The sequence below is a fragment of the Ammospiza caudacuta genome, chromosome 3 (genome assembly GCF_027887145.1).
Source record: "Ammospiza caudacuta isolate bAmmCau1 chromosome 3, bAmmCau1.pri, whole genome shotgun sequence".
Classification (NCBI taxonomy): domain Eukaryota; kingdom Metazoa; phylum Chordata; class Aves; order Passeriformes; family Passerellidae; genus Ammospiza; species Ammospiza caudacuta.
In genome coordinates, this window is record NC_080595.1 from 39,681,397 (window position 1) to 39,825,575 (window position 144,179).

The following is a 144,179-nucleotide window of genomic DNA, read 5'->3' on the forward strand; positions in this document are numbered from 1 at the left end:
AGCTGTGAGCAATGGGAAGTTTTAGGGTAATACACTTTTCATCAAGCAGATTCCTCCTTGTTGTGTTCCTGCCATTACAAATCAAAACAGAGCATTTAAGCCAATACCACTGTTAAATCCTTCATGCTAGTTGGTTAGAAGAATTGTACTGGAAGGTACATTGTAACAACTCAGTTTGGTGACTATTCTGTAGATCTAAAACAATTCTGGAATCCAACTTGCATCAAATGCATTAGTGCCTAATGTAAGGTTTCAGCTCATGTTTTTAAGAATCTAAGAAAGATGAATAGAACAGCTTTTTATATTTTTATAAAAATAGTCACAGACATGTATCTGGTATTTTCTGCTGATTCACATGGAATATTCTACATTAATGTGACATGCCATATTTCATTCACAGAACTCACCAAATCTGACATATAAACCAGGAATGACCAATAGTTCTTATTCCCTAAGTCATGCACCAAATTTTACTGAAGTCAAGAGTCACAGAGATGCCCCAAATTTTGGAGGCCCAACACAAAAAACATCACTGCGAGTGATTTCAGGCACAATTGGTGCTGATCAAATCCAAGAGCTTCACTCTTCCCAGGTGACAGACAATGTGTTAAGGATCCAGCTGGGAGCTCCAGATCAGGAACTCATCATCCCCCTGTAGTTTGCTGCCTGTCCCAGTCCATGTTTCTGATGAGCCCACCAGTCTCGTGCCAACGCAGCCCCACAGGGATGACCCAGCAGGAGCACTGCAGCCACCACGACCTGGCTGTGACACAAATGTACCCCAGAGCCTGAACTAGCCACTCTTTCTATTCAATGTGTGGTAATCTCAAAAACATGTTTCTGCTTACAGGTAACCATGCACATTCTATGTTCCAAAATATAATCATGTTTGTGGGTACACTAAAGAGATCAAAATTATCATGTAGTTTTAATAAAATATTCTACCTGTTTCAACTAAAATTTATGTGTAATGTAGTGTGACTGGAACCAGTTTTGTTTGCTTTCTTTCTTCAGACTACTAAAGAGAATCCAATTAATGAGAGCCATTTAATATATTTTAAATCTCACTTTAAATTCTTCTCTCCTTTCAAAGCTAGCAAAGAGAGAAAATGTTGCTGTATAAAAAAAATAGACATAATAAAATAATGTTTCTGTATTAGCTCATATAAGAAGGCATTAAATACTTTGCAAATGTCTACTTGGGCAGATATGACATGCTTATTTAATGAAAGTGTAATTTCGGAATTCTTTTGTTGAACAGTAAATTGAATTATTGTCACATAAGCTTTGGTTTCTTCATCTGAAAACTCACAGATGTAGTTGAGGCAGAGAAAATTTCTGCTAATAAGGTAATGAATACTTTTTAAAAGTTCAGATGAGATATGTTCTGATGTGACACAAAAGGAGGAAAAAGAAGGAACAGAGCAACATATGCAAAATGGTCAGCAAATACTTATTTATGTACATCAGGAATGGCAATATATGTTCTACTAAATGGCTAAATTTTAGAAAAACTAACCTATTATGAGTGAGAAGACTGTACCTCAAATATTATAGCTGCATTTTACACATTTATTGGAGACCTACTTCCTCTTTTTCTACTCATTTATTCATCCTGGATACCATACAAAAAGAGATACAGTAATATTAATGTATAGTATTTTCCAAATGATTAATGAAGATTACTGTCAGCTTCTAGAAGAGCTGCCACAATACCAGAGAAGAGCTGTCCAGGGTTATTTGCCATTGGCCATGCTCTTCATTTTATATTCGCAAAGAGTGATTTGAATCACTCTTTCTTTTCCTGTGGTGCAGTGGCCTACACTTACTGTTACTGCTTCATAAAGTTGTGAGGAAGAGAAGAATTCCCTAGCTTCTGTTATCTTAGCACCTTTGAAATGTTGCTTTTTTTACCTCCACTTCACTGACTGCCCAGTGATTTTGTTCTTTGGGGTTTGGTGAAGCAAGAGCATAAGTTGGCCAAGTGGTCAGAGAGACCTGAGGGATGCAGAGCTGCTGGTGAGTGCAGAGAAGCAACCACAGTGCACACCAAGCATCGTGCCTGTGCCTGGATACCTGCTAGGAGCTGTGTAATCACTGCTGTTCTTTTGCCCTTCTCACCTGCAGACTGCAAGTCTGGTTTTAAATTGTAAACTGGAAAAGCTGTAAATATGCTGGGAGCCTTCTGAGGGACCCCCCTCCTGACAGTGAGGGCCTGTGCTTTAACTCAGCAAAATCCAAGAACAGAGTTTGAACATTTAGCTGGCATCTACCAGGGCCCCCCAAGCTTCCAAGGAGCTTGAAGTTTCTGGCACTGTAACTAAGGCGATGTAACCCTGAATATGATGGATCACAGAGACCAACTGGTTAGTGGGACATAACTTGGCTCAACTGACAGAGCCAAAGCAAGAAAAACTGATAGAATTCCTCAATATGAGCCTTGCATCTCCCCTCCTCTCACCCTTCGGTAGTCTTTTCTCATGACAATTGTGAGGCAAAAAATGAAGGATTTTCAGATGGACTTCTACACAGGTGCATCAAACGTGCTCCTTAGAATTGCAGAAGTTTGGTTGCACAGTCCTGCAAATTTTCATCCTGGTACACCAATGAGCCGGTTTTTCCTTGACAATTTCTCCCCTTTCCCCACTCCTCAAACAGCAAATCTGCTCCTGCTCAAAAATGGCACACAACACAATCGCTTCTCTCCCCAGCAGTACCAGAGACCTGGCACACAGAATTCAAGATCAGTTTGAAAATCCCGTAACAGCAGCTTTTACAAACAGCAGCTCACTGTTAAAAATATCATTATAATAAATCTATGCTAATATTAATTGCTTGGAGCTTACAAAATCTTTTTTTTACAGTAAGCAGGTTTTTTTGGTAGTCCACAAGATTATCTATAAAAGGCTTTAGGGAAAAAAATCCTGCAGCAGAAGATAAGTACTGCATCAATACAGCAGCATAGTTATCTTGTAAGGTGATATTAAATGTGCTGGTTCAGATACCACAGTAGCACATTTCATATGGATAATTTTCTCACACTCTCAGAAAAAAGTTAAAGATGAAGGTTATTCTCTGAAAACTCCTGTGTCAGAAATTTTGATTATCTACTCACTATGCTAAAATCTTGAATCTGCACTACACAGCCCTGCAAAGACTTTCTTCCCCTTGAGCCATCTGGGAGAAGCTATCCTTAGATGCAAAGAAAGCGTATTGATTGTTCTTAGAGAAAAACACATGTATTCTTCAAATAATTCAGGGAAGCAAACTTAAGCACTAAATTTCAGTAAGTCTGTGGCAACTGATCTTTTACATAAGCAGTACCAATCAGCCCAGTGCCAGGGAGGAGCGCCCTAATTCCTGCCGGGGTACTCCTGCCCACATGCCTACTGCAGCTTCCAGATGTTTCCAGATGCTCCCAGAACTGAACTGTAAGGGTGAAACCCTACACGTGGGGGAACTGGCAGTGGTGAGGAATACAGCAAAATATTCCTTCTTTTTACTAAGGAATTATACTTAGTAACTATTTATTCACAGAAAATGTTACTTTAGTGGTTTTCCTTGAAAATAAAAAGCACAAAATCTCACAATAGGAATTTTAATTTTAATATTATCAAACTTGTGTTTGGACAGCTGCTGAAATTAACACGGGCATAGACCAAAGCACGATCCTGACCTGCTTGCCCTGAGCACCTCAGCCTGCACCTGCCCGGGATCCCAGAGGATTCTCCCCAGAGGATGTGCAGATATCTGAAGGGAGGGTGTCAAGAGAAGAAGCCAGGCTCTGCTCGGTGGGGTCCAGCAATGGGACAGGAGGCCGAGGGCAGAAACACAGAAGTTCGAGCTGAATGTGAGGAAGAACTTCTTTACTGTGTGACTGAGCACTGGAACAGATTGCCCAGAGAAGCTGTGGATTCTCCCCCACTGGAGACACTCCAGAACCGCCTGGATGCAATCCCGTGCCGTGTGCTCTGGGATGACCCTGCTTGAGCAGGGAGCTTGGACGATGGAGGCTGGACCACCTGACACCCCGTGTTCCCTTCTAACCTGACCCCTTCGGTGATTCTCCTCAGGGAACAGCCCAGGCAGATTCCATATGGATACGTACGCGTGCCTGCGCCCACCCCCGCTCCCTCACAAGCTGTGGCCGGGCGCTCAGTGCCAGCCCCGGGGGGCTCAGCGCCCTCCCTGGCCATGGCGGCGCCCGCGCTCCCCTCACGCCGACGGCTCGCGGCGGGGCGGGGCCAGCGCGCCCTCCCGGCGTGCCCCGCGCCGCTGTCATGGCGGCTCCCTGTGGCCGCTGCCCGCACATGGGCTGAGGGCTCGCACGGGCGGCGTGTGCGCTTCTGAGGGTGCCGGGGATCGCGGCCCCGAGCGCGGCGGTGCCGGGAAGCGGGGCGGGCCCGGGCGGCGGGACCATGCTGGCCCTGGAGCGCGCCCTGCTGAGGGGCTTCCTCAGCGCCGCGGAGTCCCTGGAGTGGAAGCAGGGCGAAGTCGCGGCCGCAGGTGAGGGGAGGTCCCGGCCCGGCCCGGGGAAGGTGCCCGCTCCTTGTGCTTGTCCGGAGCCACCGGACCGAGCCGGGGCTGCGGCTGGCGGTTCTCTCCCGCGGGCGTTTTCACCTGCGGCGCCTGTCAGAGCCTCGCCGAGCTCCCCGGGGCTCCTGCCCGCGCTGTGGCGGGGGGAGGCCGTGGGCTTGTCAGGCTGGAGGAGCTCCGGGCGCTGCGGGCAGGGCTGGGGCGGCAGCAGCGGCCGGGCCGCCGCACGGTTCCTTGGCCGCTCTCGGGGCCGCAGGCGCCCCGGCAGCCGCCTGATGCCAGCACTCGGGAGGCTTGGAAGCACGGAGGGGCTCCCTCCGGCCGCCTCCGGAGGGAAAGGCTCCTGCCTGCCTGCCTGTTGGAGCTTGGCAGTGAGGTGGAACACGCTCTTGGAGCAGAACGTGGGAAGGATAGTCTGGCACGAGCTGCCTTTTCTATATTTATTAGCTATTCGGTCACAGTTGCTTGAGGGATCAATGGAAAATAATCTGTTGAAGGGACTTGGTTAGACGCAGCTTTCCTGCGGGGGAGCGCAGCAGCTCTTAGAATGTAACCCTTGTCATGTAAAGGTGCTTCCATGTTTCAGGCAGACTGAAGTACTCAAGTCATGTGCCATGTTGTAGCATATTGAAAATCTCTTTTATCCTTACCTAAGCACTTACTGATTTTTGGAAAAGAGCCATACAGGACTAATTTCCTTATGTGACTTTTCAATTGACCTTTATTATTGTACTGTCCAGGAATGGTAGCTGATGTGACTGACATTTCTCACATCTGTCTTTTCAACAATGCTGTTTGTGGTATGGAGTTTTTCTGATTACTTTTTTTTTGGTCGGATTCTTTGTTAGCTTTGGTTTGTTTTGAGGAGCTTTTAAGTAGTATGCTGCTATAAGATGTGGGGAAAACTTGTTGAAGAAAGGCATCTTGCAGTGGAGATAGAAAATGGTGGGGTTTGTGATGATTCTTAGTCATCATTTACATGGACCTTTCCTATTGATGATCCTGAAAATGAATTTAAAAGTTGTGACCTTGAATTTGTATAGTGTCCTATAAAAAGCTGCACACAGAGTGAAAAGCAGATTTTACATGCGACAGTTATGTTACTGGAAAGAGAAGAACCTCAGTATTCCTCATTCATCAACATGTCCTCACAGCCCATAGTTATTCTACAAACTACACCATTGCCTGTCTGGGCAACTATAATCCAATATAGAAAAGGTGTCATTTGGTGATAGAGTCTCTCCAAAGCACAGATTGGAGAAAAGCCTCTTGTTATTTCCATTCTCTGTGAGGGCATGATGTCAGCAGCATTGTGGTACCACTGTATATGTCCTTCCATGTACAGCTTAAAGTGTTTTTAAATAATACACGACACACATTGTCTCTTACATCATTCAGTAGCTCATTGTGGAGAACTGAAGTAAGCTTCAGTCAGCAGTGTGGTGCAGGGACTTTAGAATGAGTGAGTCTCTGTCACCCATTACTACAGAGTCATCCATTGCTGTTATTGAAGGTGGTTCTGCCCTCTGTGTTCCTGTATTTGTAAAATTTAAAGTCCTTGTTTAGCTGGATGGGCTTGGGGTTGGTGTTCAATTCAGTTCTTTGCACAGCTGCTGCTTGTGTGGCTCCACAGCTGTGCCAGTGTTAAATTGGTTACCTGGCTGCTGATGTTAGTGCAGCTCAGGGAGCTGCAATCCCCAGCTGGAATCACGGATTGACAGTGAGGCACTTATCCTGTGCAGACCTCTGCATTTGCTCAGCTGAACCATCACCAACACCTACATCATCTGCTCAGAAACCAGTTAGTGCATCTGCATGAGCTGTGGCCACAGATGCAGGGTAGGCAGATAATGGTTTTGCTCAAGGATAGTAGGTTTTAACATAGCCAGGTTGTTCCAACAATTGCTGCATTGATTGCACTGTAGCATATCTGAAGATAACTTCTGTAAATAAAGTTGCAGCCTGGGTCAAGAACTTGATGAATCTGAAGCTGCTTAGAAATATATAGCATTTATTGACTTCCCTTTGTCTTGAAATCAGGCCTAAGAGACAGTCATGGGTCTAAATCCACCTTAGTAGTTACCCCTAAGGATCTGCTCCAAGTGCAGGCTTTTCGTTGAGGTAGTAGTGTTACCATAGGAGATAATTCTTTTGTAAAGATAAAATCTCTTTGCCCATTGCTTGTCAGTATTCCAAGCTTGTAAATGAAGGACTGAGCAGTGTCTGCAGTTTTGCATAAGGCTTTATTAACTGAACTCTGCAAATATTGAATCATTTTTATTTGTTGCATTTCCCCTAAGTAGATTCTCTGGTCTGTGACATTACTGTCTTATCTATAGCAGTTTACTGTTAATTTAAAATGTTTTGAAGGAAGAACATCCTACTGTTATAATTGAAGTATTTTAAAAGGCCATCCATTTGTTTTTCCTGAAATTTTGTTTTATCTTCATCTGCTCGTTTGTGTTTCACTGTAACTTTAATACAAATTATTTTGAATGAAGTGACACCTGCTAGTGCTGCTCTTGAGTTTCAGTGCAACTGCACTTTCCCTGCAATGGAAATGAAAATACATTCTTTAGTAGGGGAGTGGTAGATATTTTCATTTCAATATGTTCAATAGGTCTTGAAAGACAAAAATGTTTGAAAGTTTACACTGATTTCTGTGTTGTTTTTTTTTTCTCTTCCAGAAAGTGGATCATTACTGCAGTTGATGTTTGATGGGAAATATGAGGCAATATTTTCAAATTCAGCCGTTCAGAATGTTTTCAGTGCATTTTCTGTGACAGAGGAGAACATTGACACTTACTTGGAGAAACAGATTCTGGCATACCTGGATTGTTCTGCAGAGGTTGATAACGTGGAAAGGTGGAAATTATTATTTATTATATGGAAGTCTAATAGAGGCTATGTTTGATTTTTACAAAAGGCATTTTAAAAATGTCGAATTTGTATAGGGCCTTCAAAATCCTTGTACTGACAGGAAAGCAGAAAACAAATTTCTTGTGTTATTCCCCCTGCTCCCTTGGGCATCTATTCATTACTGTCCAGTGAAAGAAACAATGATGTTGTGATACATTTTTTGTATCACAAATGATGTTTGTTGAAGACATTAGCTTTATTTACAGTGAGTACCTCAGAAAGTTCTGATGTAAAGAAGTCACACATGTAAATTCATTTTGCCATATATCATCAAACAATTAACAATTTTCTCTCTGAAATGTTGTATTACATTTATGTGGTTCCCTGAAGTACTGTGTAATGTTACTGTGCAAGCAATGCCTGTATTTCTAAGTCTGACTTATATTGAGGTTGTCCTACTCTTCCTAATGTAAAAACCAGTAAGGTGTTACTCATGGATACTGTTCATCAATTAATTATTTTCTTCCCAAGACTTTCTCTGATACAGTCTCTCTTAATTGTACTCTATGTGTTAATTGTTGCTGTTAAAGAGTTTGCATTTACTGTTCACATTTTGCTATGTAAATAATGAACAGACTGAAATCTAGCATGCTAGGGATAGTAGAAGCAGAGAACTATACATGTGTTGTGTGTGTGTGTATATATATATATATGTACATATATAGTATTTTAAAAGGTGAAAAATTTCACCAAAAGATAAGAGAAGGTAAAGATTAAAGAATAAAAGTAAGAGGAAGGTAATTTTAACCAGTTAGTGTTGGCAGAATCCAAATATGTGTGTTTTGGTATGACACACATAAGCCTAAGAATTTTTGCTAAAATATCAGAGAAAAAAAAAGAGCTGGCATGTTTGAAAAACTGAGCTGAGATTTGTTCATGATCATGATGAGTTTTTGACACACTTTCTGGTGTGGTGCACAATACAATGCACTCCTGCTTTCTGAGTTAGTGTTCCGAGGTTTTTTCTGTGCATGGTTTTTGTTGGGTGTTTCTTGTTTCTTTTTTTCACCTTACTTTGTTGTGCTGTTACTATTAAATATTAGCTGGATAATTTTTTTGATAATTCTAGATTCTGTTGTGGTAATTTGAATAATGTGATAAGGAGAGAAAAATCAGTCAGGACTTGAAACACACTCAATCCTGATCTTAATTATTGCTTCAAATATGTGTTGCTGCCTTTTCAAGCCATTCAGCTTCTTGAAAGTAATCACAATCTGTATCAGTTGAACTTTATAGTGCACTCCTGCTGCAGACAGCAAAGGAATTTGTTGCTTGGCTGCTTGCACTCTAGCTCTATGGTCTTTGTGGTTTTTCTTTGTTGCTCTACAGCTCTGGGCTATATTAGAAGCCCCCTTGCCAGAATATATGGAGGCAGATCTGCAATATTTAAGCATTTCAGAAGCAGACAGAGGATTTTCTGCCCAAAATGATAGCCTGAAGTTTTATTCAAAATGAAAGCAAAACCTGTCAGTGTCTGCCAGAAACACTACAAACTTTTGTTTGTAGCACCCAAGTGAATTTTTCTAGCCCCATTAGTAATAATTTAAGAGGTTTTGGGGGCTGAAGGAACTAAGTTGTGGCTTTCTCTTATACAAAAACTTCTACCGAAGTTGCTTGTCTGAAAGACAGGTAATTTCCTATTTTAGTGTACTATCTTGGTCCCGGGTGACTTTCTGCAGTGTGTTACATAGTTATTTTTCCTACCTGCAGACTCTGTGTCCTGTGAAGGCCTTATGGAAGGAACCTATGTAACCTTTGCATCCAGACTTTGCATTGCTTATGATGGAAAGGGGAGGGGTTCTATATTTTTTAATGCCTAAAATATAATTTTCTTTTTCCACTGAGTGATTCAAAGAAAGTGCAGCAAACCTCTTAAGTTCTAGCCCAGAAAATTCAGTAAGACACTGTTTTTCTTGTGACTTTCTGTAGATGGGATAAGTAAAAATAATTTTTTTTCTTGAATTGAAAGTTATAATTCTGGGGATTTAAAAACACGGTAGGAGTTGAATTCAATCAGAAAGAGAAAGATAATATGAATCTTACCCTTTTTTTGCACAATATAAACAGTGCAAAGTACACTTTTGTAATAGTGTTAAAAGAACTCTTAAGGAGTTTTTTTTCTGAAGTTAAAACTGAGCAGCTTGAGGGCAAAACATCTCAAAATTTGTATCTAGATGGTAACTTCTTTGGACAAGTTCTCTGTAACTTTTTCCACTTTCAAAGCCATGGTTCTGTAACAAAAATTACTTAGCAGCATTTTAAAAATTGGTGCAACTTTTCTACCCTTTTAACTGATTGCCTTCTTTTCCCTGCCCCAGACAAATTGGCACTTTAATCCTTTATGTCCTAAAAAATAAGCATTCCTTGTAGTAAATGTGTTGAATAGGATTTTTTTTTTGTTTACTTTTTTCCTGCTATTGCTACTCACTTCAATGCTTAAAAGCTCTTTTCTGCAGAAAATGTAGCTTCATGGCTGTGATTAATCAGCAAAATTTGTAGGATGAAGCCATAGGATATGTGTTAACCGTGCAGAAGGGGAATGTCTTTTTTGTTTTTTCCTGAGCTCCATAGGAGGAAGGTGCATTCCTTGCCTGGCATACAGTTTGGTTCAAAAGACTGGAAGGAAATAGTGTGTAGGTTCCAAAATCTAAAGGAACAAGGAAATGAGCTCTAACACTGTTTTTTGTTGAGCCTGTATTTGCTACTTCTACATATTCAACATATAAATGAATACTTGGAAAAAGAAGTCCATACTATAAAGCTTGTTATGGTTTCCCAAATTGAAGACTGAATGGTATTTCCCATGGAACATCTGATGGTTGGTTAACTGGTGTGCTGTATGGAATGAAAACTGAAAATGAAGACATCCTTGCTGTTTCTGCATCTTGCTTTGATGTTAATGAATTAAAAAATAGCAAAGTTAGACACTGAGTACTTTTGGCTACTATTTTTCAATTTATGGCATCACTAAAAAGAGCAGAAACCTGTAACTTCTTAAGCAGAACCTGGCTATTGAATATTTTTTCTTTTATTTTGTTTGTAAATTCTAGCATTGTATGCACATCCATTTTTTTTTTGGAAATACAAATGCACTATTGTTCTTTATTTTTGAACAGCATTTGATACAGCAATATGATTATTAAGCATGTGATTCTGTATCGTGAAGAATGATTTGACTCAGTGTAAACAGTGTTAAAAAAAGGCAGCACAACCCCCATTCACACAGAGAAAGGAAAAATGAGATGAATGGATACATATATCTAAAGATAAATGCAAAATAAATTATGTAGCTCGCCCTAGCAAGGGGGACATTGGCAGCAGTCTCTGTGTTGCTTTTCAGGCAGCCTTTGGGAGGTGAGCATCTGCATTGTGAGTGTGAAGGGCAGTTGGGGAGACAGAATGCATTCTCTAGGGAAAAAATACCAGGGGATAGGCAAGGGAGTTCAGCATTTGCAGGGATTACAGCTTGAAATTTGTTTTCTGATACAGAGTGAGTGATAAGGAGACTGGGAGTTGGTCACGAATCTGAAATGGGAAAAGATGACAAATTAAACAGTGGAAAAACGGTATCCCAGCCAAAGTGATGGATTTGGTTATCAGTTGTTCCAGAGGCATTCTGCATGGATAAAACTCTGTCTCTACAAGCAAGTTTGCTTTCCAGATAGATATCAGTAATGCTAAAATAAATAAATAAACTGTTACTAGTAGAAACAGTAAATTATAAAATAATGAAAATTATCTTCAAAAGACTGGAGTATAAAATCACAGTGCAGGGATGGTTGATTGTTCTGTGTTACCTTTCAGAAGCTTTGAAGTATAACTTATCATGGGAGAAAAATGAAGAAATTTATACCAGTGTTGATATTTCATGTGTAATGGTAATAATTTAGCATACAATAATTGTGAGTGCTTTGTATTCTTGATCTTGAGTTATTTGAAAGTTTAATGGTGATCTTGGTTATGTATTCATATATTCATATTTCCTAGCAGATAGTTACTGGCTGAATAATGACAGCCAGGAGATGTTACCTTGTCTTGTTCGACAGGAACTCTTTATGCCAGTCCTTTTTCTCTGAAATATGGTTTTGGGGTTTTTTTTTTTTGTTTTTTTTTGTTTTTTTTAAATTTTCAGTTAAATGTTCCCCACCCCTGCTTTCCTATTGTTCTGCATCTTTTGTTGCATTCTTGCCCACAAGCTGCTTGTTTGTGTGTGGCTTTTCTATTTTACTTTTGTTTTTAAGGGGTTGTATAACACTTTATTTTTTTGCTTTGATTGGAGCACTCTTACATCTCTAAGTTTCTGTTCTTACAAAAAGAAAGGACTAGGTTTTTCTGTTTCAATTATGCTCCTTAACATACCAGTGTTTATATCAAACCTGCACAATTAAAATGTAACTTTTTGTAGTTAGGAGACCCATTTTCTATGTGTTAATATAAGTCAATAAGGCTCTGAGCTATTAAGGTATCATAAAACAAACAAGAAGTTTGTGTATAAATCTCAAAAGTCTACACCTGTTAAATTAACCATTAAATTCAGAGAGATTGTGCCCTGCCTTCTGCAGACCACATAGATTATTTTCTAAAGAAATCATAGTAATGTAAAATGAGCTTAGTCTTGTAGTTAAAGAACATTTTGCCATACCTAGTTTCAGAAATGAAGCAAAATCTCTTAATTTCATCTTTCAATAAATTATTATTATTTAAAATAAAGACCATTATGATGTTATTTACTGCCAAAGTATCTGAACCAACTTGGAGGGAGTATTCTAAATTTTTGATTTAATTTTTTTATTAGAGTGAGTGAAAATAAACAGTTATGACAAAACAAAAATAAATGTGCTCTTTTGGAACATATGCTAATGCAGTATTTTCTCTGTGAAAATGCTGGGAGTTAGATGTATAGTAAGAAACTATAACAACCATGCAATATGCAAATACTGGGTTATCTGCATCCTTTGCTAGTCTTCTGATCTCTGGTAGTTATGTACAGCCTTAAATTGTGAAATATATAAGCTCCACCTCCAAGATGTTGGGCATTAGTTTCAACCTTTATCAACAAACATGTTTCAAGGACTTTTAGTTTCCTATGTGCATTCTTGAATATTCCATTCATTGAACCCTCCTCATAGGAGAGTGATTTTTTTGGGGGGGGGTTTTGTTTATTTGTTGTTTTGGGTTTTTTTTGTTTGTTTGTTTTGTTTTTTCGGTAAAGCTGAGGGTTTTGAGCTAGCACAAGATTTAATCAGGTCTTGTAGCTTTAAGTGAAAATGTAATATGTTGCTAATTGCTGTTCTTATCTGTATTGCAGGCAGAGGCTGATGTTTCTGCTTGGTGTGGGGAGTTTGCAACTCTTCGTTCAAAGCAATTGGACTGGGCCTCCTGTTCAGTTAAAGCTTCAGGATTTTTTGCCGCCTGCATTGTTACAGAAATTCTGTGAGGTGGGTTTGGATTTTTATAAGCTCTCCTTTTATTGTCACTGCTTTTCACAAGTAACCATAGCACTGTGTCAGAGAAGACACATCTGCAAGGTGGGGTGCTAGATGAATTGCCATAATCATCAATCCTACCAGCTGCTATTGCAGCATCTTCAGTTTTATCAGCAGTGTCCTAAAAGTAGTTACTGTTTCTGTACTTAGTTCCTGCTGGAAATGTTGGGTTTGGATGGAGAAGGTATCTTTAATATAGGCATTTACTCAAAGGGCATTTTCAATCAATAAACTTTTTTATGTGTTTATTTTGGGATACATTCTTAGCTGAATCGAAGAAAGATGTTTATAAATGGCTTAGAAATTTCCCCTCCTTAAGGAAAGGTAGAAGTTGCATATTTTGCAAATAGCAGAGTGTTTGGCAGATGGTAACAGTAGGTTTGTGCGCTCAGTATCCTGTTATGCTCCTGAATGCCAAGTGAGTGGAGATAATATTAGTACAAAAATGCTAATTTATATAGAGCTTTTGGAAAGAGAAGGGAATGTGGGAGATGAAACTGCAGCCTGTCAGTTTTATTTATTTTGTTATCGTTTTATGTGGATTACTAATCAACACCCTAACTTCTTTTAGTGAGATGTGTGTGTTATTCCTCATGGCAGTACCACAGTCCAGACTCTCCTCACATGGGATTTTAGCACTGCTTCTTGATTTTTCTCTTGGGGTTAAAGCTGTGGTAAAATACTGATTGCTGCATTGTGTCAGTGAAGAGCATATCAGTAGTTTCTGTTAATGCTGAATCTATACATGAGTTTGAATTAAGAATTTCACTAAGAATAGGGTATGGACCATGAGGCATGTAAGTGCTGTAAACTGAAATGAGGGGAAGTTGGAGCATATGAAAAGTTTTATGTGAAACTGTTGGCTCTGCTGCCTTACTGTGACATGTTTTCCATAATTCATCAAGTCCTGCCTTACGTTCATTTGCAAGGTATTATTTCTAAATAACTAATTCAGATACAGTATTGCTCCTGGTTTTTTAAATAGATGTTTATAAATTTAGTTTATCTTTTAGGGCTGGCACAGTATGTAGGGGGATAGAATATAAGAAAATAAAGGTAGTATAGAAAGTAATCTTAGACGTAAGGTGTTTCAGCTGGGTTAATTATTAAAGATTAGGAGCAGGCCTGATTTTAACAGGCTGCACCTGTAGCCAATAAGAACAGTGTTATAAAGGAGTGGGTTGGTTGGTTGAGGGAGAACTGGAGTTAGATGGCTACTGCAGGAAAAGGAAGAGTCAGTGATTAGAGGAGATGCCTTCAAGAAACATCAAGGAGATACAAAAGTCTTGCAATAAGGGGGCAACAACATGGAACCTTTGCAATATAATGACAACAACAGTATGTATAGATAGGCTTATTTTTTGCATGATTTTTGATACTTGAAATTCAAATCTTGTCTTCTGACGACTAAATAAGTAACAGTGGAAACCAAGTGTACTAAACCTTTCGGGATGTGAAATGAGCAAAAGTTTTGAAGTGTGCTACCTCTGAAGGAAAAAGTAGTTCATTTTGCCTTTGTATATAGTAAAAATAATAAAACCTAATAATTTGTTCATTATATTAAATATTATGATATTCTTACAAATTTTGGTTTCTGTTTACTGGAGAACTCTGTATTCTATGTTAGTGTGTATGCACAGGTTGCAGTCTAATGCAGTCTGCAGCCCAAGATGATACTTATGGGATTGCTGTCACTGACAGAGTTCATAGACCTGGAAAATACAGTATTCATAATTTCTATTAACCATTTTATAGAATCATTAAATGTTTTGACTTGGATGGGACTTTAAAGATCACCCGGTTCCAAGCCCTTGGCCATGGGCAGGATTACCTTCCACTCGACCAGAGTTCCAGCCAATCTGGCCTTGCACACTTCCAGGGAAGGGGCATCCCCAGCTTCACTGGGCACCCTGTTCCAGTGCCACAGCACCCTCACAGCAAAGAATTTCCTTGCCTAAACCTACTCCCTGTGAGTTTTGAGCCACTCCCCCTTGTCCTGTCACTACATGCCCTCGTAAATAGTTGCTCCCTCTTGTAGGTCCCCTTCAGGTACTGGAGGGCCACAATTAGGTCACCCCAAATCCTTCCTTTTTTCCAGGCAATTTCATTTAATGTCTGGAAGAATGATATACAAATTCCCTGTTGAGTAAGGAAATACATGATCTCCTGTTTGGTTTCTGTTATGTTTCTGCAGTGGCTGGGAGTGTGATGCTTTGAAATGTGTTTGCTTATGCAGGGGTGGTATTGCAGAAACTACACTGGCAAGAGATTATAAGGGAAAATGGACTTTATTTCTAATGAGGGCTCCAGGAGACTTCCATATTGCTTCAAGGTTTAGCTATTTATGCATTCAGGCAGAAGTTTACCTTTATTTCTATTACTGTTATCTGTATTGTCTTCTGACTTGTTTGTGTTGATTTTTTTTTTCCTAAGGGCACTACACACTTACATGCTAAAATATAATATCCGGGTCTCTTCTTTATTAAAAGTCTTAATTCAGAAGGTTTTGAATTATGTTTTGAATTCTCTTTATGTACTTTTCATTCCAAGGATTCTTAGTATATGAGCACTCTGTAAAAATGAACATTCAATAGTGACATTTTTTGTTTCCTTTAATCCAACTTTCCTTTTGTGCATACACAGATGTTCAGAAAATGTGGGTTAAAAATGGAACTCTTAAGTTTCTCTGTCTGTTGTAACCTTCCATATTCTGTCATCAAGGCTGATACAATTCCTTTTTAAACAGATCATCAATTTTCTAGGTTTTCAAACTAAAATGATTTTTCCCGCATCAAGGTTAAAGAATTACATCTTCGTGTTACTTTTAGCGTGCTCTAAGTAATGTCACTAAATTTCACCTTTACAATGTCTCATTTATTTAATGAATATTTTAAAAACTCTTATTTTCAGAACACTTTATTGGATTAGTCTTTGTTTCCAGGGTATATAACTGCTGCCATTTCTGTCCTTGGAAATTTCACCTCTGGATCAGTGACATAGCTTCATTTTTGCTCCCAGATAACGTCTTTTCTTACAAGTGCAGTAAGGCTGCATGAGACTGCAGTTATTTTAGTGAAGAATAAATAAAATAACCTCTTTAAGATGAGTTGCTAGTGGGGCCTCTTGGATGTCTTCAATGAACAATATTAATGAGTATGTGTCTATTATTTCCCTTTCCTCCTTCAGTCTAGCCTTCTCTCTAAACTATGGTTATATTCATTTACTCTATTAAGATTTGGGTTCATGTCCTGCAGAACTCACTTGCAATTTTCAGAGTCCACACAAAAGTAGCATTTTACTTATTAGATGTATTTCAGTTTTCTAAAGTAACTGAGAGACTTTATCACACCACTGAATAGTCTGACCGATACCACGCTGCATTTTTTAATGAGTGAATGTGGTAAAAAAAGATGAAAAATACTGAATTCTAGTTAAGGTGGATTAGCAGTTCTTGTTTTGATCTTGTTGGGGTTAGACTACCACATTATTAATGAGCTCAGTGCTTAAAATAAGTGGCTTATAGTAATGGGCTCCTTGTGTCTTAAGAAAGTTTTCGCTGCCTCTGCGTGTAAGGGAATAAAAGATATGAAACTGTTGAAGTTGGAGCATCTTTATTCTGCCTTAGGTTTCCGAGCTTCTCTGTATTACCTCATACAGCTGAGCTCAGTATTTTTAGTGGATGAACTGGAAAATTATGTGTAGTGGTACTAATGAAGACCACTGATTAAGAATGTTGAGAGGACAAGCTGCTCGATGCTTTATTTGTTGTCTGATTTCATATTCACAAATAGAATATATCTGGTAACAGTGAGAAGCTCCATCTGGAAGATCTCAATCTGTTAATTGATAATACCTGTAAACAACTGGTAGGAGTTCTCCAAATACATCTATCAACAGTTCTTGCTCTTCTTTTTGTAGCTTCCAGGCTGATCCAAAGGATAAGTTTTGGAATACAGTTTAATGATTTATTTTTTTAAATGTTTTTACTACTCCTTCTTTTATGCATTATTTGATCCTTTTGCTGGAAGAGACTGAAATATTGCCATGCTTCGGTTGGAATCTCTAGTCATGGTCATAATTAATATGAAAAACACTAATGTACTGTGTGGCACTGCTGTCTCAAATCCAGTGTGATTCCTTGGTCTTGTTAATTCAGTCTGTTGCGAATTCCTTTTTCAGGCCCAGATGCTTGGCTTCTATTAGCATGCAATAGCTAGGAAGAAAAAAATCTGTGCTTGACCAGCAAGATATAGGCTTTGAAAGTTATGCAGATTTCTCCCTCTTGTGGGGAACGTAAGGATGCATGATAAAGGCTAAATCTGGAGGCAGGGTCTTGTAAGGAAAGATAGTCTGCTAAAATTGCCTACAGTTTTGCCCTGCATTCTCTTGGTATGAATATAGAACAGAAGGGGGAATCTTAATGCAGAAATTAATTCTTAATGCAGTCACTTGAAAAATTCCCCCTTAATAGCAGAGCAAAGTCACCTCATGAACAAGAGAGGGTTTATGAACAAGAGCTTTCATAACCAGAGTGCTTCTTTGACTTGTAGTGCTCTCAAGCAAGAGCTCACCATGATTATCTTTAATCTGGACTCAGCTTTCCCTAGGTTACCTGTTGGTGATTTGGCTTGTAAAACTGGGGACAGCCTCCTGTGTAATCTTGCCTCCGTTTCAGAAAGCTGAAGAGAAAAGTATAAACATAACAGAGAAAAGTTATATACAAAAGCAGTATTTCTATTGCATTAGAGTGTAAAGAGTGAATTCTGTTTTCAAGGACCAAACCTTTGGCAGGTAACCTCAGTACATCCTCTGTTAATCTGAAATGTAGATCACCTTAGCTTTGCCAAATGACAAATTGTTGTGGAGTAGTCTTTGTATTTTTAAAAATATGAGAAGCCCAGTATATATTGCTTAGTAGCCACAGGTAGAAGCTTCCTGATCTGATCATTTGTTTGTCTACACCCCACCTTTGCCTCCATTTAATCAAGTCTTCCCAAGCCTTTAGCCTGGCTTTGTCTCTTTCTTTATGTCTGCACTTACATTTTTATATACAGGGGAAGGATCCCCAAGACAGGAAGAGCTGATGAAATGTTACAAAGGCCAGAGTGGTTCTCAATATAGAAGTAAAAGCATTTTGAATGCTCACTTTGCTTCTAGTCTATCATTAGCAAGAAAAGAACACTAATTCCCTAAACTAAAATTCTCATACACTCTATTTTTAGAGCTATTGAATGTGAATGGCAGGAGCTTTCTTCTGATTTTTATCATTACTCAGGTGGCTCCAGTTGTGAAGGGAAATATTTTTTGAAATACTGTGAAAATTGAAATACACAGGAATGCAGTCCAGCTTGCAGTTGATTCAGGGCTTTAGTAGTACTAACTAAAAAGTAGCCATTAAGTTACTGTTTGTAAGTTGAGTATAAAACAAATAATCTCTGTGCTTCAGAGATTAAAAAATACTGATCTTGAATTGAGCTTAATTTGTATGTACTTTGTGTGTTGATTTGTGATGGTCAAACAGAACCACTTGCAGGTCCAGCAGAAGCTAGAGGACTACTCCAGTGATTTCTCTGCATATGTTATGAAGTAATTATCTAGTATAATGTGTCTGTGCTTTAAGAATTACTCCTGAATAAAATAATTATACCTTGTGATAAGTTTGATGAAGAATAGAAAGACTCAAAAATCTAATCCAGCTTTACTGGCTAAGGAGCATTATATTAGCAAATCTTGGGTTGTGTCTATTTTGAGATACATGAAATTTTGGAGCTACAAGATAGGTTCAATGCATTTTATGTTTAGGTGTTTAAACACAAGAACCCAAGCTCAGAATTTCCTTTTGCTCTTAGCCAATGTTTGAGATTTTGGTGGACTTCTATTCTTAACTTTACAGTCCTTGAAGCCATAACACCTTAAGTATCTTCTTACTTGTAGCTGTTCTCTCACCTTAAAGACTACATCAGGGCAGTGAATTCTGCATGGATAATACAGGCTGGAAAAATGAATGTTGGTTTAAACTTTGTCTGGTAGAGGATGCCTGCATTTCTGGATGGGATTTATTTCATGAAAAAGCATATAGATTTGTTAAAATAGAAGATAGCATTTCTTTGGCTCTGGGACTTGTTGGCTTATTGTCAAGGCTGTAATATGTCATCTCAACTTTCCCTTCTTCCTCCCTCATTCCTTGTTAACGTTACATTAGCAGGAATGAGGTTTGTGGTGAAAGGACCTGAAATGTGAATTTGAGATTAATTTATTACTACAGTGCTTAAACAAGTACTGATAACTCTAGCATTGCAAGGCTGTTTCTGAAAAAGGTTTTATAACAAATCTCCTTTGCTTTCCTGTTGGATATTTTAAGTGTGGTCTACTCTAATTATAGAAAGAATCAAAAACATGCAGATAGGAAAAAGTTTACATTAAACTGAAAACTGTATTGAGTGTCCCACTATGTGTGTATTTGAAAAATTAATATTTAGAAGTACTGATTGATGACTTTCCCCTCTCAAAATTACAGATGTTGATAAGGTTATTCCTTTCTGAATGGCCAGAGGTGCAACAGATCCAGTGTATTTCCAGTTGACAATTTTTTTCCTTTATTCTCAAGAGGTTTGTCTGACTGTTGTGATCATAATTTTCCACAGTGGGATTGAAATGACTGAAGTGATGTCATACAGGAATTCCCCTTTGTCCAAAATCATTGTCTGCAAAGTAAAAGTATTTTCAATGCTAATGCTAACTAAAAAACCCCATAGTAAATCAGTGTAAACTTAACAGAATAAACTTAAAGATTACTCTGTTATTAAACAGAATAAACTTAAAGATTACTCTGTTATTAAAAGGTGATGTTGGAGATTCATATAGCATAACAATTTTTGTCTTTGATAGAACCTGTTGATACAGGAATTGAGAAGAGTTTCAAATAACTCGGGAATTATTTGTTTAGTTTGAAAAGCTGAAATGTGATTCGAGTAACTTATAGCTTGGTTGTGTAGGCTGATTCAGAATCTTTCCCAGGCAAGTGACTTCAATGCAAGCTGTCATTGAACCTTCTGTTCTGCTTTCTCCTTTCCATTCCCCTTTGCTGCCCCTTTTATAACAACTGAAAACTAAAACCTTATTTTTTTGTTCATTAGGGAAATCTGTCGTATGAGAGCCAGGAATAGACTGATAAATGGATATCTCCCCGAGCCTGAAGATAAACTGCTCAAATGCTTTCATTGTGTCAAAAGTCAGGGGAGAATAGGTGACTGTCAGATGAGGTGACAGTCACCACTGAGAGTCCCTGGAGAGCCACCTCAGGGCCATTAAGTGAAAGTGTTACTGTAGAGAACATCATACAGGAATGCATCCAAAGCAGAGAGAGTTTTTTATTTATCAGACAAAGGGAGTAAGGGCTCTGATATTGCTGCTCTGATGCCATTCCAACAGGAAGCTCCCTCTGGGGATAGAAAACATAACATATACTGACAACACTGCAGGAATATCTAGTGTGTTTCAGTGCTGTAGGTTAATTTAATTATAAAATTTTGTTTCTGTGATTGCAAATTGAATGGCATGGATTTACCAAGCTTTTCTCCTTAGATCATGGGAATGAATGTATTACTGGAATGTGTTTGGGGTTAGTTGACTGGATGACATGGCGTTTCAGGTGGGAGGAAATCGGTGTCCTGCAGATTGCATTGATGTTATGTATCAGGACAGCAAGAAATAGTGTAGAATTTACCATGATTTGGTAAAAGGTTGAGACTCCTAGAGACAGCGTTTTAGGGTTTTTTTGTTTTGTTTTTTGGGTTTTTTTATGTTTTGAACAGACATTTTCCCTAAATACTTTAATAGTTTTTTTTTCGTTCTATGTTACATTATTTTTTTAATAAACTTAAGTTTCCTGAAACTTGTCTTTTTTTCCCCCCTTCTTTTAGCCAAAAATGCTGCATGTAGCTATTCTGAAGATGCTGGTTCTAGATGGTGAATCAGTTTATAGTTTGACTTCTCATCCTATTTTGCTGCTTATAGCCAGGATAATCCTTGTGAATTCAAGACACAAACTCACATCTCTCCAGGTAAGAAGTATGTGACTAATGACTATGACTACAAGCTACTGCTTAATTGGTTCTCTCATTCTTTTCTTCGTACCTCATTGAATCATTCTGTTTCTTTCCTTGTAGCCCTGAGGTTCTTCCCTCTAAGAAACAGTTAGGACAAAGTGATTTCAATTAATCACAAGTATCTTCTTCTTAAAGATAAGCTAGTTACTCACTGTCTTCCCTAAAAAAGAGGAAAGAGGTCTTCATTAGCTGGAAAATGAGAAAATTTAATACAGCAACTTTATCCAGACTTTATACTTTGTGATATTATTTGTCAGGAGGTTGCTGGGAATGCCCAGTAATGCAGCTTACATGTCCCTATACCCTTTTTAACAAGTTTTTGGATACTGTTAACCATTACTGTATGAATTCTAACTCTAAATCTGTGTTGTGTTTGTGTGTTAAAAACAAGCAGACATGATGAAGCACTCTTAGAGGCTCTGTACCTTTGTAGTTCAGCAGCAGCCTGGTTGGTAGCAGGGCTCTCTGGATGCAAGGGACCTTTAACAGCAGCAACTTCTTTTTATTGAATTCCAGCTGAACAGAATTTGGCTAGAGATCAAAATGGCCTCTCTTTATGCTTGGCTGACAACAACCATTCCCAGCTGGGTCTTTGTATGAGTGATGAATTAAACTGTGTGGGAGATGTTGGCTGTACTGCGTTTCTGGAAGCCAAGTTCTTCCATCGTTTTCCCTCTTATTCACAGATGAGTGCTGTTGAATTTCAGCAACTGGGTCAGTCAGATAAACAGCAAATGTACCTGGTATAGAGAATTCCCCTGATGCCTCCCCTAAGAATAACATAATGGGGAGCTTTATTCTACAGGGTTGAGGTTCAGTTATTTTTGTCTACATTAAGTTTGAATACTAGTTCAAAGGCAACAGCTGATAGGAAGTACTTTCATCAACAGGTTGATGTAGCAATTAAAGCTTGCCCTTCTTGTTTTTTTCAGCTTGATTCAAAGGTGGCCTCTTAATACTTTTGCTGTTTTAATAGTAGTGCACATAAATTTAAAACAAAGTAAAATGCTTCAAAATGTATTATCTAGAGCATTAATAAACCCCTGTATGATACTTCACATGTAAGAGTAAATGCTTAAAAATAATCCGTAAGTTTTCAACTTGGTTCCCAGAAAACATTGCTGATAGAATACTGTACACAGCTCAGCTGGTTTATCTGAAACTTTAAAAATATATTCTCGCTGATTCTGTAATTTCTAAGTGGTGAGCATAAGGCCTCAGGACATTGTATCATTAAACTGGATACTCCATTGTGTGGGAAAGTTAATAGTTCATTGTATAAAGCTAAACTCAAGTAATTTGAAACTTGTTACTTAAATTGATTATATTTCTAAATAAATGATGAAATGTTGGGATTTGACCTCTTTCATGAAGCCTGTTTGTGTGCTTTACTCAGTCCAGTTTGATATCAAAAGTCATCTTTCATTGCTCTTGGAAAGAGATGCTATTATTCTTTTTGATAGTTCCGATCTAGGGACATTAGCATCAGCTCCATGTAATTAGTTTAGATGTTTGTGCTTGAATACTGCACAACCCTTAGGTCAGTCTGGAGCATAAGTATACCTGCATAAAAAGTCCAGAAGATGGGTGCCTCTGAAACAATCAAACATCTTTCATAGAAAATGTTTGGTGTGCTAGCTGCACCAGAACAAATAACAATCATAAGAGCCTCTGTAGAGGTGTACTCTACATTCACAGATTATAATCTTAAGTATAATTTTGAGACTAGAGTATTGAAATTAACTTTCCCATGCATTTTCTCCTGTGGCAACTAGAGAAGAGGTTAATAGACTGTGGGGAATTTATGGTTAGTGTACACAGCTTTCTAAAATCAGATATTTCCTGGGCTGTGGTTCAGCTCTGCATGCTGTGGAGTGATTGCTTAGTTCAGTAACATCTTTGCCCTTCTGAAGTTCACATACAGGCATTAGAACTATCAATTGGGATTGTAATGTGTTCTCAAGAGCAATTCTGCTCCCATTCTGCCTCTCTCAGGCTAAATTATGCCACCTGAAGAAATAAAAAAAGGTGAAACAGAACAGGAAAAAATGCATAGAAGGGTGACAGTGGATTATCAGAAATACTGAATGGCTTCCATACAAACAGTAACTAAATAGTTAGGACTCTTCAGGCTGGAAGATTGCTGAAGAATGAGATCATGGCTTTCTATTAAAATAATCTATGTGACAGAAAAGAAGTAAGAAACAGCTGGATTTGGGGTTTTGGTTTTATTTTGGTCCTTTTCTGTTGCAAGAGTCAGGAGCTATGAAATCAAAGTAGCAAGTGACTGCTCCAAAATAAGTGTATGCAAGTATTCCTTTTTTCTGCTGTTCACAGCATTTCTTACCAGATGGTGGTACTAAAGATTTGCAGGGTTCAAAGAGCAGTTAGAGGAATTAATAGAGGGAAAATCCATAAAACCCCTGGAGCACCACAGAACTGCCTGGATCTGTTCATCTTTATGCTAGGCTATGTTTTTTTTTTAATAGTAAAACAGCTGTTTTAGACAGGTTTGATTTATGAAAACTAGAATTGAATAGATCACAAAGTCTATATTTTCAAACCACTTTAGTTTTTTTCTTTTATTTTCTTAAAGGGCTATACTTGTTATGAACTTGAAATATCCATATTTTCTTTCAGACTTTACCTTGGTGGACTCTAAGATGTGTAAATATTCACCAGCAGTTGTTGGAGGAGAGATCACCTGAGCTATTTACTCTTGCCCAGGGCTGTATAAAACAAGGTATATTTCTAATTACTTATTTTATTGGCTTGCAGCATCTCTTTTAGGATATCACAGGGGAGGGGAATTTGTAGTCATAACTGTTAAAATGCTCATCAGACATTTAGGTAACTGCAATGACTAGAGAGGGAGCAGAATTTCACTTAAGTTGATATCAACTTGTAAGGCACATGCTATTTTTCAGTCTCTCAGATGAAAATGTGACTGTAGACAAAGGTTTTTTGACAGTGACTTGTTTTGAGACTCTTGGATATGGTTCTCAGAGATACATGATGTAAAATACACCTGAATATTTAGTGAGTTTCTTCCTGGTAGTTGTTGCTGACGAGTGGCTCTTACCCGTTTATTTTCTCACTGAAGCCATCTGTTATTTCAATCAAGTACCTTCATAGTCCATAAAATATATACTTTTAAACCTTTTATTGTCTTTGAGGAGTGAGTGTCTTGAATCACCCATTTGCTTGTCTATATCAAGTTCTCAAGAAAACTTTGTGTTACTAGAGAAAAAGACCTTCAAATTCAGGAGACCTTCAATTTCTCAAGTGTTAGGTCAGTATCATCACCTGAATAGAAGACAGCTGCAAGGATTCCCTGCTGTTCTGAAGCAGCCATTAAGCAAAACCAGTGGGATTTGGTGCAGTTTCCCATTCCTTTGGCCATGTGCCAGACATGGTATGGGTGCCAGAAGGATGTCATAAATTTGGGACATCAGTGCTTCTGGGCCACTGCATCAGTACTAGTAATGATGTGAAGCTTTCCTCAAAGGTCCTTGAAGTCTCAAAGTGCCTAAGCCTATCAAGCACTGTGAGTAAATGCGATTTAGGCTGTGACTGCTTCTCAATGTGCCACTTGAGCTCAACCTATGGCTTTAGCACAAGTAATCTTGTATTCACGTCATTGAACCTTGCTAGCTGTGGAAAATCTAGTTGTAATGCACAATTAAACACTATAACATGATTTTTTTCCTTTGAAATTATTTTGTGTCACTCCATTCAAAAGTTGAGGTTTTGTGTGGTTTCCACCTGTACTTGCATGTCCAATATTTTACAGGCTTGGAGTAATATTTTTAAATTACTACTTTGTGGTTTTTTTAAAAAAAAAAGTAAATCTCATCTTTGAAAAAGCTGTTACTAAGCAGGATTTATCTATGCAAATTTTGATTTAGTGAATTAAAAAAGCTGTGTAAAAACTATATTCAGACTTAGCAGCTTTTTAAGTGAAAGGTTTTAAGGATTAACAGGTACTAACAAAAAAAAAGCCTAGGAGGTTTGAACAATAAAATCTCTTCATGCTAGATTTGACTGCCAATCTCTAAATTTAAAAAAAAATTTAAAAATTAGAGAAAATGTTTAAAAAATCCTTGATAATACTGTTTTTTATAGTAAGACTTTTTAACATCATTAATAAAGCTTATTTGAAAAATTAAGCATAAGAAGCCACCTCAGTGCAGTAACTGGGTAACCAGTCCTTTTTAAGTACTGTGATGCTATAAGATTTTTTGGAATTCTTATTATCTAAATATTTTTGCAAAATGCAGAAATAAAGCATGAAGCACAAAACTCACTTCCATTTAAGACTAATCAGATGAATATTTTTCAACTTAATGTCTGTATTTACAGGAATATTCTCTTGTAACTTACTGTATTTTGATAGAACTTAAATATATAGGAAATGCAAATGCTTTTATGCTGAATGAAAAAATTCAAGTCTTCTTTCTCAAACACTTCAGATCTGTTCACAGATGTATTTTTTCCAGTTCAGATGAAGAACATGGTCTTTATCACTCAGGAAGTCAATAGTTATTTAAAAAACCAACCAACAAAAACTCAACACACAAAAAGCAGCCAAACAGAAAATGTCTTACAAATCCTAAGCCACCATTCAATGCTTGGTCTGCTGTTGAAACTTTAATTAGAAGCTTTGTATTTAAGGGGTGGGTATTAGCTCAATATTTTGTTCTTATGTTCTTTAGAAGGTCCAATACAATTGGAGTTGTTTATTTTCTGCAGAGGTGATATTTCCCACTTCAACTTTGCTGTTAAATATAAGCAAAGATTGGACTTTTTTCTGGTAATAATCCTTAGATATAAAACTTGAAAAATGCTTTAAATCACATATATTTTCTGTACACTGTTAGTGAATTTTTAAAGGTGTGAAGGTGTAAAGAGCAACAGACTTTCTCTCATGGTAGATTGCTAAAATGGTATTTTTAAAATACCATTCTCTGGAACTGCATTCTCATCTCTTTTCTTTTTCTTAATTTGCAGTGACAGAAGCAGAAGCTTTGTTCACAGGTGGTGAAAGCTGGCACTTAGCAGTTCAGTTCCATCTTGAGTCTGCCTATACCTTTTTGTTTTACTATGAATATAAAAAAGCTAAGCACTGTTTCAATATGGCTAAAGACATAACAAAACTGCAGATTAATCTTACAGGTAAGTTTTGCTTGTAAAGTCTAAGAGGATGATTGGTTGGACCAAACTAACCTATGGCTTGTTGTGGCTTTTTGTGACGTTTCCATGGAATAAATAACTGTACTTTGAAAAAGCTTGATGTTTAACAGGTAGGTCTTACTTGTTTTCCAAGAATTAGTATTGCTTGCAAGAGAAATAGGACATCTAGTTGAAAAATCATTCCTGAATCGTTATTTGAGGAGTTGGGGTATTATAAGCATTCTTCCTAGTGTTTCATGTCAAATTCTATGTCTCGTTGCATCTGCTGCTGTCATGATGAATATTTTTTGTTTTGTTTATTTGGAGACACTTACAAAGGTATCTGCATGATATTTGATGCAGTCTTTCACCTTTTGTGCCACTAGCCTAGATCTGCTCTGTGTAAATAGCTTTTAGAAGTCACTCCCAGGACTGGTATCATCATGGAAAATAAGTAGGGAAGTTAAATTTCTGATGAACAGAAATCACAAGGATTCAGTCACTATGGAGACTTTATAATTATCCTTTCAGAACCTATTCTTTGGTGTCAGGAGGATCAGAGTGTTGCACTTAAAACCTTCCATGTATAGATATTGATCTATGGTCTAGCTGGTCCTGCTAGGCAATCAAAATGACATAAAATCACACCTTTTCCTTGTGAGAACTTGTGATAATACCTGAGTAGAAATGCAGAAAATCTTTATCTGGTTTTTTTTTGTGGGAAGTGCTAAGGAGCTGAAACGTGCAACTTCCTTACTTGTTATATCACTGTATGTCACAAGGCTCATGCTCCTTCATATCTAGGTTGGAGATGCAGCTAATCCTATTTATATAATGAATAATTTTAATAATTTAATTTAAAATACCCGAAGCCATCAGCAACAAAAAAAAAATGCTAAAGCACACAAAACAACAAATAATAACCCAAAGAAACACAAGCTCTCAGAAATTACGTGGAACTCCATGCTAATTTATTCAAAAGTTTTAAAAGCTGACTTTGAAAGATGTGTAATGAAAATAAAACATAATAGTTTGTATCTGAAGGTCATCTATATATTTCAGTGGATCCTATCCTCTTTTCCCTGTATGCATGTGGTGTGTTCTAAGTATTTATTGCCAGCTTGGTATCATAAAGTACCTTTCTTTAAAACAAGTAAAAAATTTTCTTGGTTATTTTTTTATATTAAAAACGTCACTACCTATGATGGTACTCTAGCTATAAAAATGCAATTAACTGCGAATAAGTAAAATCAATGAGACAGTCTTGGTGTTGGATTTTTTTTTTTCCCTATGAAGGAGATCGTCAGATTTTGGATGAATAATTTCCTTAAACCCAATTTAGAAAAAAACCTTCTTGTTTGGAGAAGGAGGAAAAAAGATTGGATGCAGTGGAATTATTTATATTTTTTATTACTTTACTAAGAGGTTATGATAGTCCCAGAGAAAGACTGTGGTGATACAGTATCTTGGAAAAATGTTGTGAAACTCCTAAATGTTCTGTGGTTTATCTCCATAAATCTATTAACATAGTTATGTCTAACCTGAAGGCAAATGAACTGAACTGAACATGTGGGAATTGTTGGCATTCTAGACAAATTCATTTGACATGCATGTTTGGGCTAAATGGGAGGAATGTTGCATCATCGAAAAAGACTTTGGTTTAATGTAAAAATCCAAGCTCTAGCAAAGACACTTTTAAGGCTTTTGGGAGGGATTTCCTTTTTAGGAAAGGATTTGGAGAGTTTATATGCATTAATGGTTGTAATCCTTACTAGCTGAGTATTGTATTACAGCATGGAAATATATATTGTTCTAAGAACAGAGTTTTTCCAAAGTTATTTCAGTAATGTGTGAATAAATCATACTTGGTTTGTGTAAGTTTTTTAAGTCCCATTAATCCAAGTATGTATAGTGTTCATCTTTTATTGAAAAGCATCATTATGCTCCTCACAATGAGGCATAACCATCAATAACTCTAGAAAACAATTTCCAATATCCTTCTTGCATATAAATTTAGTGAAATGAAGAGTAGTAATCCAAAATAAATTTAAAATCAACAGATCTAGAGGATTAATAATTCTGAACTCTGAGATCTGTTTATTCTTTTCATACCCAGTAACACATCTCTGGGAATATGAACACATCACTTTAAATATGAAACAGAAAGTAAAGTTTCTGTGTAGGTTCCTTTTACTTTGGGAGGATATACCATAGAATGTTAAGGGTTGAAAGGGACCTTAAAGATCAAGGACAGGGGCACTTTCAGTACAGCAGGTTTCTCAAGGTGTTATCCAGCTGGCCTTGAGCACTGCTGTGGTGGTAGTGGTATAAACCAACCAAATGTTTTTTCAGCTTTAACACACGTGATAGATATTTTTCAAGTAAAAACCAGTATTTTGTCCTGTAATAGCAAGAAATTCTTAGGTTTAAAAAATGGGGTGGGAGGTGTGAGAGCATAAATAAATCCCAGTTTCTGAGTGGTAGTAAGCAATTTTAGTGGTATCCAGAATAACTTTGCAAGTGTTTCCTTCAGCTGTTTAGGCAGTAAGACATAACAGGAAGTGAATTACAGCATAGTGATTTTCAAGCAATATTAAAATAGAGGATTGAATGCAACTGTGTAAAATTAGTAGGAATCATTAGACAGTGTTTTGCTCTCTGTGTCTCTCTGCAGTGTGCTGTGTGATTTTCAAAGTGATATTTTTAGAACCTTTTTCATTTCTTCATAAACTCTTAATACAGGGCTTTTCCACTAAAAGGGGTAATTGGCAGAAATGGAGAAATCATCTCTTTCCACTTCCAGGAAGACAAGTGTATGACTGCTATTTCAGTCCCTCTGCTGGATGAGGTTTATGGACTGTGGCCTCATCATCAGGCCTTTGTCACATGAGCAGTCAGTCATCTTTACCTCAAAGATTTTATATACTGAAAATTTTTCAAAATTATCACAAAAATAAGAACTTTATTTCATCTTAATTGTTTCTGCAAAAGCAGCAGATGGATTGCTAGCAGTGGATTAGCTTTCATTCCTCCATTTTACATTGTATTACAGTAATAATGAACAAGCAAACCTTCAAATTTTATAGAGTAATTTTTAGCTCCATTTTTGGCTCTGGTTATGAGCTAAAATTCTGTTATTTTAAGTTATTGTCCTGAAATTACTCTTTTATTTCTCTGCATTTTACAAGCAAGTTGCTATCAGAAGAGGAACAGATGTTTTTCCTTACAATTTGGTATCAGTGTCAATTACCACTTTAAAAACTAATAAAAATTGTCAGTGGGTCCAATAAGGAACTGAAGAAACAACTCTGGGTGGGGTCTCACGTTGTGCATTCTGAATCTTGGTTAATTCATTATAGAGCCTTCACTGTTTTGCTGTTTCACTCACTCCTGATATTACTTTTATGGTATCTTACGTGCTGTATTCTGGTAGCATCATGTCTGTGATCCTTTTTCAAAGGATCTAACTCTTCAGGTGAAGACTTGAAATATTTAAAATGATGGCCTGTAAGATATTGTTAAGATATTATGGGATTTCCATTTGCATAAATATCTCCATGTAGTCACTAACTTCTAGCAGGCAAATTGAACAATTGTTTCTGGTTTATTGCTTGGAAATAAGCAGAGAAGTGGTGAAACTTGATGACTATGAGTTTTCAAAATGCTGAGTTATGGGGAATTTAATTAAAAGCAGCTTTGCTAGACTTATATAGCTGTGTTTGTAACGTGTATTACTTCGTGTGTTTGCTGGCAGTGAGAACACTGCAAAGAGATCAAGCAGAGGCTAACCACTGCTAAATTTTATAGGTTAATTCTCCATGTATTTCTCTATTTTGTCTGGGGTTATTTTGGTAGTAACTCTCTAGTATACTCTTAGATAACTGGTTTGTTGTGTTCATTAATATAAACATATTTTCTGTAGGTGCTTTGGGGAAGAGAACACGATTTCAGGAAAAATACGTTGCACAGCTTATTTTGGATGTCCAGAGAACAGATGGATTCTTCCTTCCTCACAGTGAACTAAGTCCAGCTGCAACACCTCTAGAAAGCTTGACAATAGTATGTATCTGAGAAGAATTGTTTTAATTTCTTAAAATGAAAATGTTCTGAGGCTTTTGTTGGGTGTCTACTAGGGAAAAGTGTGTTGTGCCTAGAGAAACTTAGCTGGGGTTTTTGAAAGTTCATGAAAGAACTGTGGCTCAGTAGTTTGCATAGTATTAAAGGACATGGGATAAAGCAACATATGAATGTCTGCAAGGCAGATGTGGGTACTCAGCTAAGAGCATGTTTACAAATATGATCTTCTACAGTTCATGCATTAATTTTTAGTGACTAAGAATGATGGAGTTAGGAAAACAGGTGAGAAGCAGATTTTCAAAGTAGTCTGCAAGACATCACAGGATTTCAGAGATTCCTGTGGACTGACAGACGTATTCAGTTACAGTGCAAAGATAGGAAATTGCTCTATTTATTCCTGTGGCATTCCTGAATTATGTGAGTTGGTCCTACTGATCTTAAGGGTGTACATGATGACTTCAATTATAAATTGCTTGAGAACCACAGTATTGATTTAGGATGACATTTTTCCCCATAAGGAGATTTAAATTTATTTGAACTTCCTAAAGAAGCCAGAGATGAATTGAGCCATTATGGTTCCAAGTTTATACTTCAAGTAGGAAAGCCTTTATTAATAAATACTGTGCCTTGGTAGACTTCCAGGTCAAGCAGGGATCTTAAGCAAAAAAAATTGTCAGTATTTCTCTATTTCAAAATTGAATGCATAAATATCTTAGGAGACTAATCTAGATTTTTCTTGTTTGTCCATTACCATATCCTTGGTGTTGCATTTGATTTGATGAAACAAGGTTGACTACACATATGACAACTTGGGCTTATGGTAGAGCTACATATGGCAACCCCTTATGGGATAGTGAGAGCTCAGGAGAGGCTGCCTGGTGAATGTTGCACTTAGTTATAGACTTCAATTACAACTTACCTAGAACAAAATGATAGGATGCATTGTTCTTAGAGTTCCTAACTGGGATATTGTTTGAGTGTTTTTTCCCAGTTACTCACAAATTTCTGAAGTATTTGCTCCCAGATCAGTTGCTGTGAAAGGAAAGCCTCAGGCTTGAGGTGATGAATAAGGACTCTTGATATGAAGTGGTATGTTAAAATAGTTTCATCAGTTTTAAACAATTCAGAGCTGTTTTTATGTTTTAAGGAATGGAAATCATGCTTTAAAGCTCTGGCATACAGTTACGGTTGAGTTCAGTTGATCAATATTTGTAGTGAAGCTGAAGTAATTAGGACCATTTATACAAGTTAGATTTTTTAAATGACTTAGGCCTGAAGGAGGAAATTGTAATTTATGTTACACCTGACGAAGTATCATTATACTAGTTCAAAAATAATTTTCCACTGGAAGTGTTAGATAATCCTTCTATAGTTTAATACAGTAAGAGAAGAAAATGATGGTAATAAATTTGACTTTAAAACTGTGAATATCTTACTTATCCTCTTAAAATGAAAACTTATTTTCTTCATATTCTCTGTCAAATCACAATTTCCTTTCATTTATATAGTGATAAAATACTGTTGATAAATGCATATAACTCACTTCAAAGCATTCCTGTTTGCTCTTTGTTCTTCTGTGGACCTTCATTTTGATCTTGCCAACGGAAGATATGAATGAGAAACAGCTACTACTGGGACACTGAAGGGAAATTAATAGGAAATTTGAAAAACTGTTAATATAAATCCATTATCTGTTTTTAATAGTTTGTAAAAACTACTACTGGTAACTAAAAACCAGTAGTATGATAATTGGTTTCAGGACCAGTTTTGGTTTGGGTTTGTTTTTCAAGGGGAGAAGGAAGAAGTATTATTACAGCTACTTCCTCTTTGCTTGCAGCCAAGGAAATCTTTCATTGTTTTCAAACAAACACCGATTCTATGAACATGTTAATTTGCACTTTTCAGACATAGATTAGATTATATTATTTTCTTCTTCAAGTTAAATAAATGGTAGATAGTGAACTACAGGTAGCTTTTTTTTTTTTTTTTTTTTGGTAAAACTAAAGACTCTTTAAATAGAAAGTGTGTTCCGGAGGAAATTTTATGGAAAATCACAGGTAGTTGTCCAGGAGTAAAGGTTTTCAGAATGTGCTGGCTCAGTGAGGTCTTTTCAGTCTCTCCTGTTTTTTGGGTTTTTTAAATTTACCTTTACTGCCGGAAGTCATGGCTTATGTAGTTCGCTTTTACTGATACTTAAACAGGAATCCTTCAATTCCCAGATGGTTAGCCTGAAAACCCACATTAATGACCATAACATCAATTTGTTTCAGTTGTGTGTACATATATAGTAGAGGATGAAATTGTTGATAATTCTATGAGTAACAGCTTGAAAAGGGAAGCTGCCTTAAGGCTTATTTAAATAGAAAATTGATATTAGCTAACCTTAGAGTTGCTCTGAATGCTGTTCCTCATGCATAAGAAACAGTATATTTGTAGGAGAGATGTTTTGGGTGATAATTCCCTGTACTGGATTCATTACTTAGTTATTCTATCATAATGGTAAATTACTTTCCATTGTGTCATTCTTTAATGGTAGTATTATCCTTTTTCAAACAAGTCTATATTTTTTCATATTTTGAAGGCATAATTCTGTCTATTTTAAAATATTCTTTTTTTCTTCCGGCAGAATTATGATTTAAATGATGACACGCTGCTTAATGAGATCAAATTAGCAGATGCTGATCAGTACCAGGTACCTGATTTGTGTGCAGAAGAGCTTGCTGTAATCCTTGGAATATGGTAAGTTGGTTTATGGTTACTTTAAAACAAACCCAAAGAAACAACTGCATGAATCATTATTACAATGAAATAATGGAATGGTGAGTTGAGGGGACATTTTTTCCTTATTATATAGTCTGGCTAAAAGATTTGCATTATAGATGGATAACATTTTCAGTTTTCTCACAGTGAGCTGTAGTGTCCCATTGAGAATTTTAGCAATGTTTCATTAATAGCTATATTGTGATTTTATCTTTAAAAAGCTCTATATTCTTGTGCTTCAGGTTAGTTACATTTCAGATTTCAGCTGGCATTAGCTACCATACAGCGATAGCACTTCAGTACTTCAGTGAATTTTGAAAACATATTTCAGATTCTGCAGTTGGCAGCTTCCTGTGAGGATCAACCATCAAGCAAATGCCCTACTACTCACTGAAATGGGAATACTTGTATAAATTCAGTGTCTTTTACTAGTTAAAAACTATAGTATAAAGCCCTTGTGATTCTGCACCTTTGTTTTTTTCACCTTTTAGAAATTATATGCTACATGGGTTTTGTAAATAGCATAGGAGAGCAAAAGGCAGGCCTGAGGTCTGAGGATCAGAAGTCAGGGCATGTAGAAGCATAATATAGTCAGTCAGTGACTCTGGTGCAGTGTTCACCATCGCTGACTCTCAGAGTGCTTTTCTGATCTATGAGTTGCAAAATGACGGAATCTGTTCGATCCACTTTGAGGACCATGTGGTGAACAGTGGGTTGACATAAATTCTTAGCCCACTCACTTTTAGTCTTCCACACTGTGACTCAAGTCAAGGTGAAGCTTTTCCCTTGCTGAGGACCATTTTCACGAGCACTGTGTTTTTTAACATATTTTTGTTTTATGTTCAGGTTATATAATCCTTCCTGTTCCCTCCCTTCTGAAGGAAATTTTAATTTACCTATTGCTCTTTTTTGATCCACTTTGAGGACCATGTGGTGAACAGTGGGTTGACATAAATTCTTAGCCCACTCACTTTTAGTCTTCCACACTGTGACTCAAGTCAAGGTGAAGCTTTTCCCTTGCTGAGGACCATTTTCACGAGCACTGTGTTTTTTAACATATTTTTGTTTTATGTTCAGGTTATATAATCCTTCCTGTTCCCTCCCTTCTGAAGGAAATTTTAATTTACCTATTGCTCTTTTTTGTTTTATTTCCCTTTTTTTAAGGGTACACTTTCAGTTTTACATTGGCGTGGTGCACAGTAGGTTTTTTGATCACAGTGTTTGAGTTTGAAACCATCATTGTCATGTTCTGAGCAGTGGCTAGGAACAATATTGCCTGCCAGTTGTGTTTGGCAAGACAAAACTAAAGACAACCAACCAAATCAGTGTTGCTTCCCTGAAGGATTGGCAAACCCCATTTAGTGGGTAGGGTGATGTTAAGTGACTGAAGCTGTCTCAGTCAGAGATGGAGACAAGATTTGAGATCCAACCATGTTGCAGAAAGGGTGTTGTAATAGGATGTCAGCTTTGAGAATTCTTCTTGTAACAGGGGAGAGTTTAGGCTTGGATTGCTGGCTCTACCCTTGGTGTCCATATTAGCTATTGTATGTCACTTTGTGAGGAAGCATAGACATGTTAAAGCATTTAACAGCATTGGCTTTTAAGCAAAACATTCTTCTCAAGCCTCCTTCTATAGCAAGTTCTGGGCTTTAATGCATGAGGACTTCAATTCTGGAGGGTAAATGCTTCATTTAATAATTAATAAGTTAGCTTTAGAATTCCTGTAAGCTGTTTCATTTTTAATAGCTTTAGCAATGTTCATTAATGTTTTTCATCTTTCAAAATCAGTTTTTGAAACAAGTAGTCATAATCCAGAAAGTGATGCTTTGATGACTCTTAATTCCACTGTTTCAAATATGGGTCATTAAGTCCCAAAGTTTGTAACTCATTAGTTAAGCTGAGTACTTTATCCATTAGGTTGTCAAGGTAGACCTGATTAATCAGATTTAAGAATTGGTTGTAAGCTGCTGACAATTAGCTTTTGTGGTTATACTAGAAAGTTCCTTTTTCTGCTGCACAGTGCATCTTACTCCAAGGTTCTGTTTAATCTATCTAAAGAATGTCTGTTTCTCATTGTTGTCTTTCCCCCTTTTATTTCAATAAACTCCTTAAGACAAGACTCAAGAGCGGTGAGAAAATAGCTTACAAAACTGAATGATGTGATGATTAGTGACTTCTCTTCATATTGCTATGAAAAGATCCCTCATCTTACATCTTACATAGTAGATCCTAAGTTCCACTCAGATTTCAACTCCTGAAATTCTCTGGGATGAACTGGTTTATCTGTCCTTGAACCAGAACAAATACAGGCCGTAGAAATTAAATGTTCATAAAGCAGTCTGACAAGAACTAACAGAGTCATTAGAAATGCTTAAAACTAAGGTACAATTCTATTCCAGATTCAGATTCACATTATAGCTTTAAATTTGACTTGATTCAGTACGGAAAAATAATTAAAACAATGTAGTTGTTCTTCTGTCTTTCAATACTTACATTTTTGCACTTACTTGTCTTCAGGCTTTGTAAATGCATGTGGCAGAAATGGAAATCAGAGATCTATTTTAGCACTGTTTTTATCTGGAAGAGCTGCATCTATTAGCTTCAAAAAGGAGTGACAAAAATTGATCTAGAATAAGAAGAGGATTAATCCTTCCTGCTTGAAACAATTTATTTTTAGGATGATGAAAAATAAGTTCTACTTTTGTCGCAATTTAACTGTCCCTTGGTTTACCTGTGCTTTTCAAAGGCTGTGGTCATGTCATTTAACGTTCTGGTTGCCTAAGTGCTGTTGAGTTGCTATAATCCTTGAACTTTTCTTGCTGCCTTTTTTTCCTCTTTTTTTTGTGGTTGTCTCCCTCCCCCCATGCATAGAGAAACTTGCTGTTGTTTACCTGAAGTCAGTTGGCTTGAGTTGACTACGTCCAGCCAACTAGAAGTCTGTCTGCTAGCAGCTGACATTGAATATGATAAAAATGTTTAACTGGAGCAGTGAAATTCTTTACGACTTTCCTGTTTGCATGAAATTCTGCACAAGGCAGGGAAAAACTAGTGAGATAGATATCTATATGTAGTTATAGGTATTTATCAGAGTTTCTTTCCTGGATGTTACCTAAAAATTTCAAAACAGTGCACCAACAGCATATGCTTCTTTTTTTTTAATATAGGGAGATGAGGGAAAATATACTGAAGCAATAGTTAATAAACTTTCCTTTGTGTCTTGTGGCCACAGTCAAATAGCTTGCTGAAGCTGATGGTGTTGTGAAACATCAGCATAAATGGTATGAAGTGTGTGGAACCTCCATCATGGGAAGCCAGGGGAACAGACTAGGTAACAACCTGTCTGGAGAGGTTGCAGGAAGAAGAGCTGGAAGAGCTCTCAAGCTCTTCTAGAAATTGTTCTTAGTAGTCTGTGTGCATTTAAGGAGAAGAAATCATGCCTGAATAACCAGGCAAAGTAATCCCAAAGTAAGTTAAGTAATGTAAGTTAAGTTAAGTAATAGGTTACAGACGTAATTTCAGTCTGTAACCTATTATTACAATAAGTATCTTTGCAATTTTAGCCTAGAATGTGAAGCCTGCTGCAGAATTTAGTGTGATAAATTTGGGCTTATGTATATAGCCATTATATGGGTTTGGTGATGATCCATCATCTGTGTTACAGTTTGGGATATGTTTTCACTTGGTATCTTTGGTTTTAACAGGGAACTTGAATTATAGCTTTTGTTGGTTTTTGTGCAATTTGGTAATATCTCTTGTAGTATGTTTGTAAATGTTGGGGAGCTGTTGTATATGGAAAACATTCACCCACACAGAGTTGTAAGCCAGATTTCTTTATCATCTCTGTAAGCATATCCAACTCTGAATAAAATAATCTTAATTCTCACCTCTGTTTTCTTCTGATTTCCCCCCTGTGAATAGTTCAAGGTAATGGTAATGTAGGTTAGTGAGGGATGGACTCCTGTGCTCATGTATTTTGAGTGACTAGGAGGGTGTTTGGCTGAGATAACCCTTCAGCACTACTTTAACATTAGTACTTTCTAATGAATCTGCATTCAGTTAGTTATAGGATTTTAACTTGAAACAGATCTCTGTAAAAGCAAGCAATAGATTTTAAACTTTTTTTAGGATTAGTGAAATTGTTATTCCCATAAGCTTAAACCAAGGAAGACATTTCACTTGACGATGGTGTTGGGAAGGTGCTTATAAAATATCTTAGTCCCCTAAATGGTTCTTTATTTCTGTGTTCTAGGTCATTTTTTGCGCATACCATACTCCCATTTTTCATTTCCAGAATGTCCTTCAGATTTCTGCAAGTTTGAAAAATGTGTTCTGAATAATGTTATTCTAAAGATGCAATCCGTGTTGTTTTATTTTTCTTTTTTCTTTACAGTATAGACTTCCAAAAGAACAATCCAATACACAAATTGACTGAAGAGGAACTTCTGGCTTTTACTTCAGTAAGTAACTTACCTGGTACTCAATAAACATTTTTTTACTTAATGTTTAAGTACCAAGCAATAATCTATCAGTCACCCTGATCAGGAAACTGTTTGGAAACCAAATTGGTGTTAGTAGTCAGATGTTTCATTCAAGAAATTAAACTATGCTGAATTTTAATATTATTCTCAGCCATCATCATGCTGGAAAAACTTGTCATCTAAAAATTTAATTTCACCTCAAAACACATACAAGACATTTTCATGTGTTTAAGTTTTATTTGCTATATGAATTATAGCGTAATATGTGACTAAATAATTTTACAGCAAACTCTTCTTGTAACATTAGTGTTGAAGGTGCTTTTCTTTAAACACTGTTCAAGAAGAGTCCTAAAGCAGATTTGGCTTTATTCTGTCAGATTTATTCAGTCTGTATCCGATGTTTTGCTTTGACATGTTTCTTCCCAATTCAGTGGCTGATTTGCTGCAGAACAAATCTGTAACTTCCAGTGAAGCTTTGAAAATTCTCAGTATTTTTTATATAATCATTTTTTATTATTTTTTTACTTAAGGCACAGTTTGCTTCTGCCTTGATCTTTTCTGCTTTTGTGAGGTTTTCAACATTAGTTTAGGTGGGAGGTTGTAGAGGGAAAGACTTGTCATTATGTTGTCTTTTTTGCCTACTTTCCACAATGTTAGACTTAGTTTGGGCGCAGGAAAGAGGACTTTCTCTCCTACTTAAGACTTTCTCTCCTTGTAGTAAGAGACTGTATTGCTGTAGTAGTGTCATCTGAAAAAGTAAATTGTGGGATCTCAGCAAAAACCCCTTGGATTTCACTTGAGCTAGAATCTTACCACTGACAGTTGTAGTTATGTGAAAGGATCAAGGACAGTAATCTAAGGTTAACTATGGTAATGTTTGGCTGAGGGTTTTATGTAAAAGGAGGTTGTGTCTGTGAGAAAAGATAATCCTAATCTTGCTAGATACATGTAAAATAGGTTGGTTTAGAAGTACTGTGTGTTTAGGTCCCTCTGCTAGTGCAGTATGTGTAAGAGGGGATGCATGAGGGAATTCAGTGAATTGCTGTAAAACAGTTTGGGTTTTGTAGGTTTTTTCTTTGTTGGTACAATGAATGTAGTGCTATAATTCCTCCTTATATAATTTCTGAAGTAGTTTGTTTTCAATTACACTTTTGTTCTGGGTTTAGTGCGCTTTGTTTTATTTTTGTTGATTTTTTTTTTTCCCAAAAGGTAGGAACAGAGAACAGGAAAAAGTTGAAATGTAGAAAAAATGAGACTGTCTGCTCTCCTCTTGTAGTAATTGAAGTATCCAATAAGAATATTTGAGAATGATGACCATTAAAGGGGAACAAAAGATTACAGAAATAACAAACACGTATAAAGTAAGGAAATGTACACACAAAGGAAGCCTGTAGGAGTGACACCAAACTGGTGGACTGAGTACTGTAAGCTTTTTTTCAAAAATGGTGAAACTATTACAATACAGTTTTCCCCACAAAAGTAATGTTAATACAAATGTATGAACTTTTAAGACACGCATGTAATTTCATTAGGACAAACCCTGCCATTTTTGTTGTTAAAATAATGTAAAAACAGTATATAAAACAATAGAAGTAGGGTTTTCTCTGAGGACTCAGAACCTTGCTTCTCATATTTTATTTCCTAACTCTGTGCACTATTTTTTGTATACCCTTAGCTTCTGTCTCCTCACTACCACTATTGTTCACATCATTATTGGGTGGAAAACCAGCCATTATATACCTGAATCTTGAGATAACTTCTCCATTTATTCTGTCATTTTTATATTAAATGGAGTGATATTGTGATAATAGAATATCTTTAACTAAATTGACCCTACTCCTGTAGTGGTCTACTTCCAGAATATAGCAAGTATATACTTTAAATATTTTTAAAGTTTTACAGCAGAGTAGAAAGAGTCAAGGTAGGCTGTGCACTAGGGAAGAGATAATCAGCCTTCCTGTCATCCTTTATCTGACATTGCTTGACAGATAACCTGTTAGAGCAGGTGTAAGAAATCTGTTGGGTGAATTCTTCATCATGATGGGAAAGTCAAACTGCATTTTTCTGCCATCTAGTGGCTGATCTCTCAAAAATCACAGGACAGCTGATTAACTTACTCTTTAATTATTTTATTACAATGATTATGGGGAGATAAGTTTTCATTTATTTACTTATAGTTTTTACAGAGCTGCTAAGTCAGCTATGGCTTGCCTCACACTTGTAAGATCAGCAGCCACTATCATGTTAGATCTCCAGAGAAACAGCTGAGAGATCTGTGTAGGCTTCCCTGTCACCTTGTACTCAGAGTAGCAAAAAAGCAGGATCTATGGCAGTAGATGAAGAGGAATGGAGATCATACCAGTAAGGCAAAATTCAGTCAACAGCAGTGACATAAAGAAGTAGCTGTTAGTCTAAATATTAGAGTAAATAGTGATTTACTGAGGAGTAATAATTCTCGGTATCAGAATAGTGTTCCTTTAAACTTTTTTAAACCTTTTACTTAATGTTTCCATTAATTGGATGTAGGGACACAATTGAATCTTAGAATTATTTCCTCTTTTCATCTTGACCTATGATCCCAAGACACAAAAAGAACAAGTATGAATTGTAGTAACACCATCCCAGATCCTTCCTGGAAGCCAAAAGCAGGAATCAGATATTAGCTTATAATAGTTCTTTTCAGTAAATGTACCTTTTGTGGCTCTTGCATCTGAGCCTGTAATTGTGAATAGTCACTACACAATTTCATAATGAAATCTCTGAGCTCTTCTGTGTCTCAGATCTGTCATTGATGCAAATCCATCCCTGTGTTCCCTGGCAGTAGGGATGTTCTGTGTCGATGTTAACACAGCCTTGGTTCCTACAGTGTCTGTGAGCTGAGTAAATTAAATGGCACCTAGCTCTTAGTACTTGTATTGAAGGTATTTTCAAGCTTTGGTACTGCCAAAACAGGCAAATGAGCACTGTATCAATGCTGCTCTAGTAATTTCTTTAGCATCAAACTGCTCTGTGTGTGTGTGTGAGCAGGCATCTTCTCAGCCTACATGTGGATTCCTAAATCTGCAGGCTGGTTAGATGGTTGTCATGCATTCATCTGATATCTACTGAAATTCATGTTTCCTCAGGAAAGCAAGGCATTTCAAGTTATCTTAGGAAACTTGAAAAATTACAAGGCATTTTTAATTGATCAGTATATCGTCAAAAGATCCTCTTGCTTTAGGCACTGAAAAACAAGTGCATGTGACCTGAAAATTCACTCAAGCAGAGAGAATTAAGATCTAGGTAGTACAGGAGGGAAAGGATGATCATGTGGATCTCAAGTAGATGATATTATCCTGCCTTGTACTAGGCGCAGTTTGGAAAATTGTCATTCTAGACTCCATTTTATATGTGTAAAAGTTGAAAATTACTGGATCTGGAAGAGCTATCTATATCTATTAAACAACATAACTTGTAATGCTAAAAATACCACTTTTAATTCACTGCTTGGCAACTGCAGTCAACTGCAAAAGGATTGCTGCATTTAATTTACTGGAGTCACTTGGAAATAGTTGCTGTTGTCCTAAAAGCACTGTCTTTTGTAAAAAAGAATTGCTTTCAGTGTTGCTCATTTTTGAAGCAACTTGTGAGGGTGTATGTAGTCTCATTGACTGGGATAGCAGCTCTCATAACAAGAATTTGGACTTGAATTTTGAGATGTTCTAGTCAAATCTCAACCCATCGGTATAATACTTCAACTTTCAAGATGGTAATCCAGAAGTGAAATTAGATGCACTAGATTTTTTTTTTACTTATAGTTCAATTGTTGATAGAGTATCTTTACATAAGAAGTAATGAAGCTTGCATTCTACATGTCAGCATAAGACTGAACACAAAATTAAACATTTTTTTGAGGGGGATTGAATATTATTTTTTTCACACTTAATAGCTTAGGGTAACAAGTATAAATTTTTAAAATTAAGTCTATTATGTTAAGCACTTGGCCTTCTAAGAAAGCTAAGATGTATTTTAGAAATCAAATATCACACAAGCCGCTTCAGAGACACAGTTAAGTAGCTGGTGAACTTTCTGATTACCTAACTGACTATTGCATTCAGAAGCCATTTTAAGAGAGGGATGGTGGGACAGTAAAGCAGTAGTGACACTCAGTGCTTCTCTGGTAGAATTACTGGTTTCTTCTTTTTAATAAAATTTTTGCTGGAGCTTTCTGTGTAGGATGTAGGAAGTAGACTATGCAAGAAACCAAAGAACTAAATCAATGCTGCTTACATGCTTTTACATTAGGATTGTGTAGATTAGTTTACTCCCAGGTCCCTAAATCAGTTTTTCAATGCTTAAATATGCTTAATTGCCTTTAATTTTAGTGGATTATTTTTAATGGGAAAATACAATAGTGAAGTTCTGCTGCATTTTATATTGGTCAGCAGGTTTTCCCTAGAATTACACAAGTACATCACTGAGCTGTAAATCAGTGGCCAAAACACATTTTTAAGGAAAAAAAATCCTTTTAGGAAATGAGCAAAAGTAAGCCTTAAAATAATTTCTGTTAAATATTTGTTGTTTGCATTATTTCAAATAGGTAATGCAGGTCAGACAGTATACCAAAGAGGAGATGAAATGAACAACAGTGCTATGTAAGTGTGCATGGTATTAAAAAAATAAATCAAGATTGTATTTAAGCCTTTATAGAAATGTTTTTGATGTGAACATAAGTTTTACAACTGGGGACTGCAAACTATTTCTGAAATGTAAAAAAGTTCCAGGAACATATGAAACATACATTTAAGAACTGATAAATATTCCTTTGTTATAATTTTAATATTATGCAATTCTTGCAGAGAAATATAGAAAATATTAAATACTGGATGGTGTTGCATTTTTCTTCTGCAAAAGAGAAAAATGTTTTCTTTAAAAAAAAAGGCTAATAAGATTAGACTCTGCAATACAAGTTCTTGGAGCTTCATAGAAAGCTTACACTATAGCTTATAGTTTACATATCGGGAAAACAATGTTTCGTAGTCTAATATGATGGTCCAACAAATATCCAAGATTAAGGAGCTGCAGCTGGTCCTTAAAATTACCCGTTCCAACTGTTGAAGCCCTTGAACAGTCCAGGAGAAATGGTTTTTGTGGTAAATGTGATGAGCACTTAGCCCAGTGTGGGAGAATATTACTTTTCCCCCTTATTAGTGTATTACGATCAGGGGACATTGAGTGGCAGCAGAATTAACCTGTAGGGGACTGAGAAGAGAAAGTAACCAGTAACTGTGAGGGAGAAGTCTTGCTTTGTGCATCCCACATCTTAGACCTGTGTTTGTATCCTTTGGAACCCATGAAAGATAGAAGGAAGAGAAATGGAACCAAATGAAAACTTAGTTGCTTTGGTTTCTTAAAATTCTGAGCCTTCTCAGGATTTATGGAGAGCTGAGCAGTCTTTTTTTAATCAAGTGGTGAGAGAGGGAAAAGGAAGCTCTGGCTATTCTTCTCTCTGTGGACATTTTGAACAGGTGAGGATAACTTTCTAAAGAGGGAAAAAAAACACAGGGTAATAACTTGTATCTTGTTTGGACTACAGAATTGAAATTATTTACCAGCTTCTAACGAAAACAATGTATCGTGCTGAAATTGTTCCTGTAATACTGAGAGGGATACTAACGTCTGGTGGAGGATTTGGAGAATGTGGAACGAGTCTGCAAACTCCAAGGAATACTATGAATTCCAAAGATAGACCGGATGGGAATGTTTTTCCTCAGTGTTGAGCTACTGATTCCATAAGAGACTGTTTTTACTAAGGAATTTTAGAATGGTTGGATTTTTTTTTTTTTCCAGAGGTGGGCATTTATTGAGTGTAATAGAAGCTCATGTTGTATGGTACCTTTGAAAATCACAGTGAAGGATTACAGTGCACTTTTTATTGAGTGTGTGTGTGTATGAATATGCATATATGATTACTTTTTCTGCTTTTCACTGTAGAAGGGGGCATTGGGAGGAGGGAGTGGAAGGTGGAAATGGAAATGCTTTGTTTTTCTCATCTTTTCTATGGCATTTGCAATATTAATGTGCAACTAGGGAGCAATCAAATCACAGCATACGATATTTTTAATGTTAAGCCTTCCTATCAAAACTCTATAAAACTAACATGCCAATTTGGTTTCTAAAGAGAAGTTGTTTATATAGCTTAAATAAAAGCAGTGCATTTTTCTCGGCTGAGAAAATGGCTGCAGTTTTTTTATGTTTTATATGCAGCAAGAGTATTGAAAAGCTCATTAAGAGTGCCATGTGTCTCTGCTGCTGTAACTTTTGTGGCTTTATAAAAAGTTTCTTTCACTTCTTTTCTAAGCTGTGTTGCCCATTTTGAATAGCCTCTGTTGGTTACAAGATTATAACACTGCAAAGGCTTTCTCTCAACAAAGCCCTGCTAGTTAACAAGTGAGACTTTAAGTAAATGAATTCAAAGCTAGTCCATTCTTTTTTTTTTTCTTTTTTTTTTCTTTTCTTCTAAAGGCTTTATTCAAAAGTCTGAATCATTTTACAGGAATGTCAGGATCTAAACACTTGCTAATTTAGTGCATGTATGCCTTCTGGCCCATCACACAGTACTGGGAAATCAGATTGAGTGTAGCAGAAGAGAAGCTGCCTCTTTCTGCTGCATGTGCAAGGACTCTGCTGGATCTCTTGGAAGCTTGTTCACAAAGCATCTGGTACTTGGGTGTGCAGTGTTTTGTGGGTAGGAGACTGGCCTGCTGTTGTCAGTTATGTTTGCTGCATTTAGATGTTTCAGGGTAAAGTAACTGGGTGCTGTAGTACATGTGTTGCAGGGCAGGGGTGAAGCTTGCATTCCATTCCAAAACTGGGATTAAGTAACAGTCTGTCTGAAGTTGGTTTATTTTACAAAGTATCAGATTTCAGCATAATTGACACTTTTATCCCTTTCAACTTTCTTCTCCTCTGTGGTCTGCATTCTTCCCTCAGTCCATGGGATCCACAGCTCTGCTTGAATTATATCTTGCAAGAGATGATTCCTGATTTATTGTGTGCCTTTCTGAGCAAGAAATTTGGGATAGCCTTTCCTTTCTAGCATGGTGTGCTCTTTTGTATAACCCGTACAGAATTACTCAAGCAATAGATTTTAGTGGGCTCACTGTAACTGCACTGGTAAAAGAACACGGAAATAATGTTTATATATTAATAGATTTTTTGCCTGTCTAAGGGTTTGAGAAGTTAAGCAGACAAATTTGATGACAACAACATTTTTTCCCACAGCAGCCCTTTCTTTTCCCTCTCCTCCTTTATCTATCAGCAGCTCACTTATTTTTTCTATCAGCCTCTCTGACAGCCAGTTGACATGTCCCAGGCTTCCCTTCCCCCTCTCATGTCCTTCACCAGTTACAACTATTATAATTTACTTCAGCAAGAAAATTCTCATTGCAACAAGAAGGTGAAATAAAACCTCCTATTCAACAGAATGCTGTCTGAGATATCATCTGAAGGAAATAAGACATTCTCACTGTTCTGTCTGATGCTTAGTAACCCCTTTTTGGTGATATTATGATCATCACTTCGTGTGTTATCAGTACTAGCAGTCACTTTTGTTAGTGACTTATATTCTGTGTATAATTCATTATATTTAGTGACTGTTTTGCTGGAGAGGGCACAGATGAACTAAACAAGGTATAAATGCAATCCTCCCTTTTTTCAAAGTAAATTTTTTATTGTTTTACTACTGTGTGAGGAAGAATTATTCTTAAAATTTATATAGCTATCATAATGTCTTGCTCTCTTCTTCTCTACCTACCTAAATATCATCCTTTCATTTTTTTTTCTTCCTAACCCAATACTTCAAATATTACTCTAATCTTGCTTGTTCCATAGCATCTGAAAAAATAAAGGTGATTGAATTCTTGTTGCTAGTGTCTAAACAAGTTGAGTTTAATTTTCTCTGATGATATCATGTCTGTGTTTCAATTGGAAGTAGAATATTTTTCATATCAGTTCACCAGACAATCTTTATGGTCTATGTTAAAGATGAAATATAGAGCAAGTGACATATTTTTTGTGACTTAATACACTTTAGGATAAGTTTGATTACAATGTCATAGTCTTTGATTGCAGTCATGAAGATGTGCAAATCTGATACTCATTGATTCATTTGTCATCAGTAAAATGTCACTGTCCTGTTGTTCTTGGTTCTATTGGATTCAGTCAGAGCTATTCTATTCTAGCTACTTTGGGAACTTGATAAGTAATAAAATTACTTTACCCTATTTCTGCATGACTTTCTTTTTCTGTTCCCCCAAAATTTGGGATGAAAAACTGAAATGGCTCCAAATTCTTCCTTTCCTTAATTCTTTTTTTCCTTTGGTCTTTTTTCATATTGAAGTCAGGTAGCCAAGCTACTGGGAAGGATTTCTAATTGGTATTTTCTTTTGTACATTTATTGACAGACAGCTCAATATTTTTGAGGAAAAAAAAAGTTTAATCAAGTTCTAAGTCTATAAACCAATGGGCTTTTGAAAGAAGATGTCATGGAGAAAGAGTTGGTGTAACTATTTTTGAAAACCTATTTTGAAAAACTATTTTAAAAAACTCAAAGAAACACACCTTTTATTCATGGAAATACTGCTTTACTTGCTTAGCTGTCCTTGTTTGAGTAAATCCTGTTCTGTTCAGCAGTGATCTTGGTTATGGTTTTGGGCATTGTCCTGCCCTTGTATGAGGAGTTTGTTGGCTTCTGTATGTTGTGGAAAACCATGGTGCCCTCTGGGTTACAGAAGGACAAAGATGCTCTCAAAGGAGCTCTGATTCTGGTATTTCTACAGTATTTTCTTTGTTTTATCAGAAGCAGCACATTTAAATAGAAGAATGGAATTTTGAAGTGCTGTTGGCCAGAAAGTAAGGTGTTATGGGTAAATTAACTTGTGAAACATTTAAATACATTTATATAGAGGGTATATGCACATGTATTTTACACATATTTAAAAAATGCTTGAATTCAAGTACTGATCACATATTATATGACTAAAGAGGAAGCTTTTATTCTTTCCAGTAGAATCCCATTGCTCAGCTGGATTTTTTTTTTTTCTTACAGAAATAGATTTTTACTGGTATAATTTACAGACCAATAAAGCAAAGTATTATTTTTTAGGACTTATTTGTAACATCAAATATGCAGGAAAGCTTCATAATGTAATTCACATGCAGTGTTTGTGAGCCTTATGAAAGGTACTTTCCAGTTATGCAAATTCATGAATAAGAAAGGTTTATATTCTATTGATGAAGGTTAGCCCATTGCATCAGGAAATAGAACCAATGCCAGCTCATTTAGTGGACTGTTCAAGCAATGTCTATCATAAATTGTATAAATGATGATTACTGTGAGAAATTTCTGACTTTTTTCTGGTATAACTTATATGCCTAGAATATAGTATGTATATGTGACAATATGGTGTAACATAAATAGTTTTGACATGTTTGCATTGGCTGCATTAATCATAGCAAGTAGAGCAGTTAGTTATGAAGACTATTCAAATAAAGGCCAATAAAATGCTTTTAAGCATCATGTTCTGCATGTTTGAATTTGCAAAAATGTTTTAAAATATTTGCACTAATGCTTTTCTATCTGGGAAGCTGAGATTTGGGGCCTTTTCTGAACAGAAATAAAAATCATGACACTAGGTATTAGTTGATATATTTTGACATATTTGAGATTTTACTGTCTTGTCTAGATTATCCTCATGCATGTCTTGCATTAATTAAATTGGAGCTTGGGCTTTTTTCTTCTTCTTGAAGACTTCATGTCTTGTGTCAGCTAGATTTTTCTTAAGTACATTTGTCAGAATTCATTGGGCAACACATTCTCCAATGAATTCTGTCTAGTCTAGGCGAAAGATGAAAGAGAAAATATTTTTACAGATTTCTATAAATAGACTGTGAAAGATTTTTCTGTGCTGTAAGATTAGTTGTTTGATTTCATAGTTGCAGCATTAGGAGAGGGAAAGCCTATGTCTTGGGTATTGTACCTAATTTGGTTTTTTGTTTGCTAGAAATGACGTTTTCTTTGGTTTTTAGTTTAATGCCTATCTGTCAAAGCATTACTGTGTGAGAATAAAGGACTGAAATATGTTTAGAAATCTGTTTATGTTTTTATTTTGAACAGCTTGCATGATCTGAAGCAGTTAGTAGCTTAGTAGTAAGAGTCAGAAAGCAAGCAGGACATTTAGAGGCTGGAGTAAGGACACAGTTCTCATCTTACAGCTTATTGTGCAAGAGCTGCAGTGTGTGTCTCTATGTGTCTGTATATTGTGTGTCTTTTCCTGATCTATAATAGGCAAGTGTTCATTTCTGTGTGTTGTAGCTGTAATAAAGCTGGCAAGTTGCAAACCATAGGGGTAGATAACTAACAAGATTGCCTCTTTTGTTTTTCCAAGTAAAATGTCTATGTAGCTTCTTCAGACTAGACAGAAGGTGGACATTTCTTATGAAGATGGTAGCGAGGCACCAGAACAAGTTGCCCAGAGATGTGGTATATGCCCCATCCCTGGAAACATTCAAGGTCAAATTGCACGAGGCTCTGACCAACCTGTTCTAGTTCAAGATGCCCCTGATCATTGCAGGGAGATTGGACTAGATGGCTTTAAGGGTCACTGCCAACTCAACCCAACTCATTCTGTGATTCCTTGTCCCAATTTTCATAGTGATTTTAGTAACTGCTGTGGTTTGTGTGCTTAATACACTGGTCAGACACTAGACTGCTGTGTTTGAATCTTAATCCATTACAGCTCATGCTTGTAGCTTCTTTCCAGTCAAAGCACAACCCAGACACTGCCGTTTGTCCCTGATAAATATATTCAGATTATAGCTTCTCTCTTCACAACTCTCTCAGATTTAGGAATGCTATTCACTTTGCCCACCAAGAGAGGATTTTCTTTCCTGCTCTCCAGCAATCTCTCACTCTTTCCCCCACTAGTATTAGTCACTTGTGCTTGTGTCAGCTTCCCTTTTTGTTTACTCATCCATGCCATGTTCCTCTCAGCCCTTCTTTGTCAGTGCTTGCCTTTGTTTATCTTTCACTCTTGCTGTCTTCCCTAGTTTCTTTCTTGCCAATGTATTGCTGACTACTTTTACTCCATTCCTTCCTCACTTTTGGTTGCTGCTAAAGGAGTTACTCTTCTTTCAGGACTACTGTGTCTTCAGGCTCTGAAAGGAAGGTGGTGGGGTTTTTTGCTCCTGGGAACGAAACTTTTGCACATTAGGTTAAAAGCCAGAGTGCTGGTGGCCTCCAGCAGCTTGATGCTCTTGCATGTGAGAGCAGTAGCTCTTTAAAGAGACAAAAATATTTCTGCTGGTGAAGTTAGGAAGGAACTGAGTGAAATTGAAATCAAGTAGCTTCTAATGGATGTTGAGACTTGCTAATGCACTCTTTCTGGGGAAACCGTTGAGGACAATCTGGAAATCTCACTGAAACTGTCATCTCTAGCTATCTCCTATCCCCTTAGCCCACCAAGCAGTAAGTGAGGCATGCTTCTTGCATTAACATGTCACATTACTTGTGCACACCAGGTATTGCAGTGTGTAGACTGCTGAACCATAGAGACCATTGTAGGCAGAATTCCTGTGGCGGATGCTGGCATTCAAAACAGGGAAAAGCCAGGTAAACACACTCCCTGCAGAGCCCTGTCTGGCATTGTGTGGTTTTTCTTTTGCTCTGTCTCACTGTTCTACAGACAGCTGTTCTTACAGACTGAAGGTTGGGAGAGTGTTTTATGGAACTTCTGTAATTTGTTCTGACATAGATGAATAATAAAGTCAGTGGCAGCCTCACTATAAATCACTGGTCAGGCATGTAATTATTTCTGAATTTTTTTGGCTGTGCCTGTTACAGAAAAAAATGTGGTAGCTGATTTTTACTGGTTAACATCATTATTGGATTGGTTCACGAATGGGACATGTGTATTTTATAATGTAAAAGTTGTATGCAACTGTTATTCTTCTTGTGCCATTGACTGATGTTAAATTTAAGAAATTATGAAAACATTGAAATTAGTTGTTTTCAAGAAGATAATTTAATGCCTTCTAGTGAGTCTGTGAAGGGAATTTTTAATGCTTCATTGTTCTGTGTAATTTTTCTGGTTGTGCTCCAAATCGGTCTGAGAACAAGTATTTTTGCTGCCCTATATTCTCTTCTTGCAGAAGATTCTCAGTTAAGAAATTTTAAGGATAGTTATTGTAAATGGATATTTGTGCTGAAGTTATCATTGTAGAATTAAAGATAAAAGTTGCTGTTAGAGTACAAATCTATGCAGCATCAGATAACAAAAGTATATAAAGCAGCATTCTTCCAGAGGCTGTTGATAGGCCAAATAAACAGGAAGTATCACTGGCAGTCTGTGGAAAAAAACGTAGTGGTGAGCTCATAAATGTGAGTAGGCAGGCAGAACAGACTAATCCCACCACCCTGGGTCAGTTGCATAAGGATGCAGGATCTGTCAGACCTAAAGAATTTTTCCAGTGATCTGGAGTTTTGAAAGCAGTGAGTTTGCCCTGAAAAGTTCAGGCAAGTAAAGCAGAAAAAAGGGAATGGGAACCTTAATGTGTAGGTTTACCCAGATTTTGCTGAGTAAGAAGTACTTCTTTAAAAAAAAAAAATTACCAACCCAAAGAAAATATTGAGAAATGATGGGTTTTGTCTGTATCTGCAGGCAGTAGTAACAAATCGAAAGATTAACAGTCATAACTGTCTCCCTGAAGAAAAAATTTCTATCAGCAGAGGATGAGTTAACCTGTAGCACTGTGTGTTTGAAAAATGCTTTTGTCAGAGGAGAGGCAAGGCTGAGGGGGAGTAGAACTTGAAAGACAGAGGATTTAGGAGCCTGCTGTGGTAGTTTGCAAGAGGAATAGGGATTTACTTTGCTCCCACATGATCAATTCTAACACATTAGAAAATATCCTCCAGTGACACAGTTTTTCTAAATTTCAGCCCTTTTGTCAGTCATTTGCTTTGTTTGTCTTAAGACTAAATAGATTGCAAGTCTGCAGATAGCCTGTACCATTGCATGCAGTCCTGAAATTATCTATTTTTAAAGTATGATATCTAGCCATTGTCAAACCAGATTCACTATTTTACTACCTGTGCACAGGAAAAAAAATGCTCTTCTGGTTTTCAGGTTATAACCTTGAGATCACATGATGTATTGAGAATCTTGGCACAGATGGTGAAATTACAGAGGCTGAGCAGTTAAAACGAGAAATTTGCTCTTGTTAAATAACTAGGGAAATCCCTATCGTTGGTACCAAAGAGTTAAATTCTAGTCTTTTGTATCCAAAATTGTGATTTATTTCTGTTGAGATTGGGCCCTAGGAAATAAATGCAGTACTGTGATGTGGTATGGAAGTCTGTACTTATGCTGTTTCAGGAGTAAGTCCAAACCACAGACCTGAAAAAAACAATGCTACTACAGTCAAATCTGGCTGAAGTTGTTTGCAGCATAACACAGAATAAGTGATGTATTTAGCACAACGGAACAAGTGTCAGTCATATGGCTGGACTCCATTCTAAGTGAAAATAGGAGCCATATCTTATGTGTTTTACCCTTCACTAGTCATTGAAAGCTGATGCCTTTAAATAAAACAGTGCCTTCTATTTTTCATGACATTTCCTTTTCTCTAGTTTTTCTTCTCCTAAAAAAAATAAGTTTAGAATCTCCAAGGAGAGCTTACTTCTGAACTTGTCTCTTGAAATGAAAATAAAAATGCAAACTGAAATACAACGCAAAAACCAGATTAGGCAATAGCATAAAGAAATTCTTTTATGTCTTAAAAGAGGACACAAAAACTTAGTATCATAAGAGAGTGTCAAGCTCTTAAAAACCTGCTAAATATCAGCCCACCAATGCCTGGTAATCTAGAAGAAAATGTACCTAATTCTGAACATCCAGGAGACATCTGCAGTTTGGTTGTATAAGTAGAACTGAACAACTAATTTGATTGATAATGTCTTTGTACTGTTATTAGAAAGTAGGAAATCCTAAAGAGGAAAAGCATTGAAACATTTTCTTAACCAATCCTGATCTGAGTTGATTATTTCATTGTGTCTAAAATTACTTTGAATTGTGGTATTTGTTTCTTCCATAGCAAGTTATGTACCTGCATGCATGCAAGTGAAGTCACAGACTGCGTTATATGGAAGCAAAGAATCATGTTTATAACTCACTATAAGTCTCCATACTTTTTATTATATTTTTGTTCCATGCAGGCTAATATGAGCTTGCTTTTTTGTGTTTCTGTTACATTTGAATCCATACAAAGCTTTCTTTGAGTCTTTTGTTTCCAATGAAAACTCTCCATTGAGCATAGATCTTTGTATTCCTTTCACACAGCTCTTTTTGTGGAACATAGGAGACTTCCTCTGAAAGGGAAGATTTCTCTAGGGCTCATTTTCTCTGACCTTTTTCCCTGTGCATTGTATCATGTAGGGGACACTGTGCTGTCATTTCACTTTTATCTGCAGAGCTACATTCAGGGCTAGCTGGAAAGACAGTCATCATGTGCTTGTGTTTCTTCTATTTCTGACCAGAGATCTCTTTCCACTACCCCCGTGTTCATCTCAAAGAACACATTTTATTTAATTTTTAAAATACACACAATATTTAGGTGTTTCTGAGTTGCAGGGTTATGGCATGAGACAGATTTTTTCCAAGAGAAAACATAGGAATATCCAACTTAAAAGCTGAGGAAATTTTTGATGTGTAGTCAGAAGATGTGAAGAGTATAACGGGGGAAGGAACAGCTATGGCATTTCATATGTTTGGTTATGAACCTTGTTCTAAGAGTGCTTAACCATTTCCCTTTAGACTTCTGAACAGTGTGGCTGTGGAGAAGGAGAGTGAGTTGTTTTGACTGGTGTTCTGCATGTGAGGAAGTGTACATGGAATCAGAAAGAGATAAAAATAACAGAACAACATATTTAGATCTGTTAGTAAAAGCAGCACATCTAGACCTTTTCTGTGATTCTCTTTGCTCCGTGTTCTTCAAAAAAATTCACTGAAGAGGCAAAAAGGACTTGAGATTATTCAGGTTTCAGATGAGATGGTAATGGAGAATGGAAAGAGAAGTTGGATGTTCTCCTGACTAATGTGTTTTAGAAGAACCAAGACCAGGGTAAGGCAGCCTCACTTTACTTGAATATTGCCTATGTTTCCTTTGCTAATGAAAACAAATGGAACAAAGAAGCTGTAAAGTCTGAGGGTATTTTCTTTTGGAAAGTCATCCTTTATCCCAATCAAGACTGTCAGCTTGCTATGCCGACTCTGAGTATTGACTAACAAAGCAAAAGGTTGCTGGTGAATAATATTGATCTATGAGAAGAGAAGAGAAGCCTCTGAGAAGAGGCTGTGTTGAGTTTTCTCAACCACAATTTTAAGACGAGGTAGAAGAGATGGCAATGACGTGTCTTGCTAGTTCTAATAACTTTGGTAACAATATATTTGAGCAGATAGTAGAACTAACTTCCAAGATTTCCTGCCTGATTTTTTTTTTTTTAATTCCTGGAAATTCTAGGTACTACGGAAGTGGTACACAAGCCAGCACAGTTTCCAAGCTGATCTAGCATACGTTGTTGCCTAGAAGCAAGAATTGTCCCTTTGCAAGGTAGATACCAGAAGGAGTAAGAGTTACTGCTTAAAACAAGTGTCATAGAGGGAAATATATTTAGAATGATAAGCAGGATAGAATCTGAGGCCACCGGTGGGTGGATGTTTTCAAATGTTAGCCATTTTCAAATGTTACCCATTTGCTACAGAACACTAGTTAAGTAGGGTATAGAAAGCTGTGGAAAATGCAGTTGAAGTGAAATTACATTAGCCTTCATGTATTGGGATATTTTTTATATCTTCTGAGTAGAAAATTTATTCCAGAATTGTCTTAGAACTTTTTAATTGATTGAGTGAACTACGAAATAACTCTTATATTGTATTTAATGTACCTTCAGATGTGATAAATTCCAGATACAATAAATTTCAGAGAGAGAGTCAGTCACATGAGGACTAAAATTGAATGAGGCACTTGAGAACATTAAATTGCCTTTAGGTAAGTGTGATATAATTGCTGCTTTATTGAGTCTAGCATTCATTTCTAGATCAGTTTAGTATAGTGTAAGTAAGTAATTGTTTACCTAATAGGTTTCTAACGTTTTGCCTTATAAAGTGTGTATGGACAAAAAGAAAACTGAAAAAAGTAATCAGTATGCATGTGTACATGTAGGTTTCCTTTTAAAACACTCATAATTAATATTTTACTCCAAATCCATTAAATTATCCAAGCTTCTGAAATTATGTATATGAAAAAATCTCATTCAATTTGCATTGCGGTATACACTGAAGTATATAGCAATGCAAAAAAAAAAAAAGAAATCAGATAGTGTATTCTTGTTTTAGTGGTAGGAATCAACAAAAGGTACTCTGTATTTACAATGATGTAATGTTATAATTTGAGTGCTGAGGCTACCAGACAAGACTAGACAAAGTGAATTTTAAAAATGCCATTCTAATTCAACTAGTCCCTTGATGCAGATCACTGATGGTGTTTTGGCCTCACTCTTGACTTTTTAACACCAAGAAGTATTTCTAATGGCTGTGGTTAAGAGCTTTAAGCCCAGCTCTGTTAATGATCAGCTAACACCTGTTGTGGTGAAAAGCTATTTTAGTTCAACAGTCCCAGGATTAGTTTTATGGACCAGAATAAGCCCTTGTCATACAATTGAGTGAATAGCTTTAGATTTTGGGGAAATATATGCTGAATGTGTGGTCTAAACCTACTGAAATAGATGGAATATTAAAGCAGTACTGGAAAATGGCACTGTGCAAATGCTGATGTTTCAGCCAGTGCAGGAAAGTAAATCTTCTCCTCTGTACTTTAATACTTTCAGGATTTCTGCCTCTCATTTGCCGAACATACAGTCAGAGAATTTTTTTAATCATGGTAATTCAAGAGGCCTTAAAAAAACCACAGATGATCATGATTGACTCTGTAGCATGATGTAACAACTCAGTGAAACACCAAGAGACCTAATAAACAAAAATACAGAACTTCTGCTAATGCACTTCATACAGACTCAAGTATTGCTTTATTTTTTGTTTTGTTATTACAGTGCAAAGGTCTTGGCATAATGCTCTAAAGGTGCCGTGTAGAATTTATATTAGATGCTGCTAGGCAAGAAAGTATTTAAGACCTAACCAAGTAATAACACATTTTTCTCATGCAGCATTGAAAAAGAAACACTAACACAGGACTTGGAATAATGCCTGAAATATTACTAATTAGAAGTGTATAATGCAAGTTGTCGTGTTTGCAAAGAAAAAAATGTAAATTAGCCTTGTCTTGCTAGTTTTGCCCTAAGACTGTTAAATCAATTAGTAATCTGTAACTCCAAAGACTTTGCATATTGTTGGTTTTTAAGTTCTAGTTGTTAAAGCCATATGAAAAATGATGCTTTTGGTTGCTACCTAAAATTGCAGTCCATTTCACTGAAAAAGACAGAAATTGTCAAGACAGTTGCTCACATGACTTCTAATGTGCAGGATTAGTTGATAATATTTTGATTTTTTTTCTGGTCCAAAACTGTTCGAATGACTGATAGTGTAGGACAGATTTCCATGTTTAGTGAAAGTGTGAAATTTAAGAGATGTATCAAAGCATATACAGCACAGGGTTTGATAACTGTTAAACATACCAACAGGGCCTTTGATCTTTGTTACCTGAGCAGTGCTTTTGGCCTTGAGGAGGAAAGATGTAGTAGACTACAATGCACACTGGTGTGAGTATTCCTTCTGTTTAGGTATTTTTTTAATAGGAAAAAAGCAACCAAAGATCAATCTGCAAAATCTCTTGGCTAGTCCATGCTAGGAACAATTTTCTGCATAAATTTGACTGTCTTTTCTTCTCTTCCTTCCTGCTAGCCACTAAACATATCCACTGTCATAGTATTTATGGAAGCCTTGCATTCTCAAGGTATAAAAATATTACTGTCCTTGTTTGTGTCCCGTATCTTCTTTGTGTTGCTTTCCAAGGACATAATTATTCCAAATAGGTTAGAATTTGTCCATTTGAAACAAGAATCATCTGGAGTGAAATCCTAATGTAATTTTTTTGGTGTTGGACCTTAGAGAATATGAAGGTGTTTGTAGGTAATAAAATGTGACTGGAGAATGTACAGCTTGATTGTTCATGTCTAAAGCAATGTCAATGATTATGGATGACAGAAGCTGGAAAGAGTGGATGGTTTGAAATAATTTGCTTCATCATCCTATTTGTTTGTTCCCAAGTTAATCACTGTTGACTGTTTAGAACTGTCACATACTTAAGATGGTTTATATAAATTGGGGATTGTACTGTGGATTCCATGAGTAGTTGTTCTCCTGTAGAAGCAGTAAAGGCAATAGGCTTGAATTTGATGTGTTGTGTTTTGTTGCTACCTCTTCCAATTTACTGTCCAAGAGGAAATCTTTATTGGCTGTCAGGTTTTGTTTGAATTTTGAACCTAAAGTGAAGTTGTCATGTGTTAAGGTGATACCCTCAAAGAAATGAAAAGTATTTTATATATATATTTAAGTATAGAAGAATGGAGTTGTTTCTGTCTGAACTTCAGATTATTCAATTTCAATAAAATGATGATTTATGAAGACACTGGAGGAGCTTCCCTGTTAGTAAGAAAAAATAACCTCTCTGAAATTGTAGCATTAAGTCTTTGTCTGAGATTAATCAGATGGGCATTTACAGATACACATTTTAGTTTATGGCTCCGTTTCAATTTTTACATAAAAATACATTTAGAGATTAACATGCAGTAATTATGTATCATTACACATAACAACAGAGAGGATTTGTGTATAACAACAATGGAAAATAAAAAGGAAAAGTCTTGGGGTAGCATTGCACTAAGGATAACGGTGTATCAAACACAAGAAACTTTTTATTGTAATTGTTATTGAGTATTCTGCAATTCTGAATGCATTTTTATTAGAAATTTAATTTCTGTGTATAAAGAGCATATGTTCTATAATAATTGCAAAAGAGAAACTTTAAATTAAAATATAGATAAAAGGAGAAATACTCCTTAAACTGGTTGCTAAGCAATTTTTTGCATTAAACTATTTATATACACCAGCACAACAGCATTCTGTGCTGAAAAGCAATCCTTAGTCACACACATTATATCAGCTTAAATATCAAATACTATTCCTTGACCATTCAAATATGCCTGTTTAGAAAACAGTAATGAATTTTAGTTGTTTATTGAGTTGAGGGTTTGTGTATATGTGCAGCTATTACAGTTTCCACTTAATTTGCAGTCACTGAAGGATTGGTAAACTGCTGAGTGTTGTGATAAGAATAAAAATGCTAGGAGGAATTGGAGCTCTGTGAAACCTCAGCATGGTACTTTTGTTAGTGATGCCATATAGTCAAATCTCCTGTTGATTCCTCTTTATTTTGAAATCTTTGGGGTGGGCATGTACAGCAGAAAAGTTATGTATACATGATTTGAACATACTTGATCTGTTTGAGCCAACAGGAAACTTTTACATGTTCCTACACTAAGCAGAAAAGCTAAAAGTGCTCATACTGACTGGCTTGTTCTGTTGCCAAGCCATGGTTCTGCTGCTTAATTGTAACTAGAAATTTAGTATTTTTCTTGCCCTCTTGATACTTGTGCTTTTCACTAAAACATAAAAAGTGCGCTGGTATTGGAAACCACTTAGTCACAAATGTGCTTTATTTTAACTTACAGGGTTCTAACAGAATTATTGTTTAAAGTTCCAAATCTCATTTCAACCAGATGCTGTCAGTACTACTGCAGATCATTTGTGTTTGAGCTTGGTTAGTAAAGGAGTTAATATTTTAAGGACTTTTCTCAAAATTTCTATTATTTTTGCATCCCTCTGGACCTTGGATTGCATTAATCTTTCTTAGGCAATTAAAAATAGTTCCATAAAGTTCATTTAGCTACTTTCCAGGGCAGTACATACTTTTGTTCAGAAATCTGAGGAGTACCTTTTATTAAACACTATTCTGTTGAAAAAACATGGATTTAATGAAAGGAAGTCTTTCCACAATAATGTGGCATCTTTCAGGTTTTTCTCTAAGTTGATTATTTTTAATTGTATTTCATTTGCTTTTTTGGTCACCAGTTTAGTGCTAGGAGAAATTTCCAAAAAATTTGATATTAACTAAGTGTCATTTGAACATGACTTTTCAGAAGAAAAACTTACATTAGTTGTACAGAAACTTAAGTGTCAGATTTTTTGGGTAAGAATAACATGTGGAAAGCAAATCACATTCCTCCCTAATATCATACTGTTTTCTTCCTCTTGATCTTAGTCATGAATTCCGTAGAAGTTTTTGCTAATTCTTTGCTGTGTACATAAAAACAAATGAAAAACTTTAAAGTTAGCTTTCAGTAATAAAGTCATTCAGCAGAGATTAACAGATATATATACAAGCCAATGCACATTTTCCCTATTCATGCCTCAGTCATATTAGTGGGTTTTTAATGTACTCACCTGATAATTGTGCAGGATATAGAATGTGGGAAAGAAGCCATAGTAGTGTCTCATTTTACAGCAAAGCACAGAATGAGTTAAAAGCTTGCCATTTTGCCTTGGGATGTGTTGAATAAATAAGGGTTTCATGTTGATTATCTGAATGAATTACTGAAAATCATTAAATAAGGATGTAATAGTTATATGAAACAAGGCTATTGACTCTTGACTATTGACAAGACTATTGGACTGTGGATGAAGTAGTGCACATGAGTAATCTGAAAATATTAATGTGTGGTTTTTTTGAAAAGTAAACACCAAAACTCCTGAAGTATGTTAACTGAAATGGATAATATAAGGAACTGAAAAGGAATATTTTTCTTTTTTTTTTCTCTGAATTGTCCCCAGTGTTTTGTGCTTGTCTGTAACTTAAAATAAGTCAGTAAATAACCTGGGCTGAATCTGAATTAAGGGTCATGTCTTTGGAGGCATGACAGAGGACCAGAGCTATCCTCAGGGTGCCTCATGCCTGTGACTTCAGTGAAATAATTTCACCACATCCTGGCAATTTGGCCAACAAGCAGAATATTTTTGGTTCACTGATGTGCAAATTCTTAGGAATTCCACAAGTGGTTGCAATTTAAATTTCTTTGTTTGCAAGTCCATTTTCAGATGATAGCTCCATCATAGCAATCACAGTACTTTGCTAGGCTACTGGTAGTTTATCAGTGAGCAAGCTTCAGGAGTAAAACAATAACCTTACTGCTTAGATTTATCATAAGGAAAAATTAGCAACCATTAAAATTAATTAGCACTGCAGTTAATAACAATCATCTTTACCTGTTCCAGGTTTTTTAGCCTGTCTTATATACCCAAGTAAGCTCTTCCTGACTTGGATGACAGGAAGAATTCCTATAGGAACTCCAGCTTTTTATAATAGTAGATGCAGGAAGGCAAAAGAGTTGCTTTGACCAATCTTTACCTTCTCTAAGTTGTGACTGACTGATGCAGTTCTTTGTCTGTTTCTCTGACAGAAAGTTTTAAGAGTGATCAGGGAGTGCTTCACACCTAGGTTAAATTCTGAATACTGAGGCTGAAATGGTTTGTTCATGGTATTTTTGGTTTGACAGAAATCTGTGGCTGGGTTTGATCTGGGTGTCATTACTAATGTCACCCATCTCACAATTCAGGTATTACTTGGAATCACAATGTGGTTTGGGTTGATAGGGACCTTCAAGGCCATCCTGTTCCAACTCCCCTGCCGTGGGTAGGGACACCTTCCACTAGACCAGTTTGCTCAAAGCCTCTCTCTCCAGCCTGGCCTTGGACCAGGATGCCCATCCAGGGATAGGGCATCAATAACTTCCTTGAGCAATCTGGAAGAGGTTGCCAGGCGAAGTTTATGTTGCCTTTTGTTCTTACATACTTATAAGCGTTGTTCAGTAATGGACTGCTTTGCTATTAAGACTTGCGGCATCTTGTTTCATTTGAATGTCATATAAGAAGTTATATTGAATTAAATATTCTGGTTTGTGTAATTCTTTGGTCATCTCCTTTTTTACATTCTGATATGATGGGAGAGGATGATATTGTTTGTAGGAAAAAAATGTGTGAAAGAATTGGAAAACTACTTTTCCCATGTGAAAATATCCTATTCTGTGCAGAAAAATGTTGCATAACCTTATTTCCTTTCATTTCTTCTCAGCTTGTCTAATCTTTCTGTGTTTCTCTTTCTTTATTGTTCTCTCCCTAAAGTAAGAACAATGATAACTTGTGAATATTCTCAATAGTGCAATAGTGGTTTTGCTTCAGAATTATTATTTTGTTAATTTTCTTAGCTGCCCTTGGTGCAGTATAATGAACTTCCAAGTATGTTGACAAAACCTGCATGTTTTTAGGTTGTTCCCCCTCCAATGTTTTATTTTAACCTATAATCCTATTAGCAGAGCCTAGATTTAATTTCAGGTGAAAACATAAAGCTTTGGATCTTATGAGAAAGTATTTATTATCTGGAATATTTGGACATTTAAGGTATAAGATTAAAGCTTGCCAATGGTTATAGTTAGATGTTCTGAAACTATTCTTTACAGTCTTTGAGTATAAACATTTGTGCCCTTTATGCATGTATTATTTTGATTTTTTGTGGTGCTTTAAACCTAATTAGAAAATGAAAAGGTGAACATTTGAATTCTGGCGCAGGATTGTGAGCTCTGTATCAGTATAAAAGTACAAGTGCTTCTTAATGCAAACAAGGTCTGCTTCTCATTGTCTTGTGCAGTTGCAGTGGTTTTTTGTATCAATAAAATTGTTGGAAAAATTCAATTTTTCTTCTGTAATTTTACAGCAGATATACCTTTCATTTTATTTCATGAATACCTTTAAAAAGCAGGATTGTTATTCAAAATACGACTCGTCATTGCTCCTGCAAAGGAGCGAAATGTAATTATCTCTGCTTGTATTCCACCCTTTTTCTCTTCAGATTTCCTCCCTCCCTGTTTGACTTTATGCACAGCTCATGCAGCATGCTTGCTTAAATCACTGCTTAGGTGGTGGTGTGGGAGGTGCATGCAGAGAGAGGGGAGGCTCTCCTGGGCTGCCGGTTCTCCTGCAGAGCTGGATGCTGTGGACCAGAAACTTTGTGCTCTGCCCTTCGTGGGCCACTTGCTTGAAGCAGTGAAAGAACAAGGACTCTGCTGCTGGACAAGGACAGCAATCAGACCTGAAAATATCTTTAGGAGTGTTATTAGCCAAGACTTTTACTTGTCATTGTTCTTTTGCAAAGTTAATACTGATGTCTACCACTAGGTAGCACAGAAAAAAATCTCTTGTAAGTAAAAAATTAAATAGTATGACACAATAATAATAGTGGAGAAAATAGGGAAAAGGGTGACCTTCCCCACAAAATAAGCTTTTAAGGTAAAAGAAACATTGTTCAAGTGTTTGCCCAAGCAATTCCTTAAGGCGTTTGATTTAGCAAGCTACCTGGTATGGCTACTAAAAAATAAACTCAGACACCGATGTCCTGTGCTAGGAATGCCTTGCTTGTGTTTGTCTTAAGATGAAACTAAAATAGGTGTTTGAAGTTTGATGAAACAGAGGAGAGATACCTCTCAGAACTAGGACATCCAGCAGTTACCAGATTTGGTGATTATAGTTTGTAAAAGGGCACTTGACAATCTACAGAATAGAGAATGTTGTGATTGTGTTCCCTTAATTAATTCCAGATCTTGAGAACATAGAGGACAGTATAGAAGCCTTTGGGTGCCTCTTAATCTAAGACTGAGGAAAAGTCCTGAAAGAGTCAGTGCAGAGATTCTTGCTCACAAAGGGTAGGATTAGTTGAGTGATTGGTTGTTGCACAACAGGCAAGCCTTCACACTGCCTTCATTTTTGCTTTTCTTGTTGCCTCTCTTCCTATTGTAGTTTTGTTTGGAGGATATTTTTTTAGATTGTTTCTTTCTGCCTCCTTTCTTTTGAAATCATTAGGGAAAACAAAACCAGATTACAACATGACAGAAATTTGTCAGACATTAAACACAAACCATGAGCAAATTATGCTTTTTAATGCTTTGGGAGATCTCTGAGAGGAAAGAATAAAACCACTGGAGCTTTTTCTCCACTCTTCAAATATCTATAGACAAATATATTTTCTCAGAGAAGATGGATCATATTTGCAGTGTCAATAAAATTAGCAAGGGAGCTTTCCTGCTGTCTCACTTTTCAGAAATGGTATATTCTGTCTAAAATCATACTGGAAAGAGTCCAGGCAGTCTGTAAATTATTAAGAGATACCAGAATTGTATTGGCTGCATGTCTTCTATTGGACTTTCCTGAAAATCAGTGGTTGGAGACTGGCACTAAGTTCCTGGCATCAGTGCAGTGTGTTCTAAGCGATAACTTAAAATTATTTTTTGAAAACTGCTTGCATAGGTTATTCCATAGTCCCTATACATCTACTAAAGGCAAAAATTCTTCCTATCATTCTCAAGTCATGGCAAGTTCTAGATTAAATAACGTTCTTCAGGTTCTTAGCAAATTTAACATTTTTCATGTGGAAATGCTCTTAACCTGGGCATCAGGGCACCTTGCATACGAGAAGAGGCCAAGAGAGAGTTGGATTTGTTCAGCCTTGAGAAATAGGATCCCTGCAGCTGCCTATAGCTACCCAGTGTGCAGGTGTGGAAAAGGCTGAGCCAGTCAGCGCAGGATCAATTCTTCATTTTTCCTTTGATTCTAAGTAGCCATTTTAATTTCTGCAGTTTGGCCTATGCACCATATGGGTACATGTAAAACAAAGCACAGCATAGCTGAGAATGAGGAAGTGGTTTTGAAGGCCACTTTTTACATTGAAAATAGATTAAGGTAATTTGTGTAGCCCTCAGTTCATGAAATAAGTCCTCCAGCCACATATTTGACTTTCAGAATAGAAAACAACATTCATGCTTGAGACCACCTTAAAAAATTTTACTGTCTTCAATGTCTTTAAGTAATGACAAAATGTTCTTATTGTCTGCAGTGCTTGCTCTCCCAGCCAAAGTTCTGGGCCATTCAGACATCAGCCTTACTCCTTCGGACCAAACTGGAGAAAGGAAGCACTCGCAGGATGGAACGGGCAATGAAGCAGACTCAGGTAAGACTTCTGAGCTGCCTTATTCTAATGTATGTGTATAAATATAGAGTGTACATATATATATATAATCAAATTCAAATAGGCAGGAGTTAGGAGATTTTGCAGTTCCTCCCTGCAAACTGTACGAGATAATTTTCTAATTATGTCTCTAAATTAGATGCATAAACCACAAATCCTTCTGTGTCTGCTAGTCTTGCGATAAGCTTATATGTACAGGTAATGAATCATCACTTTCAACAACATGACAAGTTTTGGAAGACTGAAATTAAAATCTATTTTTGTACCTGTAGTTTCTGACTTAGGATCTGAAGAGTACATGTAGATGTTCTTGAACATCAAGCTGCTTTTGCTATCAAATTTTTCAATATTTTTTTTCTCAAGTAAATCAGCTCTGTAAAGCACTGAAACTTTTAAATAGTCATTGGTATTGTGAGAACAAGAAAACACATTCATGAATAATGCGGCAATTTCTGTTTACCATTTTGATGTGATAGTTGGTGATTAGTATTTTTATTGCAAGTTTGAGGCAGTGATTATTTAAATAATCTCAGTCCAAACAAAAAGAAGATTGTTATTCCAATACAAAAAAAGAAATGTTAAAATTCTGAAATGTTCCATCTAGTAGATTTATTTAATTTTTTTTCAAAAGAAGGGTCTATAGGCTTTGTCAAGATTTTTTTAGATTCTTTTTTTTCTTCATATTACAGTTTTGTTAGCCCTTTGTCATCTTTATATAGCTAAGTCTTGTTGTCACACGTGAACAGCAGGCACTTGTCTGTGTCCATCACACTCCTGCTTGCTAAAACAGACAGGAATGTAAAAAATTATCATTATGGTGCTATGTATTTAAATCCTGAAAAGCTGATGTTTCCTTTAAAATCATTATGATGTATGAGTCTTTGAAGGAGGGCATTTTGGATGTGCTGCTGCATTTTTCTTTTGCTGATGAAGACATGGAGTTGCTGTAGAGGAATTTCCTGTGGTCATTCATTAGGAGACTGTCAGAGAAGCCAGGATTCCAAATCTGGGAGATGTAGAATCTGACAGCACTTGGGAAGTGATCTCAGGATCCTTGATGCCCTAAGCCATAAAACAGTTGGAGTGCCTCCAACATTTTTGTCTAGCTCGATTAAACCTGAGTACTGGAAATTGTTATGTTAGACAGTTTGACAGTCTCATGACAGAAGCCTTCATGAAGGGGTTCTCTTACCAAGTACATTTGTCTGACTTCTTGTGCTGCAACTGCAGTAATGCAAAGGATTTGATTAGCATGGGCTGTGACATTTTGGGAGATGACCCCACAGTAGACAGAGATTCTGTGGTTTTAAGTATTTCCTTTAATCTTAATGCATTTATGTTTTCTTCCATTAAGCATTCTTGTCATGTGGATATAATTGCGTATTTGTATGTATTTGTGCTTGATAGTAACAAGCTCAGTTTCCAAAAATAGTTAAAAGTTGTTTAATGATTTATATGTGCTAAATTAATCAAATAACTTGAATAACTTTCCAGCTAAGGTTTTCATTCCTGAGTTCCATCAGGATCATAATTTTTTAAATATCAGTGTTTCTAACAGTGCTAAGAAGGAATCGGAGAAGATACCATGAATGGTGTTATTTTCATACGTAGCATAAGTAATTTTTGATCTATCATCTTCATGAAGACACTATGCTGGTGTATAATTTTCATTTAGATGCCAAAGAACGAGTGACTTCTACAGCTATTTATCAGTAGAAAATGGATTTCGAACCCACAGAATTTTCATACAAATTGATTTCATGGGTTCTCGTTTTGCCAGTTCATTATTTACTAGTTCAGAGTGCTGTAGAAAGATTAATTATGCTAGATTAAGGGAGGAGGTGTAAATGCGATTCTTTGCAATATCAGTCTTTTAAAGGGATTATAAAAATTCTTATAGAACAGCTTGAATAAGACGTGGTAAACCTTCTACATTCCTTTAGGGTTGTCTGAAAAGTGCATGAGCCTTTATAGGCTGTAGCTTAGTGATGCTGGGACTCTTCTGTCTTATTCTACTCTAATTTTTCTTCCTTTCCCCATTTCCACCCTCACCTGCTCCTGTGCTGCGTCTGCAGCTGATAAACATATTTTTAAATGAATATTGCTTAGTAGGCATATGCTGCTTTTCAGCCCTTAAACAAACTTGGCTACATTGTTGGTTTGTAAGAGAAAGCATTTTTCAACTACCTTTTAGGCCCTACCATTGTAGGACTGGCTATGTCTTGTTTACATTATTTTAATTACTTGAAAATATTTGATTGCAGCTCTTTTTGAAATGAGGGCATATTGGTTAAAAATTACTGCCAACCTCCAAATATTAAATATATCCCTTCTTTATAACAAACAGTTTTCATAAATTTAAGGGTTTTTTCCTAATAGGAAAACTTCAAGAGGAATTGGAATGATCATTTTCAAAACCTTTTTCTGATTATTTTAGAAATCTGAACAACTAATAATGCAGTCCTTGGAATGATTTTTGAAATTATCATTCTGGGTACTCTGGAATGTGCTTCAGCTAGTAGCTAGTGAGGAGGAGATACTTTTTCTGGATACTGCGGATTTTCTCTGTCCAGTTTTTGCTTAAATGGGGTTTGGATCTGCAAAACTAAGGTTAAAGATTTCTAAAGCCAGTAATTCTTTCAACCATTTTTCTCAGAAAAGGAAGCAGCATTTGAAAGCAAAACCAGTTATTTTACATTCCACTGGAATATTTAGTCATGACTGTATAACATACAGAGAAATGCAGGTGAAGGTACTGCCAACTAAAATGTGTCTCTGGATGCAGTATGATATTTTTTAAGGTTGTCTGATTGTTTTTCTTCCATTTGGGTGAATGTTCAGGAGAAGTGAGAAGTATTAGGTTGGAAAGAAAAATGGGAGGGAGAAAACAGGAACAAATGGGGGTAGGTTTTTGATAAAACCAGAAACCTGCTATTGCTCTATCAGTTGGGGGATCTTTACCTACCTTTTATTGTAAGAAAGTAAATCAGAAACTGTTAATAGTGGAAGATGGGTTGAACTAAGCTGTTAAGCCACAAATTACTGCTGAAAGTGCAGTCAGAGCTCAAATAACAGGATGGGAAAGAAAAAAATGGATTTTTTGCCTAGAAGCTAGGCAAAAATGGGAAAAGTGAGGGATGATCTAAAAAAAACACCAAAGGAAAAAAAAACCACCCACAACCAAACCAGTTCAAAACACATAGAGTATCATCCCACTGTAGCTTCTTGATATATGAAATAGGTTTACTCTTCCATTTCAGTGAATTTGAAAGTATGAAGCAAAATGAATTAAAATGGTGGGCTAGAAACATCATTTATTTAGTGCTGTATTATGCCAGCAGTGAAAGAGGTGAAGCTGCCATGTGCCTGGTACTCCAGCAGCCTGCTCAGGTTTATCCTACCTGGGATATCCCAGGTGTATCCTACCCTAACCTGACTGCCTACACTGGCTACCTCTACCTTTGCAGCTTTTGTCAGCTTGCTATGGGCCCCTTTTCTGCCTGGGTTTTCTGCTGCTGGTTACACCTGGTGACAGCATGCCTGCAAGCTGGTGGCTTGGCTTTCCTAGCACGTCGTACAGCATACGCAGGATTTCATACACTTCCCTCCTGCTTGCTTTTCTTGGCAGTAAAGGAATATGCCTGTTGGGGCAGAGAAATGTGTCTTGAAAAGGGTGTTTTAATAAGACTTCAGGAGAGCTGGGAGCAGACTAGCAATATTATAGGCTAATCATTATGCCTAAGATTGAAAGGTCACATGGGATCTTGTTTTATATCCTTAGTCATACATAGATGTATGTGGTTGGGAATTCTGTCAACTGCCCTTTAATTTGCACTTAAATAATACTTCAGAGTGTCATTTTCGCCAGCAACTAATGTTTTCTGTGTGTATAAAAAAAGGGAATTTTTTTTGTTTAAATTGTTCTTACTAAAGAAGCATGCTAGTTAGTGTTCAGTTCTTTCAAATCTGAAAAATTATGTGCCTCTGTAAAATGGAAAAGCTGATAGAGATTGAACAGAAGGCTGATAGAGATTAACAGAATTGGTGTCTTGAGCTTTATGAGATTGAACACAACTTTGCTGTTTTGTTAATTTCACATTGATAGGCTTTAAATGGTTATGCAAGAAGTTATATCATTTATCATAGAAATATATTCTTTTTATTTTCAAAAGTAAACGGCCACTTCCTTGCCAAATTGCTTGCTCTGCCTTTTTTTTATTTGATGGTGGTTCTACATTGGACAAATTCAGCATTTAAGGGAAGAGTTCAAAAAGGAGAGGGAGCAGTCTTCCTCCCAAAAGGCTCATCTAGACAGGTTTGAAGCAAACATTTTTCCTTATTCTTTTTTTCCTTATTCTTTTGCTTCTCAAGTCATATATCTTCCTGATCAGACCTCTCAAACCACAGTTGGAGTAATAGAGAGAGACATGTAGCATAACCAGGGGAATGACAGCACCTGTATGTTCAGCAAAACTATTAGATCTCTGTACTAGGAGTTCCTGTTTCTGTCTTTAACCCCTTCTTGAATTCTAGGGGTACATTAAATAAGATTTTGATAGTTGCTTTTAGTTGTGGGTGGAATGGAGGAGGGGATTAAGGAGGAGGAAAATTCATTTTAATAAATTTGTTTCACATCATGTTGAAAGTTTTAGTGAAAGTTGTTGGGATCTGGGATGTACTGGAGAGCTGAGGGAGATATAAATCACTTCCTTCAGGAGGGTAATAAATGGATCACAGCCCTCTTCTATCCTGTGGAGATCCTTCACTGATATCCCAATAGTTCTTAACTACTATGAATTGTATTTATTATTAGAACACATGTTCCAAAAAGTGCTTTAGAAGATGAGAAAAGCCAGGTGTCTTATAAAACCAATCCTTAGTGAATTCTATACAAGATCACAAGGTCGCCAGAACACTAGAAATAAACCTTATTACCTCAGAAAGCAATCTCACAAGAGTGACCTCTTGGTGATGGTTATGATTTCAGTCTCAAGGCACACATTTTCAGAACATATTTAATTTTGCTTAAACAGATGACATATTTGACAGAAGATGTTACATGACACAAATGCGTCTGAGGATACACCAAACTCATTAGCATGCTTCAAAATAATTAATGTGGTGGTGCTTCAAAATAATTAATGTGGTGGTGCTTGACTCCTGTTTTTCTTCTCCTGTGTTATTATGGGGGTTGGAAGGGACAGGGAGGAGGGGGAATCAGAGATCCAGTCTGCCAAGAATTACTCAGGAATAACTAAAGTGGTTTTGTACCACTATCAAAAAGACAATATTGAGTAATTTCATTTTCTAGCTAATGATTTCTGCCTAGAAGTTTTCTACTGCACTCTTGGTTTTGCCAGTTTGGGTCAGTGCTATTACTGGTATGGGGGAAAGAATGAAACCGTTCTTTCTGTGCTAAAGTTTCTTCATATTTTCTCAACTATTCTTGACAATTATGTTCAACACCTGAGCTGTTCCACTGTCCAGTGTCAACGCACTTTCTAAAATAAGCCAAAAATATGAAGCCTCCAGTTTTTTCCCAAATGTTTCCCATTGAGCTTTAGTTCTGAAGACTTTTCTCCCCTTAGATTCTCTTCACTCAGTGTTGTGACATTTTGAAAGGTAGTGATAGGACAATCCTTAAGCCATATTGAGCAGTAACACTGCATTTCTTTTATGAAGTGATGACAGGAAGTTGCAAAGAGAAATATGAGCACCAGCACACAACATTTGCATCGCTCCGCCTAAGCTTTGCTCTGGAAGGCATAAATGTTATAAGCTCCACTTCAGCAAATTAAGCAATTAAAATAATTAGTTCCACAGACCAGATGGCATGGAGGAGACACTAATCCTGTCTATTGCTAAATTGAATAGATGAAGACATACAGCTGTTGCTACATTTGAATAGATGAATCTTTACAGTTTTATGGCATAAGTCTCATTACAGACCTGGAGATAGGTACCTCAGGGTGAGCTAACAAATCATATTTTGAAACAGCCCTGTGCTGCTAGACAGTCACACTGTCCAGCATACATGCCAGGTACTACAAACCAGACTCTGCCTTATCTCGAGGTAGTTGTCTGCTTCTCCTACATTGTAATTTAACTTGAATTTGACAGAGATAGTTGTTCTTTCCTTTCTTCATTCTCGTCCTTCCCCTTCAGTGAAAAGCAGAAGACAGAGGTGATGCAAGAGATCTTTGGATCTCTTTTTCAGCGCTGATTACTCTTGTGTCTTCTCCCAGATCAAATTATTTGGGAGCTTTTATAGTAGTGTAACCACAACAGCTTGGAACTTACCACAGGCATACTATTTTGAATCATATGCAGTTCCTCTGTGGGTTTTGCACTCTTTGTGAAGTGTTTTATACCTGCTGTTCACCAGTGCCAGTACAACAAGTGGTTTGGTTTTAAATCCACCCTTCATCAAGTAAACTTTTAAATTTAGCTTTTTCTACAGACTTCAGAGGAAATTCTGCTTACATCTTTTGATAAATCATAAAAGTAACATAGTCAACACGTGGAACAGCTTTTACTTTGGAAACAAAAACATTCAAGAAGGTATACTTGCTTGATAAGCATAATGAAATAACGATAAAATGATATTTCATGTGAGTAACATAAAAAAATAAGTGTAAATGGCATAAAGAAGATAAAATACACCTTGTACTTTTCTGAAGATTTTGTGCTGGAAGTGGAGGCTTAAGCCATTAATAGGTTTTAACATTGAAACCCGTATCCTAAACACTGGCACTCAGTAACTTTGTGTTCAGTATTTGTACAGAAATAACAGTAAGCTCACCGTTTTGAAAGTCAGTAATGCTGTTGTGCTGTTGGGGACCTCATGTTTTGCCAGGCTTCTTTAGGTGGTAGTGTTTGACTACAGCAAAACATTGCCAAGGGCAGTTGCATTGGGGTGCTCTAAATTGCCTGGTACGCTGCTTGGCTCTGGGTTTCAAACAGAAAGGAAATCTTACGTCAGATGGTCATGAATCCAGTTATCTCCTACTCATGACCTTGACGTCTTTTGTGCTAATTTTGATATCAAAATGCTTTGAATTTCATTTGGGATTGTTCGACTCATTTCCTCTTATGTGCTTTTCTTCCCCACCCACTGCAAGAGCCCTATTATAAAGAAATTGAAGCTTTTTTTAGTAAAATGTCTGTGAAGAACTGAAGTGAATATTGTTTCTCAGTTGGCTAGTATTGTTTTCAAAGTGAAATGCATATTTGCAGGACCTGATATAATGAACCAAAACATGCACATTAAGAATCTGCTATGTGACTTGCTTTAGAGAAAATACTGATATACACAGTTCCAGCATGCTAATTAACTCCTGCCCCAGCATGCTTCCTTAAAACTATCAACATCATTTTGCATCTTAGAAGTTCACCTTGAGTTAGGCAAAAACTAAGTACTATTGGTTGTCCAGTGCCTGAAGTTCTTCTGTGTAGATGCCTTACAAATTTTTGGCCTTCTCTTTTTCCTGACATTAAAGTGATTGTATAGGTGAAATAGATACATTTTGTTCAAGAGGTAGTCTCTTCCTCAATAATTTTTAAATTCTAAGTAATTGTGATATGAATAACTTCAGATGTTGAGGTTGCTTAAACATGTAGGGGATATTTAAGGAACAAGCTGAAGTGAATTAATTTGTTTACCTGGAGACAAGGTAATCATGGGTGGGAAATAATGAGTTACCAGAATATAATAAAAAAACATTTGGGAAATGTTGTATAGGCAGTAGCTTTCCAGTCTTTCACCATATAAAATAGAAAAATTAAGCAGTTTTAACTGGTATATCAAAGAATTAGACTGAAAGACCTCTTAGATAAAAGGTCCACTAGAGATAGGCAGTTAAGCAAGCGTTATTTTTCTAAGTGTTTTAAGTGCTTTTTGAAAGAAGTTTAACAAGAAGTGATAAATGATTTTTTTATTATAGACTAAGAAGTGTAGAATAATTGTAAAAAATTGGTAATTTAGTGGAATTGTTAAATGTTGAATGCTTAAATATGTTAATATCTTTATACATTCGATATCTCTATTGATTATACAGGCACCACCTGTAGAACAACAAAGTTTAAAGTCCAAGTGATAATATGGTTATAACTAGGTTAAGAAACAGTGGTCTTTCAATTAATGTTTATATATTTCATTACTAAATGTTTTAAATTACACTTATAATCAGTAATCTCTACTAATATCCAGCAGGACATGTTGTGATGCTGAGGTTAAAGGACAATAGTATGTATGATCTGGTAAAAATTACTAACCAAGTATCTGAAATTGAGAGTGTGTTGAAAGGGCAAACCAGAAGCTACCAGGCAGGTGCAAAGGTGTGTTTTCTTTCATAGCTTAACACCTAATTTATTCAGAATCGAGAAACTCCTTGGAAACTGTTAGGACAAAAAGGTATGTTTTTCATGTTTGTCCTATACAATTAGGACTGAAACCTTACTATATATTAATTTTAATGCACAATCAGAACCCATGCATTTCTAAGATATTTATAAGAAAAGAGAAAATTTGAAATGCAAAACTCATTTTGATAGTTGTCTTTTCGTTACAAGGCATGTAATTTTGTTTAATTTGGATCATTATGTACATTTGTTTTATTTGCTAATCACATTTCCATTTCCATTTAAGAGTTAAAAAATTCTTAAAACAGGGGCAAGTTAACTTATTATTTTAGGACATGAAAAATGCTATTAATCATACTCCAACATTTAAATTTAAAAAACCAAACAGGAATTTTCTACTAAAGATAGAGTTGTCTTAAACATGTTTACATCATTGAAGGACAGTCTGATTCTCACTGCTGATGAAAATTCACCTTTTAAAGGAACAGAAGAAAAGATGCAAATTAAAAAAAAAAAAAAAAACAAATTGGCAAAACCCAGATAAATGAAACAAACAAAACCCCAGCATAATTATATGCTGACCACAATAGTAGTGACGCTTATTAATTCAAAATGCGTAAATTTGTGATAGTTCTCTCTGACTCAGTCATTCTTGACCTTCAATGACACAAATCTGTAGGCTTATTTTGTTTGATTAGGGTAGTACTCTTATTAAAAATATGGAAGCTATTGCATGAAACAGCTTTTAAAAATCAAATTAAGACAGAATTAATTTCGCATTCTTTTCAGTTTTTAACAATTTTCCAGAACAATAAAAATATAAGCAATCAACATATAAAATGCCCTCATTATGATAGTTTTGGAGCTCCAATTCAGTAATGCTAATCAGCTTATTACAAAGAAGAAGTTAAATCAGGTAAATAAATTAAAGCTGTTCTCTGTCCTCTCTGTTTTCTGTGCGGAATCTTGCTGTGCAAAGGCTGCCAAATGTATGAGTTTTTCAATGTAATGAAAGGTGCTGAATGCACTGGTTATTATAGTTCCAGAAGTTCCAGGACCATGGTGAACAGTACTGAAAGACAGAGAATGAATTCAGTCTTTAATTCAGTCATGCATATAGTAGATAGTGCCTTCTTCTTTAATGAAATGAAGATGTACAAAAACAATTGCTGGGAAATAACATTATAACATTGAGGTAAATGTTACTGATAGAAGTGCTTGTGTCTGTGTCTTTTAATATTTTGAAAGTGATCCAGCATTGTTCTGAAAAATTCTTTCATTAGAAGTTATTTTAGTGCTGCTTTACCCTTTGCAAGAAATGAGACTGAAGACTGCTTTTAGTTGTAGAAGTATCAATAGTGAATGAATATGGAAATACTGGTTCTCTAATGTTTGCAAAAGTTGGAATAGGTAATCAGTCAAAGACAACTTAGTAAGTCCCAATAACTAGTGGTCCTTGGTCTTGGCATATATATTCACTCAGAAAAAAAGCCTGAGTGGTCTGTCAGTAGGGCTTTTCTTTTCTCCTGATACAAAATAAATATTTTACTTCCTCGGGTCAGCATACAAGCGGTGATTTTAAGGGAAGCCAATGCATTTATTGCCAAAGGAGATTTTCAGTGGGAAGTCTGATAAAAACTGAAAAGAATTACTCTCAGGTGTTTAGGGGTAAGAAAGTGTTTGTAGAGTCAAATAGGGATAGAGTTTCAGCACAGTACATTGGAAATATTTTACTTTTATTATGGAGGTCAACACCAAGGATAATCAAGGAGAATACTTTGGAAAATTTGTTTCTTGTACACTATTAAGAGTAAGATTTCAGCAGATCAGTTTTCTACAGCAAAACTTTGAAGTATAAGCTGTAGAGATTTGTAATCTTTGACCTAGAGAATATGAATTCACAGAAAGGGGGAAGAAGGAATTTGTAAAAAAGGCCATTACATTTGTGACAAATCCCTGTGAGATAAGGATAGAAATAGGGATGGAAAGTAATGCTTGAGGAAAAGACGAAATAGAAAAGAATGAACTATTGTGTAATCAACAAGGGGAAATGTTATTTTTCTTAGATTTTTAGATTAAATTATTGTACCATTTACAGAAATAAGAACTAGTTTTATGTGAAATTAAGATGCTGATGCATTTAAATGAGTTTGTAACTGTGATGGAGTAGTGGAGATTGAGCACTGCTTTTTCTAAAAGATGTTTCCATTGAAAGAATTTCCATCATGCTGAGGGCTTCACTTTCCGGTAAGTTTCAAGGAGGGGTTGGGTTATTAAAACATCCTACTTAATGTGGTGACTGCTGTGGTTTCTAAATGTTTGGAGATAGACAGTTTGGAGAATCTAGTATGTAAAGAATCAATTGATTGGAGAGACAGACTTTGCAATAGTATGTGTTTGGTGTAGCTTCTAACCAGAGAACTGATTTTTCTGGCCTAATTCAACTCATTTAGTTCCTCTTATGGCTTTAGTTATGAATTGAGGAATATATTTGGATTCTGAACTTTCCAAACTGATTTCATGATGATCGATTCAAATAATCACTGGGACTGGTGTATGGAGAGTTTTATAATCACAGAATCATGAAATATGCTGAGTTGGAAGGGACCCACAAGGATCATCAGGTCCCACTCCTGGCCATGCACAGAACAATCCCCAAGAGTCACACCATGTGCCCAACAGCATTGTGCAGATGCTTCTTGAACTCTGCCAGGCTTGGTGCCGAGACCACTTCCCTGGAGGGCCCAGTCTGGTGTCCAGAGTATATGATATGATAATGATTCTTTTCAATATTTCCATTTACTTTTGCAGTTACCCAGTTTTTTTATAGTATTGGTTTCTGACTGAATATTGTAAATGATGGCACTGTGGTTTTGTGGTAAGACTGAGGCATTTTGACAAATATGGAGATGTTTTTGTAAGCAATATGACCTTCCATGCCAGAACTGGATTTTTAAATGACATAAATATTTTTGTTTGTAGCTGTTATGCACGTTGCTGTGCTATACCTGCCCATTTTTCCAGATGCAGATCTGGGAAAACATTGAAGTTGCCTAGAAATAGAAACGTGTAGTAAATGATTGTACCACAGAACACTTCTGCTTTCTTTCTGTTTTCCCCTATGTGAAATGCACACGAGCCGAGGTCGTTAATAATGTTGCAGGTTCAGATACTTAAAAGGTCAAAAATGCCAAATTATAGTGCCATCTTTAACTATTTCAGGAGCTCCCAAGCTCCACTTTGCCTTTTCTCTGGTGTGAAATCCGCCTTATTTCCTCAGTCTCTCAATTAAGGCTGAGGGTTGAATGAATGACCAGAAGCCCAGCAGGCTCCTGGGCTCCTGTTCTTCTCTCCCCTAGAAAAAAATGGTATCAGCAAGTAGGTGGTGGTGGCAGCTGCTGGTGAAAGAGTTCATTTGTCCTTCAGTACTCTCCCTCTGGCTCAGGGACAGTATCTTAGTATACTTAGAGTATCTCAAGTAAAACAGGGTTAGCTGAAAGCAAAGTGCTGAAGTGTTCCTTTGGCAGCAGCATGATACCCCTTCCTGCAGATCTGCAAGAAAATTGCCTCCAGTGCAGGAGTGGTACCATTAGGACTTGCAGCTGATGGTCCTCAAGCAATTGAAGGCTGTTAACAGAGTTAAAGGATGTACATGTTATCCTGGCTGTCCCTTAGTGTCTATAGTACATGGTTTTGGTGGACAAGGTTTTTGGGATGGTCAGTCCAGGGAAGTAGCAGAAGATTGTCTGTTGTCTTGTCTCTGTCGATCAACCAGTTTGGTGTGAGTGACCAGCACAGACCATAAAACTTTGTCCAGCTGACTGAAAATTTTTCATTTGGGCTGGTTTTTTTGATTGGTTGTATGCCAAACTGGCTATATGATTGTGGAAAGAACTGTGGTTTTGTGGATTCCTCCTTCTTTAATAAAGAGCTGAGTCTTCAGGGGAGCTTGATATACTTTTATTTGAATATGTCATACAATCAGGCATGGAACATTTAATGCATTTAGAATGTTTTTATTTTCACTGGAAATTGAACTGATTTCAAACCTGTTGTTACTGAAGATGTTTATTTTTTTCTTTGGTGAGTAGATCAATGACTAACAGAGATTGATAGGGAGTTTGTTTGTTTTTCCCTGATGTATGGAGAGCTCTCCAGGAACATGTGAAGAACTGGATTGGATGTCTTTCAAGAAAATACATTTATTGAAAACAGATTTCTTTACGTGTGATTGCTTTCTTTTGGTATAGCTAAAGTTTAAATGCTTTGCCCGTGTGTCATATTTCTAATGTACTTACCATCATACACTGTATGGTTTCTGGGTCAGGCTCAGCTACTGGAAGAATGTTTATTTCCTGCCAAGTAGTTTTTCAACAGAAACTACTGGGTATTAGTCAAGGGTTCATTGTATAGGGCAGTTATTCTTAGGAAAAATTTCTTCTTGTAAGGAGTGAAAACAATGGGTGTCCCAAGATGTTATCTGAGATATTGTGGCTGGATTCAGGAAAAAAGAGACTGAACTTGTTTGTCTTTTCCCTTTATACTCCTGTCCCCTTCACCAAATGAGTAAAGATGTTCTTGAAGTTTTCAAATGCATGAAAATAGTTGAAAAACACGTAACAGCAAAAGAGCACTTTGCAGTTGAAAAACCCCCATGAAAAATTGACTCTATTACTGAAAAAAGAGCTGCTGGCAATTAAAGGAGCAGAATTTTTGTGATTTCAGGTTATGGATATCTAGATAAGACTAGACATGATTTTATTTCCTTTTCCCAGGTATCTTAGTAGCATGAGAGAATTATGCTTGATGTGACTGCACCAAAACCAAATGTGCTTGCACCAAAACAGTTACGTGAATACATGGCATTTTGTTTTGTGCTGTGTTTTTTTCTTTGATATTTCTTTTGTATAATGGAATACCATCCAGTCTCTGCCCTAGGTAGTAAGCTGTAAATGTTTGCATGCTTGCAATTAGTGACAAGTCTTAAGTACTTTTTCTCTGGAATTCTTTTTTTTATTTAAAGTATTTGTTGTTTCAGAAATGACTATCTAATTCTGAATTTATTTTTTTTTGCCATGCATAAAGGTTTCTTTTGAATATTTATTCCTATTATATTTACTTATGCTTTTTATTAAAGCTTGAGTGAGGCTTTTTTTGCTATTTACAGATACTTTGACTTTTTTAAAAATTGCTTGTGTATATATACATTATGGCATAAGTTCCTATCTGCAAAATGCAAATGTGTGCCCTGTGGTAGGTAAACCCAAGTCTACCAGCAACAGAAAAGGTACATGTTATTTCTGATAGATTAGTCTTTGTAAGCAGGGTGTTCCAGTTGGAATACAGGATAGATCAAATGGGTCATAGTTATGAAAGTTGATGACTATACCCAAGCTAACAATTATATAATGCATAGAAAAATTATTAAAGGGTTTAGATTGACTATCCCCTTCCCTTCTTGGCTTTTCTGAGGAGGAACTGGATCTCTCAAAGAATATGTCTGTTATATATTACAAAACACAAATGTTTGATGTAACTTACTCTCTATAACAATTTATTGTAATGCCTGATGGGGCTGGGGAGGAAAGATTGCACCAACACAGAGGCGTCTGGTGCAAGAACAGTCAGACCTTTATTAAAGGCTATAAGCAAGATCCTTGGCGCAAAATTGACACAACCTTTGTTTTAAAAATATAATTTATTTGCTTATGCTTTTAAAGGGAATAACAACTTTAAATGCACCAAACTTGAACCGTGTTAGGAAATTATCTAGTTGTAATCTGTCTTGGAGAGAATACTGCATTATTCTCAGGTTCAACTTGAATGCTGACAGTGAGATCAAACCTGTGTGCAAATGCCACAGAGAAAACTGTCCTGAAAAAGCCTGTGTTAGCAGTCCTCTCAGCCTAAAAACTTTAGGTTTTTCAGTATTTGGTGAGGAGTTGTTGGTGCCAAGCAGTTTCTTTGACTGTTTAGTGGGGAGAAGAAAAAGGGAGATAGAGAAGAATCCATGTTCCTTGTGTGTCCTCGGTACTATTGCTACTTCTAGCCTTGAGAAGTAAAGCATCTTAACTGAAGAATTCATCAAAGTTAGCTACTAGAGCATTGCTTTGGGGTGGACAGTGCTGAATCCAGCACCAGCAGACCTCCTGTTTTAAGAGATCAGAGAGATTTCTCCATTGACTCTGTGGTGGGAGGGAAAAATAAGCAAAGTATTAGTTGGGGATTAGTCTGCTGTTTAACAAGGGATTACTCTAATTTGAGAGAATATGCATAGAAAATTTTTGTTTTCATTTCAGTTTAAGGAAATCAGCATTTTTTCCTTCTGTGTGTAAAGCTGCTAGAAACTGGGTCCATTTTCCATTCGTGGTTCCAGGAGTAACCTGGGTCAGTGAACGTTGTGTTTTCTGTCAGAGTAATGACTACATACGATCAAGAAGTTTTTACCCAAGCATTGAACAAAGTGGGTAAAACACTGCTTTTAATGCAAACAGACTTAGGTTTGAAAAGTCTTCTACTTGAATGTTTCACTTATTTTTGTTTCAAGTTGCATTATCTTGTTAGTAGTTTTTCTCTGTGAAGCATCCTGAAATCTTGTCAGTTTCTGTGTTCCAGACACCCTGTACACTTTTATTTGCCATACAAAGTAGGCAGTCAGTGCTATACAAAATGGTAAAGTTAGTTTTCATAAATTTTAGAGCAGTTTTTAGTTCCTGGGGAGCAATGTGATACACAGTCCTAGTTGGTTTAAATAAACACACCAATTGAGGTAAATCCTAACAAGCAGTAATTTGATTGGAAAAATGACTGAGAGGATGAATTTGCAAAATAAGCAAAAACATGAGTCTTCAAGGCTACAAGATTTTAATGAAACTTAGACTTGTATTTTAATGAGGTGTAAAAAAGAGGCAATATTTTTCTGCTTTTAAGCATTTAACTTTTGCAGAGTTCTCACAGAACGTTTTTATCCTCCTGAGAATGTGAATAATGTGAAATCTCCAGTAAGTAGTGGTCTTCAGCTTGGCATCTTTGCACAGAGTAAGAAGTGGTCTGTTTAAGCTTCAATGATTTACAAATTACAATTTACAATAGTGATCGTTGTCATAAATTTTCCTCAAGTATCTAGTGTCAAAATTCCACTTTGAAAATTAGATAAATGAGTGGAAGGATTCTTCTTGATGTTGAAATGCATCCTTGCTTAATGGTTTTTTCTGTGTGTTTTGATGCCTTAGTTCTTAACTATTCAGAGATGGTTTCATTGTTTAACAGAAATATATAATTGTGAGCTCTATGAGCTTTTTCAAGGATAGCTTGTTATTTCCTTAAAGTCATTTTAGTTTCCAAGCAACAAAGTTCAGTCTGAACTGTCAAAATGCTGTTTTGAATAATGGTTGAATATAAAACCCAATGAACTGGTTTTGAATCTATTCTTCTAGTGATAAAATTGGCAATCAATGAAGTAATCACTATTTTGTCATAATCTCTGTAATGAAGTTTGGACCAGGCCAGAAATTACTATCTCCCATTTAGCAAAACTTTACTGCATTGTTATATGAAAGCATTTAATAGTTTTATCATTTCTGGCGTTGCTTCACTGGTAGTTTACATGTGACCGTTGGATTTTAGAAGGCTGCATATGTCTCAGTTTGTCCTGGTGGTCTTGGTTTCAGGTGCTCTTGGGTTGACAAAGAGCTGTTGAATTAAGTGTGTTGTTTGAAATGTAAATGTGGTGTTTAATGTTTTTTTTTAAAGTAAGATTATCAAAGGAGTGTAACTCAGGATTTAATTACATATCCACAAGGTACTAAAATAGTTATAGTACTAGCAAAGATTGGAATACCCAATACATATTTCAGAGGAAAGAAATGTAAAAATTCTGCATATTTAATTATCTCTACTTATCACCTGTTTTCTAATAGGCATACAGTTTCCGACTTTTAGACACTGGTTATGTATACGTTCTTCAGGAAGAATGAAGGTTTTGTTCGTACTTTTCTGTGTTTATGAATTATTTTGTACACTGTTGTGGAACAAGGTTGCAACAGTTACTGTTGTAATACATCCCTAATTAACTTGGACTTTAGTTCTTTCTTCTGCAGCGTTTTTCAGACTTCATTGTTAGAAAATGTAACTTGGCAGAAGACAACTTGCAAAATAATAAAGCCAATAAATGTTTTGAAACATCAAGAATTATGTAGATTTTTCTATTAAACAAGTATTTTAATATCAGTGCCTCAAAAAAAAAATAGCATTTAGAATCAAGTCTTAAAAAGTGTGAAAGTTTGAATTAATTTATCAATGAATCTTTTAAAGTTTTATAGAAGTCTGTACGTATTACAGGATCCACAAGAACTTAATGTTCCATAAGCTTAAAAAAATTCCCACTTAATAGAAACTGTCTGTGAGACAAACTTCTGTGGAAGGAAATCAAAGGAGCTTTTTGATGATAAATTTTCCTGTTCATTCATAATTTTTGAAGTAAGCTTATGAATAAAATAAAAACTATGTACTTCCACAACCAGTGTTACACATATAGTTGCTGTTATTTTTGCAAAGCTTTCCTCTACTTTGTTTTTGAGTAAATAACGTAGGTGAGCTCAGTTCAGTTTGAGCAGTACACCTGCTAAGTTCTCAGGAACCATAGAATGGGTGAGATAGCAGGTTTATTTTCCCTACAGATGTATTTTTACCTTTTTCCCCCCTTTGTCTCCAAACACCTTTCTTGCAAGCAGCTGAACAATTCCAGCTATGTGTTGGTGCCCTGAGGCACCTCTGTGCCTGACACAAAGCCATGACCCACCAAGCAGTCCTGCGGCTGGTGTCCATACTTTGATACTTTAATAGGTGTGTAAATAGCTATGGGAACAGTTAGAATACAAGAGCTGGACAGTTGTGACACCAGCTTGCTGCTTATACGTCATCCAGAGGTAATGTACAGAAATGGAAGAAGCACAAGGAAAATGGAAGTGATTTTATAGGCAGAGCGTGGAGAGGTCAAGGTGATTTGTGGGATTTTCAGGAGTCTTCAGGCTTGGGAGAAATTGAAGAAAAAGAACCCTAGAATTACAAGAATTTAATGAAAAGTCTGTCTGGGGTTTCTGTGTTAGAAAAGACCGAAAGGCATTTTCCATTCATTGAATCAAGCTAAATCTGTCAAATATGGTAAAAACATGTGAGAAGCAGGCAGCTTTGACATGCTAGAGAAGGGTAAAAGCAGGACAAGATAATGCCACAGACACCATGTCAGCTGGGATTAGGTGATGGATTAACACAGTGGTTTATGGCTGGTGTGAGCATTCATGTAGGGAGGACTTCATGGGTGGACCATCACCACTGGAGTCCCAGAGGTATTAACTAGGGATTGATTCTGGCAGCTTGACAAGATTTCTAGACTGAGAAGCAGAAAAAAGTCTAGAAAAAAAACTTATCTAATCTTTCTGTTTATAAAATCATAAATAAAGAGAAATATCAAGGGTACCAGGATAAATCAAAGTGTATGAGGAAATAAAAGAAGGATGGAGATAGCAGCACTGGTCAATGCACAGCACATGGTCAGGTAATAACGTGGTAAAGACTAGCATTTTAAAATAGGTGTGGTTGGTTGAAAACAGCTGGATGCCTGGTTAGCAGTAGGACAAGGCAGGAAAACAATAAACAAGCTATGATGATTAACACTGTCTGTGAAGCAAGCTGTCGCATGGGGGAAGGAAATCGAGTGGAACAGTTGTGACTGGAACACTAAAACTGGAAAATGCTTGTTGGAAAAGATAGGTAAAGGAAAAAGTGATGCAGCCACACTGTTACTGATAGGAAAACTTGGGAAGAAGTGAGATCAAATCGCATGGATAAAATGGAGGTTTTATTTGGGCCAGCAATGTTAAATTTGGATAGAAGTAGTTGTATCTTCAATGTTTTTGAGATGGGAGATCCAGATGGAATTAGGTAGTTGCTGCACAAGCAAGGTGCTATGCTGTTTCCAGTAAGTTTTTGACAAGTATTAAATATTCTGCTCTCTTCAAAAGATAGGAATTTGGGGGTTTTTTGTTTGGCTGTGGGGGGATTTTTCCCTTAAGTAAGCTTGCATCAGGACATCCTTCAGGTGAAATAGATGGGAAAAAATGTTTACATATAGTTAGTATTACATGTGAGGGGTATTTTTAAAGCAGGTAAACTATTTAATCTGGAAAGAAATTAAGAATAGAAAGAAACATGTGAAATCGCCATTTATTTACCTTAGATGCAAAAAGCAATCTAAGGATTATATTTTAACTAAAAGAACAATCTCTGGGAGAGGGATTTCAGACCAGTTGGATGAATAACAAATTTAAAAACTGTACTGTAATAGGTTGAGAAATCAAACAGCATAATGTTGTGGGAAAATGACAACTCAGAAACTGCAAGGCTGTAATAGTATTTCCAGAGATTAAGCACAGAGATAAGGTCTGGCTAAAAAGAAAAAAAAAAGTTCTAACTCAGTCAGCTGCTGACGATAAGGATGGTAAAACATGCGGAGGGGATGAAGAGATTGAAATTGGGTCAGGCTCAAAGATCAAAGCTGATATTTTATCTTGAAGACCTTAGTGGTGTTACACATATGTTGAACATAGAAGCAAAGCAAGAATATACAATTGAATGAACATACAAAAATTATGTGCAAGGTGGGGAAGTCCTTTACAAGCTCCATATACTTCAGTTGTGGATAATTACCAGCTGAGATTGATTGGAAAAGTGATTAGACTGAGATTGATAAGTAATTAAAGCCCTACTGTGATCATTTCAAATTAGCATGGTAAGCTTGTCCCAAACAGGCAGTCTACTGAACTGCTTCATCTCAGAGCAGACGCTGGAGCATGTGGTGGGGAAACACATTGTAGTTTCTAGAGCTGTCTTTTCCTGTGTTCATGTGGCAATGGTGTAGTCTTTGCTCATGATATAGAATTCCATCAAAACTATCTGGTTTTGTTGTGTCCAGACTGGATTATTGTGTCTCTGTATTGTGGTTTTTGACTTTAGAACTCACTGCTGTGACAGTTTAAGCCTTGGGAAGAGGGTGTGTTACATGGTGGGGGAGCAAGCTGTTAATGTTTTTAAATGTTGCCTGTGGTAGAACTTATATAATTTAGAATTGTGAATTTTAATTGGCTTCTGCTCTGTTTCTAAGTAAAAACTTGCAAGGCAGCAATCTGAGTCTCGAGTTAAACTAAGTCACAAAATCTTATATCTGACTGTGTTGCAAGTATTCTGTGTTTACATACTTTTTTTATTACAGTGTATTTATGTTGAAGGTTATTAATGAAAATGTCTGCTCACTTGATAGTGCTCACTTGTTGAATTTATTGATTTATTGTTCTATGATCTCATATCTGTTAGATATTAGCTGTGCAATAATGGTAGAATTCTCATTTTCTTGCCATTATACAGCCCAAATGTTATTTCTTCAAGCATTATTGAGAAACACGGAATTCAAAATTTGAGTAACTTATTTTCTATACTTCAATAGTAGGCAGAATTGTCAAAGCTAATTTTTTCAATGTATTAAAGAGTACATTAACCACAGATTTTTAGGACTTCTAAATTCATTGCTCTTTACTCTTCCTAAGGAATGTATAATATTCAGAAATTCTACCTTCATTTTCAGTTTTCTTAGAACTCCAAACAGAGTACAGTACTGGTTTTGGGAAGGGAGAGAATTCTGCTTGTTAACAATCATACTCTCTTCTAACACATGACTTACATTTGGTTTTTCTGCTTGAGAAGTATAGAAAGATATGGCCACACATTTTAAAATAAAATATGTTGTTCTGAAAAAATGTTTTTCTTTGTATTTCTTTTGTATTTGTATTTCTGTTGGAACGGTAGAAAATAGAAAAGGGGAAGACAAAAAGTTAAAAAAAAACCCCAGAACTATTTTGATTCAATTAGAATATTTCTTGCCTTTCATTTCCTGTACTCCTCAAAAAAATTATTTTGCAGGACATATTTAGGAGTTTCCTGCTTTTCTAAGGCCTAGAGCAATTGTTGGTTTTAAATTTTTCAACTGTATTTTACTACATTGTTTAGTCTCATAAAATGGATACCCAAGGAATTGGACAATTTTTTTGTTTAATTTTTGTTGCAACAGAGTATAGAAAAATGTGCTTCTGCATTGCATTAGAACACTTCAGCAGAACTAAAACAGAGAAATGTAATGTATTATACAGCTTGTATTCAAATAACTTCTAAAATTAAATGATATTACTTTAAAAGTTTTATTTTAATCTAACTCTTTTGGTTTGCCTGAAACTGTGTAAAGAATGCAATTTTATTAGTGTGTCGTTTTCCTTACTGCAAAAATACAGCTCAGCCATTTGCTTGGCATAGGCTTCTGGATAATCTGTAGGAATAGGCCTCTGGAGATAATTTTATGAAAAAGAATGTGAATTAGATGAAATATGTGAAATATTAGTATTTAAAATTAGGAGGTTAAGCATCAATTTAGACCGTAAATTATTGCTCCATGTTGTGATTTATTTTCTTATTAAAAGAATGAAGCCGCTTAGTAAATCCCATTAACATCAATAACAGTTACAAGATGATTAGCAGTTTGAATCACAGAACTGATTTTATGCAGCTGTCAGTGGCATTATTGATATCAACAGTTTGGTTTAGAAAGAGAGGGAAAGAAGTGATCCTATCAATTTTTTCCTTTACCTTGGTAAATCTTTGCATTCATTTTCAGAAAGCTGAGAAAATTCTGACCTGTGTAGCACCACGTGTAAGTCTTTGAGTTACTAAAGAGAGTTTGATAGGTGAATCATGTGAACACAAGTAACTTAATATTCCCTTATTTATACACTGTCCTTGAATTTGCTACTTGATGGTGACTGACATTTGAAGAGTGTTTCTCCCTTACCTTAAAATTTCTAATCACCTTTCTGGCTATAGCCTCCTTTATTATTGTGGGGTTTTTGCTATTGAATTTTGATTTAAGTAACTTGGTAGTGGATTTTCAGAGAAAAAAATAGTGGTGCAGTTTTTCTCTGTGAAAGTTGCCATTCTCTTTCAAAGGGCTTCAGAAGAAAATATTTCAACAATCCAAAGCTCCACCAAAAGAAAGAAAATAGCCTGAATTTAATTGTATGCCAAGTCACAATAATTTATTCTGTATTAGAACTGTTTCCAAAACCATGGTCCACTTTAATATGTTTGTCTTTCTTTTTTAAACAAGAAATGTCATGCCTAAAGCACATCAATTCTGTCTTAGGGGAAAACTAGCTTAAGAACTGAAATGCATTAGGCAGAGTCACTACAATAGTTGATGCAGTTTGACTCTGCAAGTGTTTACTTGGGATTTTAAATTTTTAAATTACTTGGGATTCTTATTCCTGGTATTGATTATAGTTGATTATAATTTCTCCAGTATGTCAAAAATGCCTAGAATTCTGAATACTTTGAATTTATGGGGGGTTTAGGTTGATTAAATCTGAGTAAATACTAAATCAGGATATACTCTGCATTTACAGGCACTTGCAGACCAGTTTGAAAATACAAATACATCGGTGTCTGAACGCATGAAGATTTTCTACTGTTGTCAGGTGCCTCCACATTGGGCCATACAGGTGTGAAACAATCCCATTTCAGTCTTTACTTAAGAGTCAGTGGTGGTTATCTTTGTTGCTGCATCACCCCAAAGTCAAATGAGTGTGATGCGACTTTGAGTTGAAACTCTGTAGAAATAAAGACATAACCAAACATAGACAACCAAACATACACCAGGTATTCCTGGAGAGAAGTGAAGCTCTACAGTGCTCTGCTTTCAGATGTCTTCTTCTGACAAGCACAGGGGTCATTGCTTTTTAGTGCAATTCTTCTTTACTTTCCTTTGTCCTGCAGTACAAAGTAGACTAAAACTTGCAAACTTCAACTTCTCAACACTTGAGACAAGAAGTGGTATAAGATTAAAAGACTTTACTTGTTAAGTCTATGTTGATGTTTTCCTGAGCTTCTCCATCACTTCTTTAGCACTGTTATTACTGTGTGTGATTAGCTCCAAAGACAATTAAAAGACATCACCTAACTCTGCATATCAGTGATGTAACTCTTTAAAATTGCTGGTGACAGGCTATATTTTATTTCCTATTAAAATAAACTTGCCATTGTCTTACCTTTTATTACTGATTTATTTATGCTGCTGTTACTGCATCTTTCTTGTCTTCTAAAGTGCACTTTGGGAAGTTATCATGGTGAAATCAGACAGGTTGGGCGTCAATAGTACACTGAAGAACTTGACCTGAGAAAGCTGTTCTTTTGAGATAGTCCCCTCTTTTACCAGTACTGACAGGATTTTTTTATACCCATAACTACACTGTTAATCTTCATTTTCTAGAACAGAAATCTACACACTAAAGTCTTATCTGATGATGCTATATTTAACAAACTCAAGAAAATTGTTAACATTGCATACCTCCAAAGGTATTCATGTTGGTTTACTTTTAATGGTGTTTTATTCCTTTTTGATTTCTAATCTCACTGGATGTTGTTTTAAGCAATCATATCTTCTCCGAGCATTCTCAGGATTTTCTACATAACCTTTTCACAGGCACAGGCACTTGCAATATAACCATCAAATATGGCTTTCATTTCCAGTTGTCAGTGGCATTTTCAATCCAAGTTTTCTAAGCCAAAGATAGAAATGCTAAAATAAGGATTTATAATGAAAGATGACTCAATCTTCTAGTCATACTAATGAAGACGCATTGCATATATAAATTTTACCAAATATAACTGAGCAAATTTAATTAAGCATTAATGAGATTTAGTTTTAGACAATGACAAAACTTTTTTCCTAAGTGATTAATATCAAGCTAACAAAGAGGTTTTCAGAGTTTGTTACATATTTATATCAAAGAATTGTAGCCAGATGTAATTTTTTTTTTTTACTACTGGTCTGTTCCCCTCTAGTAACTCCTTGGATTTGCAACAGATACTGAACCCAAACCAATAAAGATAGATTCATAATATATGTAGAGAATTTCAGGGAGTCCATTCAAAATCACAAAGTCCCCTGCAGAGGTTAACTGTGTGGTGCATAAGTAGCTGACCATACACAGAATGCTCCCATTTATTTTTCAAACCTATTTATCTGTCACACATAGTGCATGTTACCCTTATTTCAAAGGTTAAAACCCATTTGCAGTTCTAATCTTCTCTTAAAAAATAAAGACCAAAGATGACTTTTCAAAGTCATGGAAACATACCATGTTTGTTTTTGAATTGAAGGCATTACTCATTTATTTTCATTAGTACACTGAAATAATAGCTGAATTTGAAATAACAAAGAGGCTGACTGAACTGTGAGGAAGACTCAGCTAGGGAGTTGAACCTAAACTCAAATTCAGTATTGGTTTATGTAAAAACCGACACCCTTTGGCAGTGGCTGTTTGGGACAGTGATTTCTCACAGCTACTGGACAGAATTGTATCAGAGCCTTTCTCTCCATCTTTGTTTCTCCACAGGTGCAGATTACTGTGACAAAGCATTGCTAGAAGGGGCTTTAATTCCCGTCTTTGGCCTCTGTTTCCCACTCGGCATTCCCAACTTCCTGCTGCAGCTGCTCTCCAGCCACATGGGCCTCATTTAAGGGCTGGAAATTCATCTCTGTCAATTCATTCTTGCCATGTCCATTTCTATTTTTGCATTATATTGTTAAATTGTTCAAAGCACAACAATTTTTATTCAGTTGGTGGGGGGGGTTTGAGGTATATACACTGTTTGAGGCTCCAACCTGAGAGCCTCAGGTTGAATAATTCTCCTGAGAGCCTCAGGAGAATAATTCTGTATTATCTGTCTGCTTCTTGTTGATGTCAGAAATGCCTCTAACATCTTTTTAAATTGTGTCAGCATTATTTGCTACTTTCAGTACCTGGAATTTCTTATCTTTGCAGCGCCAGCTTGCAAGCTTACTCTTTGAACTGGGATGCACCAGCTCTGCCTTACAAATATTCGAGGAGCTGGAAATGTGGGAAGATGCAGTAATCTGCTATGAAAGAGCAGGACAACATGGAAAGGTAAGAAAAATGTTTCATGTAGCTGAGATCCCATCTTGAAACAGCATCTGAAAGGTGAAGGACTGTCTGGCAAAACACTAATGACACTCATTTCTACAGTGGGGAGTCATCAAAGGAAAATCTGCTAGGAAAAATAGACACATAAGAGCTTGTCATAACTTGTGAATGCTAAAAGAATTAAGTTGGAGTAATAGCCACATGAAATAGAAGTTGGTAAATAAGAAGCAACTTGAGATGCAAAGAAGATTGTGATAGCAATACTTGAAAATATTCAAGGATAATTGAATTAACTACTTTGGATAAACAGCAGTGTGGGCACTTCAGGAAAGTTGTAGCAGTCATTCATGATGGAGTCTTGAAACTTTGTCTGGAGGAGATATTAATTTTCTTTCCCACTTGATTTCAAACTATTAGCTGTAGTTTTTAAAACACTTTAAATAGAGTAACATCAGTGTTTGATATATGTAATTGCTTAATGTTAACATATTCAAATTACAGAATCAAACACTTGAGACAAGAAGTGGTATAAGATTAAAAGACTTGTTAAGTCTGTGTTGATGTTTTCCTGAGCTTCTCCATCACTTCTTTAGCACTGTTACTACTGTGTGTGATTAGCTCCAAAGACAATTAAAAGCCATCACCTAACTCTGCATATCAGTGACATGACTCCTTAAAATTGCTGGTAACAGGCTTTATTAGCCTTCCTATTGTTGATTATTTTGCTTTTACTGTTAGAGCAATGGTAGGAAGATTTTGGAAAATCATGCCTGGAAGCAATGCCTACTTGTATTTAACTTTAACTGCGTTCTCTTTTGGATGCAAACTCTCACACAGGCTCTATCAGGAACTTAGGCTATCAAGCAGTGTTTTCAGAATTTATATAGAATTTATATAGGTATTCAGAAATGTATATAGATATTCAGAAATATCCAATTTCAGACAAAAATAAGGTTTTTTCTTTCTTTCCCTTCCTTTCCCTCTGTTTGGTGTATGGTAGCATTAAATGTATGGATGTACATGTGTCTTTACGATACCACAAGCACAAAGACTGTGCTCTGATATAATTTAAGCTTAATGGAGATACATAATTTCAATTGATAGAAAAAAAACAGAATGCCTTATACTTACATGGTTTTTTTCCTAATAGTCATGCACCAAAGCCTAGATTTTGTTCATTATAAACTGACAGATATGCCTTGCTGGCAAATTCTGTGCCACATTATGCATGCCTTGGGGATAGCACGCTAATATCACAGTCTTCTCAGTAAAGTGGAGAAATAGAGGTCAGTATTTTCCATTTCCTGGAAAAGCATTCTGTCCTAGTTACATTCACAAACTGCCCTTAGGGAGTTATGAAAATGGCACTCAGAGAATAGGACAGGATATCTGACACAGGAAACTGCTTAGAAATGCTTTCAGAATGAGGGATTGTGCTGTGCTTTGAAAAAGAGAAAATGCTGTGTAAGTATGAAATAACAGAATTGCTGGAAGAAAGCTAGTTTTGGACCAAAAAAGACAGAAAATTAGAAACATGTAGCTGTGCACCGAGGGGAATGAATATCTGTGCTCTTTATTGCAAAGTGTTCAGAGTGTGAACTGCTCATATTTACCAAAAGTGTTTTGATGTTCTTAAACCTGGTAGTTATTTTTGTAGAAATGCACAAAAATCTACTGGAGTAGTATGTTGGCCACTAGATGTTCAGATCATTAATGGGCTTAGCATATATCTGTGCAAAAGAACAAAATCTTTTTAATAAACTTCTGAATGTTTTTCATTCCGAAATGCTTTTATATAGAAAACCAGAATTTAAGTCCTGAAAAATTTAATTAAACTGCTAAATATCATCAATACCAATGTGATGAGTACTTACACATTAAAGTAAGCTTCCTCCTGTTTTGGTATTACCTGCTGATAAGGAAACAGAGCATGTAGATAAGGCCATGTGAAGCTCCACGTTGTGCTGTTAGAAAATGTATAATTCATTTGGTTATAACAGGGCCATCATGTAGCAGTACAAGTTTTGCAGAGTAAGATGTCACTAACATTTAGCAAACTTTGTTGAGGATTTGTTACTGTTACTAGATATGGCTCTAGATTCATTTGTTTTATAACCTGAACAAAAGTAGTAGAAACTAATATTATTGCATGAGTCAACAGAAAAGTAAGAGTGGAAGCAATGTTCAAAATGGCACATAAGAAGGAGAAAAAAACTAATATAAAACCTGAATGCACAGTATATTGATAGTTGTTGTGAAGTGTAGCCTGTTTAATTCCCATACCACTGATAGTAGCTAGAAGGCAAGATAAGAACCTAAATCTTTCTTGTGTTTAAATCAACTGACTTTGGAGATTAGTATTGAATTCCATCCACTCTGGTGCAGACTGTCCTGTGAAAAACCAGTGTTGTTATAAATGCACCTGATTCAGTCAGTGAGGATTATGCAGCTTCTTTTTTTTTAGAGTTATATTTTAATTGATAATTTTCATATTATATCTTTCTAAATTTAGTTATAACTTTTAGTTATAAACACACTTATTCATAATTAGTATCCCTTTAATGAGTAAGAATAAATGTCTAGTGGCTGCATTTCTTTTACTTATGTTACATGCACTGTTGAAAGATATTTTTTGATAATATTTGTTATTAAGGAAATATTTTTTTTTGCAGAAGCAGGGTTCCTAGCAAAGATTAAATTGGATTTTTTGAAAACATTTTACCACAAGGTTAGGAGAAAGGATTTTTCTTTCTTTTTTCCACCCCCAAAAATCCTAAACAAAATGAGAAATCCAGTTTTAGAGTTTTATCTGGTTTTGTAGAAGGCAAATATTTTGATAACACAGGGGTTTTCTTTTAGTTTGATCTTTGTACTAGCCTTTAAATATTTAAGTAATAAAAATATTTGCAACATGCCAGAGAGGTGATCAGATAGCTAATCAGATGAAGAAAAAGTCAGACCTCTGCTTATTTAATTCTCTGTTGTATCTATGTGCTGAAGTATTTATGTTGGCAATGAATTCTTGTAAGCTTAGACCAGAACATGATGTTTTTATGCTCTTAAATGTGAAGCACCATTAGTGAGTGGTTGTCTTTCCAGTCTAGGCACTGCCACATGATAGCAATCTGAGCTTGGCAGTGCCCTGCAGAGGAAGTGGTGAAGATGCATCTTGCAGTGCACTTTTCACCTCGTATCTCCTCATAGAGCAACATTTCCATCTTGTTTTTCAATGTGAATGGGAAAAAAAACCCACCTTATCTTTTGGTGTCTAATGTGGGTACTGCAAAAAATCAGCTCTCTCTGCTCTAGAAGAGAAAAATCCTCTGTAATGTCTGTTATTAATATGCTATAGCAGCTAATGGAAGCAGTTAAGAGGAAGTAAACTGCACTTTATCAAATCCCTGGAAGCCAGGCTGAATGGGGCTTGGATTAACCTGGTCTCATGGAAAGTGTCCCTGTTCATGGCAAGGGGGCTGCAATTAGATGATACTCAAATTCCCTTCCAAACTAAACCACTCTAGGATTCTGTAAGTACAGACTTCTGGTTAGGCAAGATTTTTCTACTACTTTGGCTGGGCTAATTCTAAATGTTAAATAATAGTTTCTTTGGCTTTTTTTAGAGAGCTGCTTCACAGGCACTTAAACACTTGCCATCAAGTTATTTTCCTAATAATTTGCCACCAATTTTCTTTCTAATGGAATTCTATTTTTGCTAATTTTAATACTCTTCTAGCAATCTAAACTTTTCTTCACACTTGTGCTCTTCAAATATTTGTAGACTTTACTGTTACTTGACAAAAATAATAGAAAGAATGAGGCGCTAAAATTGCTATGCATTAAATATTTCAAAACAAGGTAAACCAAGCATTTTTCTAAAGGTGATTTTCATATCGGTTTGATGAATTCTACTGATTGGAGTAAAAAATTTCGCTTCTCTAAAGATCATCTGAAGGTCAAAGATAGCAAATCTTACGCAAGAAAAGCAATCGTAATTTAGATGCAGAGATGATAGCAGGTTTCCTTTTAGGTAAAGGAGTTATGGTAGAAGAATGACTGGAGTTGCAATGTTGAACTTCAATTCTGTGGCAGACAGTGTTGGATCTTTCTTGGTATAGATGGTTCAAGTAGATCTTTTCTAAGAGAAAAATTACACTGATCTGCATTGTGTATGTTGCATTTTTGCAGTGAGGGACTGAGGTAAGAGTTCCATCTGAACAACAGATCATCTGTCCAGTGTATTTATCTTTTCAAAGAGCCACAGAAAGCAGACTATCTCGTGTTTAAAAGTGAAACAATAATTTTGTTGTTAGAGCAAAGATAGTGGCCCTGAGAAAAATAGCTGTTGAAAGTTTCTTACAGCCCATAATAGATGTCTGAAAGACACAGCCTGTGTCTTCTTTTTCATAAAGCTGTATATATTTCAAATATATTTTATTTCAAAGATTTAGATAAGTTTAGAATTTATGCATCTTACATAAAAGCATGGCATATCTACAGCCAAGAGTATGAGAGTCAATGTGAGACATAAAAGAATGGAAATCATTATTTTCAGAAAAGAGCAGTTTGAGAAAAGGGAAGGAAAGTCGTTGCAGGAGTACTTACTCTGACATGTAAAAAAATGATAAACTTCTAGAATTGCAGATACTTTGTTGCTGTGAATTAGGTGTAGGTTTGATGTCGAGGACTGGTATTTGTTCTTGGGACAGAATGCATAGCTAAGATGTAAAGAAAGGTGTAAGCTCTTTCTTGTTTTTATGGTTTAATTTTCCTTGGCGTGTTAAACCAAAAGCCACCATATTATGTTGAAGTGTTTCTTAAACATCAATTTGGAGCCAGATTCTTTCTAGACTTTATCTTTGGTGCTGTGTTGGCTAAAGATACCGTTTCCTCGCTTGTCATACTTCTTAATCTTCAGCTGATAAAGATTAAGATGATTGCAAGGTGCTAAAGCAGTGTTTGTTCAGGCAGGTAATTAACTGAAAACAAATTGTCTCATTATGTGTTGATTTCTCTTTGCTCTTTAACAGGCAGAAGAAATACTCAGGCGGGAGTTGGAGAAGAAGGAAACCCCAGGATTGTATTGTTTGCTTGGTGATGTTCTCAAGGACCACCAGTATTACGACAAGGCCTGGGAGCTTTCCAGGCACCGCAGCGCCCGCGCCCAGCGCTCCAAAGGCCTCCTGCATCTCCGCAACCGGGAATTCAGGGAGTGTGTGCAGTGCTTTGAACGTTCAGTGCAGATCAACCCTATGCAGGTTGGGAAATTATGCACATACAGCTTTGGTTTTAGTTTGTATGTTCAGTTTTGGATGATGACAGTTCTTTAAAAGACAGTTCTGGGCAGTTACCAAAATAAGAGTTTATTACTATTCTTAGCAAAATTTTCACCATGTACTTGGAAGACTGGCTAAAAATGGTAGTATGAAATGAAGACATCCTTTTGCATCCAGGTCTTTGCATGCAGATAAATCTGTGCCTGTAGAGCTCTTTCAAAGAAATTTCAAAGAGATGAAGCCACTGCAAATTAATAATTACCATGAAATAAATTATGAACAAATCATAAAGCAAAACAGTTATAAGAGGAATGCAGATTTAAATGAAAGTTTCCCTTCACCCTCTCTGAGTTTGCCCTGGCTTTGAGACAAATTCTCATCTCTTTATTTCACAGAAATGTTTTTCGTGTGTTCCAGTCTGTCTTATTATGGAGTCACTGAGAAGCACTGTGTTATGCTTGTGATGACAGTAGCTTTTAGTACAACAATGCAACAAAATTGAAACCACAGTGGAAAGAGTTCTCTTGATGAGGCTGGTTTCTCTTGCTGATCTTTGCAAGCTATTCTGCAGACAACTTTTGTAATCTTGTTTCAGTTTCTCAGCCACTAGATCCCATCCCAGTAAGGTTCACCCTGTGGAAGGTCTTCAGAAGTTAAAAAAGCTTTGTGGTTGTTTATGTGTATAAATTGTGCTCCTCATAGCCATTTCTAGGTCCATGCAAAAGCAGGGTATTTCTCCTTCTGTTCTTTGCCCCTCAAAGAGCACTGCTGAAGCTGCTGTTTTAAGTTCCATGTCACTAACTGGACATTTGCTTTAGAAAAAATTTTAAATGCCTCCAGCCTTTCAAGTAATTTTCATGAAGCTTTTGTATTTCCCTGACGTATTTTATTCCAATAAATCAGAGTCTTATTCAGATGAACTCCAGATAACTTATAAACATCTTTAGAATAGAAAGTAAAATGAACAAAAATGTCAGCAAAATATATGTTACTCAGATAGGAATTTTATTTAGATCTAGAGGACTTCCAGATAATAAAGGGCTTCAGGAGATGGCCTAGAGGGCTCAAAACTGAGAAATATTCTGCTGAAATGCTTTTTTATTTTGTATCCTTTTCAAAGGAAGTTTAGAATGAAAGGAAATCCAAGAAAAATAGGCCTGTCCATATAGGAAAGTGAACATTTCCTCCTCTTGTTGCTTAGGGAAGCTCTTTTTAAGATTCAGTTGAATTGTTTCAAACAAAGAGATTGAGCAGCTAGATAGTGCAGATTGACATAACCGTCTCCTAAATTCTGTCTGTATTCTGTGACTGCAGAAATGAATTGTTTCCTATTCTAGAGCATCTTGTGGATCAAAAGTGGAGTGGAAATTGATTCTAAATTCAAGAACTTTACCACAAGGAAAATAAGAATTAATTAACTTATTAACTTGTTCCCAGAATTGTGTATAATTTATCAGGTAAACAAAGACTCCCTGTTACAAAAAATGGTAAATTTTTTGTGGTTATTAGAAACTTTCTGAAGGAAGAGATTTTTAGACTGCACCAAGTGATTCCCCAAAATATGTAATGGATAAAATCATTCTCTCTCAACCCTCCTTGAATCTTGTGTACTTTTTAGCCAGCCGGTCAAGTGTGCTTGAGATCTTTGAGCTATATAAGCCAATCTCTCTATCAGTCTTTGGGCAATCCACAAAGAAATGAAAACCTTGCAGTTCACATATACCTGAAACTTGTGTTCATTAGCACTGCTGCTCACAGAATTGCTTGTTCTAGTACACAGACACATTTCTGTTAAGGACAGACACACTTCCCTTCTACTTTTACTGTGAGCATCTTGCAAGGCTTGACAAACAATTCCAGAGGTCAAAGAGCTCACACAGTCGGTTCTCAGTGGTGAAAGCCTGTGCAGTTCAGAAATGCGACTGTGCTACTATGGCTCATTAGATTTATAAGACATGCAGTGACTGTTTTTCCTCTCAGCCTTTACAGAAGCACTGTTTAACTTGTATCCTGAGCTGTAAAGTTGGAACTAACCTTCAATTTCATACTTGATTGCTGCAGTCTCTGCCCCCACTTTTCCTGTCCAGAAGTTACTAACCTAAAAAGAATATAAAGGGGAGTTAATGAGATAGCAGCCATGTGGGAGTGCTGGTGGACAAAAGAGCCTTAAAAAATTGGATTGACTGTATGGTTATTTACTATTAGGATTGCCCTCTGAAATTTGAGTAACATAATTTTCGCTTCATGTGGAGTTTCTTCCTTGACTGATGAGTTTATGAATCATGGAAGTGACAGGTGTACAATGCTGAAAAGTAGGTTTTCATGTTTGCCCAGGCCAAATGTAGTTGCTCATTCCATCTTCACCTATTTATCCACATGCTCCAGGGATGGGCCATCCACTTACACCCTCATAAGCAAAAGTTTGTTAATTTCTTTTCTCAGTATTGTGAAGACCCACCATGCTGCCAGGTCTGACAAAGATCAATGTCATGTGTTTGTGTTCTGGGATCTAAGGTTTGAAGCAGATTAACTATAAATTTTATAGCAGTTAAGTTAGAAGCAGATACAAGTTGAGTTTTAGAGACAGGAAAATGAGTTTAAAGTGGAGAGAACTGTAAGAATGTTTGCTACACCTTGCAATTAGTCTGTAGAGGTAAAAGCTGCTTGTGTATGAGCCAACAGTGTTATCTTCAACCGTGTAAAATCCCTGATTTGAAAAAAAATTTTAAGGTAATGTTTCTGTGTTTAAATATTTGTTATGATTTCCTCAAGAGAACCTGAATTATCAGTTAGTTGCTTTAGAACTTGTACCCAAAACACAAGAGAATATAAATATTAAACAGACACCTCAAGAAGTAATATGGTGTTGTGCAATACGGAGTTAATGTAACCTGTTTTTCCATCTTCTTCTTCCCCACCTCTTTCCCTTTCAAAAAAACTTCCCAAGAAAAACTGGGATTTTTTTTGACCTTGTCATATAGAATGGAGAAATGGCTGAATTTATTGCAGTGGAGTAGTAGAACCTGGACTGATTTTGCAACACCTTATAAAATGTCCTGTTTTGTTTTCACTGCATTCATTTAAAAAGCATAATGCTCTCAGAAAATGTTCTGTTAATGTATTTAGGGTTTAATAATTTTCTGAATAACGAAACTTTTATACAAGGTAATACTGGTTAGCTTGCAGCTCTTTGAGAATTAACCATGTGGCAAATCACGAACTTGCTGTTAAAGAGCTATGAAAATTTATTTTGCTGTAATTTATGCCATTTTCTGATACTATTTAGAGTAGAACAGACTATTTCAACTGGAAGGGACCTACAATGATCACCTGGTCCAACTGCTGACCAGTTCAGGGCTGACCAAGTTAAAGCACATTTTTAAAGGCATTGACCACATGCCTGTTGAACACTTGACAGCCTTGGGGCATCAGCCACCTCTAGGAAGATTTGTTCCACTGCCTAACCACCCTCTAGGTAAAGAAATGCTTCCTAATGTCCAGACTAAACCTCCCCTAGTGTAGCTTTGTACCATTCCCATGCATGTTACCACTGGACAGCAGTTCTGTTTGAGCCAGCAGTGAGCCCTGGCAGCCAAGAGGGCAGCAAATCCTGGGATGCATCAAACACAGCACAACCAGCAGGTCAAAAGGAGAGACTATCCTGCTATCTGCTGTTCTCAATTGAGTGCTGTGTGGAGTTCTGAGCCCCACAGTTTCAGAAAGATGTGAAGGTCCTTGAAAGCATCCAAAGGAAGTCTACAAAGCTGGAAGAAGGGCTGATTGGAAGGAACATCCTGAGAGGAGCAGGCTTGTCTAATTTGGAGAAAAGGAAGTTGAGACATGACCTCATTGTTCTCTACAGGTCCCTGAGAAGGGGAATGGAGAAGGGAGATGCTGAGTTCTCCTCCATTATTATCATTATTGATGAGAGACATTTGGTTGTAACAAGTAAAGACTTTAAATGCGAGATTACTGAACTGGTCAAGTTCTGTTCTCTGTGCAAAGCGTTAAGTACATTTCTATCTCTAAACATTGTGATAGAAACTTGAGAAGGTCGATGTTCTGACAAGAGAAGGAACTGTAATTTTGAACTGTTCCTGTTTGGTCATTTGAGATGTTTGTTGTAAAATGTGATTATCTTGAAAAACATTTCCTAGTGTATCATTTGACCTAATTGTAATAGTATAAAGTGAATGTGGATTTTTCACAAATAAAAGCAAAATATGCAGACCTCTAAGTAGCTATCACTTTGTTCTGTAAATGAAAATGGACTGTTAAAGAGCGCTTCACAAATGGTCAAGTGATCTTCATGCAGTCAACACCTTTGCTTATCCATATTTATTAAAACTTTGAACCTAAAGTTTTTCTCTAATCAGCGTACAGGATACTGTTTTTTCCAGCACAATACTGTCATAGGTGAAGATGGGTAAAAATCAACAAGAGTTGTGTGTTCTCCCAGGGCAAATGATTTCTCTTCTGCTGAAATATCCATGTATGTAGGTAACCGTTAATTTTTTTCTCTCCAGCTAGGTGTATGGTTTTCCTTGGGCTGTGCATACATTGCTTTGGAAGGCTACGAAGGTGCTGCCAAAGCATTTCAGCGCTGTGTCACATTGGAACCAGATGTATGTACTTTTGAACAAACTCTTCCGATGGTTTATCTAAAAGCAGCAAGGATGTTTTCATTATAAACAAGCAAAGCAATAATGAAAAACTTGTTTAAACCTTAGCCCTTTGAATAAATGAAGCTTCTTCATGAAGGATATATTTTTGTTGTAAGGCATCATAGAATACTTACCCAGTACTAACTTTGTCCAAGTCGGTGTGTGAATGTTAAAATATATTTGAAAAAATCTTTTATGCTTGCACACATCGCTAAAACAGACAAATGGGAATGACTAAATTGTGAGGAGAGATAAAAAGAGATAAAACAAAAATTATATTAAAATATTTAGTCCTCTAAGTAATCAAATTCTCCTGAAAAAAAGTCAGGTTTACATGTGGCAAGTGAATTTGTAACTGTGTATTTCAGGAGCACAGGGAGAATGGAGCTCAGCCGTTTTTTCAGGATGCAGGGCATGCATGTGTACAGTGCTGTCGTTTGAATGTGCACTGAGACAGTGAAGGTGCCAGCTGAATTACCTGAGAAATACACTGACAGTTCTTTTGCCAGAAGGCCTGACTGTCAGCTTGTTGCTTGCTTAGAGTTAATGCCATCTACTCAATAGAAACTGTTGTTATTCATTCTTTTCTCTTGGAGAAAAGAATGAGAAAGCAATGAGAGGTGACAGAGTATTCTTTTTTCTTTATTATAAAATGCAGTAACTTCCTTAGGGGAAAAATGTACAGACAGACATCAATGGAATTCTTACTTTATATATTGTTTTTTTGTTGTTGTTCAGTGCAGTAAATTTACTTCCAAGTAGATATTAAAACTGGGTTCACTTATCTCTCATGGGCCTGTATTTAATTGTATTCATATGACGAAGCCAGCTGACTTCTCAATGGGTTAAATGGTGGGGTTTTTATAAGTAAAAGGTGCTGGACTGGCTCTCAGTTGGAGGCAAAACCTGTCTTTATACGTCTGCAGCTGGAGCCATGTAGTGATCATTTTCATGAGTTAAGTCTAAGAAAGGTTTCCCAGCATGAGTAAAATGCTCTTTAAGCCTCAGGATAGATTTCAGTACAAAGTACATTTCATTGCAGTGCTCAGACTCTATTCTTCAAATAATTTCTAGTTGTCACTTTGTTAAATCCAATGATGGGGCTTCACATTTCCTGTCAGGCAAAGGGCAGGAATCATCTCTGCTCATCTCTGCTGGTTTTACCTGAGGTGTGTTAGAGGACATCAGATCACTTCTGTCCAGTAGCAGAGAGTGGTGCAGTTGAAGTAGCTTCCAGCTAGTGAGAAGTGAGGAGGTGCTGGGAGCACTGACCTTTCCAGCCATCCCAGCTGGATTCCAGAAGAGCATGCCTGTTTACAGCTGAGACTGAAGGCAAGAGCTGACTTAATGTATTGCAACCCCAAGGCAGTTAATTCATATTTATTGTTGCTGATGTAGTCAAATATTTATGTATTTCAGTTTTAATATAATAATTTATACTTCAATGCAGTATTTTAACTGCCATTAGGAGGTTTGTGTCAATGTGTGATTAGCAAAATCAATTATATGTTTGGTAGTAGTTTCACTTACGTATTTTTACAAAGTAAGCACAATGTAAGTGAATAAACTTTTTGGTCCTTCTCCTTTTATCATTCCAGAATGCTGAGGCCTGGAACAATTTATCAACTGCTTATATCAGATTAAAACAGAAGTAAGTACTTCAAAAGAATTAGAAGACACTGTTTCCAAAACAAGTAATTGTAGTTTCCTTTTTTTGACATGGAGTTTTTTTATTATTATAAGGTGCTTAACTCATATTTTGCAATTCTTAGCCCTTCAATTCTCTCTCAAGCTGGATCACTGGTAACTATTTTATTTTAGAGGAAATAATTTTGTAACTTTTATACAAGTAACAGCCTCTCTCTACACTTTTTTCTTGTTGGAGGTATGATATAGGAGGTACAACCAGTGCAAAATATTCATAATAAAGATGAATAATAAAAACGACTTGGAGCATGAAGTTAAGGAGATAGACCCATTTCAAGCAAACAATATATTCAGACCTATGTAATTTCATAGGATGTTTTCATCAGTAGATTTAAGAGAAACCCTGACAGTTTGGTTTTTATGTACAAAAGGAGATGGTATTCTGCACACCTGCTAGCTGGCTTATTCTTCTCCCTCAATACTAATGATTCCTACAAGAAGCTTTGACCTAAATGGACTGCCACTCTTATTTTGTATTTTTTATTTCAATGCAATGTAATAAAAGTTTACATGGAAGAATTTGATATTTAAGAATTTTCACATTATAACTTGTTACCAAAGAATGAAACAAAAGAATACGATAAATTATTTTTAAAAACCTTACTTGAAATCTGACATCAATTTATATGGTTATGTAGTCAGGAGGCAAAGTAACAAAAGAGAGAAAGAATAGTAAGCTTACATTAAAGTGTAAATTTATAAATGTACATAGGAAAAGTGAGAAGTAATATGGACTTAGGAGATAGATATGTCAATGGGAACAGGAGGGAGGAGAAAATGAAGTGTTAGAATAACTACACAAGGCTAAAAAGTAACAGAAAGCAAGAGCTTGTTTTAACTTTTCAGTAGTTGCTTTTGTCTTCAGCAGTGCCTTGAGTATGTGCAATTCATGTGGTAGTTGCTCCTTTTTCACACAATTCAAAATGTCAGATGCTCAGTGTACTGGCTTATGCTTGTTTCATAAAAATATTTTAAATCAAAATAATTTTCTGTCTCTTATTCTGCTACAAGGCTGAGAAACTACTGAGTGATGAATTTCATTTTACTGGTTTTATTATTCTTAATCTATTCTTGTCATCTAATATGCTAAGCACATACAAAGCTTGTAACCTATTTGATAGAGTAGCGAAATTAATAAAGGGGGGCATGTTACTGAGCTTTTCTTCCCACAGAATCATGTGAGATAGGACTCAATGTACAGTAAATTTTAAGTGAGTATTACGTGTTGATAGCTGAGCGTGGCCTGTACTTGCTGTGGAATAGAAACTTCTTTGATTATTTGTGTAGTCACTTACAGGTCAAGACTGTGTGTGAGCTAGTTTAACTTTCTCTCAAAACAAAGAATATCTGTAGTAGCACACTTAAATAATTTGTGTGGATACATAAATTCTTATTTTTCAAGCCTGCCAAAAGAAAAAAAAAACCAAAAACTGGAGTGAGGATTTAAAAAGAAGGGAAACAAAAGTAAGATATTTAAGTTAGTAGCTTTCTTTTACTCCCTGAAAACAAATCCGGCTTTACTCCAAACAGGCTTTTAATTCAGGCCCACTCATAGGGCCTGAATTAATTGTGAATTTGGCCAAGGCTTGGCAGAGTCTCACTCACAGGCAAATATAACATAAGTACGTTTTTTTGAAAAGTGTATGCAAGCAAGTTGCTGACACCCAAAGGACAGGGGTCTTGTTGATTTTTGAGGTTGTTTGCTTTTTAGGACTCCACAAGTTTTGTGTATTCTGAATTTCCTCCAGAAAAATTAATTGTGATGAAAACAGACTCCATGCTTTGGTTTACCAGAAAAACTACTCTGTGTGCCAAGGGGTCTTTGAAATCTAGGTCTCACATTTTTCAGAATAAACTGGGACTGGCCCTCTGTCCTTTGCATGAAAGATTGCTGGTTTCCAAGACCAGATAATGCATTTGTACTGCCTACTGTTTCCTGTCTGGGTATGAATTTACTTAACTGGTTAAGGATATGCCATCATTATGTGATTGGTTAAATACACAGGGGGTTTGTTTTGAGAATCTAGAGGATTTTATTACATAGCAAGCATGATGATTTGTGGAATACTATTTCCATCCCATCTCTTCGGTATCTTGACTACATTTCCATCTTACTGGCATCTGCCCTCCTGATAGCTTATTAATTTTCAGGAAGGTAGGGGAAATGATACAGACTAACCCTACAGATGGTGGAGAGCAGTTGCAGAAACAATACTGTCAGAGAGCTGTGGCAGATCCCAACTTCCATTGTAGCAAAATCCACAGAAGGAACAGGACTGTGTTTTTTTTCTAATTTAATCTAGTAAAATCAGGGTCTGAAATTCCTTAGTGAGATTGTTAACAGGAGAAAACTCTTTGCGCATTTATTCATCAGCATCACATCTATCAATATATCAGAAGAGAGAGAAAACATGGGAAGATCCTGCCTGTGGGCTCTTCTGCTCTAAGTATGCCAAATGACCTGTTCTCCTTGAATAATTTTGCTCTATCAGTCCACTCTCTTTGTGTGTATTTGATAACTCTTAATATCATAGCATTAGATTGGCAGTTATTTACATTTTTCCCTGACCAAGCTATTTCAAACTTGTAATGGCCTAATCAACTACTTAGATATTACATTGTCTTGGCTTGTGTTTACACTCTCTTGGACCCTCTTTTTGAAACTCAACCAACAGTTTCTTTGGGCTGTCTTTCTTTAGAGAAAACACTTTTAACAACTTAGTCAAGCAATATAGAGCAAGTGAACTGCATATTTTGATAACAGGTCATCTTTATATGGTATTTATTAAAAAGAGATGTATTGTTATGCCTTACCAAAGAAGCTTAGGAAAGCTCCATTTCAAGTCTTAATTTAAAGGAATGCCTTCTTTTGTGGTTTTTTACGTATCATGACTGTCAAACTGAGAGTGTGACTGTCCAACTTCAGTTTCTTAGAAAGAAATATATCATTCAAGTTCTCTAGCAGGGTTATTTTAAAGTTTCAAATTTATTGCAACTTTTTGTAGTATGTTTAAGGCTTTAAGCAGTAAACTCGCAAACCTCACCAACACAGGCGTCAGATGGCATGGTGTTATCTGAGGATGGCATTACTGCTCTCCTGAGAAAATGGTCAAGAGCTGACTGCAGTGGATGCATATGAAAAACTAAAGATGCTTTGTAACTTGATGATGATTTTATAGGTATTGTGCTGTCCAGCTTTATTTCATAACACTTTCTCCTGTCAATATGAGATGGGTTAGATTGGAGAAGGACCTTAGTAGTGTTTGGGGCCATTCTGACACATTTGTACTGAGCAGCACAGCATTAGGGATCAGAAGGTGTAAGTAAACCTTCCAGCTGACCTAAGGATAAAAATGTTTGAAAATGATGGGCTTCTGTGCAATGGATATGCATGTTTACTATGTGCAAATGTTTAAAATAAATGTGATTAAAAAGTGTATGATTAAATAAGTCAATACCATTCTGCATAAATCATGAACCCAGTGATTTTTAATTTTTTAATGTGTGTTACAACTGCAGCATGAGTAAGATTGTATTCTCATGGTTCCAGTTAAAAATTTGGAAAGGAAAATATTGACATAGATGGCAAAATTATGATACATTTTTGTAAAAAAATATTAAAATTACAAGAGCTGAGAGATGTTACCTAGTTTGAATTACAGAGTGTACTGTTGTGTATGAACTAATATAAAATAGTTTGCAAGAGAGATCAAGGAATTATCAGTATTGTAAATTACAAGAAATAGCTTTTGCATGGCACTGTGTTCTAAATGGGATTTTTTAGATGAGCAGTTTTTTAGTTAGACACAGCTGTGCCAACTGATTTAATGTAGAAATCTTCTGTAATAATGTATATTATTCTTTTATTATTGATCAGGATCAAAGCATTTCGAACCCTCCAAGAAGCTCTCAAGTGCAACTATGAGCACTGGCAAATATGGGAGAACTATCTTCTCACCAGTACAGACATTGGAGAGTTTTCAGAAGCAATTAAAGCTTATCACCGGCTCATGGACTTGAAAGAAAAGTACAAGGATACACAGGTGGGGAAATTTTCATATTTAGTCATCCTGTATGTTCACTAATTTTTGTTCAGAGACAGAGAGATTGATGATAGCTGCTGATATCTGTGCTGTCAGTAATGACAGTGCACGTGCCAATGAAGTTATGTAGGCAAGTGATTTAAGTTTTGGAGAGTTGGACTCTAAGAATAAATATTTAAAATTAAACTGGACAAAACTGAAAACCTTTGCATCCAGATTGCATCAACTTTGTGAAAGCACATGTGTGAGCCTTGCAGTTTCAAGACCTATTTTTATATAAAACACAGTGCATAATCCCATCTTTCCATATTGTTCCTGCATATCTCGGTGTCAGAAATAATGTCAATTATTTAGTTGCAAGAAAGGGAAGCTTTTCCCATGTATTGGAAAATTCCACAAATCAGCCTTTGAAAATGAACTGAATGCATTACAGTCATAATATTGATTCTTAATAAACAGAACAAAGAAAACTAAGAGGTATTTTGCTCATCTTTCACTGTAGTTCAGTTAAATTTTGTGTTTGTAAATGTATGCTCTGGACAAAATCCAGAAAACAGCTGGATTAAGCTGTTAAGCTACCTTAACAGCTTCAGCTGGGATGCTGCCTTGCCTGAAACCCAGTCCTGAACCTAGCCGGGTTTTGCACACTCAGTGAAAATAGCAAGGTGAAGCTGAAAGGCAAGCCAAAGAATCTCTCAAGGAGAATAATAAAACACCTTCAAGAGCCTTTGCAAAATTACCAGATCTGGTTGAAGAGCTTATAAGCTCTTAGTGAGATTGTGTAGTACCAGGGTAAGAGGAACCAGCTGCTGCTGCTCATGGATCCGAAGAATGTTTTGTTTCTTGTCCCATAAAAAGAGAAAAAGTAGCTTTCCTGGGAATTTGAGTCCAGTGATGAGGAGAGAGAGCAGATAGAACTGGTTAAAATTGTGGAAACATCTCATTTGGTCACGGGGGACAGGGATGTTAAATACTTTTTTCACATTACTTTTTAATAACAAATTGTACATGAGTGCAATGCTTATTACTAGTAAAGCCAGTCATGCACAGGACAACATTCTGTATTAATAAAATCTTTCAGGTTTGGTATACATCAAACCTCAAACATCAAACATTAGCACTAAAGAGTGTCAGTGGAAAACTGTGTTATATGTGGTAAAGATTAGTGTGTTTGGCAGCTAGAGTAGTACCATAGTACTGGTGGGGCCTGTCATGGAGCATCTTGTAGATGGTTGACTTTTTTCAACTAATTTTTTTCTCATTTGCTGCTTAAAATAGCATTTTTAGGGGTGGTCTACTGTATTATTTAAAACAGACTGACAGCTGACTAGGAGTAGAGGTTTCTACATCTCTTTGCCCATTTGAGATATTTTGAGATGATACAAATGCCTATTACTGTTATTTGTCAAATTTTATGCAATATATTTTATTAAAGAATTTGAGGATATTGCTTGCATTAAATTTCTATTTTTGTTGCATAACTTTTTAAATCTTGTTCTCATACAACTTTTATAACTTTTAAAGAAGTATATATGGTATCTTTCGTAAATTATTTTTGCATCTTAATTTTAACTTTGGCTTCTCATATGTGAAGTGTTATATGGGTTTCATTGTAACTTCTAATACAGTTGCCTAAATTAGGAGGATTTTACTAGTTGCCAAGAAAAACCTCAGGGCCTGATTAGAGAATTTCAGGCTTGAAACAATTATCTTACAAGAGGAGAGTATTTCTGTAGCAAAACAAAAAAGCAGATAAAAATAAAAGCTTCTACTGAAATTGTTTACAAAGTTCACCATTAATTGGTGAGCCTCTCCTTTTTTCCAACTGGACTGTTTGGAATAGGGATGATCTATAACCATCTTGTGCAATTGTATTTTGACAATCTGAAATAATGAACATGTGTAAATGAAAACATACTCCATTGTTTCCATTCAACATAGTATGATCTTCTCTCAAGTTATATTTATTATTTGTAGTCATCATAGATTTTAATTCATAGACTACTAAGCTACACGACATAATCATGAGAAACAAGGTAGGAATTTTTAAAAAAATAAATATGCACAGGACTGGCAGAAACAAGTTGAGTCATGGATTCCAGTTCTTTTTGAAAACCAACTGCTTTTAGCATAATCAATGCTGCAGAATACCCTTTGTGAGACTGAATGTATAGATTACAAGTGTGCAATTGAATATGCAATTTGAAATGCCCTTGATTTCTGTAGCTACATCAGACTTTTTAATTTTATTTCAAAATAGCATGAAGTCATATTTTTATATCACTGATTTCTTCTAATAATAGTAAAGCATTCAGATTCCTGTTGGTGATTTCTGTTAGGCCATTGTTATCCTTTGTGCCAGTCTTCTGAGTACAGCACACAGATTTGGGAAATTTTTCTTCTGTGCTGTTCTAGTTATTTAACAATGCCATCCTTGTGGCAAAGGTTCTGAGATCATGATATCGTGAAGCTTGAAGATAGGTATGCACAGATTCTACAGATAGGATTGGACAAGGAAGAGGTAAAGGGCTCTTTATAAATGAGCAACAATGCAGTAAGATTACAGCAAATGGCAGTTTCAAAAGTCTCAGTTTGCTAGCATTGTGTATAAATGTTAAAAGCACACTTTCTTACCTTCCCTCCTTACTGGTTCTTAAAATTCTTCACATTTTCATGTATCTTTTCATGTTCACAAAGCTTAGAAATACACCTGGAAAACCTTCAATATGTGTGTTATGTAATAAAATAGAAAGGCTAACTGAATTATCCGTAGTTTCCGCTAGTAAATCAGTACTAAAAAGTACCCAAGGAGAAAGCCTTACCTATTATAATCATCAGTTTGGTCTCTGAATTATTGATATGAGCTAGTAAATGTACCTGGAAGGTTTCTGCACTTCCTGATTATACTAATTTCCATCACATGTGTGCTTATGGAGGCAATCAACCTTTTTTACTTGGAATGTTGCAGTTTTGTGAATCACAAAGTTATTTTGTGGTTGGAAAAACTGTTTCAATACAGTGTTTCAGAAACCATATCTTCATTACATGCTGTCAAAGATTATGAATAGAGAAGTATGGACAAAGGATTCCACTTTGCTATTCTGTGCTATTGAGATTCTAGCAAAGTTTTTCTGGTACCCTTTCCATCAAGTCCCATCCTCATTTCAGCAGTTCATGTTGCCAAACCATTTCTGGCTAAAGGCCACAAGAGCATGTTCCAAGGGGATATTGAAAAGCGAGGGTAGGAATTAATAACTTCTGGAGCTCTACTTCATTTAAGTAGCTCACTAATTTCAATTGTCTTTATTATAAAATCCTTCGTTTGGAAGGGAAATAGGGAGAGCTCGCAGACTGCAGATTTGTCGTTTTGGATCTGTTATCTGAGGGTTCTCATCTTTCTTGTGCACTGTCAAGTTTGATTAGTATTAGTGAAGCATCTGAAAATGGTTTGACCAAGAGAATTTTTATATGAAAGGAGTTGTTTGGAGAACAATTGTGAAATGAGAGTAACTGACGAAAATCCCTGCATTTGTAAATTACTTGGTTTATTTCTAAGGTTTTGTCTCGCAGTATCTTTTGTTCAATTTGTAGTAAACACATTATTCACAAAAGCAAAGGAGAAGGAGGCATGCAGATGGTGTGATGTCATACTAAACGTGAACTCTCTGGTCATATGGAGCCCAGTTCATTAAAATAGTCATGAAGGAAACCAACCAACCAAAAAATCCTCTACTGCGTGTTTGGGATCTTGGACCAACAGAGCATTGCTGTAGTAGTTTAGTGTGTATGGCAGTCTAAAATCTCTCAAAGATACAAATTTTAACTTTTTTGGCTACCTAAATTGCAAAACTCTGCTACACTGCTAATACTTCTGGATGATTAGTACAATTCACTTGCAGTTTGAAATAACTTTATTTAACAAGTGTGGACAACCAAGCATTAATGATTCATTACTGTTTAATGGACCCTTTAATCTGGGTCTTGACACTAGTTTCATTTTAACTGCTGTAGTGCCAAAGCTTACATGATGGATTACAAAAAAAGGAAATGGATTATTGTGATAGAAGTGTAAGTAAAATCAAGACTCTGTGGGAATAGGGCTAATTTTACAGTTGCTACATCCTACTGATTAAGGAAACTCTTTTTTTAATGTACAAACAAAATAAAGCTTTTTTTAAAAAAGCTTTAAAACTTTTGATGATTATATATGATATTCAAATGAACTAACATTTGGACTTTGATTAACAGTTTTGTTAAACTGAGAAATTGATTAAGAAGTCATATATCTGTGTGTGAATCCTCAGGACCAGTTCTGGTTTCTTGTCAAATGAAAACATAGTTTAGTGTTTTCTTGCACCTATGTTTTTTTATTACAGTGCTTTAGTAATGGAAATATCAGCAGTTGCTGGTGCCTTTCTAGCAACTCATTATAGAAGACCTGGTTAATGGTGGGATTTGGTGCCCTATATTCCAAATTATGAATATAAATTGGACTGTTAATAGTTGATCATATTTTCTGTTTTCTTAAGTGAATTTTAAGAGGTCTTGAAGAAACTGCCAGTTTGTCATATCATTTTATAAGGAATATGAGTGACTGCTGTGGTTTTGGGGGGACAAGAGGGGAGCTGTTTGACTCATGTTCATTTGTTACTGTGATGCCATCAGTTCTGAAAAGACACCAGGTAGATGTTTATTTAATATAATTATCAGCCATTTTGATTTATTTGGGTTGTTCTACCAAGAATTTTCTGTATCTGATAAAACTCTTTTTTTTTTTTGGGGATGTGTTGTAATTGAGTCATTCTACAGAAGAAAAGTTATTTTAGGAAAATGACATATCACAACTGCTACACTGGGTGTGTTTTTATTCTGAGTGTCATATACTTTGATATTGTCATAATTTTTGCATTGCTTTCTGCCAGTGAACTGCATCTTGATTTGTGAGGTGTTTTTGTAAGGTTTGCAGCTATTCACAGGTCATCTTTGAAGTTAGTTTTATTACTGTCTTGATATTAATACTGCTGTGTATGAGATTTCATGTTGTTAGTGTCACATGGACAAAAATGATGAAGCATTAAAGTTGCCAAATTACAGGCTTACAAGTCAGGAAGTACCAGCATGAAGGTGTTTGTGCAGCTCTTACTTGCCTAGCTTGAATGCAAGCCTGATGAAACTTCCATTTGTTTTCATCCTTATTTCTTCCCCAGTCCTTGTGTCTCCTGCACTGCACAGGACAGGTATTACTCACTTGATAATCCACAGCTTTTCTGGGGTTTATTTTCTTCTAATTCATCATAGGATCTACTGCCTTAATTTACATTTGCTGTTTCCTATTTTGCTGAGGAGAAACTAAGGCAAGCAAAGTGACTCTGTTTTCTAGTTTTTTGAGTCCAGTTTGGGACAAAAAGACTGGTATGATGTTACATTTTTTACATGGAAAACCAATCTCCCACCAGCAGCTGCATGTTCTCAGTATTTCTGCAGGTCAGATCCCACATTCTCAAGCCAGTGATTCAAAAAGTATGGCCACTAATGAGTATTTGTGGAAGAGTTTGATGGAGCAGATTTGTCTAGTAAATCACCAGGAGTGCATTAACAACAGATTCCCAAGGTGGTATTCCATTGCCTTCCTGTTTCCATCTTATCCACTGTACATCTTTCACTTTCTGCAGGTTGTTAAATAGAGGTCCTGTAAAAAAGTGTCTTCCATTACCTGAATTAATTTGGCTCAGCCTATTTACTGATCTTTTTATAACTGTATTAGAAGGTGAAAATACCTATAAGATATTTTCTGCCTCGGTTTCCTTTACCCAAATTTCTGTCTTGTATTTTTGACCTCTTCACCTGCACCAACATAGAATCTTACAGATGAGGTTTAAATCAGTTGAATTAGTCCATGTATTTCTTAGTAAATTCTGTACTTGCCATATGGCGCAATCATTAATAGAGACCAAACATTACAGATAACAGTATATATACTGATGTTGATTTGATTTGACATAACAACTCTCTCCTGCTGCTTTTTTAAGGTGCTGGCTATTCTGGTCAGAGCGGTGGTGAATGGTCTGGCAGATCGTGCTGGAGAGGTATCAAGTGGACTGAAGGGGAAACTGCAAGAACTCTTGGGCAGAGTCACTTCACGAGTGACAAATGATGGGGAAATCTGGAGACTTTATGCCCAACTTTATGGAAATGGAGAGAATGACATTAGTGAAGATATTGAAAAGGTAAGAACTATAGTGCTATAGTAGAACATGCTCTTGTTCCAGACCTGTTTTGCTTTAGTGTTTTATAGGCTAATTATCTTTTCTTTGTGTTCCTACAGCACACATTTTTGTTACAACAGAAGCAAGATGTTTTACATCCGTTTTCTTGGACTTGAAAAAAAAAAAATCTATTTTTTACCAGTGTTTAATTTCAAAACATCCTATCACATCCTACACAGCATATGTGTATGGTCCTGAATTTGTATTCTGAAACTTTTCTTGGCAACACTCTAACATCTATAATCAAATAGTGGTGTGAGCTTTGGCTTTTTTAAAATTGAAATATTTGATTCAGAAGATAGAATATTACAGCTTCTGGAAAAAAAGTATCTTAAAGGCATGATCCAGTACTAGCATAAGCCATCTGTGCTGTTTGTAATCACTAAGGGAAAATGCACATCAAATAATCTACACCACAGTTAAGAGTACCCAGAGTAGAAATGTTTTGTCCTTATTTAGCTTAAAATGGAATTAAATAATAATATTTAATCCTTAGTCTGTTGAACCATTGGTTTCTCTTTACCCATCACTGATTTTGCTATGTTAACTTCCATTTCTTGTCCTTATCACTTCCCAAGGAATTAAGTTGATAGCATTTCCAGAATAACCACTCTGCACTGCTAGAAGTGTTTACTTTGTTGTATACTGGAGTGTGCTTTGCATTTGATATTAAATTTCAAAAAGTTCAAATAGCCTTGCACAGTTCATAAATAATTAAGGGTCATCAGATCTTCACTGAAGTTGAAAATACACAAGGTCAACATTCAGTATATGTTCACCAATGGGGATGTGCCTTTGGCCTGGGCAAAAAATGCCTCTCTGGAGGATTGCTTAATATCAAGCAGGGAAGATGGTTAGGTGTATGAATTGTATTCCTGTGGGCTTAAATTTATAATCATTTGTGCCTTGCTCATTGTCTCTTTGTGCTCTGCCCTGTGAAGAGCCTTGTTTAATCATTGTTGGTGTCTGTTATACCTCCGATTCCTCCCTTTGTCTTCTCTGTTTTTCTTTACAGCCGAAGAGTAAAAGGGATTTGGCCTATTTAGAATGCAGAAATACAGACACTGCAATATCCTGTAATATATCCTCAAATTCTTACTCAGACATGCAAAGCAGCAGAGGCCCTGTCTATACTATGAATGTAATCATTTCAGAATCTGGTTACATCATGGTATTTTTAACTAACCCAGTTGAAAACGTGGTTTCAATTTGTAGACTATAGACAGTACTTTAACTGTGTTTACTAATCAGGCTGGTTGTGGAACACACAGTCTGTCTTGCCGGCGAGATGGAATGACGTTTATAAAGACTTAAGGTATGCTTACATGTGTATCCAAATATCCTGGTATGACAGTACCACAGATCCAGATCACAAAAGAACAAAACTGCCTAAAGCCACAGCATATGTTAATTTACATGTAAAAATTAATTTGCAATGCACCAAATAATCACTGATTTCTGATATCATGTAATGAAGTAAAAATTATAAAACCTGTATTTATTGGCTTCACAAGCACCATCACGGGTCAGTCAGATATTCAGTGAATATAACCGTATTTGTGGAAAAATTCTAGATATATAGTCAGTTTGCCACCCACATTTATTAGGCAAAAGGTCAATGAATTCTAAAAGGGCATTATTTACTATACTGTGGCATCAAAGGACAAAGAGATGGGAACGAACCTTTTAATGTGTTGTGGACATCCTTACAAATGTAGAGTTTGACCTTTACTCTATACCTTCCCATTCTGCACCTTATCTAGTGCAGGTTTGATTATATTTAACCAATTTTGTTCCTAACATTGAATTTGAAAGAGCAATCTTGTATGTGTGGCTATTTTAAAAGAGTGTCTTGGTTGCTGGGGGTTTTTACTTTTCTGTTCTGCTGATACATCTGATGCCACATTAGTCACTGGGGTCTACAGTCAAAATTCACAGCAGTGCTTTGTAAATTGAATCAAAGTTGGTCAAGGTTTGCAAGTTATGTTTGTGGTTCTGTTTTGGAATTTTTTTCTTTAGCTTAGCATAAATTTACTCTCACACCTCAGTGTATCTGAACTGCCACCTCATTCAGTACTTCTTTCTTCCCTACACTGGGATGCAGTCCAGTCCACACCTTTCCCACTGAGGAATCTTTCCAGCCTTCAAGTTTCCTGCTGATCCATCCCAGGCTATGAATCCCTTCTGTTCCTTGAACTTTCCCCAGCTCATAACTGTTTCCTTTCAGGATAAATCTAGGTTCCAGAAGTGCAAATAAACAGTCCACAAGACTTTGAATTCTTTCCCCTCCTTCACATCTGTCAGCAACCCCCCCCTAATTTGCTGCTCTGGCTCAGACACATGTAGCCTGAAATCAGACTGCTGTAAAAACTGTTGTTCCTTCTCTTGGAAATTCTTGCCTCTGCTTGCCAGAACTACTACCAGTTATAACCTAGGTTATTATGAAAAAAAAAGTAATTCACTCTGATTTGACTTACTATCCCTTTATTGCCATTTACAGCAGCATGAGCAGTTCAGTCACCTGTGCCATTGTGAGAGAAGGTGGAAGCTTCTGGCGTGACAACCCTCACAATCAGAAGTCTTTACTGTGCTCACGTATATGTCCCACACTGAAACTTTTTTATTCTTTTATATTAAATTCTTTAAAAAGATAACTGGAGAGTTGTCACTGGACTAAGCCATGTAACTTCTGTTTTTGATGCTGTAGAAAGAAAACAAAATTCAAAAGCAAAAATCAATTTCTTCTGTTAAAATTATTTTATTCACCTTAATGGGATCCTCCTTCCACATTGTTAACATTTTTTTCCTGTTCACACTGAGAACCAGAGCAGTATGGCAACTAACAGCTACATCTATAAAATGCATATTTCCCAAGATTACATATACAGGAAGAAAGCTTTGATGTATTCACTTAAAATTTTTTATATAGGAATTTGCTGTTTGAAGTGTGAATGCGAGTATTTTTCTGTTTTTCATGTGCATTTAATTATGATGACTTGGCAAACATGGGTCACATCCATCAGTCTAGACAGATTTTTAAAAGATAAAAATTAGACAGATGTTACTTTATATGCTTCTCATACTTGAGCTGCAGTAGTGGTGAAGCACATCTGTGTTACAGCTGGCGCTTACTGCTGCAGAGGAGGACGCTACTACAACTCACAGGAAATCAAGTACAGTAAAGATAGATTCATTTTCAGCATTCACCACTAATTTGGTAGAAACTTAAAACTAATTAAGTTTCCTAGTTAATTTTCTGACATACTAATAATTTTTTTCCTCTTCGCAGTCACTGCAGTATCTCACTAAGGCACATAAATGTGAAATTCAATCAAGTGATTGGGAGAAAGATGTTTCTTCTTTTAAGGAAGTGGTGAAAGGAGCCATTGAGATTGCACATGGTATGTTCTCCCTTTTATTTTTCATGAAGAGTGTAACAAATATTTATTAAGCTTAGTAGCAAAATAATACTGTACCTATTGTATTTATTCCTACTACTAGGAGTCCTGTAGCAGAGAGTATCATCCTGATACTGCATACAAAATATACTTGGAATGAGGCAGAAATTGTGTAGGATGAGTCAGTAAACATGAGACTGGTAAATATGGAATCAATTAATTTCATGATCTAGCAACTTCATAAAACAAGTGAAAATGCATCTGCAGTTCATCTCAGTCCTCAGATCATCACATAAATTGTTTAATTGAGTATGCTAGTCAGGAAATGAATGAAACTTACTAAGATTATTCCCTGTTCTATGGTACTTAGGTTTAAGAAGGATACAGATACCTGTGGTGTTTAGAGTTATCTTCTCATAATTCCTTGGCTTTTTTTTTTACTTTTTTTTGGGGGGGGGGAGATATGACATTTAAAATTATCTGTGGAGGGCATCAAGATCTTTAATTAAATGTTTTTTGTTTAAAGATTATTACTAGAGTGGTAATGCTTTTTTTGTTTTGGGGTCTTTCTGTGTTTGGATTCTAGTGGCTATAAAATGCAGCAAGAACAAATCTAATAATCAGGAAGCTTTGCAGATACTTTCTTCAGCTCGACTCAACTTACGTGGCTTGTCATCCAAGGCAAAGGTAGGAATGTTTGAAAGGTAGGAATTTTGTTTGAAAGCTAGAAGTCTTTGTTCTGTTGCCAGAATTTCTCTGTTTTGAATCAATTATAGATCAAATAATACCTGCCTGTTGCAGTGCATCATCAGGTGATGTTCATCTCCATGCTGTTGAGGATTCCAGTTTTAAGTAAACTTCTATTTCCCTTCTTCCTGCTAGGCTTCGACTGCAATACTAGTCTAAGAGACAGCACTGACATTTTAGAGTAAGGTAGAACTTGACTTAAAATGTTGGGCAAACAGATTTGAATGTTTGAAAGTAATCAGTCATTTCAAAGACCTGTTTTTAGTGTAAGTAGTCATGGGATCAACTGGGCAGTCTCAGAAAAAATGGATCTAAACCTGCAGAAAGGACCCAGATGTATCAAGATTCCTTTGCATCACTTGGGGTGTTTTAAAAAGAGTTTTTTATTAAAAGACAGAACTAATTTTTAATCTGGTTTTTGTGGATACCCTACCAATTCAGATGTCAATTACTTGAAAAAGTCATCATATTTGAATCGTACATTTTCTGTTAAAATACACATCTTGTCCTAAAGAGGAAATCCTCCTGCTTGTGGAGTTAGCAACTGTGAATCACAGAGCTGAAGTTTTATAATCTGTGCTTGTGCTACAAAGTGTTGATTTGTCATCAGCATGCTAAACTTGGCTCGTTTTCTCTTAAGTTCTTTAATTTTAAGGATAAAAGCCTAGGAAAGTTGCATAAGTGAACACAAGCTGGATCTGTTACTCAGCTTTTAGATACAGGTATAGGTAAGACTTTCAAGTGTGTTGAAAAAAGAGACACGTATTTTTGCTCTTACTCACAAAATATGATTGTGTTTTCCTTAAAAAAGGTGCATAGACTGAATATTACTGTAGAGAAAGCACTAAATGACATGCATTATATGAATGCAAGTCCAGGTGGTTTATATTATGAAAGATCATGTATTATCTGAAAGATTAATTATATGAGTCTAGTAAACTCTATGTCAAATTCCAAAGGCACTAATTAAATGAACCTCTATATTATTGGCAGCTAATGATTTTCTGTTACTTCTGAAAAAACTGTCATATTAGAAATGAAGCATTTTATGTGAACTCACTGGTTTTGCATCCCATCCAAGATGCCATCCTACTTGAATTTGAAGTAATATTGAATGTTCAAAGTATGTTGTAATTTAAAAACTCAGTCATTTTCTGTCAGATCCTATGCACAAACAGTTTAGCACTGTTTGTCTGTCCAAGCTTACTGCATCTCATTTTGCTGCCCTGGGGGTCAATATTAGTGTGAAGATTTTTTTTAATTTTTAAATTCAGCTGAATAAAGCACTTTAAAATGGACTAAGAACAGACTCACTAGTTAATATTTCAGGAGGAATAAAAGAACAGTGAAAATAACTGATAAAATTCCAAAATTTTGTAGCCAGGACATGCAATTGGAACAAATAAGTAGAACAGGTGAAACAATGTCACTGCTTCCAGGATCTCCATCTTTTGATGTTTGAGCTCCTGGGTGTGTCGAACTCATGAAGCACCCACAATCTGTCAAAGGCTGCAGATCAGAAATGTGCTGTTTCTGGGCTCTTTTCTGCACAGAGCCTGCTAGACAGTCACATGCTGTGGCAAATAGCACAGTGGGCACTCTTCTGGTCCTGTCCCAATGCACGCTTTGGATCTGACATCATTTGTAAATGCATGAAAGGTGGGCACTGTGCTGGGGAGACATAGGGCACAGAGCATGATGGTGGTTGAAATGTCCCCAGGCTGTCTCTAGCTGAATAAATCTCACTAATTGTGTAGAAAAAAAAATAAAAAGAGAAAATAATTATATCATTCTGATTTATTTACCTGTCTTACCAGAAATAGCCACATTTTTCTGTCATACTCCCAGTGTGAAGTTTTTTGGGCTGAAAATCAAAGTTTCTGTAGTTGTAGCATGAATACGTTCCTATTATTGTGTAAGACGTTCCTTATTTCAGTGACAACATTATTTTGAGGCACAGTGAATACCTTAGTTCAAGCCTTTTAAGTACAGTTTTGTTTATATACATATCTGTATTATCCCATTATGTTTTGATGATATACTGATGTACAGATGTATTCCAGAGCAACTTTTCTTTTCTTGGTTTGTTTTTGTCTCTAAATGTAGGCTTTGTGATTGTGTCAAATGAAGTGAATCACTCTCCCTTTACATAATGAAGGGAATAAATATGTTTGGGTGTCTCCCCTTCCCCATATTTCTGTGTAGCAGTACCTCACATAGCCTCAGTATTAAATATATGAAGATTATGATTGCTCATGAGTTAGCTGCTTTTTTTTTTGTTGTTGTTGTTGTTTCTATTAATGTCTTAAGATATTTAAGAACAATTTTTATTACTCTGTAGTGTTTTGTTTTCTCTGGCATAACTAGTTACACACAGGTGAATGCCTCCACCCATGCATGTCTTGACATCAAATGTGAAAAAATATTTACTTGAAGTTTTGCAGAAAATGAAGCAACAGAATATGAAACTGGGGAAAATGGTCATTAAAATTCACAACCAATTCGTCAATAGGTGGGCTTATAAACTGCAGTGGCAAAATATGAGATGCTCTTCTAATTTGACTTTCATGAAAAAGTCCTTTACTTTCAAGGGAATCAGGAGTCAGTGTAGGCAGTCAGGTCAGAGCAGAAACCCCTCGTCCACAGGAGAATTTGACCCTTTTGGCACAATATCAGGTGTGGCACAGATTTCAGGTCTATATGCAAGATGTGTCAATATGCGTGTGTGTATAATTTCTGTTTATTAGCCACAAAATGGCCTTTTATTTGAGTAAGATACCATCATAGTTTCCAAAATTATGAAAAGCAGTATAGAGTTTATGAGTTTCCTGTATTTTGTCTCTCCCCTGAAGGAGACAAACTGTATCTGTCTTTTAAAGGTATTTCTTTATCAAGTACTTACAAGTATTTCTTTTTGTTGTGCAGCAACTTTTCATAGATGTAACAAGTAATGAAGTTCACAGTGAAATAGCTGATGAGGTGACAGCTATGGACAACATGATTGCTGAACTTCAGGAGCTGAGCAACCAGCTGAGAAATCAGTGCTGACATATGGACCAAATTCTGGGACAGGATAATTACAATGACATGTTTCTTTTGCCACCACTTTTGCTGATGAAATGGCAACAACACTTTCAATAAATACATTTCTGTATGGTGCTGTTCTTGTGGTCAGCTTTTTTCTAAGTTCCTGCTGCCTTTTAAGATTCTTTGTTACCTGGTCCCACTGTCTTACAAAGTTGCATATTTTGGTTCTTCAGCCCCAGATTTCCTGGAAGAGAGCTGCTGATGTTTGTAAGGTGATTATGGAGGATTAGTTCTGCCAGCTTCATCCACCTAGGTGCTGGGATGCTGGAGGATGCCCCACCCAAGGGAGGGGAGCAGGGGAGGTGCTGGTCTGGAGGAGATGAAGAAGCAAGCAGCAGAGGTGGGAGCTGAGCCCAGCCAATTTCCCATTTTAATTCAGTGTTAATTGTTACAGGGTGGGAGCGGGGTCCTGAGAGCAAGAATTGAGTCTTTTTTGTTCTTCAGGTAATACAGTTAAAATAGAAGGCTGTTTGTTGCATTAGGATTTGCAAACAGTTATTACTTAAAGCAGTATTAGTTTGTTCAATATATATAACCTGTATCCTGTGGGCAATATACTGGTACTTCATTTGGGCCTTTTATAGGCAGGGGGATTTCCCCCACTGAGGCAGCAATAAAACTGCAGTCTAACCTAAAATACTTCCATCTGACTAGACCCAAGTGTCTTATTTTCATCTGGAATATTTTGCATGGTTTCATTTTTCAGCATCTTTGCTACTGCTCTTCTTAAAATAAGATTTTTTTCAGGGTTTTCTAGAAACCTGTGTGAAATAATCCCCTCACATATATGGTTTTGGCTTGCTCCTCCATATCAGAATGGTGTGGTTATCTATCTTTTGGCTTTGTAGAGTCTGTGGTAAGAATTTTCTCCCTGAAGAGAGAGCCAGAACATACAAGTAAACCAAATAATTATTTTGCATTTGAAGCAGCAGTACATGCATGTCCTTTTGGTTCATGAACAGGTAAACCATCTTGACACAATTGTAAAGCTGCACATCTTTGTAAGGCTCTTAGAATGGAGAATAATTTATTTTTTGAGAGTGTTTAAACATGAGGTTCCCACATCTTAGTAATAGGCTTACCTGCTAGTGAAGGACAGCTGCCTCCAAAACACCTCTTTGTTGAAATTGCCCAGAAGGAGAGGAGATATGATAAGTTTTTACAGAGGGAATTTGCCTTAGCTCCTTCTATTTTGCTCATACATATAATGAGAAGTCCACCTGACTGCAAAAAAAAGGGGCTGAGAGTTTTGTGACAGACTGGCACCACTACCATCTTTTTGATATGTCATTGTGTTTTGATGTGACTTAACCTTATTCACTAAGGAAAAGAAAGTATCTTTAAAACTATTATTTTGTTCCCAGCACTAAGTTTTTTAAGAAGGGATTTAGTGGAATAGTTCAGTGGCAGAAAAATCTTCAATTTTTGTAGTAATCTTATGGCAAATTTTAAACTGGAATTATATCCCATGATTAGCTTGAAAACATGAGATTTGAATTCTGTTGTCTTGATTTAAAGGACAATAATTCTGTTGAGTCTACCGGAGACACTTTTATAGCTGCAGTTTGGTGGTGCAGAGCATGAAGCCAGATTCTTTTTTGTGTAGTGGTTTCTGCCTACCATTTAAAAAAGATAGATGGGAAGTTAACACTTCATGTGGAATATTAGAAGAGTCTGTGAAAAAGCCTTCAAGTCCTTTTCCTTTTGATTTTGTTCCTTTGAACATTCTTCATGTTTCTTTGCCTAAGGTGGTCAAATGAAAAAGTAATTTTGCTCTTTGAGTAGTTTCTACTCTTACAGTACCTCACATGTTTTCTCAGCACAGATCTTTTCCCCATTTGTGCCTCCCTGTCTTAGTAGATGCATGGAATGCAAGCAGCTTTGTCTTTCCCCTAATACAGGAAAAGCCTGGTGACAGCAGACAGGGTGTTCCTGTTTGTAGAGGGGGATGACTAGTGTTGTGACAGCACATCAGTTTTCCTGTCACAATTAATGTAGTAAAGAGGAGATGTCTGCAGAGACTTATAAATACACAACTGGAATATGTACAGACAATATACATGGTGTGAAAGATGGCAAGGCAGGAGCTGACTCATCATGGAGGAGTCTGGCTTTTCAGGGCCAATGATGCCAGAAGACCTCAGCCACTTCATCCATGAGACTGAAGACCTGATGTAAATAAATCTCTCTACCAGGTATGTACTTGCTACCTCTTCCTTTGAATTGGTGGTGTTTTCATCTTCCTCAGATACAAGGTGAGCCCATACTTTGAGTTTCTTTGGAGATCGTCACAAGCCTTTTTAAACTTTCCAGACACAAAAAACCGTGTCACTTATGTGTGGTGCTGATTTTCTGTGTTCATGCCAGCAGTATTTGGTTCAGAATAGCTTTAGGAGACCATTGTCATAAATACAATGTCTCTATAAAAGCTCTGGCTGTCAAAACAAATCTGGCTAGTATTGAAAGAGGAAGAATCATTTCCTAAACAGACTTCAGACTTTTCAGCTCTCCATCTTACGGGAAGCGTCTGTCTTCTTACTTAGATCACTCTCATGACAGCTGCAGAATCCTTGAGAGTTTAGCAAAACTGTGCAGTCCTTTCCTAATATAGTTGTCACATTTGCAAATACCTCTATAACCCCTCTGTTATTTTCAAAGCTCTATGTACAGCACATGCTGCCTATTATTAATTAGTGTGGCATGGACTTGATTAAGAAGTACATTGCAGGAATGGCTTACAGTTAACTTTGGGTAGAACTTTGGATACTTTCCCTTCTTTTTTGTCTTTCTGATTTTAGAAGTATTGAGGTTTCCCCCTTTGATGTCAGTCTGCCATTAATGTGATGTGACATGGAGGTAAAACAGATGAGTCTAGATCTTTCAACTTCTACCAACCCAGACAGGGAAAGCAAATGTCTCAGAGTTTGGAAGATGAGTATAAGCCAGGAAGTATGATGTATGAAAAAGAATTAATTTTTGTGGTCTAAAAGGGTTTGTTATTATGTCTTTGACCTAAATGGTTCAACACATGATGTATTTTCAGCCCCTGGTGGTTAGAACCTAGGGAAGATCATCTGATTCACCCACAGGGCTGTGTCAGGCTGGGTGTGGCAGTAGAAGTTTTGTTGGGTTTGGGACATTACTCATGAGCTGAAGTAGACGTTCTTAGGGTTGGTGGGGCCACACTGACTCAGGCAGGTCATCCCAAGTACAGGCCAGTAAATGTTGTGTTCCATGTCACATTGTCCTTGGTGTTCTTCCACCATGCTGACCGGTACATTCAGAAAGGCAAGCAGCTTTCATCCCATCATTCATGCAGAGCTCTGTACTAAAACTATGGAAAGAAATAAAGCTTTAAATAATTTTTCAGTTCTAAAAATAGTGCATGTTTTATATCAAATACAGAGGATGCATTTACATGATCAGCTTTTGCAAGTGTACATACATTGGTTAAAACTATGCCCCTTCAAAATAAATATACAGGAAAAAATCCAGGTATGAATTTTACCATACTTTGGAGAAGCTGTAAAGCCTCTTTGAAATTATTTTGATTTGGCTCTACTGTTCAGTATTTCTGTCTCAATATCAGTGATTGATTGACAGTACAGATGGACATAATTTCAGGAGATAAAAGGAAGCTAAACAAACTCATTCTATTTTCAGAGGAATACAAATTAAAATAATATACCAAGTACCAAATTTTTCTTCTTCTGCATTCAGGCAGAGCTCTATACCAGAAGTGCATACAAAATAGAGAAAAGGTAACAGCTGATAGGGTACAACTTGGGTTCTCTGAAATTAAAAATAACCTGGAATTTGGTAGGAAATACATTACTGTAAAGAAGAAAAGACTGCCATCAATGGTATGGAGTTGGTTTTGGTGTGATTACTGAAACTAAATGCTTTTTGTTTCAAAAATTATTTCCAAAAATAATTTTAATTTTTTGTTTACATTGTGTCTATATATTTGTAAGCTTATTTGTGTATGTGTATAAACAAACACATACACACATGTGTAGAATCTTGTGTCTGTTACAGAAACAGTTACAATTCTGAAGAGATAAGAGGTACATTTACAGAAAGGTACAACTCATGAAAGCTGTGTGCATTAGAGACTGGAAATCAGGCCAGATGTAAGCAAGTCATTCCTGTACATTTTGCATTATGTGTTTCAGGCATAAGACTTGCAGATAAGGTGAATTTCACAAGTTACTGGCAATAAAATGTGTACATTTATACAAAATCCAGTGTAATACTGCAGTAGGGTAAGTTTTTGCAGCATTCAGAAGTACTTAAAAATAGATAGGTTTCAATCAACCAGTAGCTTATTCAGGCATGTGCTCAAATATAGTAGCTGCATTCATTAGACAAACATTCCTACTAACCCTTCAGCTACAGCAATAAAAGAGTTATCCTTTATGGGCTGAGTGTAGTAGCAGAGGGTTCTCTTTTTAGCTATTAGCATCCTTCAAAGACCAAGGTCTAATCATTATTAGTGATAGTATTTGGTTTCCAGCAAATTAGTTGAAAATTGGTAACTTAACAGCATGTTAAGTTGTTAGAATTCCTTACTCAAAATGGAGACAGACTTGCTTTTGGGAGCAGCTTATATGGTGTAGCTGAAGTGAATTTATTTCTGCTCTTTAAACAAAGAAAGCTCTCAGACAGCAGCAGCTATCTTGATGGACATTTTAGTTTGGTTTGTTTTACTATTTTTATAGCATTTGTCCTTTCACTCACGCTTTTTCTTTTGCACTTTTGATTCCCTTGTTAAGGCAAGAAAAGTGAGTTTGTGAATTCAGGCTCTCTTCACTGAGCGAGACAAGGATGCTGAGTCAAGTAATTGCTGCTCTTCTCTGCTGAGTTAGATGAAAGACATTTAATCCACTAATACAGATACAAAGCTAAAATGATCCTCTGCAACAACAGAATGGTTTAAGATTAAAAAATCTATGTCAAATAACTGCTTTCTTTATAGAACTGTTTTCCAAGTTAACCTAAGTATGAATGTCCATTTTTCTGTCCAGTTTACTCTGACCTGCATGTTTTCTCAGAACACACTAAGAACCTTTTCATCACAGTGATGTCATATGTCCCTTCGCAATCTTTTTCCTATTTATTTTACACCTCAGTAACCTGTGAGTCAACTACAAGAGTTCTTGGCCAAAAATCAGTGTAACAAACCAGACAAAGAAGTACCAGCCAAGAGCCATGCAATGGAAAACTGGGATTAACAGCATGAATATCTTCAAAACTGCAAGTTAGCCTGTTAATGACATCACTGCTGCAGTGAAGCAGCTACATTTTTCAAGTTGCTTTTAGAAGTTAACCCCTGCAATTCATCTTTGTTCCACTGTCATCTCTAGGTGAGCGTCATATTCTTTCTGTCTTAAGTGCAATCATTACATCCACTTCCAAGGATTTTTCCTGCTTAGGATCTACTTTTCAGTTTCTGCTCACTAGAATGGTGATCCTTTGTGTTTCTTTCTCCACCCTCTCTGGCACAGACTTGACTTGCCCATCTTTGTGATCTCTTAGCCCTCTGCCAGTTTTGTGACCTTTAGTCCCTGGAAAAGCACTCCTAATTTTATAGTTCTTTGTGTGCTTCTGCCTCACAGCAATCTCATTTTGTCCCTTTCCAGCAGTACTATCTCACCATCCCCTCCCTGTAAGAGCTCTTCCCTGCTTCTTTAACATTTGTCTATGAGGTCTTAATAGGAAAGATGATAGCAAGGACCCTAAGACTGCAATTATTGTAGAGAGTAGCTGGCAGCAGCATAAAAAATTTAATTTGTAGTGAGGTGACAGTTACTTGAAGGAGTGGGAAAAGGGCATTTTCCCCCTCTGTCTTAGTAAGGTCCCTTGGGGATGAGGCAGAGGGCAAGGACCTCTATGTTTTAGGGGAGTTAAGAGCACCATGAGTGTTTGCCAGAAAACTCTGACTGTGGAGGAAAAACAGCAGCCCAGAGATGGTGATGGTGGTCCCTGTAGAACTGCTGAAACAAGGAAAACAAGATTAGCGCTCTTCATCAGACAGGAAAGCACAAGTCTTTCCTTAGTGAAAGTTGGAGCAGTGAATAAGCAGACCAAACACTGCCAGAGGGAGATGGCAGACCAACCAGAAGTAACAGATGCAGCTGGAGAGAAAACTCAGTCACGGTTTGGCAATAGCCCGAAGTCAAAAGAAACAACTTCAGGCACAAACACCAGCATACTGCAGGACTTGGAACAGCACATGTGCTCTGAGGGATTGCCTGTCAGGGAATGCTCCAGAGGTACCTGCAACTTTTTTACTTGTTTTATTTGTAGCAGTCCATCTTCCTTGGTTTTGCTATTGTCAATGCTATTGCCTCCTGTTAGAGAGATTTTTTTTAAATTTGACTGTAAATTCTATGCAGTCCTAAAACCAGGCATAGTGAACACAGTGTCAATCAGTCTGCATCTTCTGTTTGCAAGTGAAAAACAGGCAAGTAATTCATAAGCTTGGCAAACTACTAAATCAGATAATTTTTGTAATCTTAATTTATTGTTTAGCGAGGCAGAGAATGGTTTTTTGTAGCTGAGGTATGTCTTGCATTTGGTCTGTACTTCACAAGGGGTTGTACTGCCCTTTTTTACCTCTAAGAGAGCTGATAGGTGGATAAAGCCAGTTGAAAAGAATTGCTGTAGAATAACTTACACAGCTCCAAACAGAACTTTAAATTGAGTCCTGTCTAATTTATAAATAATTGGAGGAAGGAGAAAAAAGTAACTGGCCATGGAAATAGCATGACAAGTGAAGTCCATAAAATGAAATGAAGCGGTGATAGTGTCAAGGACACCACTGAGAGGTGGCACTGGCAGTGAGATGCTCGCTGCTCCCTGCACATGCTGTTTCACTACAGAAAGAGTTGTCAGATACAGATTCTGATATGTTCCAAATCAGAACTGTAGCAAACTTCTGGCAAGCTCTTAATCAGGAAGATAGGCACTGAGGATTTTTCCATGCTTTCTGAACATCTTGGATGAAGATTCAGTCTGATGTTAAGCCTTTGCTTGTCCTTTTTCCTCAGTATCTTGTGTCTGTTATACTCTTAAATGTGTAATGCTCTTGGATAAAGCCAAGACTTTTCTGCTTTGATTGGGTTACACCAACTGCCTAACTTACTGCAGATATTGCAGACCACTCTTAGAACACACAGGCACACATGTCTCTTGTTTGTAGTGATCCTCCCTCCACCTCGAGGCAAAGCAATCTGGAATGTTCTGCTTCACAAGGTGACATGTCTGAAACTGGGGTTTTTTCCTAGTTTATCATTCCTGCAGTGAATGCTTCCACCTGCTACTGCAGTGTTTGAGTGCCTGCTGCATAATATCACTGGCTATAACCAAGTCTCTGGTGGATATCATGGGAGCTTTTGATTTATGCTCTTTCAAGCATTCTGCCTGAGGCTAAATTTTAGAGTTTCTGGTTAAGGTTTTATTATTTCCATGAGGTTTAAGTGAGTGGAAAATATACCATTTGGTGAATACTGTGGTGGGATGATTTGTTTGTTGGTTTGGTTTCTAAAAGGAAAGTTTTGCAATTTTTTTTTAAAGCAGTTGAATCCTGTGTTGTTTTGCAATGCCTTTAGCTGAGTGATCAGTTTGATGCTACATGTGGAAGCTTGGGGAGCTGATCCAAAAAACTTCAGAAGATATGAAGGTATCTTTTCTGGATATTTTCTCATACATTTGTACTAGAAGTTATTTTGCACATTGCAAATTGTTTTTATTTTTCATACAAGTCTACTTCTTGTGAAAGTATTGAGAAAGCAATGAAGGTAGCTTACTGTGACAACAGTGAACACAACTGGGATATGTTGTCACATTCTGCCTGCATGTGTTTTGGATGCAGTGCAGATACACTTACCTTCCAAGGCATAAATCCAAAGGAAAACCTGATATCCTCCCTTATGCTGCTTCTTGCTGTAATGACATTTCTATAACAAGGTTCTGCATCAGTGAAAACAAATGGGGTTTGTATTATGGGATGGCAAGTAGTAGTATCTGTGCAGACAAGCAATTGCATTTGAGTTGTTTCAAGCATTCATGCCTTGATTTATTGTCACTGAAATTTAATCTAGGGTGTTTTGGTTTTTTTCTTCGGACTTTCTCTCTGAGAGTTCTAGTGAAAATATTGCATCACCACTTCAGGAATGGAGCAGCAGTGTTATTTTGATCTGTCAAATGCAGAGGCCATGAACTTCCCCTGAGAAACTCGGTGGAACAGCCTTTCTGTTCACTTGAGGATTTGCAGTGTAAAGAATGCTTCCTAAAACTGAGGCCTCACAGTTTAAAACAGTAGCTCTCATTACTTGTTCTTTATGTGAGCCTGATTTGTTTGTGTATTCTCGTTGGATGCAGTGGAGAAAAGTTACCTCTGTGTGTGTGTAGGTTTATCAATCCGAAACCCAGCACTATAATAAGAACAGTATCCTTGAAAAAGTAGTGATCCTTCAAGCTTACTTAAACATAGTCTTGTCAGACCTTAAACATGCCTTTCTGCAAGCTTAAATGTGTTTAGGCTTTGTGCGTTTTTCAAAACCTGTTTCGAAAATTTTTTTTTTTTTGGAAAGTAGAGATTTAAGAGAAAAATATCTGAAATAATTTTAAACATAAAATCCCTACAGCAGTCGTGCATCTATTTGACAGAAGCTTAAAAATAACATTGGTTGTAATGCTTGGCAAAATTGTGTGTGTTCGAGGGCACGTAAGTGTGTGGGTTTGTGCCTTTTAAAGGCGAACAATGCTAACATGTCTTTACAAATTACTGTCCCATTTGCTCTTGATACCATCAGTGATCTCAGAACAGCTCTGGAGATGGTGTTTAATTGTGGCAGAATGAGGGCATATAAAATTGTTTTATAAATCTCACTCATAAATATTGACTGCAGTGCAGCCATGGGAACCCACAGGTTTCACAGGCAGAGTTTGGACAGAAAGTCCCTGTAAACCCTCGAGTTGGCAGAGGTAATGCAGGTGGCTCAAGGAGGAGAATGGGAGTGCAGAGATTTCTGATCCTTTTTCTTGGCTTCTCTCAAATGAAAGGGAGATTGGAACTGGGTTTTCTCATTCAAGTGTTGAGTGAAGTGACTCTGTGCCTTAAGAAAGGGATACTCAAGTAATGTGAGGGGGGAAAAAAAAGACAAATCTTTTCTTATGCACTCATAAAATCTTAGGAATGGAAAAATAAAGGTGTTGTTTAGTCACTGAGGTTCAGACAGCAAGCTGAGATCTCAGTCATGGCTGAGATCCCCCAGGCATGGACACTGCACCCATCCCAAGCAGTCCCTGTTGCAGGAGCTGGGAATTGCAGGAACATCTGGTTAGGATGTCAGCCTGCTCTGGGATGGCATGGCAGGGCTCACATCCACACAGAGAAACACATCTCTTCCCCACACATGGGACTCAGCTGGGAATGGTCCATGGCCCATCTTAATGTCCAAACTTGAACTGTGCCCACATAATGCTTGGAAGAGAGTTAGCTGGCCTCAGCCAAAACCATGCCAGAGGCCATTCTCCAAATTGAGCTGGGTGGGTGACTGGGGTGGGTCTGTGCTCAGACACTGTTAGTTTGGCCAGTCTAAACATAGCTGAAGAATACAGTTCCTACTCCAGGAAAACCACAGCCCAAGGATTGCCAAATAGGCAGAGGAAATGTCAGTTTCTAGTACATTATTTTATGTTCAAATTACTGTGAACTCCCGTGAGCAGCTGGAGGAGATATGAGGTAAGGCCTTGTAAAAAGCAAAGGGCTTTGCAGGTGACCTTAGACCCACTGGTTTTACGTGGAGTTACACATATGGAAGATGTCCCAGAAGTGACCTTGGGGAGTGACAAAGAGAAGCTTGTTGCCCTGACAGAAAAATAAGCCACAGATGGAAGAAGTAGTAGATAACAGCAGTCTTGACAAGAAAACATAAAAGAGGACAAGACTGAATGAAGCCAGGCTTGAAGGTTTTAGTCTTCAAATGACTGATAAGGGAGAATAATTAAACAGGAAGGGGTAAAGAGATGGGAACCATAAAGTAATCAAATTTGCTAGTGAATAGTAACCACTAAAATTAACTACTTTCTTCTGCCCTGAAGAAGGATTTTAATCTTCTGCATTCATTTAGTCAGCTCCTACCTCCACCCTAATGGTTTTTTTTTTATAAACTACACTTTTCTGGCAATACAGTAGATGTAACTTCTAAATGCAGTAAAAGAACATGCATATATATGCAGCAGCACAGAACATATAGTAATGGCTCAAATATCTTTAGAGAAATATAACTGTAAAAGGGTTTAATTTGTAGGAAGAAATAGAAATCCAAAATTCATGCATGCCTGCAGGCCCCCATGTGCTATATTCCAGCTACAGCTGACAGCACTGGTGGGACAGCCAGGCCATAGCTGTCTGCTTTGTAAAGAACCTGTAAATTTGACAGCAGATGAACTCATCCTATGGCTGACTGGCAAAGGAAGGCGTTGCTGTTGTCTTCTGTAACCCCATTTTATGTGTCTCTGGTCATGGAGCACAACCTGGTGATGGACACACTGCCACCATTCCTGTCAGTCTGTCCACATGTCTACACAGAAAGGAGGAAAGATGCAAGATCTGACCCTCTAGAATATTTCCCTGTCTCCCCCTTGACATTGGCATAGTACTGACTGAGCTATATGAAAGGTGTTGGGAAATAAATCCCAGTCCTTACTCTTAGCTGCATCTAGTGGGGAACTTTTAACCCCGTTTGGAAGATTTCAATTTAATTGACCTTCAGGCATGACTTATTTTTGTGCTTTGAGTATTTTTAAGGTGAACCCAGAGGAACTAATTCCTAAATAACTCTCTGATGAGAGTGGAGGAGGACACGTGGTGTTGCCATTTCCAATAGCTTTGAAGGGTCTGGAAAGTCCCTGAGTGGTGTTTTCAGCTTGGGAGAGAATTTTCTAAATGTAGAAAGCATGACCCATGAAGCAGTCTTTGTTGCCAGAACTCTGAGTGAGAGAAAGAGATTGGTTTTTGGCATGTCAAACCTTCCCTGTCCAGCCTGGTGCAGCTGATGGCACCCTGCAAGGATCACTGGTGTGGTGCACTCTGGCTTCCAGGGCCTCAGGGAGTTTGTGTGTGTTGTTTGTGGGAGAACACCTGTATGGAAAGATAGAAAACCTCCCACTTTAAGTGTGGGATACTTGCAAATAATGTCGAGTGGAGAGAAACACTGTAGGCTGGGGACACTGCAGCAGGTTTTTTGGTGGCACCAGGGTCCTTCCATCTCAGCTGGGAAGTGTCATCTCCATGCTGGAAGTGTGACCAAGCAGGTCACACTCTCTGCCATGGCTGTGTGTGCCACTGGGCACCTGCCCTGGATCTTTGCTCATCCAAAACAGCCAGGCTGAGGAAGCTGCTCCTCTCCTCTTCCCAGATGGTGTCTCTGGTGCTCCTGTGTGCTTGGCCAGCCATGCCACACATAGAAAGGATGCAGCAGCTCTCAAGTGCTGCATGTCTTCCGGCAGCCTGCTCCCAGTGGGATTCTGCTTGGAGCAATTGCATTGAGGGAAGGCTACAAGAGTGGATAGTTTGGATAGTCTCCAAATAGTCTCAAGCTAGTAAGCAAAATAAATATATTCCAGAAGGCACCCTCTTGGTTTTTTTTTTTCTTTCTGGGAGTAAGGAAAGGATCTGAATTAGGGCTCTGCATGGGCAGGGTATTTAAACAATATTTCTCCTCTCAGTTAGGATTGCAGGGGGTTTGCTTTCTTAGAGAGAAAGCAGCAGAAGAATAAAGGCACAGACTGCTGGGTAAATTGATAACTGGTAGTGGCTACAACCTAATTACTGTGTCTGTATATCTGATTAACTTTTTTTCATCTTTTTTTTCTGAGATTGTTTTGAGTAATCGCTGCTATTACTTGTAAACAAAAGTTTTATAAGGTGTGAAATTCCTATACTGCTGTGTTTATCATGATTCCTGACCTTATTCCCCAGGGGAAGGGTGTAGTTCAGCTTGGTATAAGAAATCCTGTGCCAGATGTGGGGTTGTTCATAATAAGAAATGTTATTTACAGAGATGGGAGGAGAGGGAGGAATCAGAGGATCAAGGTCCCAGATAGGCTGGAATGTGCAGGATCAGATGTCTGCATTGGAGCACTTACTGCCTTAATTTGTGTTTTGCAGGATGCCGGACTCTTGTGGATCAGTTCTCTTTTCAATCAGCACATGCCTACATATAGCTTATTGCCATTCCAGTCATAGCCCTTGTTTATGTCACTAACAGACCTCACCACATTTGACTGTGTTATTTTTACATAACAACTAAATCAGTAGGGGACCATGGAATATGCAGTGTACAAATTCTGAAATCAGCTTGAATATATGCATCAATATGATTTAAAAAAATGGTGAAGGGACTTAAAGTAGTGATGCTTAATTGCCACAGAGTTTAGGAGGTGAGGGTTCTGGTGTTAGTTAACCATTTACAAGCACAGAAGCATTTAGGCTCAAAAAGACCTTTAAGATGATCAAATCCAACCATTAACCCAGCACTGCCAAGTCCACAACTAAATCATGGCCCTAATAAATGCCCTGTCTACACATCTATTAAATATCTCCAGGGTTGGTGACTCAACCACTGAGTTACAGACAAAGATTGATTAGGGAATATATCAATGCAATTCACTGAAGGTACTGAAAAAAAGGAAACAATGTAAAAAAAATTGCAAAATTGCGTGATGGATAATCTGTAAACACTGAAGAGAGGCATGTATATATCATCTAAGAATCTGTAATTATCTGGGATTCAAGAGACCCATGGTAAAATCCCTTATCTAAACATCTCCATTCAATGGAAAATTGCATTTAATTGAAGCAGTACCAGTCAGCTCTGCACAGGACATGGAAACTTGCTTATGGAGCAGAGCATTCTGTGAGGCACAGAGTAGTTATGGCATGCCAAGCTAGAAATAATCAGCAGGTATTTCTTTCATTGGAGAATTCTCAGTGTTTTCCCACTATCAGCGTTTCTTGTAGCTCATCTGGTCCTCGTCTGTTACATCCTGCATTCTATTCTTCCTCCTTAAAACTGGGTGGAGAGAACTGAAAATTTGACATGGAGAAGTTGTGAGAAGATATAAAGCAGTTCTCATGGTAAGGAAATAAACTGGAAATGATGGAGGTAGCAAACTGAATCAACTTTTAAGGTGCAAAGAGAAAGATCATGGGGATTTTACTTTAAAAGGGCTAGGAGAAACAAAGAGGATTTAAAAGAGTAAAGATAAAGATTTGGTTTAAGTGAGGCTTAAGAAGGGTAAGGAAAACATTACAGCAGTATTAATCTGGCTACAGCCATGAAGTGTTTTCATGTCAACTTACTAAGTGGGAACAATATACACTAGCGACTAAACTGAGGAACTTCTGATTTGTGCGACTGCAGACCTTCACAGACTGTACTTTCTTTGTGAAGAAAAATGAAAAAAAATGTAAGAAAAGGATGAAAAAATAAGAGGCGTGGGACAATTAGTATATCTTTCAAGCAATTGCTCTCCAGACCCAGTGAATGGATTTCTGTCCATACCAATGTGAGTATTTCATATGTGGGACTGTGGTCACATTCACCCTCTCCGTTTTCTGAGGCTTTTGAGGTAGAGTCTGGTGAGGTTTATGGTGGTTGTCCACTAGGTTGGAGGTGAATTTGGGTTGTTTTTCTTTAAAGTCTGTAGCCTGCTTCCTGAAACAGACCTGAAAAATGTAAACCAGTATGTATCCATACTAACACACCACCAGGGAAGAAGGCTGCTGAGCCTTACTTTTTCAGACTGGTAATACTGGAGAGCAGAAAAGATCCAATTCTTTGACCCTGGCCCAAGTCTCCAGGCTGTTTTTGTGATTGTTGATGTAATCACAATAGCAGAAGCTTTCCAGCATGTTGAGGGTATTTTGTGTGTGTATGTGTGAAATCCAGAATTTGAAGGAGAGATTATTACAGTTTTGTAACTTGGTTTAGTGTTTGAAGAATGCTAATCATCAAGAGCACAGAGGGACTTTTGTGACTAAATTTCCTTCTCTCCCAAACAAAGTGGGAATTCCAAGAAGTGAAAAAGTATACTCACAATACTTGATTAGAAATAAAAGTTAAAGATTTTGTGTACTGCATTTCTGAGTTGACCAGCTATGAGACATCAAAATAGGCTTGGGGGTTTTTATTTATGTTTTCAAAGTTTGCTCTCTGATAATTAATCTTGTTTCAGATGTTTTGGCATGCAAAACCACTGCTGAAAATTTAGGACACTATATTCTGCTGAAAAGAAAATTCTGAACAGCTTGCTTTCAGGCTTTTTTTGTTGTTTTTTTCCCCTCCATGTTCTGCTAAAGATTTACTTGTTAAAAATCAGGCATCATGTGTTGGCAAAGTAGGCAAGTAGTTTAAATTGTTCATTCTTTGTTGTTCTCAGCGGATTTGTGTCATGGTTTGTTTGTGCAAACCTTTGCTCAACTCTCAATGTTTCATAGGTCACCAGTTTGTCTTGCTACGGGTGGCAGTGAGAGTGTACATTTTGGTGAGTTAGGCACACAACTTGCAGCTTATGAAACAGAAGTACTTAGTGAAAATTAATAAAAATCCAGACTTCCACATGCCTACAGTACAGTGCTATTCTTTAGAAATCCTGGAATAGCCATTTTGTTTAACAAGTAAATTTTGTGGCAGCAGAACTAATGAAGCCTGGTTTCCTATAGTTTTTTGTCTCATGGGTGATTGACTTTCACTATCTAAGAGGATGTGAGCCCCAGGCAAAGCTTTTCCCATCAGTGGGGTGTTTATATAAGGGATTTCTCCCATGAGGCTTCTCTCATATCTTGAACTCACAACTGCAAGTTTTCTCAGAGCCAGGATTCTGATAGCATCTCTATGCATCTGTCTATTTTCAGGAAGAAAAAGGAGGAATTTGGCTGTCTTTCACAAGTCTACCAGTGTTAGAAGCTAGTTGGAAATATCGTTGAGAAATTGATGGAATGGATGCACAGGTGAACACAAAATGAATGATCACATAGGCTCCAATTTTGTAGGAAATTCTAGTGAAAATAACAGGACATAACAGAATGCAGTACTGCAGCGACTATCAGAGCTATTTTGTGTGCTTGAAAACCCTGATTCAAAGTTTTTCCCATAAGAGAAAGCAGATCTGATGATTTATTTCCAGGTTTTCGGTGTTGTGTGCACAAGAGCAGATTTGTAATGTGCCCTAAAAATAGTGCTTCTGTCTTTTTATTTTGGTGAGACCATAGAACTACCACCATCAGCAGTTGATTATCTATGCCCTTTAATCCAGATTTCATAGTTTTTCACCTCAGAACAGAAGATTTTCATTTCAGCCCTACTACAAAAGCCTGTGCTGGCAAATGTTAAGTCTAATCTTTTCGTTTTCACAATTGCACACTCATTCATAATTGCATCGATAATTATCCAGTCAAATGCAAAGTATGCACTATTATTTTTTTAAGAATTATGTTCTTCAGTGCAGTCCACTGAAACAACTTCTAGCACTTCATGTATATATTTGGATGGTAAAGACAAAGTCATAAAGAGATAGTCCTAGTGCAGCCAGGATATAGCAATGCCTATATTAAAGCCAGTGAAGTAAAAAATCTAATGTGTATCCTTTGATGCTCTGCCTCAGTGATGCAATACAAATGTACATTTTAATGGTGCTTTTATAGTACCTGAACTCTTGGCTGTATTGAAATGCAATTTTTCAATCTTGATGTTTTTGGAACTTGTTGAGAGTGTAATATGCATGGTTTTTATAGATCCCAGAGAGACCTCCCTCAAACTTTTCTTTTACCTACTCACAGAAAATCCTCCCTTGTTTGGGTGCTAGTGAATCCTTGTGAATTAGTCACAGGCAGTGAGGTAAGAAGTGGAGTTTGAGCTAGCTGTCTGTATTTTAATTAAATGAGAAACTCTGGATTCTCACTAGGCAGATTTTTAGGTTTGGACTTTACGCCTTCTCCTTAGAGTCTGAACTGCTGGAAGTTTCCTGACTTCTTTTAAATTACTTGTATTTTTGTGAAAGTGTCCCATGCAATTTTTAAGAACTACTGGGGAAATAAACTGCTTACAGTATCTAGAACTTTTCAGTTATCCATTTCCAGAGATTTTGGAGAGGTTTTAGTAGCATCAGTTCACATATGGGGAACTTGAGCCACAGAAGATTGAAGTGACTTGCCCCAGCCCATCCAGCAAGTAAGAAAAAGAACAAGAGTAAGTTTGTACTTTTTCTTTGTGCCACATCCATTCAGACACATGCTGCAGCCATCAGGAAACGAGAAGACATTTCACATGCTAGCAGTGAATACCAGAGATTTTGACCTTCAGAAATGGGAATCACTTCACCTCTGTGGTTCATAAAACAGAGTGTCTGAAGAGTAGAGAGAGCTGGCGATTGGCACCTTCTGAAATTCAGATGGCTTGCGCCAGTGTGCTGGCAAGGAGAAGCTCATGTGTCTGCCTGTGTTAGGAGGAGGCATGCATCCATGGCTGAGTCCATCTTTATGTGGTTTTTTTCTCTCACTCAATGAAAAAATGCTTTTGAGGGTACAAAATGTGTTTGTACTGTTTTCTTCTGTGTTCAGCTGTGATGGAAGCTCTCATGGGAGAATGAATCTTCTGTGCAGACACCTCATATTCCTTTAGATACTGTCTAGTCTCATTTTACTAGATGAGCCATCTCATCATCTTAATCATAACCTAAACAAGCTAGTTTTGTCTGTGTGTACCACAGTAGGAAACGGGGCATAACAGACCAAATTTTGAACTTTTGCCCTGGATTGTGCTGTCTTACCTGTGTAACCAGAGGTGGAGGAGTATTTGTGAGTATTTCCTACATCCAGTGCCTCAAATCACAGCTTTTCAGCAACCAGAGGATGAACATAGCTCATAGGTTTTTTTTTTTTTGCTTCTCTCACAGGCTTCCTCAAACAGAGAGGCAGGCAAAATAACAGCTGTACATATTCTTCTGCAAAAGTGGAGGAACAGCAAGAAACTATAGTGGGACTTGATGAGAAACTCAGTTCTGATGTATTTTTAAGTGATTCTTTTTTGCTTATGGCATTCAGAATGCCAGTGGCACCCATTATATAACACAGTCACAGCATAGGAACTGAAATGTGAACTCCAAACAAACAGTAGGGAAGGAGGGGATCTGTTTACATCTGTTTTAAAGGAGAGCACTGTAAACATAACACTGAAATCTTCCAGTGGAATTTTCTTAACAGCAGTGAATGGTAAGTCTGTATAAGGAACATTTCCCAACAACAGCTCCTACTTTAACATGTCCCCAAGTCCTAAAGCTGTGTACTGTTGTTTTGTGCTGGTAAACTATCTTGTGTGTGTACTCAATTCTTTTTTCCACTTACAACCCAAACTGTGGGCCAGCGGAGCTCAAGATGAGGTTTTCATTTCATTCAGAGCTCTGGAATCCAGCCCACTGGAACTTGTATCTTTTGAAGCTCTAATAATTAACATTCCTACATTCCTTAAACTGCAGCACTCACCAAAATGTGCTTCCTGCAGAGCTGAATGAGGGCAAGGACATCGTTCCACCAGCAGGCAGAAAAGCATGGCAGCCCTTCCTGGAAGGATTCCTGGTGGTGTGGGGTTGATTGAAGAAGGGGATTCACCTGAGCTGGGAGTGGCCAGAAGGCTCCTGACCCCTTTACAAATACAGGAGGTACATGTGATATGGCTCTCTTTAGTCCTCTTTTTTTGACTTATCTAAGAAATTGTTTATTTCTCATCCCAGGCCTCTGCTTACTGTAGACATGTTCAGTGTCCCTGTTAATATAAATTTGGAAGCAGCTTTAAGAGACTTGTCTCGACCCTGCAAAAAAGCTGTGATTTCTAACAACTACTCTGAGGATATGACTTATTTTTTCCCAGACCAATTCCTCCCTCCTGGGAAAGGAGGTCAAGTGAGGCCCTAACAGTGACCTAACAAAGACTGTCCTCTGAATCAGCTCCCAGATAAGCAGAAATTACTTGGAAATTGCAAAGGGAAGGTAGTATCAGTAGGTAATGTTTCACACACATTAGAAGAATATGGCCTAAAGCAGTACCCCCAGTATTCCACTGAAGTGCCAAGGAATCCATTGGCCTTTTGGTATGGCACAGTCCTTCTGACTTTGATTCACACGTGATGTCTCGGGGTCTGTAGTGTGACATGACACACAGTTTACCTCATTTAGAGTTTTCTCAAGCTATGATCTCAGAAAAGTTGTGAAGTCCACTCCCTGTCCCAAGGAAGGATCCATTAAACCAACATCACTTTGTCATACGGATCTGTCTGCTCTGTTCCTAAATTCCACCCATAATGAGCTCTCCAGACAAACTCACCAGTGTTTAGTTTTCTTTTTTGTTAGAGGACTCCTTTCCCCAGATTTCTCATACTGCAAATGAAGCATATTACTTCTTGTCCTGTCTACACTGGACCTGGAAAATAGTTTGTTCCTCTCCTTTTATTTTTGCAACCTTATACACCAAAGATTGTTCTCAAGTCTCTTCTTGGCCTTTTTCTGTAAACAACTTGTTTATTCTGTTTTTCTTTGTATATCAGGTTTTCTGAACCTCAGATTAGTTTCCATCACTCCCCTCAGAGCTATCTCCATTTGGCTCCATCTGTGAAGTGTGGAGTCCAAACAGGGCAGAGTACTTCAGCTGAGCTCTTTCCCATGCTGAGAAAGGAAAGCATCTAACCTTTCTATGTGTTTCACAGTCCTACCAGCATTTGCCATTTCAGCACTTAGGCTAACAACTATTCCCCAATTTGAGGGGGAAGCAGAAATCTCTAACTCATAAGCAAAGCAAAGCAGGTACTCAAACATCACATTGCAGATACTGCTGGCTCCAGGTGGACTGGTGGCTGAACTCACAGAGGGATCTCACTTGGCTCCCCTTCTTTCTTTTCTGCCTGCTCAGAAAGGGTGACAAGGTGTGGCTTGCCAAGGCAGGCTGCCAACAGCTGAAATTTCCTGTACAGCTGTAGAAATAAATAACTATTGAGCATGCCTGGTTCCCATCACTCCCTTTCCCTGGCTCTGCTTTGCCCTTTCTAGCTGAAGTATCCTGCTTTGCCAGCTTGTGGAGGGAGGCACCTCGGATCTCAGAGTGCACGCCCAATCTCTTACATCTCTCTTCTAATGCCCACCTTTGTTTTTGGTAGGACACAGATGAGATTTGTGAGATGTTTGGTGCTGCATGTCTAGTGCCCAGCTCTTGATATGCTGGGCTTTTTCTGGTATGACCTGCTTAGAATCGCAGAATCTGTGACATATCTAGGGCTTCACAATACCAGAGATGACTTTTCCTGTGTCATCTTAACTAATTAAGAACAAAAGGAAAGTGATGGAATGATTAATGCTTTGACTGTCCATGCTCTAGATGCTATTAGAGACTTTAGTTCCATAGCAATTGAGAGCAAATATCCAGTGACTATTGATGCAAATATGCCATCATTTACTCTCACCATGGGCTTCATTCAGGTACCTAATGGCAGTCTGTGGTACCATACACAGTCTTTGAAATGCAGCTTTTATAACTTTCTTTGCTGTAATGAAAACCAGAATTCTTTCAAGAACTGAACAATAAAATAGGCATTTGTTTTTCTAGCTAAACTTCCAGTGACAAAATACTTAAGGCATATAGTGCAATTGGTTTTCATCTGAGAGATGGGATGGATGATAGATATCAGGGTAGAAAATGTACATTATTCTTTGTACGTACAATTTTGTATTATGTGAGTAAACATATTTTTAAAAATATAGTGGGAAATCTTTCAGTCAAAACAAATATGTTCTATGTGTTTACAGAATCTAAGGATCTGCTCTTTCTGCCTTTTTATTTTAAATCTCTGTGGCTTGAACTTGATTTTCTAAGTTTCCATAAGACTGTCCAAACTGGTTTGCTCTTTGAGCTGTATTTTAAAGTTTATTTTCAATTTTTCTTGCAGTCTATCTAGTATTTATCAGTTCCAGGAAAAATCTTGACAGAGAGACTGTCATTTTTCAATTCAGTGTGCTTTTAGTGGCTTTATAGTTCTTATAGATAGAGCATAATTGTATGTTGTTTAGCTGGCAGATGAGAACTTCACTTACAAGAAAAGAAGGCAAAGATACAGAATTCCAACAGCAAACCAAAGCTATAACAATGGCATGAAATAATGCAAATATAATTGTGGTGAAATTACTGCATGAGATTTTATGGCTCATGTGATTAGCTGTCCAGCTGTTTTTAGGAGGCAGGGCTGGAGACCAGTTGTGGGACCTGCTCACAGAACAGGGGTGACATAGGGATAGAAGTTTCAACCAATGGTTTATGGGTTGAAGTGCCTCACAGTAGTAGAACTCCTGGTCCTCTCCTTAATAAGCAGGGGCGAGGGAATTCTGCAGTGATTCTCAGGAGGCAGAGGCAATATTTTCTATGGAATTAGCAGGCAGCCTGGATGGCAGATGTAGACACCTATTTGATGTGCAGCAGATTGAGACTACTCAAACATTTTCGTCTTTAAAAAAATGTAAAAATGTATCAGTCACTCTACAGAAAACAGTTTTATGGGCAGCAACATTACTGAGGTCCAATCCATAGCTTTGTATCTTTTGGGTAGATCTCATCTGATCTACACTGCAACTGCCAACAAAACCTGTCCCAGACCTAGGATTCCCACAATATTTCACAGTCTGAAACTGTTGCCATTTTCCAGTGGAGCTTCTCCTCATTTCAGTTTAGCAGCCGTGTGGAACTGAATACATTTGACATCTGTGTTCCTCTTAAAAGGTGATTGAGGTCAGCCATGTCCATAGAAGTTACTAGGGGAAGACACATGCAATGATTACACTTTTTCAATATCTTAGGAAACTAGGCCAAGAATAATAATGGTATGAGTTTGCTGGATAAAATCACATCAGGATGTTTTTAGATACAAACTCTCCAGTTCTGGCAGGATCTTGTTTGGAAAATAAATTATGCATTTTAGGGGTTTTCTGTAAAGTCAATTGTCTGCAGGTTCCTTGGTAGGACAGATCTTTATGTTCTGCTCTTCCCCATATGAAGAACAGGTGATGAAAAAGATATGAATGTATTGCTTTAGATTATAGGAAGTCAAAGATATGCATTTACTTTTTTAGATTATAGGGAGTCAAAGAGGAAATTAGTTCAGATGGTTTATCTATTTTGAACATTATATACAGAATGTTATATGTCCCATGTCAGAGGGAGCTGATTCACTATTTGTAAAATTAAGAATAAAAAAGGTAAAAAGTAGAATAGGAGTCTACTTTTTCAATTATTGAGTAAATCCTTAACACAGTAAGCAATGGCTGCAGAGATGTTTAGCACATGCTCCCCTTGAAGTATCTTTTAACTGCTGAAATTAGTCACCTAAATATCTTTGAAACAAGATACTTAATTGCCTTTCAGAACAAAATCAAAGTTAAGCAATAGTAAGAAATTCTTTGTACTATCTTCTAATGAATGCATAAAACCCAGGGTTGCATCCAAAGTAGACAAAGTAAGGTGGTATTTGAAGCAGATCTTTTGGGGAAGGTTGGGGTTTTTTAATTTCATTTCATGTCCTTCCCTCTTCCTTCCCTGACCCTCCCCAACCCCCACACCCTCCCTCAAAAAAAAACAAAAAAGAAGGAAAGGAAAAGTGGAGCAAATACTAAAAAACAGGCGCGTGTTTTCAAAATTACAAAATTTTAATTGTCTGAAAACAATAGATTGGAGAACTCTTCCAAAACACTTGCTGGCAGTCTGATCACAGGTCAAAGAACTGGTAGATTTTAAAACCAAGGGAGGTTATAAATATTCATCTCTTTCAGCTTTCCTTATAGAACAAACCATAGAATTTCACCCTGCAGTTCTTGGTTTGTGCCTAGAACATTTGAGCTGAGCCAGCTGTAAAAAAATTCAGTATTCACCTAGACTTGAAGTAAATGCTTCATTTCCTCACAGTAGAAATATGCATGCCTTACAATTTGAACTTACCTAAATTTCTTTCGTAGCCATGGGATCTTGTTATGTCATTATGTCCAGCAATAAGCATCTGTCTTTATAATGTGAACACCAGTGCCTGCACTGAGGTGAGGATATGAGCTCAGCAAAATGAGATTAACACCAAAATGTGCGTCACAAGCTCAGAGTGCATGAACATTGTCCAAAAGCTGAAGTATCTCATGAAGCCCGGAAATGGGGGATCTGTTGAGTTACCAGCAATAGAGGTGAAAGATCAAGTTTTAGTGCCAATTACTGGTTTCCCATGTGCCTCTCCTTAATGATAATATCCTATGAGAGACTGTGATTTAACATAGCCACCACGCTGACACATGAGAACTACATCTAAGGAGAGAGAAAACAGTGGTTCAACTGCTTGTCTCTTCTTTCCAGAGCTGACAGAAACCAAGTGTGTCTGGTCACTTCTATCACCAGAAACACGATCTGCCATTTTTGTTGGGGTTATAAAGGTAACTAATGTGATTCTTTATCTTACATGGTTGAAAATACTGTTTGAAAAATATGTTTGATATCTCTCATCTCCTTTCTAGCATACAGAGTCAGCATAAATATGAAGTCTTAGGTAAGCAATATTTTTTTGATGAAAATTCTCCATCTAGAAAGAGGGAAAAGGCAGAAAAGTATTCAAGAAATAGTTATAGTGACATTTTGATTTTGAAGCTCAGGATATCAGAGGACTTCAATCATCTTCAGATACTTCAAGTAAAAACTTTGGGCACACAGAATTCATTAATATTTTCTCTATGAAGCCTCCAATTGATTGGTCTTTAGTACTTTGCCATTTTAATTTACATGGTGTGCTTCCTGTCTGGTAATACATGTAAGATTTACTGTGAGCTTTGAGCTTCAGGTTCAGCCCCACGAAGGGCATAGGTGTTCAAACTGGAAATACCAAAATGCAAAGCCACAAGGAGTAGCGCTTTGCTTCTCCCTGTTCTATAGTCATCAAGTCCATCTCTTTTTGAGGTGTCTGGAATTCTATTCTGCACACCTCTGATTGGAGCCTCAGAAGCATTTACTTTTCTGACAGTGCCTGGCATGGTCCTGCAGCCCTCAGAAGGGCCCAGTGCAGTCAGCAAGCTGAGCACCTTTACCACAAAGCCAGTTGGGTCAGGCTGGTGCAAACATGGATTTGGCTCCCTCAAATGGTGCTCATTTGGGACCATGTGCCACTTCTCACGTTAAACTGAGGATACCCACCCTCAGCAGATATTAGACCAAAGCTCAGGCAGTTAAGTGGACATCTGTGCGGATATGGGTGTATGCATGTATCTGTTGTTTATTAAAAAGAAGCTACAAATTATCTCTGACACAGATACCAAGACCAGAACTCTCCTCCCAAATGACTGCCCTGACCACCTAGGCACAGGTAAGCTCTGTCCTGCACTTACTGTATATAGCTTGACCTGAGGAAAAGCCTGAGCTTGTGTCTGGCCTCTTTGGCCAGTGCTCCCAGTGGAATCCTGGCAGGAGGTGTGTGTCAGTGCAGCACTCCATGGGCAACTGATGTCCTGTTCCCCCAAGTTCACGGGGAAAAGCCTCTGGGAGCCAGGATAGCTGCAGGATGCTCTGGGACACGTGGCTCTGAAGAGACCAGGTCAAGTCATGCTGGGGTTGACAGCTGTCCTAGCAGGCTGGTCCATAGGGCAGCTCTGGTCACTGCCTGGACCTCAGCAGTGACTCCCTGGATGTGTTAGCTGGGGCATCTTGCTGTCCAGGGTCTAAATGTGGTCAAGCATTCCATTCCAAAAAGGAGAGGTCAAATTGTGCAGTTTCATCATCTGAAAGTAGGGAAGAAAGGGAATGTAATGAAAATTGGGGAAATTAGTCTTGTTGCATGTGTGGGTCAGTCTGCTTGTTTGTTTTCAAGCACTTAATTAGAAAAGGACACATTAAAATTGTTTAATGATTCCAAGACAATGTGGTCTTCTGTGTTCAGGGGAAGTTTGGAAAAGTTCAGGTGACAAGTAAAATTCGAGTTGTACCCATGTGGCTGTGACTGAAATGGGAGGGTTCTGCCTCCTACAAGGTAAGTTAACACACACAGCACAGTGTCATCATTTCTCTGGTGCAGATGGGGCCATTCACCTGGGGAGCTCAGCTCTGTGTCTGTGTTTGCCCTGTCACACAGCCGATGTTTGTCACTACAATTGCTTTTCACTAGTTTTGGTTTGTCAGTAGTTTGGGTTTAAGCCATCTACTGACAGCTATGGTGTCCTCTATCCTGGAGCAGGAAAACAGGGAATGCTTTTCAGTTTGCTGGATCTGTCTCCTCCTGTATACATTACTGCTTGCTTTGTTGATCCTTTGGTGCAGCAGCAGTCATGTCAGTAAAAAAGAGGAAAGCAACAAAATTTCCTCCTGCAGGCAGAGACTCGCACACAGTGACTAAACTGGATTTGTCCAAACTTCTGCCTTTTCATTCTTTCTCAGATGTTTTGTGGGGAAGTTGTTTGTGTTCTGACAAGCAAACTATTGTGTTTGTTTGTTTGTTTGTTTGTTTGCTTTTTAAGCGTTAGGTATTTTAAAAAGTTCATTTTTTATGCTTCAATGACTACCCAAATTGCTACAATCCGTTAGTATTTGCCTGGAGGATTAGGACTAACATTTAGAATAAAGTGCCTGGAGTGTCTCTTTGATTATTACAGAACTACCACATGAAGTATTATTTGGTGGCAATTTTATGATGTGCCTAAGTGGAATAAAATGTCAATTTTATTAAAAAAGGAATGCACCCAAGGATACTGCAATGGGACCCTGATACAAATGTTTTGCAATAGGATACATTCTCATGAAGTGATTTAGTGTCTCAGCTGGGACTTAACTCCCAAGGAGAATTCCAGAATTGTCACTTACTGACACTGGTTTATTTTCAGTGGAGAATGCTGACTTCTCAGAAAAGGAGGAGGGGCAAGAACCATCTCATTTGTTTTATCCTTGTGTTTGGTGGGTCAGGGCAAAGTTATTTGGGGGCAATTGTGCTGCATTCCTTGTCAGATACTCATTCCTCAAGTGCTGAGCAGGGAATTTTAGTGCTTTCGCTTGGGCTAGTTAAAAATAAATTGTGTCAGAGGCTAGGAGATGCATTTTATATGTCTCTTGTAAACCTTACAGTCAAAAATCTCCATGAGCTGTGCAAATGTGCTGCAGTCCTGTTAACATCTGGCAAGAAACAAACGGGAAAATAACCCCAGTTTAAAAAAAAAATCTTTACCATTATATTGCAAGGCAAGTTTTTAATTAGTGGGGGTTGTTTTTTCCCCCTTATTTTGGTGTAGGCCTGAAGTGATCAGCAATTTCTTAGTCAGAAAATATGCTGCTTCCACTGACAGTTCTGGTTACAGTGCAAGTCCAGCTGCTGGACTGTCTTGTTTGAAATGCATTGTTATTGCTGCATTTTGGAAAACAGTTCTTGAGACTGATGGGAGTGGTGCAAGCTTGCAGGACTGTGTCTGCAGTCAGCACATGCAAATGTGATGCAAAGATGAATGACTCCTTGAATTTCAAGTGACATAGAATGTAAATCAGGTAAGTCACAGGCAGAAACACTCATTTCTGAAGAGCTATGTCAAAATTAGAAACCATTTGAGTTCTAATTAATTAAATGAGAAAGGCCATTTTCCCCATTATTTTCCCAGAGAAGGATGCTTTAAATGATAAAACATGTGTTATAGCTGCTGATCTTGTATGTAGGTGTGTGCATGTATACACAGACCTAAGCACAGAGGAAACTGATCAATTTCTTCTGGTTTTAACTCATGCCTAAGAAAAAGCCGAATTCTAATTTATAAACCAGAGATGTTTCTTTATGATAAATCCAACTTAGAGTTAAAACATGCTTGAAATTTTTCAGTATTTGTATCTTTTTGAGAGATGCTTCATGCTCAGAAAATTCAGATATCATTTAAGTGCACTTTTTCATATGATAGAAAAGACTTTCCAGGTGGATGCTCCTTTGCACCTCAGGAGCTCTGAAGACTATTTTACTTAACATGTGTGTGTCTCCTTGGTACCCAGAGCTGCCCATTCTCTTCTTTTCAGTGAATGAATGTTTAATTTCAAGCCCAGCATGAGTCTAGCAGGGCTCAGGCTGGACACTTCCTGAGCGCTGTGCACACCCCTGTGTGAGGTAGCACACTGACTCCAGCAGGAGTCGCTGCCTGGGATGTGCAGGTGGGTGTTTCTGGCAATCCTGACTCTGTATCAGTGCGTAAAGTCTGTGACAATTTCTCTCTGTGACAATTTCTCTTTATGTAGCAGTACTTTCTCATTTTTAAATCTTTAAAAGAATTTACTGGCAACATGGAGCTCAGTCAGTAGCATTTAAAAGTAATAAGCTTGCTAAAAGTGATGGATAAGATGTTTCTTGCATTGTTAGCTGAAGGGGTTCACAGAAGAGGATGATTTTGGTTTCCCCAAGTGCATTGCCTTCCCTTTCCTGCCCTGCAGACAGACTCTCTTGCTGCACAGGGATGGCAGAACTCGTGATTGTGAGGGGAAGTGCAGAAAAGTTTGGGCAGAAGGGCAAAAGAAGAAGGGGTGGAGATTGAAAGGTAGTGAGCACTATTTCCACTGCCTTCAGTCTTCCATGAGACAGCAAGAGTTTTGAGAGGATCCCAGCTCCGAAAAGGAGAAATAGAGAGGACATGCACGTCCTTACCTAATGGATGTCTGACCCTGATGCTGGGGGAGTGTCTCAGTTTTGAGTCTCCCTTAAGCAGCTTAAAAATACTGGAAACTCCAGTTGAGGGCATTAGGGTTTATGGCTTTTGGGTTTTGGAGCAAGTAAACTCCAAACTAAACTCCAACTAAGTAAGCCACTTGGGTATGTAAATGAGATCCTTCTTTCTTGAAGGTGAACTGTGTAACTAAACACTGATGAATCAGGGGCTGAATTATCACAAAATTAGTCATTGATGCTCTTGTTTCACTGGAATGGAATGTGGTGTGACCTGAATGATGTATAGTGTGATACACTGAGTGACTGAGGGACTGGAACTGCCTAAAGTCCAAAGAGTCAACTGCAGAGCTAAAGTAGCAAAATGCAACAAAAGTATTTGGGAGCTGCAGTTCTTGAAAGAAAGCACTCTCCAGTGTGTCTCTGCTTAGGCAATTTCTTCTTTCTTTTCCCTCACTGTCTTCAAGGTTCTGCTGGGATAACTGTGAGGCATCGCTGTCCTCCATTGTCCGCTGCCTCTGCAGAGCCTTCTGAGCATGGGGATCAGGCAGGTGTATCTGTGTCAAGTCACAAAATATGGGGGAGTTAAATCAGGACATTCTAAAGGTCTTAGCAGATGCCAAGCAGCCATATTCAGAATTACCAACACCTTTATTTTTATCTTACTCAGTTTGTTTTCAAGCTTGAACATGTGTGTACACTAAGATTAGAACTATTTGCATGCCAGGTTCTAGAGTTCAGTTATTTTTGAGCTAACTCTATAAAAATAAATATTTTTTTTAAAGTGTTTGGCATTTGATCAGGAGAAGAAAGATGATTTTATTTAAAGCAGAAATAAAAGAGACTTTTTCTTTCAAATTGGTTAATTAAACAAAGAAAAAGCAAAGCTATGCATGGACATCAAGCACAAAAAAGAGGGCGGTATTCTCTGTTGCCTTCCTCCCTTCTCCAAAGATAAAAATTAATCTAATTTCTGGGTTCATGAGAGGTCCATTCTGGTCCTCATAGTCATTATGGGATGTCTGCTGTACAAGGAATTTGCAGCGCTTCAAGGGAAGTTATGGCCCAATGCACTAGTGCCCCATGCTTCTATACCAACATTTATCTATTTTATTTTTTTCTAATTTTCT

The 144,179-nt window shown here is 37.0% G+C and overlaps 1 protein-coding gene across 3 annotated transcripts; it reads left to right on the plus strand.

The window, feature by feature from the left end:
* The first annotated feature begins 4,282 nt into the window (after positions 1-4,282).
* On the plus strand, positions 4,283-116,347 carry TTC27 (tetratricopeptide repeat domain 27). Of its 3 annotated transcripts, XM_058802118.1 has the most exons (20): positions 4,283-4,506; positions 7,224-7,401; positions 12,764-12,893; positions 20,864-21,004; positions 23,690-23,792; positions 26,060-26,224; positions 30,144-30,280; positions 32,925-33,037; positions 37,449-37,515; positions 62,584-62,697; positions 84,579-84,674; positions 87,000-87,122; positions 92,147-92,374; positions 96,919-97,017; positions 98,655-98,707; positions 102,641-102,806; positions 108,836-109,033; positions 112,362-112,473; positions 113,057-113,157; positions 116,143-116,347. In XM_058802118.1, exons 1-20 carry the CDS (start codon positions 4,419-4,421, stop codon positions 116,263-116,265), a joined length of 2,535 nt encoding a protein of 844 aa, XP_058658101.1. In that variant the 5' UTR covers positions 4,283-4,418; the 3' UTR covers positions 116,266-116,347. The 3 variants fall into 3 exon arrangements, with proteins under 3 accessions (XP_058658101.1, XP_058658102.1, XP_058658103.1); XM_058802119.1 differs by lacking the exon at positions 84,579-84,674; XM_058802120.1 differs by lacking the exons at positions 4,283-4,506; positions 7,224-7,401; positions 12,764-12,893 and adding an exon at positions 14,170-14,279.
* The last annotated feature ends 27,832 nt before the right edge of the window (positions 116,348-144,179 follow it).

Bases quoted from the DNA above. Each gene is read 5' to 3' on its own strand.
- TTC27 (XM_058802118.1), top strand. From the start codon at position 4,419: ATGCTGGCCCTGGAGCGCGCCCTGCTGAGGGGCTTCCTCAGCGCCGCG. The intron at 7,402-12,763 runs GTGGAAATTATT...TCTGTATTGCAG, and splicing joins GAGGTTGATAACGTGGAAAG to GCAGAGGCTGATGTTTCTGC. The intron at 102,807-108,835 runs GTGGGGAAATTT...TGCTTTTTTAAG, and splicing joins AAAAGTACAAGGATACACAG to GTGCTGGCTATTCTGGTCAG.